The sequence below is a fragment of the Serinus canaria genome, chromosome 21 (assembly GCF_022539315.1).
Source record: "Serinus canaria isolate serCan28SL12 chromosome 21, serCan2020, whole genome shotgun sequence".
Classification (NCBI taxonomy): domain Eukaryota; kingdom Metazoa; phylum Chordata; class Aves; order Passeriformes; family Fringillidae; genus Serinus; species Serinus canaria.
Genome location: NC_066334.1, coordinates 6,700,856 through 6,820,977, shown reverse-complemented (window position 1 = coordinate 6,820,977; position 120,122 = coordinate 6,700,856). Strand labels below are relative to the sequence as shown.

General features: G+C 57.1%; 3 protein-coding genes across 16 annotated transcripts; 2 read left to right on the top strand and 1 right to left on the bottom strand.

Moving 5' to 3' along the window:
• Positions 1-672: 672 nt before the first annotated feature.
• SAMD11 (sterile alpha motif domain containing 11) lies at positions 673-73,123 on the top strand. Of its 9 annotated transcripts, none has more exons than XM_050982395.1 (15): positions 673-907; positions 1,256-2,058; positions 3,341-3,432; positions 19,546-19,724; positions 22,952-23,002; positions 33,804-33,928; positions 45,548-45,640; positions 52,253-52,417; positions 56,623-56,773; positions 63,331-63,446; positions 63,756-63,834; positions 64,006-64,700; positions 69,109-69,233; positions 70,041-70,151; positions 71,694-73,123. In XM_050982395.1, exons 2-15 carry the CDS (start codon positions 1,272-1,274, stop codon positions 71,928-71,930), a joined length of 3,006 nt encoding a protein of 1,001 aa, XP_050838352.1. In that variant the 5' UTR covers positions 673-907; positions 1,256-1,271; the 3' UTR covers positions 71,931-73,123. The 9 variants fall into 9 exon arrangements, with proteins under 9 accessions (XP_050838352.1, XP_050838350.1, XP_050838349.1 ...); XM_050982393.1 differs by having other exon boundaries at positions 673-913; positions 1,259-2,058; XM_050982392.1 differs by having other exon boundaries at positions 673-913.
• A 608-nt stretch (positions 73,124-73,731) lies between these two features.
• On the bottom strand, positions 73,732-98,364 carry NOC2L (NOC2 like nucleolar associated transcriptional repressor). 4 transcript variants are annotated; one of them, XM_030231968.2, is made up of 19 exons: positions 98,308-98,364; positions 97,945-98,127; positions 97,414-97,585; positions 96,956-97,075; positions 95,836-95,953; positions 95,415-95,505; positions 94,933-95,011; positions 93,209-93,319; positions 92,179-92,292; positions 90,850-91,038; positions 88,024-88,163; positions 85,966-86,077; positions 82,473-82,586; positions 82,204-82,305; positions 79,229-79,372; positions 78,614-78,727; positions 75,889-76,024; positions 74,694-74,828; positions 73,732-74,048 (listed from the first exon to the last, which is right to left on the bottom strand). In XM_030231968.2, exons 1-19 carry the CDS (start codon positions 98,325-98,327, stop codon positions 73,909-73,911), a joined length of 2,334 nt encoding a protein of 777 aa, XP_030087828.2. In that variant the 5' UTR covers positions 98,328-98,364; the 3' UTR covers positions 73,732-73,908. The 4 variants fall into 4 exon arrangements, with proteins under 4 accessions (XP_030087828.2, XP_030087829.2, XP_030087830.2 ...); XM_030231969.2 differs by having other exon boundaries at positions 73,732-74,045; positions 98,308-98,352; XM_030231970.2 differs by having other exon boundaries at positions 97,414-97,582; positions 98,308-98,352.
• Positions 98,365-107,187: 8,823 nt separating this feature from the next.
• Positions 107,188-118,018, top strand: KLHL17 (kelch like family member 17). 3 transcript variants are annotated; one of them, XM_009095670.4, is made up of 11 exons: positions 107,188-107,704; positions 108,264-108,385; positions 108,802-109,023; positions 109,940-110,056; positions 110,485-110,698; positions 111,410-111,554; positions 111,936-112,103; positions 112,386-112,474; positions 113,263-113,336; positions 114,076-114,257; positions 114,776-118,018. In XM_009095670.4, exons 1-11 carry the CDS (start codon positions 107,494-107,496, stop codon positions 115,002-115,004), a joined length of 1,773 nt encoding a protein of 590 aa, XP_009093918.2. In that variant the 5' UTR covers positions 107,188-107,493; the 3' UTR covers positions 115,005-118,018. The 3 variants fall into 3 exon arrangements, with proteins under 3 accessions (XP_009093918.2, XP_050838607.1, XP_050838608.1); XM_050982650.1 differs by having other exon boundaries at positions 111,407-111,554; XM_050982651.1 differs by lacking the exon at positions 108,802-109,023 and having other exon boundaries at positions 111,407-111,554.
• Positions 118,019-120,122: the final 2,104 nt, after the last annotated feature.

Here is a 120,122-nt window from a genome sequence, read left to right as displayed (position 1 = left end):
GAGCTCACACAGAGCTCTCACTGCCCTGCCACTGCCAGAGACTCGTGGGCCACATTTCTTGGCCCATGGTTAGGGGGATAATTTATTTTTGTTCCCATCCTGGGTAGGATTCTTCCTGCCCAGTGGATCCCACTTTGGAACCCAGAGGCAGGGAACTCCATCTTGTTGAGGTGACACATCCCTGTAACAACCACACAGCTTCATTGTGGGCCACCTCGTCCTCTCGGGGCAGTTCCACATGGACTTTGTGCTGTGTCTGCCACAGCTTGTGACAGAAAACAAATTCACCCCGTGTGTCCATCCCTCCATCCATCCGTCCATCCCGGCTGGAGCCAGCTGCCGGGCATTGCCAGCATCCTGCCCGGGGGTGCAGAGGGGTGGGCACAGTGGGTCGGGGCCGTGTCCCCGCGGGGCTGGGTCCCCCCCGGTGGCCCCGGGCTGGCGGCAGCCGGCGCTGGCCCCGCCGTCCGTCGCTCACCCCCTCGCCGCCGCCGGCGCGGCGCTTCCCAGCGCCTCCGCTGTTTTAAATGGGCCAAGTTAGAGAAGCGGCGGCGGCGGCGGCGGAGGGAAATCTTGTTTGGTCGGAGTCTCCGAACTGTGCGGTGACTTCTGAGCACCGATCAATGCGTGTCTGTCCCGGCTCGGGGGCCCGGCCCAGCCCGGCGCGGCGCTCGGGGGCTGCGGGCGGCGGCGCGGGGAGCGCAGGGCTGGCGGGGACGGCACCGTAGATGTCCGTGCGGCTGTGCGTGTGTAGATGTGCTTATATTTATAGACAGAGATGTGTATGTGTACACAGAGGAGCGTAACACCGCGTTTCTTCCCATTTCCTGCGGGAGCGGGGATTCAAACCCGGCTGGCGGGGATCAGAGAGGCTCCGGTGGGAGCGGGGCGAGTCTGCAGCGCGCAGGTGAAGGTGGGCGGCCCCGGGGAAAGTTCGCCGCCGCCCGGGTGTCTGGAGCCCCGCGGGCAGAGCCGGCACCGGCCGGGGCTCCGTCCTCCCGGCGGGCGCCGGCGGGGCGGGGAGGGGTCGCGGAGCGGCGGCGGGGGCGCAGCGTTTAATTTTAATTATTGCATATAAATAAATAAACCAGGTGTCAGTTTAAAGGAAGCAGGGGGGCAGGGTGAAAGGGGGCTGGCTGGCTGGGCGGCGGGGAACCCTCCAGCCTGGCGAGAAGGTGGGTTGATCTAGGGGAATCAATAAGCTTTTTTTTTTTTTTTTTTTTTTTTCCTTAAACCAAAATAATGTCTACGGCAGCAGAGACCTCTCCGAGATGTCAGGTATTAGTGCGGAGGGGCAGATCTGCGAGGCACACAGCAGCTCCCGGGTCTACTGTACATTAGGCTCTCCGTGGGAGAGGGATCCCAGACAGCTCTGCTGGGGAGCCAGCCCAGGAGATTTGTTAGCGGGCTGCTCCGGGGGATACCAGCCACCTCCGGCACCCGAGCGCCAAAGGTGCTTCTGCTGCTGCTGCTGCTGCTGCTGGCGCATTTCAGCCAAACTCCAGCCAGAGCGAGGGCAAGTTGAACCGGAGACATTGGAGCCGCTGTGCTTCGGAGACGCCAGGGCGCACGGGGAGCGCGGCGGCACCATGCCTGCTATCAAGAAGGAGCGACTTGACAGGGAAGAGATGGCCCTGGCAGCTTTTAACCAGCCCATGGAAACCTTACCTGACTACCTCGCGCCTCTGGCCGCCGCTGCCATCCCGGTGGTCACCCCGCACCCGCCGGCTTACGAGCAGATCTTTGCCCACCGCGCGTACCTGGGCTTCCACGAGCCCCACCACCCCCACCCGCACCACCCCCACCACCTCCCCGAGGACCTGATGCTGGAGAGGTTTTCCTCCATCCCGGATTTCCAGCCCTTCTTTGACAACGGAGAGCCTTGCATCGAGGTGGAGTGCGGGGAGAACAAGGCGCTGCTCTACATCAATAAGTTGTGCCAAGGGAGCAAAGGACCCTCCATCCGGTACCGGGGAGAGTGGCTCACCCCCAACGAGTTCCAGTTCGTCAGCGGCAGAGAGACGGCCAAGGACTGGAAGCGCAGCATCAGGCACAAAGGTAAAGGCAGCGCTGGCCGGGTGGGGGTCCCCGCTCCTCCTCGCATCCTCCCTCTGGCCCCCGTGCTCGGGCAGCGGCACCCGCGGGGCGCCCAGCGCCGGGGAGCGTTCTCGGCGAGAACCGAGCCCCCTCCCCGCTCCCCGGCCCCTCTCTGCCGGATCCCCGCGCCCCGGTACCGCCGAACTTTTCCGAGCCATTTGGGAACGGTTCCCTTTGAGGTGGGGGGAGGCTTTTTGGGAAGGCGGGGGGGATTTGGGGGGCTCCTCTCCGCCGGGGAGAAGTTTGATGTGGCGCGGGCGGAGATTTGAACAGCGGGCTGGTGGTCGGTGCCCGGGTCTCGGGGTGGTCGGTGCCCCGGGGCTCGGGGTGGTCGGTCGGTCGCCCCCCGCCCTCCCGCCACCCCTGCGAGCCGCCGGCGGTGTCGGTGGCGGCGGCGGCGCCGCGGGGAGCGGCAGCGCGGCCCGGCCCGGCACCGGCGGGGCGGCGGGCGGGGCGGAGGGGGTGTTCCCCTCGCAGCTGGGTGGTGCGGGACCTCCGCGGCGCCGGCGGCTGCTGACGGGCGCCTGCCCTGCCTCCCTCCCCTCCCCGCCCGAGCCGGCGCCGCAGTCGCGGCTCCGCGGCGGAGCTGCTGCTGCTGCGGGCGGCAGGTGGAGAGCGGGGCCGGGGGGAGCGGCGGGGGCGGGCGGGCACAGCTCGGGCGGCACGTAATGAGCCCCGAGCTGGAGGTGGCAGCCCGGGGGGCTGAGGAGCGATTAGGAGGTGACTGACACCTCGCCGCGGTTATTGATCGCCGGAGAGCGGGGGCAGCGCTTCGGGGCCGCGCTAATTGTCGCCGCCCGGTCCTTTGATGGCTGCGCTCCCGCTGCCTTCGGGAAGCCTCAGTTGCTCTGGGGTGAGTCAGGAGGAGCGGGCGGAGGAGCAGCGGGAGGTGCCCGGGGCCGTGCCCGCTGCGGGGGCTGCGGGAGCGCCTCCGGCCGCGGCTCCCCGGGGCTGCGGCAGCGCCGGCACCGAGCCCGGCGGGGCTGCGGGGGCTGTGCCGGGCTCCCCTCCCCGGGACCCGCGGGGCCGTGCCGGGCCGTGCCGGGCTCCCCTCCCCGGGACCCGCCGGGGACAAACTTGGCTGCAGGGCAGGCGGGGATGGGTGCCGGTAGGCTGGCAAGGGGAGGGCTGTTTATATGGAAGCAGACGCGTGTCTCCCCCTCCCTCCTTCCCTAAATACTTTCCTTTTATAAACGTGCTGATTCTTTTTCTTCTTCTGCCTTTTCTTCTCCTCTGCATATAGGGAAAAGTTTGAAGACTCTTATGTCCAAAGGAATCTTACAGGTACATCCTCCAATCTGTGATTGCCCTGGGTGTCGAATTTCGTCTCCAGTGGTAAGATTATTGTTAAACTATGTGCTTTAGTTAAGACATCTTCCCTCTCCTCTGCCTCCTTCCCTTAAAAAAAACCAAAAATCCCTTTGCTTCTGTGCTGGTGGAACCGTGATCTGTGAGGGTCATGGAGGCTACCAGAGCCCTGCCTGCCCTGTGAGGGTTCCAGCAGTGTTAGAGGGGAGCCTGGAAGCAGAGCAGATGGGAAGAGCAGCGTTTGAGCTGAAGGGAGCAGCACTCGGTGGGATTTTTTGGTTTTCAGGGGGAGCTGTCTGTGTGCAGAGGCAGATCATGGAGGAGCCTCTTCGCTGTCCCCACCCCTTGGTTTGTGTGCATTGTGCACAGGTGTGAAAGGGGCTAAATAAAGCAAAAGGGAACTGTGATTGTGCCCACGTGTGAGGGTGAGAGCAGGCATTGCACAAACCATCTGAACTGCATGAGGAACAGGTCAAACGCTGACAGCTCGAGCATCGCTCATGGCACAGCTCAGCTATGGCTCTTACAGACCTTTCCTTCCCAGCTTTGGGGTTCCTTGTGTATTCTTGCTTCTATCCTGAGACCTCCAAAATCTCTCAGCAGCATTTTTGTGGAAAAGATGTTGGTGGTGTAAATAAAAGGTGATTGAAATCGTAGTAAAGTAAGGCCTTAAAACAGTTCATGGTGTGTAAAAATGACCATAAAGTACAACAACAGCTAACTGGGAGGGCAGAGCTGTTGGTGTGGGGAGCTGAAGCAGCTCTTGGTCTGGAAGAACAACAATTTAAAACATTGCCAGTAGTACTGTGGAAACAAATACAGGTGGAAATGTGTGTGATTTTATCTGCTGGAAATCAACATTTTTGGTTTTGTTGCTTGCTGGGGCTGGAGTGGACAGTGTGTTCAGATGCAGTTTCTCTGTGATTGGAAATGGCAGAGCTGGGAGTTCCAGTCCTTCCTGCCTGGTGCCTCCGTGTGCTGCAGACACCCAGGGAAGGGGCTTGGAGCAGTCACCAAGTTCCAGAAATGAACGGGGAGATTTGTCCTGCCTGTGTGGTGGGGCAGCAGCCACCCCAGGGCCCTGCCTGGTGTTTGACCCCAGGGGTGCTGGGACCTGGCTCTTCCCAGCTCCTGGGATGGGTGGCACAAGCTGGGATGTGGAGTGAGCAGCTTTTTCCGGCTGGGAGTTCTGTCTGTCTGTCACTTGTGTGGCTCAGAGCCAAAGATCTCCCGGTGCCAGGGCTGTGCTGCTGCTGGGGGGTGCTGAGAAGTGCCTGGCCAGTGCTGCTGTCTGCTGGGTGTTTTCTGGGCTAGCAGTAGCCAAAAGGTGGTGATGCACTTTCCCAGCAGCAGCATTTTCAGCATTTCCAGGTGCATTTCCAGATGGGAAGAAGCTCTGCATGCAGCCAGTGTGTGGCACAGCCTTGAGAACTGGGTTTGGAAAGTACAGATGTTGGTGCAGCTTTGGGCAAGGAGAAATAAATCTTTCTGGGCTTGCCTCCCACTGCTTCCCCAGCTGGGAAAGGGGTTTTGGATGTCGGAATTTGCACAGCAAGGCCAGAGCCCAGGGAGGAGTTCTCAGAGCTGTTTCAGTGCTCCCTGCACTTTCTGTGCTGGGCTTAGTGCATGTCCCTGACCAAAGGACAGTTCCACGTTTTGAACCTGAGTTCTTTTGGTAGTGCTTTGGTGGCTGCATCCACTGCACATCCAGAGCAGTCACACGAGGAGGAGGATTAGGAATCGGGCATGGTTTGTATTTCCCCATTTAGTGATTGCCCATTCGAGCCCTGCTGAGATCCAGGGGCTGATTCTCCTCAAAAGTAGAAATGCTTTATATTTTATATTGCCGATGACAGAGACTTGCAGTGCCTGGTCCTGGTGTGATCCGGTGGGGTGTGGAGATGGGGACCTGATCCTGTCTGCAGCTGCTTCCCCCGCTCTGAAATCAGTCCTTGGGCAGCGGGAGGAGGGCAGCGAAACTCGGGCAGTGCCCCTGGCAGGGGGCAAGGCAGCCGCCTCTGGGGTCTGCACCTCTGTCCGTCCGCTCCCCGCGGGCAGCAAAGGCAGCGTTAGCTCCAGGGCTGAGCCCGGCTATCCCTGCGGTGACAGTGTCCCCTGTGTGTCCCCCTTGTTTGTGTCCCCTGTGCGTGTCCCATGTGTCCCCTGGCAGCCCCGAGCAGCCCTGGGGCAGCACCGGCGGCTCCGAGCCCCTGCCCGGCTCCGGCCGCGCTCGGGGGGAGAGGGGAGGGCTCGGTCTGGAGAGGAAATTGCAGCGAGCCGCAGCCCCCGGGCTGGCAGCGCCCCCGGGCCGTGCTCCGAGCCCCGGCCCCCCCGGTGCCCCCGGCTCCCCCCGGTGCCCCCCGGCCGCCGCTGGCGCCGCGTCCCCCGCCCGTGACCCGGAGGGGCCGGGGCTCGGCGCCCGCCCCCCGCCGCCCGCGCCGCTCGTTTGCTGCAGCTGCAGACGGGGCCGGCGCCGGGCCCCGCTCCGCCACCGACCGCCGGTTTCCTGCGCGCCTCGGGGGGAGCGGCCCCGCCGGCGCCTCCTCCCCCGGGCCGCCCCCGCTCTGCGGGCCGGCCATCCATCCATCCATCCATCCATCCATCCATCCATCCATCCATCCATCCATCCATCCATCCGTCCGTCCATCCATCCGTCCATCCATCCATCCATCCATCCATCCATCCATCCCTATTCATCCATCCATCCCTATCCATCCCTCCATCCCTATTCATCCATCCATCCCTATCCATCCCTCTATCCCTCTGTCTGCCCCTCCATCCCTCCATCCATCCCTCTCTCCATCCCTCTGTCTGCCCATCCCTCCCTCCACATCCATCCCTCCATCCCTCTGTCTGTCCCTCTGTCCCTCCCTCCCCTGCCCGCAGGCAGGGCTGAGTGCCCTTCCCAGGGCCGAGGTGCAGCACAGCCGTGGGGAAGCAGGGGCTGCCCCTGGGCTTTGTGCCCTCACAGAGGTTTCTGGACAGGAGAATAGCCCAGATCCCTTCAGTTCTGGGGAGGCACAGGCTGCCAGAGCTTCCCAGAGCCAGCTGCCAGCTGTGAGCAGGGCTCTGCCCCCACATTGGCACTTGTCAGTGTTGGGCAGGCACGGTTCGTGTTGTGTGGAGCCCTGGATGGATTCCAGTGTGTTCTGGTGGAGCCCATTCCCTCCAGGGCTCCCTCTGCTCCAAACCCAGCCCTGCGTTCTCTCCATCTCTGCCTCCAGCCTGCAGCCAGGGCTGGAGGGGGCAGTGGGCTCCCAGAGCCAGAGGGAGGGGAGAGCAGCTCTGAAATCCTCAGTGAGGAACCAAAATGCCTCAGATCTGAGAGCTCCAGCATCACACGTCCAGGATAACAGTGGGAGGACAAACCTAAACACTGGATTGTTCCCTTGCAGACAGAGGGTGACCCTTGCTGAGTGTTCCATTCCCTAGTGCTGTCTGGAAGGGAGTTCAGGCTGGAGGCTGGCTGCTCCTCATCCTCCTTTCCCTGGGCTCTGGGACAGGGTGTCTGTTTGAAAGGTGGCCCTGAGGGTGTTCAGGTGGAGCAGACCCATTTCCCCAGAGCTGTTGTGGCCACGTTCACACCAGCAGAAGGAGCAATAAGGGATGTTTGGGGTTGCCCTGTGTCCATCACGAGCAGAGGCACAGGGTGGTTGTGCAGGGCTGGGCACTGACAGGGCACTTCATTTGCTGGGGCCCTGTTTTGCTCTTGGTTTGATTTATATGGGATTCCTTTATTTGCTGCTTTTTGCTTTTTTTCATCGTGGTTGTTGTTTCCCTTTGCTGCCCCCAGGTTCAGGCGTCAGTCCAAGACTTTGTCAGGGATGGAGGGAGGAACTCTGCTGCTAACTCCAGAAATGCCAGTAATGAGCAGATCTGTCAGCCCCGAGGTTTCTGAGCCTTCTCCTGGTCCCAGCTTTGGGTGGAAGGCAGCTCTGTGTGTCCCCAGGGAGTGGCTTTGTGTCACTCCGGGTGCTGGGCTCCTCTCTCTCCTTCCCTGCTGTTCCCCTCCTGGCTGCTCCACAGTTCCTTGGAGAGCCAGGAGCAGAGCCAGACAGGGAAGGGACATCCTGGGGCTCCTGAGCATGGTGGGATCCAAATTCAGAGGCTTTCACCAAAAGGGGAATCTCCCTCACCAGGCACGAGAGCTTTCCTGTGCTAACAGGACTTTGCCTGCTGAGAATTTCCTTGGCTGCCTGCAGGAGCAGGATGAATTCTGAAATTTCACTGTTAACTGAATAGCTGAGATCTGGGTTCCTTTCTGAGCTGCTGAGGGCTCAGGGCTGGAGGATGTTGGGGTTTGTGTGCTGGGCTGTTTTCATAACTTTGCCCTTGTGTCCCTCGGGGCTGCCTCATGAATGTGGAAAAGCCCCTCTGTGAAGCAGACTTATAAACCTCCAAATCCCCCCAAGGACTTTGGCACAGTCTGTTGATTTTTATTTGTGGTTTCGTGCTGATTTGGTTTGTTGCTTTTAATCCAGCACATTTTAGTTCAGGTTAGTGTTTGTTGGAGGTTTTGGAGATAGATGAGCTTTTTTTTTTTGTTGTTTGTTTGCAGGGTTGTTTTGGTTCTGTTTTGTTTTTCTAAAGGACTTGGCCCAGGTGGATTTTAACCCGTGTTGCACTGCAGACTTGCAAGCTCAAGGTGAATTCTTAACAGAAGTTGATTGAAACTCTGTCAGATTCCAGCTCTGGAGGAACTGGAGATGAGGAGATGAGAGTCCTGCCCTGACATGGGGTGAGGGACCCCCAGAGCCCCCCCAGGGCTGGGCAGGGGGGCTGAGCCTGGCTCCAGCTCTCAGGGGGCAGTGGGACCCCCTGTGCTGCTGCTGCCACAGGAAGGTCCCTAAGATCCACTGCTGAGGGGTCAGAGCGTTCCAGAGGGGGATTTTGGGGGCAAACAGCTGGAAATGGGGTCAGCTGGCTGGGAGAGGAGCTGGGAATGGCTCTGTGGGGTGGAGGTTGCTGCTGAGGGTCCCAGCTCTGCTGCTGGGCAGGACAAGCTGCAGCTGCCACTGCTGGGGGCAGCAGCAGGAAAAGGAGCAGTTATTGTTCTGTGCAGAGGCAAACCAAGCCCAGATCAATGGCACTGACAGTGCCAGCACAATGCTGAAGGATTTAATTTTGTGGATTATTAAATACCCTCTGGAAAGGAAAATATTAATTGGATTGCAGCCTTGTGAGGGAACAGCAGAGATGTGGGAGCAGCTGTGGCTTAGGAAAATAATTTTATTTTACAGGGGGCTTTGAGGGGCTCCAGGGGGAGAGGTTTGCCCTGGTGCAGGATCCCTGCTCTGGCAGGGAGCAGTGGGGGTGGAAGGGCAGAGCAGGGGCCCTGTGTGAGGTCAGGGCTTGTGGAAACCAGGCCAGGGGAGAGAGGGAAGGAAAATCCCTGCTGAGCTGGGTGTGGGAGGGTTCTTGTGGAGGGAGCCCATCTTCTCCTGGGAGCTCACAGGGGATCCCTTATCCATCTTCTGGGAGCTCACAGGGGATCCCTTATCCATCTTCTGGGGGCTCACAGGGATCCCTTATCCATCTTCTCCTGGGGCTCACAGGGGTCCCTTATCCATCTTCTCCTGGGAGCTCACAGGGGGTCCCTTATCCATCTTCTGGGGGCTCACAGGGGATCCCTTATCCATCTTCTCCTCCTGGGAGGGAGCTCACAGGGGGTCCCTTATCAGAGACACCACGACCACAACCTTCTTTCTGGGAGCTCACAGGGATCCCTTATCCATCTTCTGGGGGCTCACAGGGGATCCCTTATCCATCTTCTCCTGGGGAGAGCTCACAGGGGATCCCTTATCCATCTTCTGGGAGCTCACAGGGGATCCCTTATCCATCTTCTCCTGGGAGGGAGCTCACAGGGATCCCTTATCCATCTTCTGGGAGCTCACAGGGATCCCTTATCCATCTTCTGGGAGCTCACAGGGGATCCCTTATCCATCTCTCTCTCTCCGGGAGGGAGCTCACAGGGATCCCTTATCCATCTTCTCCTGGAGAGAGCTCACAGGGATCCCTTATCCATCTTCCTCCGGGGGGAGCTCACGGGATCCCTTATCCATCTTCTGGGAGAGCTCACAGGGATCCCTTATCCATCTTCTCCTGGGGCTCACAGGGATCCCTTATCCATCTTCTCCGGGAGGGAGCTCACAGGGATCCCTTATCCATCTTCTCCTGGTGCTCACAGGGGATCCCTATCCATCCTTCTGGGAGCTCACAGGGGATCCCTTATCCATCTCTCCTGTGGCTCACAGGGATCCCTTATCCATCTTCTGGGAGCTCACAGGATCCCTTATCATCTTCTGGAGCTCACAGGGGATCCCTTATCCATCTTCTCCTGGGAGAGAGCTCACAGGGGATCCCTTATCCATCTTCTGGGAGCTCACAGGGATCCCTTATCCATCTTCTGGGAGCTCACAGAGGATCCCTTATCCACAGCCAGCCCTTCAGGGCTCCCTGAAGTGTCCTGGGCTCTGCTGCAGGAAAAGGCAATTTCTGAGCCCTCAGGCTGCCCCAGGAAACTGGCAATGCTGGGATTCTGCTCTGAGGGGAGGAAAGGGAAGGCTGGGAAGAAAGACAGACAAATTAATGTGGGGGAGCAGGGGAAGCTGCATCCTCTCGTTAGCGCCGTGTCAAGGGCAGTGGAAAGGTGACACAGGAGAAGTAATTTTGCTGTCAAAATTATTTAGAGATGTCATTAAACTGCTTAGGGCTGTCTCTGGTGCTTCAGGGCACAGACACCTGGTGTTAATTTGCTCTGCTGTGTGTCCAGACTGGCTGGCCTGGCTCACAGGGAGCCTGGTGGCACCAGGGAGCTGGAAGGCAAAGGGTGGCCAAGAGCTGGGTGAGCTCCCTCAGAAACTTCATTAATTTAGAGCTGTGCATCAGGTCAGGTCTGCAGGGATGCTGAACTCTGCAGAGAGCTCTTCCTGGTTCAGTTTGGGGCAGCAGCTCCTGCTCCCTGCCCAGCTGTGCCCCCCCAGCAGCTCCTGCTCCCTGCCCAGCTGTGCCCCCACAGCAGCTCCTGCTCCCTGCCCAGCTGTGCCCACCCAGCAGCTCCTGCTCCCTGCCCAGCTGTGCCCCCCCAGGCCTCGAGCCCCCTGCCCACTGGCCCAGCCAGGCTCAGAGCTCCTGCCCAGCTGTGCCCCCCCAGGCTCAGTAGCTCCCTGCCCAGCTGTGCCCACCCAGCAGCTCCTGCTCCCTGCCCAGCTGTGCCCCCCAGGCTCAGAGCTCCCTGCCCAGCTGTGCCCACCCAGGCTCAGAGCCCCCTGCCCAGCTGTGCCCAGCCAGGCTCAGAGCCCCCTGCCCAGCTGTGCCCCCCCAGGCTCAGAGCCCCTGCCCAGCTGTGCCCAGCAGGCTCAGCGCCCCTGCCCAGCTGTGCCCCCCCAGGCTCAGAGCCCCCTGCCCAGCTGTGCCCCCACAGCAGCTCCTGCTCCCTGCCCAGCTGTGCCCAGCCAGGCTCAGAGCTCCCTGCCCAGCTGTGCCCACCCAGGCTCAGAGCCCCCTGCCCAGCTGTGCCCAGCCAGGCTCAGAGCCCCCTGCCCAGCTGTGCCCAGCCAGGCTCAGAGCCCCCTGCCCAGCTGTGCCCACCCAGGCTCAGAGCCCCCTGCCCAGCTGTGCCCCGCCAGGCTCAGAGCCCCCTGCCCAGCTGGTTGCCCCCCCAGGCTCAGAGCCCCCTGCCCAGCTGTGCCCCCAGGCTCACTGCCCCCGGCCCAGCTGTGCCCAGCCAGGCTCAGAGCCCCCTGCCCAGCTGTGCCCCCCCAGGCTCAGAGCCCCCTGCCCAGCTGTGCCCACCCAGGCTCAGAGCCCCCTGCCCAGCTGTGCCCACCCAGGCTCAGAGCCCCCTGCCCAGCTGTGCCGGCTCCTGCTCCCTGCCCAGCTGTGCCCAGCCAGGCTCAGAGCCCCCTGCCCAGCTGTGCCCAGCCAGGCTCAGAGCTCCCTGCCAGCCCAGCCCTGCCCGATCCTCTCCTGGTCCTGGCAGAGGTGCCACGGCCGGGATGGAGCTGCTGCTGCTGCTGCTGCTGCTGCCGGGTTGCCAGGGCAACCAGAGATGGCCCCTGAAGACAGGAAAGGGCAAACATTCCTCTCTGCTACAGTGGGAGCATCAGTGATTGAATGAGATTAGATGGAATTAGATAATCCTGGAATTCTCAGTGATTTGACGCCAGGCCTTTATTAAATAAGTAAAAGTACCAGCCCTTATAATAAAAATGAATTCTTTCAGATCAATAACTTTCCCTGCTGCTCCTCACAGCTGTGATTCTTGAGATCTCTTTTTCTGGGGCACGGGGTGAGCCACACAAACCTGCCTTTTTTTAATTTTTTTTTTTTTTTTGCCTCTCCCAGAGGGGACAAATAATATCAATTCCTCTTTTATTTCCCCCTTGTGATTCACCCACTTAACCCTAAGGTGCCCTGGCAGAGGGAGGCACTGCAGGGTTCTTCAGGGATGATTCAGTGCCCTGGAATTTACAGCTCTGGGGTGGCTTCAGCACTGCCCACCATCACTCTTAGCTATTCAGTGTTGGAGAGTTAAAGACAATGAAAATACGTGAAAATGGAAAAATATAAAATATGTATGGAAAAATACATGAAAATAGGAAAATACGAAAATACATGAAAATAGGAAAATACGAAAATACATGAAAATACATGAAAATATGAAAATACATGAAAATACATGAAAAGACAAAAATACATGAAAATAGGAAAATACGAAAATACATGAAATAGGAAAATACAAAAATACATGAAAATACATGAAAATACAAAAATACATGAAAATACGAAAATTCATGAAAAGATGAAAATACAAAAATACATGAAAAGATGAAAATACAAAAATACATGAAAATACAAAAATACATGAAAATACAAAATACATGAAAATGCAAAAATACATGAAAATATGAAAATACAAAAATATATGAAAATACGAAAATATATGAAAATACGAAAATACATGAAAATACAAAATTCATGAAAATATGAAAATACAAAATTCATGAAAATACAAAAATACATGAAAATATGAAAATACATGAAAATACAAAAGCAACTGGGCAGTTTTTTGCTCTTTGTGGGTTCAGACTCTTGGCACCTGATCCCTGCCTGGCTGCAGAGGGACTGATAACATCGTGCTCACATCTCCAGGGAGTGTGGGTTAAACCTGAGAGCAGAACCTTTGATCACAGCCAGCAGCACTTCCATCAGCCCAGCTCCTGCCTCCCTCTTCATCCTCAGGCTGGCAGGGCTGGCACCAGAATCCTCAGTGCCCCACGGGGCACCCAGCAGAGAATTTGGGCTGTTCTGGTTTCCCTCAGGCTGTGTTGGCCCTTCCAGAGCTGAGGGTTGATTTATTCAGGGTTTTTTGTGGTGCAGCTGCAGCCACCCCTGCTCAGGGTGTTGCAGGGGCCAGTTCAGCTCCCACAGCTCCTCTGCAGAACACTTTTAATTCTGAATTAAAATCCAATTCATTTTCTAATTCCTGCATCAGCAGTGTGATTTCTTTAAACATCCTTGGCTTGAAATTCACGAGCTGCTGGTGCAGCTCTGCACCTGGGCTGGTTTGTATCAGCACTGTGGATCTGGGGTTGGGTTTTTGTGAAGTCTCACCTTGCTGTGATGGATTTCTCAGGCTGAAGTTCAGTTCAGAGTAATCCCACGAGGCTGGGGAGCATTTCTGTCCCCTGGCGTGTGCAGAGGGCAGAAATCATCCTTGCTTTGGGAGGATTTAGTTCTGCCTTTGATGTGTCTGCTGTTGTCTTTAACTCCCTGCAGGACCTGCACAAGTGTGTTTAAAGGATGTTTGAAATGATGGGCTCCAAGTTGCTGTGCTTTTCCTTGAGCTGAAATCTTCCATCCTGGGAGTCATTCTGGTGGTGGGCTGGGACCCCTCCAGCCCCTTCCTGCTTCTCATGGCAGGCTCTGGGAACAGCAGACAAAACTCATTTTTCCCCCCCATTTCATAAGGAAATTCTGAGATGGAGCAAAGTGCAGGAGGGAAGGGCAGAGAGGCTGAGAAATGGATCTGCCCTGGGGCCAGCCCCACCCTCACCAGCGGGAGAGCAGGACCAGCTGCTCATTTTTGGGATCCTGGGATGGTTTGGGTTGGAAGGGACCTTAAAGCCCTGAAATCTCATTCCAGCCCTTGGCAGGGAGCCCTTGCCCAGCCCAGGCTGTCTGAGGCTCAGGCAGGCAGAATTCTCCTGCAGGGCTCTGATCCCACACTCTGGAATTGTGTGCTGTCAGAGCAAACACCTCGCAGAAATCCGAGCACGTTATGCTGGCACTGTTGTCTCAGCAAAAAAAGATATATTGGTTTAACATATTTTCCATTAACAAGCTTTGATTTGCATAAATTATATCACCCTCTGTTAATTTATTATGACTTGTTCGCTTTCCTCTATTTCATTATTTCTCCTGGGGGTTATAAAATTACTGGGATTATTCTGCTTAAGCTTTTTAAGATACAGTCACAGTGCTGTGTTTTCCCACTCACCTTGGGTTTCCCCATTGCTCTGGGGCTCATTAAAACTCGGAGTGAAGTGTCTCAGGAACTTCCCTGGGCAGGAATTCTGCAAGTCTTTGGGAGCAAGGTACCCGAGTTTGGTGACTGAAACCTGAATCACTTTGGAAGTTTCTGTTTGGACACTCCTGCTTCACTCTGGAATGAGAGGGATTTCATGGCCCTGCTGGCTCAGAGCTGGCTTTCCCTCCCAGAGCAGAACCAAAACTGTGCCAGGCTGCTGTGGGAAGAGATGAGGGATGGGGGGTTCAGCAGCTCAGGTGGCCCCAGGATTTTCCTGCAGAGCTCTCTGGGAGCTGCTGTGCTGTGGTTTGGAGGTGGTGGCTCCTGCAGGAGGGAGCTGGGATGGAAAACACGCCCAGGTGGGATTTCCCTTTCCCTGTGCCAGCCTCCTGCAGCTCAGGGCTGACCCAGAGCTGCTCAGCAGAGCCCAGGAGGATCAGGAGGAGCTGAGGCTGCTGCAGCTCGGGGGGAATCAGGAGTGCCAGGGTGTCCCTGGTGCAGCTCGTGTTGGGCTGGGCTGTTTTGTTTCCAGAGGCCTGGGAAATCAGCAGGTCCCTGTGAAACTGGGGCTGAGGCTGCTGGGCAGGGGAGCAGGGCCCCGTGGTCTCACAGCTGCCCTGCCCTGCAGCCCCAGCCCAGGTGTGCTCACCTGAGTCCATCCAGGGCCTTTCCAAGCCTCATTCCAGCCTGGGATGCTTGACTGGTGCAGGACAGACTCTGGAGCTGTGTGCTTTTCCTTGCCTTTCTGCACATCTGCTGGGTCTAAAGCAGCTGCAGAGTGGCCAGCAGCAAAAACCCCAATTCTGCAGCAGGTTTTGGTTCAGGAATTCAGGAGCTCTCCAGGTTGTGGGCAGTGTGTCCATGTGGGTTTGTGTGCAGCAGGTGAGGGCTGGGGGTCAGATTCCAGTTCTGGGATTCCCTCAGGCTCTGCTGAGCTGGTCACTGCTGCAGGGCTCTGTCCATGGTGTCAGACCCCAGCTCTGCTTCCCACCCTGGGAATTCCTCAGTGCCAGAGGGGAGAGGCCATTTCCAGGTAAAATGTTCCACCTTCCAAACTTCCCCTCTGTTTTACTCCAATTGACTTTGGTTCTGGTTCCACTCCCATGTGAGATTGGGTTTTTTTCAGAAAACTCTTCCCTCTGGCATTGCTTTTTTTTTCTTTCTTCCCTTCCAGCTTGTTGTTTTTCACTCTTTTGATGAATTATTTACCTCTCTAGCATTACTTTTTTTATATTCTCTTTGTGTTTACCTTCAAAACACACAACTCCCAACACTCCCTGCATCCTCCCGTGCTCCTTGGGAAGCCCCTGCATTTACTGGTCATTCATTTCCCAGTGTTACTTAGAAACACAAATGTAAAATCCTGTGGTGTCACCTGGTGGGGCTCCCAGTGGGCTGAGCCAGCTGGGTGAGTGTTCCTGGTGATTTTTGGGGTCCAGGGGTTTATCCTTGGCAGCTGGGTGAGTGTTCCTGGTGATTTTTGGGAGTGCAGGGGTTGATCCTCTGGGTTTGTTGGTGCTCACAGTGTCTGGGATCTGTGGTTCTGGTGCTGGGAGTGACCCCAGAACACACCTGAGGGCAGGCAGGGTTGTGCTGGGGCCAGGATGAGTCCCCTCAGGTGTGTCCCAGCACCTGTCCCCTCAGGTGTGTCCCAGCACCTGTCCCCTCAGGTGTGTCCCCCCTTCCTGGGGCTCTCAGCACCTGTCCCCTCAGGTGTGTCCCAGCACCTGTCCCCTCAGGTGTGTCCCCCCTTCCTGGGGCTCTCAGCATCCCCAGGGCTGGGCCAGCTCAGTGCCAGGAGCAGGGCAGGGATCCCCCAGCCCAGGGCAGGAGTTTGGGGTTTCCCTCAGCCTGACCCCTCTCCTGCTCAGCTGCCTTCTCCAGCTCTCAGGAGGCCTGGCCAGCAGTTGTTCAGAGTGAGTTAATTTTTTTATTGGATTGAAGTCAGGCTTCGTGGGCTGGAGCCACCCCCGGGCTGGGGAGCTGCAGGACCAGGACTGGCTGCAGATAATTGACTTTCTGTGCTGTGCCACCTCCATCAGATTCACCTGGGAAACCTCCCCTGCTCTGCCTCTCTGGCCCTCACGGGCTCAGCCACCAGGAGCAATTAAATCAAACCTAATTAATTGTGCCCTCCTGGCCCTGCAGCCAGACCAAAAGCAGAATAACTCAGCTCTGGCCCCTGCTCCAGGGCAGTCCCACGGCTGCAGGGACCTCCAGGCTCTGTCCCCACAGCCCTGCCCTCCTTGGTGGGCTGGAGCTGCTGCTGTGCCAACCCTGCAGCTCCTGCCCCAAACCCACAGCAGGGCACCTCAGCCCAGCTGCTTTCCTGGGAGCCTCCCTGGGCACCCTCCTCTTCCTCCAGAATAACAGATCTGGGGGAGAAAAGGGCCTGGCAGGGTGTGCCCAGGGCATGGCATGGGCAGGGATGGGCAGGGATGATGTGCCCAGTCCCCAGGGGTGGCATGGGCAGGGATGTGCCCAGTCCCCAGGGGGTGGCATGGGCAGGGATTTGGCCTCTCCAGCTCTGCCCTCTGTCCCCAGCTCCTTCCCCTGCATTCCTTGGCCTTGTGCCTGCCTGATCCCAGGACTGAATCTCTTTTAAACAATTTATTCCCATTATTCTGTAGAATGCCTTGGTCTGGTACCAATGTTTGCTCCCAGCAGCCACCTCAGGGTAAAAATAAAAGCCCCAAACCCTCCAGCTGTGCTTGGAGCCCTTTGCCATCCATCAGCCAGGGGTCACAGGAACTGCAGCTCAGGTCTCGAAACCTGCAGGAAATCAGTCTTGGTTACACGTGAAATAAAGCAGTCTATGGGGAAAATAACCATAAATGTTCATTATTTGTACAGGAAAATCAATTTGTAGGCCAATTGACCAAATAAAGTAATACAATTTGCTGGGAAATCCCCCAGGTGTGGCAGGCAAATGGCAGAGCAGGGCTGGAGCTGAGCTCTGAGCGGGCTGGGAAAGGAGTGAAACTGCAGGGAAGGGCACAGCCCATCGGGGGAGAGGGAAATCGGCCTCTCTGGTGCTTCTGCATCATTCTGTGTGTGCTGCTGAGGGGGTGGCAGGAGCAGGGGACAGGGACAGGGACAGGGACAGCCCTGGGGGCTGCTCCAGAGGTGCAGCAGAGAGGAGAGGGGAGATGTCTGAAAGCACCCCCAGCCTTGGCTCCTCGCCTCTTCACCTGGGAGGTGGAGCAGGCAAGGAGAGGAAAAAGGGGAAATGGGAAGTTCTGCCTTTGTTCAGGAGCCAGGAGCAGTGCTGTGCTCTCAGCTGGGGTGAGCTGGCTCTGGCTCCCTCAGCAGTGCCCGAGGAGCTGGCATCACCTCTCTGCTCCCCTCTGGGCCCCTCAGGCTGGGAGGGACACCGGTGTTCCATGTGGAACAGGCACAGGACACAAGGAGCAGGACCCTGGGCAGCCCCTGCCAAAGAGGGTCTGAAAACAGGAGGCTCCCAAGGCCTGACAGATTTTCTGTCCTGGACCTGCCTCCCTTCAGAGCCTGAAATTCCAGCTGGCTTTGCCCAGGAGAGCGTGGCTCTTACTTTGTTAACAAATCATCCTTTGAGTTTATAACCCAGAGATTCTGGGTGGGAAATGTTCCCCTCTGCTCCCAGCCCTTGGAATTCTGTTCCCTCAGAGCTCCACAAGGCCACGCTGTCCAGACTGATGGGAAGAGCTGCACCTTCCCTCCTGGGCAGCTTCCTTTGGGCTTCAGAGTTCCACATTGCCCTCAGTTCCAGCAGGACGCAGTTCCTGTGCCCCCACAGCCCATCCTCTGCCCCACACAACCAGGGTGAACCCCAGGAGGAGGATCAGGGGCAGGGGCAGGGCAGGGAAGGTGCTGGGGTGGTTTCTGGAGCAGGAGCCCCAGGAGCTCCAGGGACTTGCTTGGGATTTCTCAGGGAAATTGTGCTCAAGGGGGTTTTCTTTTCTTTTGAGGGTAAAACAGCTCAAATAGGAGCTGGGCTCTGCTGTCCCCTGGTCCCACCTGAGCCCCATTTCTGTCCTTCTGTCCTCCTCGAGGCACTGCCAGGGCCTGTAGAGCCCTCCCATGGCACAGGGAGGGATGTGACAGTGCCCAGAAGCTGGGGGGTTCCCCTGCTCTGTCCTGGCTCCTCCAGCAGCTCTGCCCTGCAGAGAGCCTGACTGGCTTTCCCAGGAATTCTTCTGCCTTTTGCCAGGTTTATTTGGAAAGTTGAAATCAGATTTTTTTTTTCCCCAGAGGAAAAAACATATTATTAATTATTTATCATTTATTTAATATTTATATTATTATTTGTGTTATTATTTATTAATTACTGGCTGCTGCCCCCCTCTCCCTCCTGGCCTGGGCCATCCCTGCTGTGCTGGAGCAGTTCCAGGTGACACTGGTGTCCCTGGCAGGGGATGATGGAGGGTGAACCTGGCAGTGCCCAGGGCACAGGGCTGGCAGGGGATGCCCTGGGAGCTGTTTATTCGTGTGCCCATCGCTCACCCTGGCCAGAGGGGGATGAGAGCCTGGCCAGCCCCTCCTGCCCATGAACTCTGCTGGGATGGAGAGCCCAGGGCTGGGTTTGCCCCTGGAGCAGAGGGCTGGGAGCACTCTGGGCTAATGAAGGCCCAGGGGACAGGGCAGGATTATCCTGGCCCTCCTGAGGTGTTGACACTAATCAGAGCTGAAGGTGAGTGCAGACTCTGCCAGCTCTCCTGCAGGGGATGTGTGTCCCCACCGCTGCCTCGTGCCCTAATTAAAGCCATTCCCCCAGGTCTGGGACTGGGAAAAGCAAAGAAAAATATCCCAGGCTCTCTGAACCTCCCCCTTCCTCTGCCCTATCTTTATTATCAATAAAAAGAGGGAGAAAATGCTGTCTGGGCTTGAGGATTTCCTTCACATATGGAAGAGATTTAGAATTCTCCTGCTCCCAAAGCTCCCCCAGCATTCCCTGCCTGCTCCCAGTGTTTCCCAGCCTTACCTGTGAACAGGGGCTGCTTTCTCCTGCAGGTTTTTATCCAGCAGTTGTTATTTTTGAGGTTGGATCACAGGCATGGGAATCACCTTGCAAACAGCTTTGATATTTTCACCTGGGAGGAAACTCTTGGCCTTGCTGGGTTCCTGTCCCAGTTCCACTGGGACTTGGATTAAAACTAAAATCCATTTCCAGTGGATTTTCTTGGCTGAAGGGGCAGTTCTGAGGGGCAGTGGCAGTGCAGCTCCCTGGTCTGCAGGGTGTTTCCCTTTCCAGCCTGGCTCAGGAATTCCCTGGGCTGCTGGCAAGGCTTTGATTGAGTGGTGATGTGGAATTATTTGGTGGGAAGTGTTTGGAGGCAGAGATTGGAGCCTGACTGTGCTGCCTCCCTCCTTTCCTCTGGGTGAGGATGAGGTGCAGGCTGGGGATGAAGGGCTGGGAGAGGCTGGAAGTGCAGGGCTTGGTCACAGCTGGAGAAACCACAAACAGAAGAGCCTGAGCTGCAGAGGGACAGAGTGTGAGCCACGTGTGACAGCTGTGCCTTGTCAAGAAGAGCTTCCTGACAGAGATAAACAAGTTTTTGTTTGGTGCTGGTGGAAATACTGAGGTTCCTCACCAAACCCTGGTTTTTATTCTCTCTCCCTCTCCCTGGCAGAACCGGGGCCGCCTGGCAGAGAAGAGGAGCATCCCCCTGCCCCCCAGCAGGGTCCCCAAGAAGGAGCTGGGCCCCCTCCTCTCCCCCAGCGAGGACAGCCAGGACAGCGACAGGAGCAATGGGCAGCAGCCCCAGGTGAAGCAGGAGGAGGATCTGCACATCAGTATCATGAAAAGAAGGTACCTGCAGGCAGGGCTGGGGGGGCATGGGTACAGGAGCCTGGGCAGAGCCAGCCCTGCCCCAGGGAATCACCCCCAGGGCTGGCATTGCCCTGCCAGGGGCACTGGAGTCACCCCCAGGACTGGCATCCCCCTGCCAGGGGCACTGGAGTCACCCCCAGGGCTGGCATTGCCCTGCCAGGGGCACTGGAGTCACCCCCAGGGCTGGCATTGCCCTGCCAGGGGCACTGGAGTCACCCCCAGGGCTGGCATTGCCCTGCCAGGGGCACTGGAGTCACCCCCAGGGCTGGCATTGCCCTGCCAGGGGCACTGGAGTCACCCCCAGGGCTGGCATCCCCCTGGGAGGGGCACTGATTGCAAAGTGTGGGGTTTGGGTTTGGTTACAAGGTCTGGGGTTCTGTGTTCTGTGTTTGGTTCCAAGTGTCAGAGCATCCTGAGAGCCTCCAGGAGCAGGGCAGCAGTGATGGAGCTGCAGCAGGGAGGAGGAGCTGCTTGATTTTAGTCCTGTTCTTCTCAGAGCCGTGGAAATTCCTCCTGGGATTGTGCAGTCCTAGAGGAGGAGGAGAAGGGATGGCCTTGAGTGAGGGCTGAGCCTCACCTGGGCTCTCCTGGGAGGCCTCAGTGCCCTCAATATTCAGCTCCAGAATTCCAGATTCTCTCCTGGGAGGCCTCAGTGCCCTCAGTGTTCAGCTCCAGAATTCCAGATTCTCTCCTGGGAGGCCTCAATGCCCTCAATATTCAGCTCCAGAGTTCCAGGTGCTGCCAGCCCTCTGGAGGAGCAGGAATTTCAGCGGATCTGTGAGCCCAGAGAGCACAGCCCCTGTGCAGAGCCAGTCAGCCCCTCTGGGCTGTCACCTCCCCGTGATGCACAGCAGGGCTCAGCTCCTGAGACAGCCCTGTAAAACCAGAGCAGAGGCAGCTGAAGGCTGTAATTGCTTCTCTGGGTGTTTTATGTGCTCCTTGGCTGGCAGCAGGAGCTGTTTCCCAGCTCAGACAGATGCTGGTACCCTCAGCAGCTGAGGGAAGGAGCAGCCAGCTCTGCCCATAAAGCCTCCTGTAATTAATTTTATCATTGCAGCTGCCCAGGGGTGCTGCTGGAAATGGAAAGGGGTTTGGGGATGCTCCTGGGCTGCTCAGGAGCTCAGGGAACCCTCCCAGTGAGCTTTGGTGAGCTGCCCTGCTCCTCCTGCCCCTTCAATTGTGCTTCTAATGCTGCAGAGTTCGTGCTGGATGGTCTCATTAGGGGGGAGAACAACGTGATAATGTCATTGATAGTGCTGGGCCCCCCAAACACGCCCTGCCCTTATCCCAAATCTTTAATTACTGTAATTGCTTTGCCTTGTTTGTTAGGAAATGAAGGGGGAATGTCTGGCAGTGCCAGCAGTGATCCCCAGCCTGCAGGGATCACTGTGCTCTCTGCAGTCCCTGCCTTTGGTTCAGTTTTATTTCCCTGGGGGGGGGCACAGTCCCAGCAGTGATCCCCAGCCTGCAGGGATCACTGTGCTCTCTGCAGTGGGTGCCTTTGGTTCAGTTTTATTTCCCTGGGGGGGCACAGTCCCAGCAGTGATCCCCAGCCTGCAGGGATCACTGTGCTCTCTGCAGTGGGTGCCTTTGGTTCAGTTTTATTTCCCTGGGGGGGCACAGTCCCAGCAGTGATCCCCAGCCTGCAGGGATCACTGTGCTCTCTGCAGTCTGTGCCTTTGGTTCAGTTTTATTTCCCTGGGGGGGCACAGTCCCAGCAGTGATCCCCAGCCTGCAGGGATCACTGTGCTCTCTGCAGTCCCTGCCTTTGGTTCAGTTTTATTTCCCGGGGGGAGCACAGTCCCAGCAGTGATCCCCAGCCTGCAGGGATCACTGTGCTCTCTGCAGTCCCTGCCTTTGGTTCAGTTTTATTTCCCTGGGGGGGGAGCACAGTCCCAGCAGTGATCCCCAGCCTGCAGGGATCACTGTGCTCTCTGCAGTGGGTGCCTTTGGTTCAGTTTTATTTCCCTGGGGGGGGCACAGTCCCAGCAGTGATCCCCAGCCTGCAGGGATCACTGTGCTCTCTGCAGTGGGTGCCTTTGGTTCAGTTTTATTTCCCTGGGGGGAGCACAGTCCCAGCAGTGATCCCCAGCCTGCAGGGATCACTGTGCTCTCTGCAGTGGGTGCCTTTGGTTCAGTTTTATTTCCCTGGGGGAGCACAGTCCCAGCAGTGATCCCCAGCCTGCAGGGATCACTGTGCTCTCTGCAGTCTCTCATCCTCTCCCTGGGGGGAGCAGGATGCTCCCAGCTGGGTTCAGCTCTCCCACATTTTGTGTCCTTGTCCTTTCCTTCCCTGGGATCTGTGCTGCAGTGGGGGGGGGGGGGGGGGGGCAGAATTCTCTGAGGGCAGGAACTGGGGAAAACAGGAATTCAGTGCCCAGGGAACATCTGCTCCCAGCCCCAGCATCCCTGAGCCTTCATCCCTCCGAGAGGGGAACCCAGGGGTCTCCTGCCCCACTGGGGGGAGACCAGGCACCTCAGCTGCTCCAGTGGGCAGCAGTGACCCCTCCTGCTGGCTTGGGGACATCAGCAGTGACCCCTCCTGCTGGCCTGGGGACATCAGCAGTGACCCCTCCTGCTGGCCTGGGGACAGCAGCAGTGACCTGGATTGTTCCAGGGCCCAAAGGAGGGAAATGGTGCAGCCCCCATCCCTGGGAGTGCTCCAGGAAGGAGTGCATGTGGCACTGGGGACAGTGCCTGTGGCATTGGGGACATGCTGCATGCCTCAGGATTGTCCCAGAGCCCAAAGGAGGGCAGAGAGAATTTCCCAGTGCTGAGCAGCTTCAGGGTCCAGCTGTGGACATAGAGCTCCAAAGTGGGGCTGGACAAGGCTGGAATTGGGGCAGGAATTGGGGCTGGACAGAGCAGGAATTGGGGCTGGAATTAGAATTGGACAGGGCAGGAATTGAGGCTGGACAGGGCTGGAATTGGGACTGGAATTGGGGCTGGACAAGGCAGGAATTGGGACTGGAATTGGGGCTGGACAAGGCAGGAATTGGGGCTGGAAGTGGGGCTGGACAAGGCAGGAATTGGGGCTGGAATTGGGGCAGGAATTGGGGCTGGAAGGCAGGAACTGGGGCTGGGCAAGGCAGGAGCTGGGGCTGGGGGGCTCTGGGGGTCCCCGGGGTGGAGCAGGGCTCAGGGGCAGGAGATGAGTGCTCAGCCCTGCCTCTGACCTCTGTTGTGTGTTTGTTTGTTTGTTGCAGGATTCACACCCACTGGGATCTGAACATCTCCTTCCGAGAGACCTCTTGCAGGTACCACCTTTGGGCCCCTCTCTGTGTGGCAGGCTGAGAGTTTCTGATTTGTTCCTGGGTGCTGATGGATGTAAATGAACATTTCTGGCAGTTCTGGGTTTGTTTTTTCCTCCTCCCTTTGTTCCTCATCCTCCCCTTCCCACACACCCTCTCTTTTGTTGTTATTTTGGGGAAAGTTGTGGGGTAAACAGTCCCTTTGACATTGGAAGGGAGAATTGATGAGGCTTCTAAAGAAAGCCCAATTTTGCTGTGTTTACTCTGGTCCCAAGAAGGTGGAAATTCACAAATTGAAGCTCTCCAGTTGCAAACTGAATATTCCTCTGTGACCCCTGACATCCTGGGCGTGGTGCATTATCTTCATGTGCTGCCAGCAGTCACAAACTCTTCTCATCCTTTAAAAATCCACAAATTTGCACTGAAACCTGGCATTTTGAAAGGTCTCTTTTATTCTGGATTTCCAGATCAGGATGCAGCCCTTGAGTTGCTGGAAACTGCTCAGTTTTTAGAATGGGAACAATAAATCTGAGCAGCTGGGAAACTTCTCAGGGAGGAGAAAACAGAGCAGGAGGAGGCAGGGTGGGGGTCTGGGGGTGCTCCCTCCACTCCTGGCTGCTGGGGAAATCAGGATCTGCTCCCTGGGATCTGCCAGGGAGAAACTGGAGTTTTGCTAAAAGGGTTTTGTTGTGTGAGCCTGTTCAGTTAGAGATGGAAAAAAGGGAAATTATTGCCACAGATGGAGCAGAGACATGGAGAGGGAATCCAACCCTGGCCATGGGAATGAAGGTGGGAAATCCACGTGGACTCACCCTCCAGCAGGGAGCAGTGAGGGCAGAGGAATTCTCTGGTATTTAAGTGAGCACAGGCTGTGGCTCTGAGCCACAAACCCCCCCAATTCCTGAATTTTCCAGCGTTAGGAGCACAAGCCCCAGCCCACAGTGAGCACAGGGAGCTCAGCAGCCACAAAACCAGGTTTTTGAAAGGCAGCCCTTAGAATGCAAACCCTGGCTGGCTGCTCTGAGCTGTGGGGATCTCAGATACAAAAGGATGGATTCCTTCCAGGCAGAGCCTTTCCTGCCTAATTTCAGCCCAGAGCAGAGTTTTATGGCTGTTATAAACTCCTGAAAGGCAGAGGTTTGGGATGGAAGTGCTGACAGTGCCTTAATTAATGGCCCTGTGAGCAAAGATTCTGCACAATGGCAGCTGAGGGTGCCAACACCTTTGGAAATTAGAATCCCTGACTTAAAAAAATAATTCGGAGCTTGCAGTGCGTGGAATAAAATAATGGTCTGATTTTTATGTCAAATGCATTTCCTGGTCTTCCTCAGCCTGACTGTTCCCTTCAGTTTAGCTCTGTCCTGGGAGGAACCTCAGTAATTCCCCCAGGGAACAGAAGTTTTGCTTTTCCTGAGGAGTCCAGCTGTCAAAAGCTGCCCATCCAGCCCATTTAGAAGGGAAAAAAACCTGGTTATGCTGAGTGGCAGAGGAAGGATTTTGGGTTTTCTGTATTGGAGCAGCCCAATTTTCTGTATTTGCCAGCACCCAGCCCTGTGGAGCAGATTTCAGTTCCAGCAGGGCTGGCAGAAAGGTTCAGGTGCTGTCACAGACCTGCCCTGCTGGGTGTGCAGCTGCTGAAGGGGAATGGAACAGGGCAGGCAAGAGGAAAAAGGACATAAATCAGCCTGGGGGGAGGAGGAGGTGAAAAACACCTGGGAGAGGAGATGGGAGAAGCAAAGAGAATGGGAAATGCAGTGATTTAGTCCTTGCTTTGGAAAGGAGAGCAGGGAGGATTGAAAAGCAGCTCTGGGTGGAGGTGTCAAGGCTGCTCCTGACTCAGCAGAGCTCTGCTGGGTGACACAGGTGACACAGGTGACACTGTCAGTGGCACAGCACTGCTGCTCTGCCCTGCCAGCACTGACACAGCATCCCTCTGGGGCTGCCTGCTTTCCTTTTTTTCCTTCCCCTAGTAAGGCTCTCCTTTCTCATCTCTGAGAGCTGAGAGGGAGACTGGAAGGTCAGGGGGAGTTTTCAGCAGCTGGGGGCTGAGGTGAGCCCTGGGCAGGGCACAGGGACAGTGTCCCCTGACAGGGACCTGCCTGTGCCCTCTGGCCAAGCTGGGGCTGAGCTGAACAAGTTGAGTTTTGGCCATCAGGTGAAGTCAGGGAAGAGGAGACTGGGGGATCCCAGCTCTGCAGAGCTGTTCCCCAACCCTGGGGGACACTTTGGTTCCTGACTCTGTGGAAGACTTCACAAGTCCCCAGTGAGACACCACAGATGTGTCAGCCATGGCAGGAAAAGGACTTGATTTAGGATATTTATTTAATAGGATATTTAAAGGATAGTTCTTTACCATGAGGCTGAATTCAGCCCATCCAGCTCCTTCCTGCCCAGGGAAATTCTTCAATCCCCCTCCTGGGTTTTTGGGAATCAGGCACAGCAGAGGTACCTGAGTGGCTTCTCCCTTTCCTACAGGGATAAGGCCAAACAAGGGGAAAATCTGGAGTGATGAAAAGTATGACTTAATCTGAATTAATTACGTCCTCATCATTTCATTAGCAGCACTCTCTGCTCTTGCACTCATTCCCAGGAAGATTTGTCTGGCTGCAGGGATGGGGTAGGGAAAGGAGAGCATTTATGGCCTAGCAGGGATTCAGGTGCTGAAGGGGAATGGGAGCTGATAAACCAGTTCTAACTTGCATTTAAAGCTAAAACTGCATTTCAGATAAAGGTGGGAAAAGCTGCAGATTCCTGCAAGGAAAGGGGAAAGTTTATTAAGAGTAATTCTGGCCATGTTTATCCCCTCTGTGCTGAAATTTTTGGTACATGGGAGGGGGGGAATGGACTTTTTGTAGGGTATCCTGAAGGATTTGGGATCACCTGAGCATCTGAAGGCCACAGCCAGCCTTGGGAAGAATTCCTGGTACCTTTCAGCTGACATAATCCTCAAAGAAAGAGCCAATCCACAGAAAAGGACAAACCTGCTTTGGGGTCCAGACTTGCAGGGCTGGAGCTGGAGATTTTCTGTGCCCCCTCCTCACAGCCCTGTGGGCTTGGGGTGCTTTGGAGTGTCCTGGGTGCTGGGAGGGACTCCTGTGGATCCTCCCTCCCCTCCTGCCCAGCACCAATTAAAGCTGCTTATTTCATTTTCCTTTTTTTCCCCTTATTTTATTCCACGCATTGCATTATTTTAATATTCCTTTAATATTTCATCAGCTGCCCTTGGAGAGTGGAGAAAATGAGGAGAATTGGGGTGTTCAGAGAGCCCTGAGCCCCAGCAGCTGTGCCAGCCCCACATCCCTGTCCCTGCTGAGCAAAGATCTCCTGTGTGTCCCTGGCAGGTCCCAACTCAGGGATCCCTCTCCTCCCCTCTCTGGGTGCTCTAATTCAGCTTTTTTTTATTTATGAGCTTGCAGAGAGCTGAATGACAAAGCAGGCTTACAGCAAAAACATCTTCATACTTATTTCCACCTTATTTTGGAGTTGCCAGCCCTACTGATCATTTTTATGAACTGTCATGAGCATTAATGAAATTTTATGGGCATTTTGCTGGGGACATTGCAGGATGATTAATTTGTTTTTCCAGGCTCGGGCTGCAGGGAGATTTAGGGCTGTGCTGCCCATGGGGAGGGGTGGGATTGTCAGGCCTCTCTGCTCCCTCCACTTGGGAAAACTCCCAAGTGCCTCCTCTTTTCCTCTTATTTCCCCTTCCCTGCCTTGGGGCAGCTCCCTGGGGAATTGTTCTCTGCCAGGGCTCTGGACAGGGGGTGACCCACAGGGTTTTGGGGTCACCTTTTGTGGTCAAGTGGTAAAGTTTTAAAAGTTGCCCTAAAGGCCGAGCAAGAAAAATAGAATACAAATACAATATTATATATAATAATAGTAATAACAATAACAACAATATAATGCAAATATTGAATAATATAATATATAATAATGCACAATAGACAATGTAATATAATACATAATATACATAGCATAATATAAAACATACTGTACATAATATAACACATATGCATAATATAATACATATGTATAATATAATAACACACAATAAATAATAATATATTTATATTATATACTTGTATTTAACAATGTAATATATATTTAATATATAATTATACAAGAAATATAATCATGCAATATGTAATATATAACAATATAATATATAATACAGTATGATGATATATAATAGTACAATATAATATATAATTATATACAATGTAATATAAAAATATAAATATCAAATATGTTTATATGATAAATATAAATATACAAATATACATGAAATAGATACATATAAATATAAAATACATACATATAAATATATAATATAATCATATATGTATATACATATAAATACATATATACATGTATGTCTACACATATAAAATATATAAATAAATATAAATATAAATACACACAAATAACAATAGCAGTAAGAGGTGGCCCAGTGGTGGCTTTCCCTGAGCTGTGCCCCACCCTGCCGTGTCCCCTTGACCCCAATCCCAGCCCTGGTGCCCCTGGGGTGGCTTTGGGGCTCTGGCCAAGGTGACCAAGGCCAGGAGGGGCTGTGGGGCTGAGCCGAGGCTTTCCCTGATCCCAGCCCTGCCTCTGCTGACTCAGTGAGCCTGGCTTAGTGCTGCCCAGGGACACTGACCTTGCCCCAGAGGCCAGGCCAGGGCACAGCCAGGGACAGTCCTGCTATGGCTGGGAGAGAGGGATTGCTCAGGATGCCCTGCCCAGGCTGCTCCTGCCTCTGCTGGGCTGCAGGCTGGCCAGTCCTTCACTGCTTGGTGCCCTGGGTCTCAGGGGACTCAGAGCTTGTGGGGTTTTTTTAAATATTTAATATTTTTTTTAAAAATTAAATTTAAAATTTAAATTAATTCAATTTTTTAATTAAATTTAAAATTTAATTTAAATTAATTTTATTTTTCTTTTTTAATTTGTTTAGGAAGCTTTGTGCTCTAGTAAGGAAGAAGCTGAGGGGATTCATCAGCTCCTGGGAATAAACATGGATTTATTCCCTGAGCACTGGATTTGGCCTGGTCAGGGTTGGGATGGGGTGTCTGTTCCTGCACAGCAGGGACACAGCTCACACCTTTATCCCCTCTGAGCTGCCACCATTAACTGGGAGCACCAGGGGCTGATTTTCTGAGAGTGCTGAGCAGGAGGTCAGGGCAGGGGGACAGAGCAGTCCCTGCTGGGGCTTAGAGATCAATGAGTGTGTGCAGGAATGCCCGGGGGGCTGGGCACTGCAGCTGCAGGGACGAGCAGTGACACTGTGCAGTCTCCTCTGGGGCTGCAGCAGGAATTGCTCCTGCAGCTCTTCCTGCTCCTTGTACAGCCCCCAGATTCACCAAATCGAGGTTATTTTGGGGTTTTTTCCACTGGAGTGCTGATGTTTCTTTGGAAATCAGTTATTAGAGTGTTTTTTTAATGCTGACTAGAAGATCTGAGCCCCCTTGAGTGCTGGCCCAGCCCTGCCAGCCCCAGCGGTGCTGTTCCATCAGGGCTGGAATGATGCAACAGCATTTATGGACCACTCTGGGTTCTCCTTTAATGGCTCCCACAAAGAGCTCATGGTTCCCTCCCCAGGGCCTGATTTACATCCCTCCCACCCTGGGCTCTGGGCAGCCCTGAGGCACAGAGACCTCTGCTGAATCCTGGCTCCCTCCAGGGTCACCAGGGCCAGCCCCAGCCCTGCCAGGGCCAGCAGTGCCCAGGGTGTCCCCAGGGCCAGCAGTGCCCAGAGTGTCCCCAAGGCCAGCAGTGCCCAGGGTGTCCCCAGGGCCAGCAGTGCCCATGTCCCCAGGGCCAGCAGTGCCCAGGGTGTCCCCAGGGCCAGCAGTGCCCATGTCCCCAAGGCCAGCAGTGCCCAGGGTGTCCCCAGGGCCAGCAGTGCCCAGGGTGTCCCCAAGGCCAGCAGTGCCCAAGGTGTCCCCAAGGCCAGCAGTGCCCAGAGTGTCCCCAGGGCCAGCAGTGCCCATGTCCCCAGGGCCAGCAGTGCCCATGTCCCCAGGGCCAGCAGTGCCCAGGGTGTCCCCAGGGCCACCTCCCCATGGCTCCTGTGCCCTGCCTGCTGGGCACTCCAGCTCTGCCCTGGGCAGCCTGGCCTTAGGGCTTTATTCCCTTGTTTTGGGAGGGAAATGTTCCCTGAGATCCCATCCAGTCCTCCCCTGGTGCAGCTCAGGGCTGTTTCCTCCAGCAGCCTAGGACGCTGCTGCTGACAGCAAAACTTGGGGTTTGTGCTGCTGAGAGCAGCAGAGGAAAAACCCCTCGTGTTTCTGCAGTTTCTGGGGATTTTTCATCTCCTTGGAGCTTCTCTGCCCTGCTGGTGCCCAGCCTGGCCAGGCAGGGTCAGGGAGGGAGTCACTGCACAGGGAAGGGTCTGAGCCTGCCCCTGTGCAGTGGAACATCCTGGAGCAGCCCTGGGTGCAGCTCCCCCTGCCCTGGTCACTGCCCTGGTGTCTCCTCCCTGCAGCTCTGACATCCCTCCCTCTGCATATTGGATTTTCCCTTTCTTTATTGGAGGGAGGGGCAGAAGGTCGGGGCACTTTTATGGCTGCTGTATTGATCAAATTTAATATAATCCCTGCACTTACTGCCTGCTCCTTAAGGGGATGCAGAGCCAGGGAAATGTATTCTAAAAGAAATGTTTTTCCATTTTATTTCCTTCCTATTTCACTTTCTGAGTCTCTCTTCTCTTCCAGTCTCCTACTTTGCATTCCTTCAGACATTTTTGAGTGTGTTTTCCCAGCTTTGCTCTGATTTGATGGAGTGTTGGGGAAAGTTCCCCACTCTGGTGTGGTGCTGGACCCGTTCCCCACTCCCTCAGCTCTCCTGCAGTTCCTGGATTTATGGAATTCTGTCCCTGCTGGTTTGGGACTCCCTGTGGTTCTGTCCCAGCTCTCTCTGGAGCTGCTCAGGCTGCAGGGCCAGGTGGGCTCTGCTGTCTGCTCCATTCCTGGGCATCCCCAGGGAGCAGAGCCCAGAGCTGCCAGCCCAGAGAGCCCTGGGGCAGAGCAGGGACAGCCTGAGCTCCAGATTTACACCAAGACCTCACTCTGGAGCTCCACATTTACACCAACAGCTCACTGGAGCAGAGCAGGGACAGCCTGGGCTCCAGATTTACACCAACACCTCACTCTGGAGCTGCACATTTACACCAACACCTCACTGGAGCAGAGCAGGGAGAGCCTGAGCTCCACATTTACACCAACAGCTCACTGGAGCAGAGCAGGGAGAGCCTGAGCTCCAGATTTACACCGACACCTCACTCTGGAGCTGCACATTTACACCAACACCTCACTGGAGCAGAGCAAGGAGAGCCTGAGCTCCAGATTTACACCAACACCTCACTCTGGAGCAGAGTAAGGACAGCCTGAGCTCCAGATTAACACCAACAGCTCACTCTGGAGCAGAGCAGGGAGAGCCTGAGCTCCACAGTCACCCCAGCAGCTCACTCTGGAGCAGCCCTGTGGCAGCTGCAGCTGGCTGGCACTCCTCCTCTGCAGGGCACTGCCCTTGCCCTGCCTGGCAGCTCTCTGGAGTGCCCCTGGAGCTCAGGGCAGGGCAAAGCTGGCAGTGCCAGCAGGGTGGGAGACCCTGCCAGGCTCCTTCAGCCTCACCCGTGAGGAGGATGGGGCACTGGGAGCAGCCCCTGCTCTGTCCCCTCCTCACTCGGGCAGAGGGAGCTGCAGGAAGGGCAGGGCAGCCCCTGGTGGGAATGATTTCCATTTTGCCCGAGCTGTCTCCTTCCCCCGTGCAGTCTGTGAGCGGCGCCTGGCTGCCTGTGCTCTGCAGAGCCCTGACACTGATTTATCCTTCGGTTAATTGTCTCCAGCCATTAGTCTGCTCATCCCTCTCCTCGTTAGACATGCACTCGCTGCTAATGGCTGCAAATGAAGCGCATTTGGAAGGCGTTGCTGCCAGCCTGGGTCTGGCTGGGCGGGCCCTGGGGTGGCTGTGACCCTTGGGGACATCTGTCAGCACCTCTGTGCCCGCTGCGGCTCACAGGCCAGCAGCCAAGGGGGGCTGGGGGCTGCCCTGCTCTTCTCATCCCCTCCTGGAGTTACTGCAAACCAGTGTGGGGCTGGGAGGGGCTGGGGTGGGGAATGGGACTGGGCTCTGCCTGGTTCCAGGGGGAAACTGAGGCTGGGGAATGGGACTGGGTTCTGCCTGGCTCCAGGGGGAAACTGAGGCTGGGGAATGGGACTGGGCTCTGCCTGGCTCCAGGGGGAAACTGAGGCTGGGGAATGGGACTGGGCTCTGCCTGGTTCCAGGGGGAAACTGAGGCTGGGGAATGGGACTGGGCTCTGCCTGGCTCCAGGGGGAAACTGAGGCTGGGGAATGGGACTGGGCTCTGCCTGGCTCCAGGGGGAAACTGAGGCTGGGGAATGGGACTGGGCTCTGCCTGGCTCCAGGGGGAAACTGAGGCTGGGGTGTGCCTGTGGCCCCCTGAGCGTGGATTTGCTGATGCACCTTTGCACACCACGATGGATTTTCTTTTAAAGTGTGGAAGGTCTCCTGACAGCACGAGGTTTTGGAGGAAGGAGAGCAGCACTGCTGGTGCTGGTGGGGATGATTCCCTCTCCTGGGCTCTGTTTTCCCTGGATCTCTCTTGGTGTTCTGCCCTCTCTGGGTTTTGAGGAGCTGGGATGATTCCCTCTCCTGGGCTCTGTTTTCCCTGGATCTCTCCTGGTGTTCTGCCCTCTCTGGGTTTTGAGGAGCTGGGATGATTCCCTCTGGGGATGATTCCCTCTCCTGGGCTTTGTTTTCCCTGGGTCTCTCCTGGTGTTCTGCCCTCTCTGGGTTCTGAGGAGCCGCTCTGGAGGGAGGGGTTTGCATTTTCCTGGTGGGTAAACCAATCCTCCCAGCAGCTGAAGGTGTTTACCCCCCAGCACTGCTCTGGGCTCAGTTGGGATGCAGGCAGTGTGCAAATGCAAAGATGTAATTATCCCATTTTTCTCTTCCCACTCCCTGCTCTCCTGGCTCCTCTCCTCCGCCCTTTCCGGGCCTTGTGCTGATGGCAGCGTTTATCTGCATTTGTCCTCTGTCCCTGACAGCCACTTATTGATTGGCATGATTAAAAAGAACTGATAATCACTTCACATTAATCCCATAAATGACTTAAGACACCAAAATATTTGCATAATGCATCTTAAAGGTGGCAGCTAAAAGAGGATAAGACCCAAAACTGCTTGGCACAGGAGAAATGGGCTTCCCACTCACCTGTGGGCTTGCTTAAGTAATGAGCCTCGTGCTTGCATAAGGAGCACTCTGAGCTGCTCCGGGGGGAGGTGGGTGGGTGCTCGGGGGATTTGGGAGCCCAGCATCCCTTCTCCTGCCGATCCCCCTGAGGCATGGGGGATCCTGGGGCTGTTTGTGTCTGCAGCCTCCCCTGGAAATCTGCAGCCAGACGCCCGCTGAAAGTACCTAAAGACTTTCTGTCCTGGGCTGATCAGATTAGCAGCAGCTAGACACGGATTAGCCCCTGCTGCAGCCCGGGATGGGCTGGGCTGGGAGCCCCAGGAGCTGCTCGGGGCCAGGCAGCAGCACCGGGGGGATATTTAAGGCAGATCAGTGCTGGGTAATTCTGCAGATAATGCACCCTCCGGGCTGCCCTGCCGGGCCCAGGTGAGGACACCCCTGGGTGGGAGCGGAGCTGGCACGGGAGGGAGCTGTGGCTGGGCAGGGAGGGCAGTGTTCCTCATTTATTCCTCATTTCTGTCATTTCTGCCGAGTGTCTCTGGCTCTCCTGGCTGTCACCTTCCCTTCAGAGGCAGGGCAGGAGGAAAAGTTGCCCTGTTTAGCTGGGGGTGAGCCCCTGGTGCTGGCAGGATGGGGAGCTCAGCATCTCCTGCCAACAGACAAAAGGGAGATGTTCCAGCTCCTGCCACCTTTTTCTTCCTCCTCCTCCTCACTCTTTGTAGATCATTTACTCAGGAATATTTTGCAACTGGAGAGTGGTTTGCCAGCAAAAGAATTGACCACTGAGCTGCAGTATCTGCTACAGTGAATTGGTTGTTGTGTTCATCCTTTCCACAGAAGGAAAAAAAAAAATAGAAAAGAAGGACCAGCCTTCTAGCCCAGCCTAGTTAGCAGCAGTGTGATGCAAGGAGAGCAGGCAAAATAATGCTGAATTGCCCTAGCACAGTCTCTTTTCCCAGAAGGAAGGGCATTGTTTCAGGATCTGTTGGAGGGGGAGCTGAAAATGGGTTTTGTAAATAAATCTGTCCTCTCAGCTCTGAGGAACGCTGCTGCCCGGGCTCGTGGTGGGTTTCTCTCTGAGGAGAAAAACCATTATTCAATCAAACCAAACAGCCTTTTGTCCCAGCACTGATGGAATGGAAAAACTTAGGTTTTTAAGAATAGAAGGGTGGCAGCTGATAGAAAACTATCAGTTATTTCAGTTCAAGTTTCCTATTCATTCTGGAGCAGCTCTGCCAATTCCTCCGCTTTCAGTTTTTCCATCCTAGATGTGAGTCCTGGCCCACGCAAGTTCTATCTGGCAGGGCTGGGATCAGGAATCAGCAGCTCTGGCAGCTGCAGGGCCCTTGATGGGAAATGAGAGGGGAGCTCGGGAAGGGCTTTGAAATCCCCAAAAATCCAGGAGAGGTTAGGGAGGCACACGTGGGAGGGAGGAGGGAAGGGGCAATCCTGCACTCCAGCAGTGCTGGAGCACTCAAAAACCTCTCCCAGCTGTGCTCACACGGGGGAAAATATCAATTCTGGGGGGGGGTGGGTGCTTGAGGTACTTCAGTGGTGGGATTGCCTTAACGTGGGGTTCTGTGCTCTGCCGCAGCCGTGACAGCGACCTGTCCAGCATCATCTCCAGCCTGCAGCAGGGCCGCCAGCTCGGCATGCCAGAGAGCCAGGGCCGCTGTGAGCTCAAGAGGAACCCCCTGGACGTGGGGCTGGCAGCAGCAGGTGAGGGCTGGGGCACCTCTCTGCTGCCCTGGGCTTGTGTTTCCCCTCCCCTCCTCTCCCTGTCACCCCCCTGGTCCCTCCCTTGTGCCGTTGGGTTTTCCATGTTGCGTTTCAGGTGTGGGAAATCTGGTGGTGCTGAAGGTGAAGCTGGGGAGGGTGGCTGAAGATGAAGGTGGGGAGGATTTTGTGGTGCTGGTGAAGCCCTTTGAAGGTGCCCAAGCCCAGTGGGCTGTGCTAAAGGAGCTGGTGGCAGCACGGCGCTGCAGTGTCCCCAGGGCTGGTGCCAAGTGAGGCAGAAAGGCCTCGCTCAGAGCGTGATTGGATTTGTAATTTCATTAATCTCAGGTTCCCCACGCTGCTCCAGGGCCTGCCAGCTCCTCTGGGAGCAGCATGCTTTGGGTTTCTGGGGCTGCCTGGCAGGTTTGGGGGTGTTCCCCTGATATGAGGAGGAACCAGAGATGCTCCTGTGGGATCCTGCCCTGGGGGTCAGGTAGGGGTCTGGGGAAGGGTGGTCTGGTGGCAAAGAGTGCCCGAGTGACAGTCTGGGGTAAATAAACCAAAATCTCCTTGTTGATTGCAGGAGCCTTCAACTGGAAATGAAAGTTGAGGAAAAGCTGGGGATTCTGTCAGTTTTTATACTGTTTTATTCAGTTTTATACCCTGCCCTCCCAAATCAGAGCTGGCTCTCTCTCTGTGCTGTTTTAGACCTTCTCAGAAAGTCTGTCTGCTCGTGGAGCTGTCCCTGTGTTTGTCAGTCATTCTGCTGAGTGTGTGAGTGAACCCCAAACCCAGAGGGGGCCCCACACCTGACACCCTCTGGGAATGCCTTTGGGGGGTGAAAACTCAAATCCCATCTTCAGGATGGACTCAGCAGGGATCTGTGGTGTGTGTGTAAATCAGCCCTGGCAGCTCCCAGACTTTGCTTTCACAGCTGAATCTCCAATCTCATCATTAACAATTTCCCAAAGCCCCTTTCCCTGCAGCTCCAAACTGGCCATAAATCCATTTTTCCCTGTGACCCTGCTGGAGTCTGCGTGGCTCAGCTGACCCTGGGTGTCAGAATGGGTTTCAGTGTTGTTTGCTTTGCAGAGGAACTGCTGGGCTTGATCAGCATTGCTGGAATTCTCTGGGACCTGTGGCATCCCAGAAATGCAAAGGGTTCTCCTCATTCCCCCCAGCAGAAAAGATGAGGTGCAGGAGCTCTGACTTCTCTTTCTTAACTGGTGTTTGAGGTGCTCGGGTTTGTTTCTTCAATTAAGAAACTGTAAGAAATGGCCTCAAGTTGTGCCAGGAGGGGCACAATATTAGGAGCAATTATTAGGAGCAATATTACCAATATTAGGGACAATATTACCAATATTAGAAACAATACTATCAATATTAGGAGCAATATTACCAATATTAGGGACAATATTACCAATATTAGGAGCAATATTACCAATATAAGGAGCAATATTACCAATATTAGGAACAATTTCTAGGGGGAAAGCTTTAGGAGAGGCTGCCCAAGGCAGTGTGGAGTCACCACCACACTGGAAGTGTCCAGGTCACCCGGGGACGTGGGTTGGTGAATGGTTAAGGCTGGTTGGTTAAGGCTGGGTTAATGCTTGGCCTGGGTGGTCCTGGAGGTCTTTTCCAGCCCTGCTGATCCTGTGAAACATTCCTGAGTGGGAAAGAAGAGGCTGAGGCACACAGGAGGCCACCAAGCCAGTGACAAAGCTCTCAGGGAATGTCAGGTTTGGGGTGTTTAGAAGAGCCAGGTGGGCGCAGGAGGTGTCTGAGGGGGCTTTGTCACTTTGTCACCTCCCCCCAGGGCCAGGTCCCCTCTGGGCTTTGGGGCTGGTTTTGCTGGGAGGGCAGCTGGGCAGTCATGAATTGTTCCAGAATTTTCAGAGGTGGTGAAGCACTGCTTGTGGCTGTTGAAACCATTTTGTTCCAACAAGAAGGGGAGAGGAACTTTGCCCCCTCTGTCTGCCCTGCGTGTTGGGCTTTGAGAATCTCCCCCTCCTGAAGGCACCTGGAGATAAACAATGCTGAATAAATGATGCCAGGTTCAAAAAGTCCTGCATCCCTCCTGGCTGGGAGCTGCACAGGCTGCTGGGCTCTGCTCTGGAATGTTCTGGGTGCTTTCTGGGTGGGCTTTGGTCCCAGGGAGAGCAGGAGGAGCTCCCTGGAGGCTCCTGTGTGCTCAGGGTGCTGCTGGAACAGGACTCAGCAGTGCCTCAGCTCCAGGGGAGGACTGGGAGCAGGGACAGCACAAAGGCAGGGATTTGCTCAGTGCCAGCCCGTGGGGGCAGCAGAAAGGCTGCAGCTGGCAGGGTTGGCTGGTTTGTGATTAATTCTGGGAGGGAATTCCTTCACTTGTTGTTACAACCAGGATTAGAGGCAGTGCTGTAGTTCCCAGCAGCATGGGCTGGGAAATCAGCATTATCTCTGGATCTGAATGGTCTTTGGAATGCAGGAAGGGGCTGAAAGGACTGGAAAATGCCTGTGTGTGGTTCTGGGGCTTTTCTGACTTCAGGAAGGGGCTGAGGGCAGAGCTGCCTGGGGCAGGGGTGAGGTTGGTCCCTTGGCACTGCCAGCCTGCACAGGGGGCAGGCAGAAGCAGCAGCTTTGGTGATTCCCCAGGCCCCCAGGGCTGGTCTCTCCTGGGCTGACCCTGCAGCTGGGTCCCTGCTGTCCCTCCTGCCCTGGTGGCTCTGCAGAGTGGGGAGTGCTCTCCTTGGTGCTAGCTGAGCTGCAGCTGGGGATGGAAGCGAAGGAGGAGAGGAAAGGTGCATGGAAGGGGCTCTGTGCTTCCCTCAGGGTCTAAAGTGCCTCCCCCAGGCTGGTGTGCTTTGCTTTAGGGCCTGAGCCAGCCCTTGGCACCTGGTCCCAGGCTCTGACTCATTCCTGCCCTGCAGAAGAATCCTGTTAATTTCTCCTCTTTCTCTCCTCGCACACCCTCTGTTCTGCAGTGCCAGATTTCATGGGGTTCCAGTTGCACTAGGACTATTTGCATGGATAGAAGTGGAGGATTCAGGCTCCCTCATGCTAGAGGAAGGTGGGTAGCTCTTCCCTCTCTTCCTTCTGCCCCTCGTGCCTCAGGGACCTGCTGTGCTGGCTGGAGATGCTCTGAGAGGGCACAGAGGGGAGACAGAGCAGGTCCTGACCCAGGTGGGGAGAAATTCAATGCAGAAAGCTCCTGGGGCTGAGCCTGCCCTGGCTGGGCTGGGGAAGCAGCAGTGGGGCAGTTTGCTGTGGGACAGAGCTCCAGAGAGGCTTTTCCAGGGTTTTTGGTCAGTGTGATGGGAGTGAGAAGCCCTGGGAGCCTTGCAGAGCTCCTGAGAGGCTTTTCCAGGTTTTGGTCAGTGTGATGGGAGTGAGAAGCCCTGGGAGCCTTGCAGAGCTCCTGAGAGGCTTTTCCAGGTTTTGGTCAGTGTGATGGGAGTGAGAAGCCCTGGGAGCCTTGCAGAGCTCCTGAGAGGCTTTTCCAGGTTTTGGTCAGTGTGATGGGAGTGAGAAGCCCTGGGAGCCTTGCAGAGCTCCTGAGAGGCTTTTCCAGGTTTTGGTCAGTGTGATGGGGGTGAGAAGCCCTGGGAGCCTTGCAGAGCTCCCTTAGAGGCTTTTCCAGGGGGTTTTTGGTCAGTGAGTGACAAACCCTGGGAGCCTTGGCCCCGTGGCAACAGGGATTCCTGTGGGAATGCCAGGTGCTGGGGACAGTGTGACACCTGTGTCCCCCTGCAGGAGCCCTGCTCCCTCAGAGGCCCTGTGCTCCTGGTGCTTTTGCAGCCCTGCAGGAGCAGAGTTCTCAAAACCAGCACAGAGCTGAGCTGTGTCTCCCTCAGGGGGTTTGTTCTGTGCTCACCCTCCTGCCCCATCTCTCCCTGTTGGCCAAGCAAGGGAGAAGGAGGAATTTTGGGGCTGTAAGGAGATTCAGAAGTGAGAATGTGGGGTTTTTATTCCCAGAGTGGATGCACAGCTGACTGCACAGGGCCAACCCTGGGCTCTGTGTCCCTGCCGTGGCCACCGAGGCCTTGCAGTGACCCTGTTTGCCTTTGCCCTGAGCCCCAGAGCTTTCATATGCTAAGGAGGAGTTAATATTGGGGATGAAAAGGAGCTGGGATCAGGGATGTTGCTGCTAATGCCTGCAGACAGGATCCCAGCACAGGGCTGCTCTGGGGGCGCGGGGTAATGAGCTGGGCTGCAGACATGTTTTCATTTAGCTGAGCCAAACAACGGGGAAAAGCAGCAGCCTTTATTGGACTGCTGCCTTAAATTGAGCAGAAAATCAGCACCAAATGGGCATCCAGGAGCTGGGAGGCCAGGCCCTGCTCTTGCCATGTTTATCCCTGAAGGACAATGGTTTACCTTGGCAGCCCGAGGGGCGAGGCTCTGCCCCTGCTCTGTGTGCCCTGCCCTCAGAGTGGGGCACTGTCCCCTCTCTGGGCCCTGCCCTCAGAGTGGGGCACTGTCCCCTCTCTGGGCCCTGTCTGTCCCTGCTCTGTGTGCCCTGCCCTCAGAGTGGGGCCCTGTCCCCTCTCTTGGCCCTGTCTGTCCCCTCTCTGTGTGCCCTGCCCTCACAGTGGGGCCCTGTCCCCTCTCTGGGCCCTGTCTGACTTTGGGTTTGCATCTCCTGAGGCCTTGCAGGACTGGGCTGTAACCAAGAGCCTTCGTCACAGCAGCAGAGGAGTTTTGAAGTGAGGGGAGAGGGGGAAGAGCCAGGGTGGGAGTGTTTCCTTGGCTGTGCCAGCACAGGGCAGTGCAGGGGTTTTCTGGTGTTTTGCTCAGGTTTTAGCCTTGGCTTTGCCCCTGCTGGAGGAGAAGGAGCTGAGGCAGGTCAGGGCTCTGTTGCTGGAGTTCAGCTGAGGTTGGAAAAGACCTCTGAGATGGGGGAGGCCAGCCTGGGCAGGGCTCAGCATCTCTGGTGGCTCCTGGTGGCTCTTGGCCTCTTCAGCGCAGATCAGGGAGCTGGGTGAGGATTTCCCAGGGCTGAATTGTGGCTCTGCCACCGTGGGGACTGTCCTGCTGCTGCCCTGTCCCCAGGTCAAGCTCTGGTCCCACCCTGCCCAGGCAGTGAGCAGTGCTTTGTGCCAGGCACGAGCAGACTGGGAAGAGTTATTGAAGGATGGAGGGCTGGGCATGGGAAGGGTTTTATTGATGATTTGCTGTGAGCCAGAAGAGGCTCAGCTGCCTGCTTCATTCATTTTTCAGCTCTGCACAATCTTTTTGTTCCCAATTCCTTCTCTTCCCGTTGCTGCTCTCCCCTTCCCCGCTCTTCCCCCCTCCTCCTCTCATTTCTTTCTTCTCAAACCCTTTTTCCCCCCACTTCCTTTTCCATTCTTAATCCCCATCTCTCTCACACACACATCCTTCTTCCTCTGCCCTCCTCCTCCTCCTGGCTCTCCTGTCCAGGTCCCTGCCCTCCCTGCCCAGCTCCCTCCCTCTCCCAGCTCCTGGGGAAGGAGACAATTTGAAGGTTTTCCGCTCTGCTCTCAGCTGAGAGGCTCCTTCCCTCAAGCCAATCAATGGGAGCCTTCCAGCCCCACTGGGGCTTGGCAAACATGAGATCAATAAGTTATTAGCACCATTCTGTCAGCTGTAATGTGGAGATTGATCGGGGCCGGGGCTCCTGCTTGCAGCCTGGCACTTCCCCAGCCTGATAAAGATGACAGATTAAGGGAATAAGAAAAAGGAATTAAGGAGTCTGGCTGTCAAAGCTGTCAGGGGCTGGAGGAGCAGCGTTTTTTTCAGGGGCTGAATGAGTGCAATTGGACATTTAAATGGTGCTAAGGGGGTCCAGCCCCACCAGCAGCTCTGCTGGGAATCACTGGGCTCAGCCTGCTCTGGAAGGGGCAGCCAGGGAGCTGGAGCAGCTCTGCTGGCCCCTGAGCCTGCAGGGGGACAGGGCTGCTGTCCCTGGGGCAGGTGACATCCCCAGGGCTGAGGGCCATGGGGCCAGGCAAGCTTTGCCCAAGAGGTTTGTGCTCACAGGACCCCAGAGGGATGGGAAGGGAATTAAATCCCACCCAGAGCCTCCCCTGCCATGGCAGGGACCCCTCCCACTGCTCCAGGCTGCTCCAGCCCTGTCCAGCCTGGCCTGGGCTCTCTCTGCCAGGGATGGGGAATTCACTCTGGTTCATCAAACTTCCCCCTGGAACCTGCTCCTCTCCAGGCAGGAAATGAGCCTGGACTTCCAGCCCACCCTCCCAGCTGCGCTCTTTAGCTCTTTCCTAAAAGAAAGTTGAGATTCACAAGTTTGTGATTGCTAAAAAGCCTCTCTGCAGCATATAAAATGAATTCAGATCTCTCTTAAGTGCAGTATATCCTTTCCATGAGCATTTCTCCCACTATGAATATTTACCACCTTTCTGTGCCTTCGGTGCCTGCTGTAAAAATGAATTTTGGAGGAACCTGGGAGAGCCAGGGGGATGCTGGAGCACCTTCCCTAATCAGCAGGCAGCAGGATGGCTCCAGCATCACCTGCACCTCCCTCTGAGTCACTCCTTGGGGCTGGAGTGCTGGACATTCCCTTCAGGTGCTTTGTTCCAGCTGGGGAGATGGAGTGTGAGGAGGTGGGAGGCAGCAGGAGCCTGAGGGGGTGGGAGGAGAGGCAGATGCTCCTGTGGAGCTGAGGAGGGGATCCAGGCTGCTGAGGAGGGCTGGCTGCTGTGGCATCCCCTGGGAATCCTGCTCAGCCCCCTCCTTCCTGGGAGCTGTGCTTAACTGGGGTCTGGGGAGGGCTCAGGGAGCCCGAGGCAGCCTTTGGGGTGCTGCTGTGGATCAGAGAGAGCCAGAGCTCAGCACTCTGGGCCAGCAGGAGGGGCTGGGCTGGGCTCAGCAGCTCCTCTGCCAAAGGAGAGCAGGGGGAGGCTGCCAGTGGGATTGTCATGCTGGGGGCTGGAGCTGAGAGCCAGGCAGGATGTTTTTCCCTCTCCTGAAGTGATGAGGAGGGAGATGGGAGAGGGGCTCTGCTCTCGATGGATGTTGGCTGGCCCAGCCTGGGTGGTTTCCCGTGGAAGTTGGCTCCATTCTCTGTTTACTCAGGATTTTGTGGTCCAAGAAGCTTTCAGAGCAGCCCCAGAGCTGGGATGGGGAGCGTGAGATAGGTCTCCATCCCTCCCCATGGTGCTGCAGCAGGAGCACAGTGCAGAGCAATTTGCTGCAGGCCCTGGGCCGAAACTGGGACCCTTTGTAGCCCCTCCAGCCAAACCCTGGCTGATCTCCCTTCCCCAGGTGACCCCCCTGCTCAGCTCTCCCCAGGAGTGCCCTTGGTGCAGATTCCCTGTGCAGGGTGGGATAAAGCCCCAGTGTCTTTGGGGATCCTGGGGATAGGGTTTCTAATCCCCCCAGACTTAGGCTCCCAAGTCCTCTCCTGAAAGCTGATCAGGAGGCTTGGGCTGCTCAGCTGTGCTGCTGGGGATGACTCCTAAGCCAGCAGCTCTGCTGAGGGTGGGGAGGCTGAGGATTAGAGCAGGGCAGGAGACAAAATCACCCCCAGGGCTGGCTGCCACGCCAGCTGCCTCCTGGGGCAGTGCCCACCTCCTTTCCCTGCTGCTGCAGAGCCTGGCTGAGCCCTGAGCTGGGCACAGAGGGGCTGAGCAGGGCACAGAGGGGCTGCAGAGCCTGGCTGAGCCCTGAGCTGGGCACAGAGGGGCTGAGCAGGGCACAGAGGGGCTGCAGAGCCTGGCTGAGCCCTGAGCTGGGCACAGAGGGGCTGCTGAGCCCTGAGCAGGGCCCAGAGGGGCTGTCCTGGCCCAGAGGGGCTGAACTGGCTCAGAGGAGCTCTCCTGGCCCAGAGGGGCTGTCCTGCTGCACTGCTGCCCAGCCCTGTCCCCATTCCCCACTGCAGCAGGTGAGTGCTGGACTCCCCTGAACGAGGGCAGGAGAAAAGCCCTCTCTGATTTCTGCAGTTTTGGGGGAAATGTTCCACTCTGTCTCCAGATGCTCCCCCTGGGTCGCTTGCTGTGCTGCCCTGGCGGGCCAGCAGGAGCCTGGGGCGTGCTGTGGGGTCTGGGGGCCAGTGTGGGAGGCCTGGCTGAGGGGTTTGGGATCTGTGCTGTGCTGCACTGGGTGCTCAGTTTGCCTGGGGCTCCCCCCAGCCCCCTCCCTGCTGTTACTGCCTGGCCTGGCTTCATAACTCCACGCTTCTTCTGATAATGTCTTTCACTTTCAGCTGTAATATTAAAAACGGCCCTGATTTGGCTTCCCTGGCTGCAGTGCCGTGCAAGGAGGCAGGGCAGAGGAGGCAGAAGCAGGGATTTGGGAACAGAACCCCAGATGTGCCTCCCCATCCTTGCAGGTGGATGTTGCCTCCTGCAGGTGCCTGGGCTGAGCAGGATCTGCCGTGGGGCCCTGGTGGATGAGCAGCAGAGCTCTGAATGCACAGCCTGGCTCTGGGAGGGTGCTGAGACATCCAGGAGCTGCTCTGCCAGCTCATTTGCAAAGCAGATTTGGTTCTGCTGCTGCTGCAGAGTCAGGGGGAGATGGGCCCTGGCTGCTCCCATCTCGGGGCCCTGGCTCTGTGTCAGGGCACAGGGGGCTGGGGGCTGCCAGGGCAGGGGCAGGGTCCTGGGGAGGGGCTGAGATGGAGCTGTGCTGAGGAGGAGAGGATGGGTGCTGGAGTTCCAACACCTCGCTGTGAGCTTGTACCCTGGGGGTTGTTCCCTGGCTGTTGTTCCCTGTTTGTATTCTGGTTGTACCCTGGCAGTTCGCTGAGCCATTAGAGCAAGTGGGATCTGCCCCTGCAGCTCAGGGAGCAGAGGTGGGGTTTGACCTCTTAAACCCCTGAGCTGGGGCTCAGAGGGTTGGGGCTCAGGAGCTGGGACTCTCAGAAGGTTGGGGCTCAGGAGCTGGGGCTCAGAGGGTTGGGGTTCCGCCCTGTGCTGGCTCCTGGCTCAGTCCCTTTGGGGTTGTTTTTTACATCTTTGTGAAGATGTTTCTGCTGCTCTTTATTCCCTCTGCCCTGCCCCTGACTGGGAGGGAGATGGGGCTGATGTGTGTGGGAATGGGCTGGGAATGGCAAGGAATATATGGGAATGGGCTGGGAATGACTGGGAATGGTTGAGAATGGGCAGGGAGTAGCTGGGAATGGGCTGGGAATGGCATGGGAAAATCAGGGAATGGCATGGGAATAGCAGGGACTGGCTGTGAATAGCAAGGAATGGCTGGGAATGGCAAGGAATATATGGGAATGGGCAGGGAATGTGCAGAGAATGGGCAGGGAATAGCTGGGATATCTGGGAAGGCTGGGAATGGCCGGGAATAGCAGCCCCGGAGCAGCGTCTGTCGGCAGATGGGCCCGGGGGTGGGAGAGGAGCAGCGGGAGGGAAGCAGGGATGGGGGGAACGAGGTGCCTTGGCAGAGCTGTGAAACCAAGGAATCTTCACTGCTGGCATTCCAAGCGCTGTCACATGGAGCCCGTGCTGCTGTCACCAGCTCTTTTCCATGGAGACTCCTCTGCCTCCAGCCCGGGCTGCGAGGGGAGGGGAGGGCAGAGGGACTCGGGTTTGTTCCAAAGCCACAAATGCTGGCTGAGAGCGGTCCTGGGGAGGAGCAGGATGTGTGATCTTGGCCTCCAGCACTGAGGGCTTGCAGGATCAGGGTGAAGCTTCCAGGAAAATCAGCGTGAGGGATGGAGCGTTCCAGGGGGAGGGAGCTGGGGGCTCTGGGTGTGCTCCCTGCGAGCCCTGAGCTTGGGGAGTGCAGGAGCTGAGTGGGGGTAAACTGAGGCAGGAGGAGTGGGAAAATTCTGATTGTGTGGACGGGGTCTGGGTGTGCTCCCTGCTCCCCTTGAGCTTGGGAAGTGCAGGAGCTGAGTGGGGGTAAACTGAGGCAGGAGGGGTGGGAAAATTCTGATTGTATGGACGGGGTCTGGGTGTGCTCCCTGCTCCCCTTGAGCTTGGGGAGTGCAGGAGCTGAGTGGGGGTAAACTGAGGCAGGAGGGTGGGAAAATTCTGATTGTATGGACGGGGTCTGGGTGTGCTCCCTGCGAGCCCCGAGCTTGGGGAGTGCAGGAGCTGAGTGGGGGGTAAACTGAGGCAGGAGGAGTGGGAAAATTCTGATTGTGTGGACAGGGTCTGGGTGTGCTCCCTGCTCCCCTTGAGCTTGGGAAGTGCAGGAGCTGAGTGGGGGTAAACTGAGGCAGGAGGAGTGGGAAAATTCTGATTGTGTGGACAGGGTCTGGGTGTGCTCCCTGCGAGCCCCGAGCTTGGGGAGTGCAGGAGCTGAGTGGGGGGTAAACTGAGGCAGGAGGGGTGGGAAAACTCCGATTGTGAGGGCAGGCTCTGGGTGTGAGAGCTGGGAGCGCTGCCAGCAGTGCTCCTGTTCTCCCCTGGCTCTGCCCAGCCCCTCAGCCCTGCTGTGCTTCCTTGCCTTCGGGTTCTGCACGGCCACAAGCCTCTGCCCCATCCCCCAGGACCAGCTCTGTCCGGGGGTTTGGTGACAGGGTCGTGGCAAGCTGAGTTTGCAGGCAGCCCGTGCTCCTCAAAGCCTGGACGTGGCCCTTGGAGCTCCCTGGGCAGGGGCACCTGCTGGGGCTGCTGTGCTCTGATCCCCAATAAATCCCTGCATGGCAGAACCTGCTCAGCTGCATCCCGGCTGATGGGGAGTGATCCTGAGTGCTGGGGACAGTTCCTTGGCTGGAGATGTCCCCTGGAACAGGAGAGTGTTGTTGTTGTTGTTATAAATAGCACCGAGGGGGTTTGTAACCTCCCTTCACCCCCACGTTCCGGGCACATTGCAGCAGCCTGGCACTTGGGGCTCGCAGGCACATCCAGCCCTTTCTCACTCAAACGTGCTCCTTGTTTGCCAGGTTTTTATTATTATTGTTGTTATTATGTTCTTTCTTTTAAGATGCTGCATCTTTAACGAGCCCTTGATAGATGAGGATTTGATGCTCGCAGTGACAAACAGGCTCTTCCTTCCTGCCCATATGCACCATCATGCTTTCAGTTTCCCCGGCGTTATTAGGGGAGGATATTGATTCCAAATCTGCTCGGGGACGCTGTAATTGTGTCTCAGAGATTTGGTGTTGCTTCGGAGGGCTGCAGTAATGCAAAAGGCTTGAGTGTTTCCGTGCAATCCAGAGGGGGAAGATTGCTGAGGACCTTGAGGTTTTGAAGGAGGAGGGGGGAGGGAGGGGGAGAGACTGAGAGAGAGAGACAGAGAGAGAGAGACAGAGATACTGTGGTAGGAAGATTCAGAGATCTGTTGTGCTTTTTTTTTTTTTTTTCCCTTTCCCTGTGTTGTTTTTTTCCTCCCCTTCCTCTCCCCCAGTTGCTTTGCATCAGGGCATGAAAGGAGTGGAAACACCGGGGGGACAAAAGGCACCAGAGCAAATGATGAAACTCAGTAAGGAAATCAACTGGATTCAGAATTTATGGCTGGAGAGCGTTGCATTGATCAGAGTATGAACAGTCATTATGTGCTTTTGGGCTGCGTGATTAGGAAAGCAGATCAGGGCTCTCAAGATGATGATTTTTCTTACTTTCATTTTTTTCTCTCTCTGCTCGTAATATCAGAGTGTGTGTGTGTGTCTGTGTGAGAGAGAGCAGCAAAATACCAAAGTCTCTCTGGTCTCTCCTGCAAAGAGGAAAGTGCAGCCTCCTCTGACACTCAGCTCTCCCATCTCTCTCCCAGATGAAATTTTAGGCAAGAGAAGAGTATGTTCTCCCAACAGCAGCAGTGAGTGTCCTTTGGAGAGCAAGAAAGCCCGAAGTGAGTCCCCGAAGGGTAAGTGCTGCTTCTCCCTCCCCCATCCCCTTCCCCTTTCTTCTCCTTTCCCCTGAGTGGAACTTAATTGAAATTAAGGAGGGAGGGCTGTGGGGTGGGAGCTGTGTCTGGCACGGGGGGTGCAGGGGGAGGCTCTGCTTTTCCTTTATCTCCTCGGAGGGAGACACAGGGATTGCCTCTTAATTACTGTAATTGCCTGGTGATTAAAGAAGAGCAGGCTGCAGCCTTCCAGGTGGATTTTAGGGGTGTTCCTACTTTTTCAGGCAGAAATGTCTCGGTGACATGTTTAATATGAAAGGTACACACGGGCTTATCGTGCTGGCATCTGCTCCTTTAAAGGGAAAAAAGGAGCCTGGCAGGGAGAATGGGGCTGCTGAGTTTTCTCTTATGCATTTATGGCACCGTTCCTATAGAGATGGAATCTGCAGAAGGCTTCTCTATTTAGGGTTTGGTTTGTTGTCTTTTTATTTTTTTTTTTTTTTTTTTATCTCTTGATTTGCCTTCCAGTTCTTTCCTATAAACAGGATTTTTAAACTTTCTTTACGACTGGCAAAGCGGGCTGGCTAATGGAGCCTGCAGTTAATGAGTTTGTCTCCAGGTTGAGTAAATGAGGTTTTGCAGGCCGTTTACTGAAAAGCTTTGTTGTTAATATCGGGCTAATTAGCTGTCAGTAAGAGCCAGCTCCATCCCTGTGCCCAAAGCTGCCCTCCCTGGCCCCCAGCACCCCGGCAGAGCAGCTGGGTGAGGCTGGATCCTGCTCCACGGGCTTGCAGTCCAGCTGAGCCTCTGCCAGGGCTGGATTCCCAGTGACCCATCCAGGGAATCTCCAAGGGCAGCACTTTGTCCTGGAGCCTTCTTAAGCCACACACTTGGAATTCTGCTTCGTGGAGATCCTTTGTGGGGACCTGTCCTGCATCCAGATTGCACAGAATGTTCCTGGTGCTTCCCTCCCTGTGCCCAAAGGATGCTCTGAAGGCAGAATTCTCTGAGTGCTGGTGTCACTCTACAGAAAATACCAAATCCTCTCTGATGTAACCCTCTCCTCCAGTTAACTCTTTCACAGCTGCAGAAATGCCTCAGGTTTTGCTGGGAACCCTTTAACCTGCTCCTCTTTATGTTTTCCTGGATTTTCCCCCCATCTGCTCTGTTCCTGTTATCCCTGAAATGTTTCTGGTGGCTGTGCAGGTGAGCTCCAGGTGATGCTGCCACAGGTTCCTGAACAGATTTGTTCCATCAGGCACGAGGCCCCTGGGACACACATTTTATACTTTGCTGAGGTTGTGCCCCTGCTAATCCTGAGTTTGTGGTTGAGAGCTGAGTGCAGGGAGCAGAACCTGTGGGGCCTGGCTGGGAATGGGCTGAACTTCACCCAAGCCACGTGAAGCCAAGGGATTGCTTTGGCTTCATCCTAAAAAAGTGCCTGGGCTGGCACAGGTGGATGTTTTTGGCACGGGGTCAAGTGTTGTCCTTCTGTTCCTTTCCTTTGGCCTTCCCACCTTTATTTTTGTGGGCTGAGGGCAGGGTGAGGAGCCTTGGCTTTGCAGGAGGCACTCAGGAGCTGGATCCTGCTCCTTGGCTCTCAGAGTTTCAGGGATTCCCCTGGCTTTTAACAGAGGGGTTCCCAGGAAGCCCTGAATAAAGCAAAGTTTTATTTTCTACTCCCAATTTGAGGCGAGACAGAATGGAAATTCGGAGCTGGGGCTTTTGCTGATCCCCCACTGTTTTTTGTTAAATCCTTGGGGAGCCCCTGTTCCCCCCAGGGCTGTGCAGGAATCCCATGGGAATGGTGAGGAGCTGAGGTTTCTGTGCTCTGGGGCTGTTCTCTGCTCTCCCTCTGTGGAGAGGGGGTGACAGGAGGGGCTGCCCCCAGGGTTTGTGTCCTGAGCCCCAGCAGTGGCAGAGCTCCCATCCTGCTGTGGCTCCAGCATCCCTGTGCCATGGGGAGAGCACAGTCCCTGTGTTCCCAGCTCTGCTTGGGAACAGGAGGCTCCAGCTCGTGTGGGAAACCATTCCCAGAGGGGATGGGCCCTCGTGGGGTTTGGGAGCTGCTGTGGGTGGTGCTGGGCAGTGGGGGGATTTGGGAGTGGGAAGGAAGGCAAGGACTGGCTGGAATTCAGGATCCCATCAGCCCCACGTGTCCTGCTGGAGGAGCCAGGGCTGCAGCATCTCCTGGGACCCCTTTTCCTGCAGCCTGGTGGTCCTGGGCCTCGTGGAGGTGCTGCTCCTGCACCTCCTGCATCCCTGGGGTGGGGATGGGCTCCAGGCAGGACCTGCCCCTCTCCATCCCAGAGATCCCAGCAGGACCTGCCCCTCTCCATCCCCGAGATCCCAGCAGGACCTGCCCCTCTCCATCCCCGAGATCCCAGCAGGACCTGCCCCTCTCCATCCCAGCAGGATCTGCCCCTCTCCATCCCAGCAGGACCTGCCCCTCTCCATCCCACACTGGCTCTGTGAGCAGCTCTGGCTCAGGCACAGCTGGGCTGGCTCTGGAAGAGCCTTTGGAAGAGGAGGCTCTGGAAGAGGAGCCTCTGGAAGAGCCTCTAGAAGAGGAGCTCTGGAGGAGGAGGAGGTTCTGGATGAGGAGCTCTGGAGGAGGAGCAGTGACCCCGTGGCTCTGCTGGCGCTGCCGTGGCCGCTCCTGGCGTGGCGAGGGGAGCAGAGGCAGCCAAGGAAATCACTGCTGCTCCCTGGCTGAGTGAAAAAACACCTGTAGGGCTGGAAACCCTTCCAGAGGGAAGCAGCCTCTGTGCCTGCCCTGCCCCCTCCCCAGAGCTCGCTCTGGAGATCAAAGGGAGCCCTGGCTGGGGAGCCCTGGCTGGGGGAAACAGGCCTGCCAAACAGAGCAGAACGTTCTGGAGCCAGGGCAGGGCAGGGGGGACACGGTTCCCCAGTGAAGGAAACCTTCCCCTGCCTGGCTGCAGAGCTCCTTCCCCAGTGAAACCTCCCCTGCCTGGCTGCAGAGCTCCTTCCCCAGTGCCTCGAGGCTGGAACTCAGCTGGAGGATGGGGAAGGGAAAATCGGGAAAAGCGTTCGGTTCCCGCTGGAGCAGCTGGAAAATCCCTCTGGTGGGAGCCTCGGGGAGGTGGGAGAGCAGGCTGGATGGAGAGGTGGGAGAGCAGGAGCAGGCTGGATGGATGGAGGGCTGGGAGCAGGCTGGATGGATGGAGGGCTGGAAACACACCTAGGGAAGGATCTGGGGCTCTCCCCCTGGGTGGGAATGAGCTCACAGGCTGCTGCTGCTGCTGCTGCTGCTGCTGCTGCCATCCTCCTCTCTGTGCTGCACTTACACCAAACCAAGATCTCTGCTTAACAGAGGAGCCCAGAACCAGAGCTGGACTGCAGCTGAGCAGTTCAGAGCCAGCCCCTGTCCGTCTGTCCCTCTCCTTTGGGGGGGACATCCATGTGCTGGTGGCTTTGGCAGCTGTCCAGTTGGGCCAGGGGAAGAAATGAGGTTTTGGCCCTGTTCTTGCTGACAGCATCAGTGCCCCCAGAGCCAGGCTGCTGAATGTGGCAGGAGTGGGCACAGGCAGGAAAATCCCTGGAGCTGCTGAGCCAGGCCTGGCCTGGGCTCTGGGCTGAGCTGGGTTTGCTGCAGGTCCTTGAGCTCAGCTTGGGGTTGAATAAAGGGAACCTTGGCCTGTCAGGGGTTTGTTGTAGGACAGGATTGGAGGATGCACAGGCTGGGTGCTCCTGCCTTGTCTGGGATTGCCTGGGGAAATGTCCTGGAGAGCAGAGGGAATGTCCTTGGCTCTGCAGGAGCTGAGTGCCCAGGAGCCCGAGCTGCCCTGGCTGTGCCAGCAGAGGGTGGGAGGTGGGAAGGCTGTGCAGGGGCTGCTCAGGGGATGTGCTGGGGCTGCAGAGGGCCCAGCAGATGCCTGGCTTGGCTCTGCCTGCCCAGGGCTGTGCCAGGGTCCATTTCACACCTGGCGGCTGCGGGAGCTTTGGCGAGATCAGTCTCCTGCATTAGCCCTGGTAATGACAAAAGCAGACAGCAAAGCTCCAGCAAAGCTGGAATTACTGCTGGCTGAGTCATGTGAAATCTTCCAAGTTTTAAGCATGGGAATCCAGCCTTTCCCTGGATTCCTCCTTCCTCTTAGACTCCCCTCGCCACCCCCATTGTCCCTCCCCTCCCTGCACCTGAAATCTGCTCTGCGGCTGATCCGATGGAGTTTATGGTAATTAAGTGTTATTAAATCCCCTCCCCCCTCCCTTTTTGTGCTCTAATGACACAGCTGTGGGGGGAGAAAAAAAAAAAAATCAGTGTTTTTCTAAATCAGGTCTGTGGCTTTGCTCCTGAGACCTTTGGGTAAGAGCATCAGGAGGGAGCTGAAACAGTGAGCTTCTGCATCCCTGGGGGAGGAGGAGGAGGAGGAGGAGGGAATCCTCCCTGCTGGGAAGGAGACCTGGAAGGGAATTCTGCCCTCTCCTCCCTCCCCTGCTGCTTCCAGGGGTGTTCTGCAGGTTTGGGGTGGGGTTGAGAGCAGCCCCTGCCCTGGGGGTCTGGGTTTTGGGGCCGGGGGATCCAGGGCAGGGTGGGGACCCAGCTCCTGATGCCAGCGGGGCCGGGAGCAGCCCGGGGAGGCAGCAGGGTGCAGATGTGGGTCACTGGGGCACAGGCTGAGGCTGCAGGGCACAGGCTGAGGCTGCAGGGCAGCAGAGTGCTGTGTGAGGAGAGCCCTCGCCCTGCTGGAGGGCTGGGCTGAGCTGGAGTCGTTTTCTTTCTGCTCTTGGGAGCCAGGGATGCAGCCCTGCGGTGTGAGATGTTGTGCAGCTCTGACTCTATTATTATTATTATTATTATTATTATTATTATTATTATTATTATTATTATTATTATTATTATTTATTAATTATTTCAATCACTACAATTACCATCATTATTATTGTTACTATCGTTACTCATTATTCATTGTTATTTATTTTTCTATTTTATTGTTGTTATGTTTTATTATTATTATTATTGGGATGATGAGATGATGATGATGATGATGATGAGATGATGAGATGATGATGATGATGATGATGAGATGATGATGATGATGATGATGTTTCCCTCCCGTTTTTGGGGAGGGGGTGGTGGTTTCACTACAGCCTGGGGAGAGTTTCACCCCCCAAAGGCTGAGCCCCGTGGGGTGGGTGTCAGACAAGGCAGCCCCAGCCCCTGAGCTGCCTCTCTCCTCAGCAGCCCCCGTGTGTCCCAGGCTGGTTCTGGCTGCCCCACACCCACCTTTCCTGCTGGGAGCCCTTCTCCCAGCCCTGCCAGCAGCATTTCCAGTGCCACGCTGTGACAAGTGCCACCCCCGAGGCTTTGGGGCCAATCCTGCAGCAGGAACTGGGGCACACGGCAGGGTGGCCCTGTCCCCCCAGCCCCTCAGTGCTCCTGTGACTGCCAGCCCTGCCACCCCCCTTCCCTGTGCCTGGGAGTTCCTCTCTGAGTAATGAAAAGGCTCTGCCTGTGGGAAAGATCCCAGATAAAACAGTGTTGGAGCAGCCAAGGCGGAGAGCAGCAATTACTGAGAGCTGTGCTTACAGTAAACACCAAACCCCTGCGGTTTTCCCTCGCTGGCTGCCAGCCTGGCATCCCTCAGGCACTCCATGGGCACCCAGGGGGTGCTTGGGGAGCCCCAGGGTGCTCGGGCACGGCCAGAGGGGAAACAGCCTGATCTGAGATGTCCCTCTGAGGGCTGGGCAGGTGGGTGGCAGCACTGTCCCTGGGCTGGGTGGCAGCACTGTCCCTGGGCTGTGTGTGGCAGCACTGTCCCTTGGCTGTGTGTGGCAGCACTGTCCCTGGGCTGTGTGTGGCAGCACTGTCCCTGGGCTGGGTGGCAGCACTGTCCCTGGGCTGTGTGGCAGCACTCTCAGGCCTTGCTCTGCTAATTCTGAATTACCAACAGGCTTCTAAGTTCTTACAAGGAAAGAATTCTCCCGAATTCTCAGAATCACCAGGTTGGGTGAGACCTTCAAGATCAAATCCAACCCAGCCCCAGCTCCTCACCTCAACCCTGGCACCCAGTGCCCCATCCAGGCTTTGTTAAACACCCAGGGATGGGGACTGCACCTCCTCCCTGGGCAGCCAGGGTGCAGATGTGTGTCACTGGGACATGGGTCTGGGAGATGGCCCTGAGCCCTGGAGTTACTTGGGATGGAGATATTCCTGAACCCTGGACTCCTTTGGGATGGGTCTGGGAGATGTTCCTGAGCTCTGGACTCATTTGGGATGGGTCTGGGAGATGTCCCTGAGCCCTGGTCTCATTTAGGATGGGTCTGGGAGATGTTCCTGAGCCCTGGTCTCATTTAGGATGGGTCTGGGAGATGTTCCTGAGCCCTGGACTCATTTAGGATGGGTCTGGGAGATGTTCCTGAGCCCTGGTCTCATTCCAGAACTTTCTCACCCTTTCTGTGAAAACCTTTATCACCTTTCTGTAAAAAACTTCTTCCCAACATCCGACCTGACCTTCCCTCGGCGCAGCCCAGCACGTCCCTCTGATCCTTCCCACAGATACCAAAAGTGGCTGCATACCCAGCGTTTCTGCAGACAGAGCCTGGGTCCCAGGGGCTGCATTGCCACGAGGCTGAGTGTGTCCGTCTGTCTGTCTGTCTGTCTGTGCCCAGAGACGTCGCAGACGCCGGCGCTGGAGGAGGTGGCGCAGATGACCCCGGAGGAGCACTACAGGCGCATGATGTCTGCCCTCAACGAGCACGGCTCCTTCGAGGAGCAGCAGCAGCAGCAGCGCCTCTTCCAGCTGGCCAACAGCATGGCAGTGCCCAGCCACGGAGGTAGGGCTGGCACCGCGGGCACAGCGGCTCTGCTGCCAGGGGGGTGGCATGGGGGGTGGCCCCCAGCCCTGGGGTGGTCTAGGATGGGTTTGGGAGATGTTCCTGAGCCCTTGTCTCATTTGGGATGGGTCTGGGAGATGTTCCTGAGCCCTGGACTCATTTGGGATGGGTCTGGGAGATGTCCCTGAGCCCTGGTCTCATTTGGGATGGAGATGGCCCCGAGCCCTGGGGTTGTTTGGGATGGGTCTTGGAGGTGTCCCTAAGCCCTGGAGTCATTTGGGATGAATATAGAAGATGTCCCTGAGCCCTGGAGTTGTTTGGGATGGACCTGGGAGATGTTCCTGAGTCCTGGACTCCTTTGGGATGGGTCTGGGAGATGTCCCTGAGTCCTGGTCTCATTTGGAAGAAGTCCTCAAGCCCTGGACTCATTTGGGAGATGTTCCCAGGCCCTGGACTGACTTGGGATGGGCCTGGGAGATGTCCCCAAGCCCTGGGCTCATTTGGGACGGGCCTGGGGGTGTCCCTGGTCCCTGTGTGCACTGAGGGGTGGGTGGCTGCAGTGCTGGGTGTTTGTCACGCCCTGGTGCTGCTGAAGGGGCTCCCACAGAGCCTCTCTCCATCCCTGTGGAGGAGTCTCCCCTTGGCTGGCTGCAGATGCTGGTCCCTTCTGTGGCCCTCCGTGGGCTGTGCTTTTCCTGCCTGGAGTGGGCAGCAGCTGCAGTGCTCTGGGCTTTGCAGGGGAGCTGAGGGTCCTTCTCTTGTGTCAGGGGTTCGTGTCCATCGGGATCTTGGGGATCTCTGCAGTGAGAGCCTTGGGCTTGGTCTGGGGCAAAGGGGGGTGGGATGTTGGCAGTGCCAGCCCCCCCGCGATGGGAATGTTGGGGTGGTCTTGCTGCCTTCTCCTGGGGCTGGAGCAGCGTCTGGAAGTCCAGGATGAGCCCCACAGGGGCTGGGGGGCTGCTGGGAGGTTTTGGAGGGAGCTGGCTGCATCCAGCACGTCCTTGGCTGTGCCTAAAGGGGGCACCAGGAGGTTGCAGGATCATGAGCATCCCTGCCCAGGTAGAGAGCATCCCTGCACAGATAGAGCATCCCTGCACAGGTAACACATCCCTGCCCAGGTAGGGAATATCCCTGCCCAGGTAGAGAGCATCCCTGCACAGGTAACACATCCCTGCACAGGTAGAGAGCATCCCTGCACGGGTAGGGAGCATCCCTGCCCAGGTAGAGAGCATCCCTGCCCAGGTAGGGAGCAGGGCTGGCACGTCCTGCCTGCCTCAGGAGCAGCGGCAGCCCCAGCAGAGCATCGCTGGAGCTGCAGGAGGATCTGTGCTCCGAGTGTGAATCCCCAGGGCTCCTTGTTAGGTTAATGAAGAGGCTGTCTTCTTTTCCACTCTGTTTGATTTGATTGGCTTCTCTGGGGGCAGGAGGGGATTGCTGTGGAGGAAGGATTTGCTTATCAGCAAAGGCCGGGCACAAACACAAACCTGCCCTGGCCCCGTGGGGAGGTGGCAGCAGCTGGGGCTGGGCTGTGCCAGGCACTGCAGAGCCCCTGCAAACTCAGCTCGGGTGGCTGAGGGACAGAGCTGGCACCTGGGCATGGGAGAGCATGCACAGAGGGAGGGACAGGGGGTGACAAAAGGGTGGCACTGAATATTCAGCCATGACTGGAGCCTGGCAGAGCCTGGGCACAGCACAGAGCGTGGGGTGTGACCAGGGCTGGCACAGCCTGGTCCTGGGTGGCTGCTGGCCACAGGGACGTGCCCATCCCACAGTGTGTGCTGGGGGACAGCTGGGTCACCCCCTGCCCCCAAAATAATGAGAGGAGCTCATTCCCTTGAGAGCCCAACGTGTTTTTATGCTGATGATTAAATTCCCTCATCAGCATTTGTCGGGGGGTCACGCTGGGGTTTGGGGTGGGCAGGGGGGGAGAAGGAGCCTGCACAGGCAGACTGGCTGGGGGAACACTGACAAGACACAACCTGGGGTATTTTTGGATTGTCTCCACACCACGGGGCTCTGGCTGGGCTATAAATTATTAGTGCCAGTACAAAGCACAGTTTATCTGTAGGCTCACACGGAGGCACCAATAACATTAATAATTTAAAAAATGTTAATAATTTAGAAATCTTTTTTTTTTTTTTAATTGCTTTTCGTCCCCCCCCCCCTCCTCCGCCCCCGTTCTCCCAGTGGCATTCATCCCACATTCTGAATTCAGTCTGTCTCCGTGCCTGGAACCTCCATCCGCCAGCGTCCCACTGTCAATCAATCTGATTTCCCAACTGTCAGAGTGGGATTGTAAATAACAGATCCTCGGGGGCGCCTGGGCAGGGGGAGGGGGTGTGAGCGGGGGTTGTTGCGGTCACTCAGGATCGATGCTGCTCCTGGAGCTGGCTGCACGCCAGCCTTCTAAATTACAGCCGCCGTGGCAATCAGGAGTGACCTGGGCTTTTCAGATAATTAATTTATAAACATTGCAAGGTTGCACGGTCTGCCTGGCTCGGCGAATTCTCGGGGTTTGTTCTGTGATCTGATGGTGCTTGGCTGCTCCTTGCGTGCTTGTGCAGTTCAGAATGGTTTCGGTGTTTGTCCCCTTGGCCGGGGGCAGGAATGTGGGCAGAAATTGGGGCACTGCTGTCCCCCTTGCTGCCAGCAGAAACAGCAGCTGTGGGAACGTTCTCAGCCCAGCACGGGGCTCCAGCCCTGAGCATCACCACGACTGATGGAGCTCAGGCTGGGCTGGGCACATCTTGGTACCAGGAGGGGTGGCTGGGATTTGCAGGACTGAGGGAGGAGAGCCTGGTGGGGAAAAGGGAGACATGGAGATGGAGAGTGTGGCATTACCAGGGTTTGCAATGCTCCTACAGCTTTCCAAACCAGCTGTGGGAAGGGGTGCATGTGCTGCTGGGTGTGAGGGCTTTGAGGGTCAGTGCTGCAGGTGATCCTGGCCAGGGCGTGCCTGGGGAGGTCAATCTGTCTTGCTCCTCTCCCCAGCTGTGCTGTGGTTTCCTGTGGCAGGGTGATGGTGTGAGCGAGGTTTCCTCTGGGGGATGTTTCCTGTGCACCACGTGAAGGGCAGCAGAGGCTCTGGGGTGGGATGTGAGCTGTGTGCAGGCAGATTTCACACAGAGAGCAGGACTGAGGGACTCCTGATGCTTCACTGGGAGACAGCAGCCCCCTGGGAAAGCCTGGCACAGGTGTCCATGTCACCTGTTGTTCCCTGAGGCCAGGGCAGGGCACATGGGCTGTACCTGCATCACCTGCCCCTCCCTGGGGCTCCTTGGCGTGGGCTTGGGTGGTTCTGGCCTTGCCTGCTCTTCCATCCCAGGGGATCATGTGGGCTGCACTGACCCCTGAAGGGGCTGTGCAGCTGTCACTGCACAGGTGTCACAGGTGCCAGGTCCTGCCATGGTGCCAGGGCAGTGCAGGCTGAACGAGGGCTGCGGTTCCTTCTCACCTGCAGCTGTCTCCAGGCAGTGCTGTGCTCGGGCTGGGAGGGGGGTCCCCTTCTGTACCCCATCCTCAGCTGCTCCGGGGCCCGGCCCTTCCCTGTCCTGGGCAGGTTCAGCCCTGCAGAGCCCCCACGGGGGTCCCGGGCAGGGGGAGCCCCGGTAGCCCCGGCGGGAACACGGCAGGAGCGGGGCAGGTGCCAGCGCAGCTCCGCTCGGGACCGGCCGGGAGAGGGAGTCCGGGGAATGCCTCGCTTTCCTCCCGCTCCCCTCGCTTCCATCCATCCCTCCTTCCATCCTTCCCTCCCTTTTTTCCGCTCCTTCCCTGCCTCCCTCCCTCCGGCAGGAAGGCAATTAAGCCGCAAATCCACCCCCCTGCCGTAGTTGCACAATTTCCTCCGCTGCCGAACTCCCAGGGCGGCGGGGGCGGATCGCGCCCGGAGCCGCTCGGCCGGGGAGAGCCGGGGCCGCCGCTCCCCGCCGGGCGAGAGCCGGGCTCCGCCGCTCCCCGCCGGGCTCCGCCGCCGCCCCGGCGCCCGAGAGCCGGCCCGAGCCGCGGGCTGGCCCCGGGGAGGGGGGACAGCCCCGGGAAGGGGGGACAGCGGAGCCGCCGTGGCCCGGCGAGCTGCGGGGCACAGCGGGTCCGTTTGTCCGTGTGTGTGTGTCCGTGTGTCCAGCGGGGCCGGGGCTGGGGGAGCGGGCTCGGGGCCAGCCAGCAGCAGCTCCAGCAGCTCCTGAGCGCTCCCCCGCTGTCCCCAGATCTGCTCCGGGCGCGGCAGGAGGTGGCGGCGGCGGCGGCGGCGCGGACCCCGGGCGCGATGGAAGCGCACATCCCTTCGGCCAGCAACTCGTCCAGCCAGCGAAGGAAGCAGGGCCTGCCCCAGCACAGGGACAGCCACTTCCCCGACAGGTACCGGGCACGGCCCCGGGGCGGGGTTTGCCGGGCCGGGAGGGCTGGCACGGGTGGGTGTGGGCTGTGGGAACGGGGAGCGTCTGGGTCAGGGGATGGGATGGGATGGGCAGGGCAGGGCAGTTTGGGAGTCAGTGTCCCTGGAAGTGTTCAAAAAGCCTGGGGATGTGGCACTGGGGACGTGGTTTGGTGGTGACCATGGTGCTGTTGGGGTAATGGCTGGACTCCGTGGTGTTAGAGGGCTTTTCCAGCCTTGGGGTTGTGTAATTCTGAGCTGAGCAGAGCTGATTTGCCTGGGCAAGGTGTGACCATCTGCTCTGGGGGTTGTGCAGGTGCTGGGGATGCTCCTGCCCCACTCTGGGGTGTCTCTGTGGAAAGGGGGGAACCTGTGCCTGTGCACATCTGCATCCACATCCAGGGGGGCGAGTGCCAGGCTGGAATGATCCCAAACCTGGGTTGGAGGTGCCACTCTCACCTGTCTGTGGGCACAGAGCAAGTTGAGGTGTTGAAGTTTGCATTTCATAGCATCCCCAGATAATGAGAGAGGAGAAATGCTCTGAGGTGGAACAGAAGAGAAGAAGTTTTCTTTGTTGAGGAAAAGAGCCTCAGCTTGCCTCTCCCACTGCTAGGAGTGCTGGAAAGCTGATACCCCCCACCCCCAGGAAATCCTAGCTCATTTATCTTGCTCTGTGCCACGAGCCATTCCCTCTGCAATCAAGAACTTCAGAGGGAAATTAAATTAAAGCTGCGTGCGTTCCTGACAGGGATGGAGGGACAGGAGGGGCTGTGGGGATGAGCAGTGAAAGGCCCTGGTATTTACACTTCTCTTGGCTTTGTGTCGGGATGGGGGCAGAGCAGGCTGCACCATCAGCTCTGCAGTGTGTGCATGGATGTGATGAGTCCAGAGTTTCCCCCCGTTTCAAGCCTTGGAGATCCTGTCTGGTTTTCCTCCTCTCCCAGCGACACCTTTGCGCTGTGGAGGGGCCGGGCAGCCCTGGAAGGCTCTGTCTCTCCCACAGCGTGTACTTTGGCTAACCCAGCCCATAAATCCCAGCTCCTGAGCAGACCTGGGAGGAATGCAGGGATGGAGGAGCCTCCTGCAGCCACGTTTCCCCAGCACTGTGTGGGCTGGAGAGGAGCCAGCCCGGCCCCAGGGCTGCCTGCAAAGGCATCCACGGGAGGGTGGAGGCTGCTCACGGGGAGGGGCTGCTCGTGGGGGGGGCCAGATGAACCCAGGGGTGCCATTAATTAATTAATTATTAATTAATTGGAGGCTGCTCACAGGGAGGGCCAGATAAACCCAGGGGTGCCATTAATTAATTAATTATTAATTAATTGGAGGCTGCTTACGGGGAGGGGCTGCTCGTGGGGAGGGCCAGATAAACCCAGGGGTGCCATTAATTAATTAATTATTAATTAATTGGAGGCTGGTCATGGGGAGGAGCTGCTCACAGGGAGGGCCAGATAAACCCAGGGGTGCCATTAATTAATTAATTATTGCACCTTTGCTGGTCAGAAACGGGCTGGGAGGCTGGCCTTGTGGGGATGAGGCACCCACACACATGGATATGGATTTTCTTGGGCCAAGGTCCTGGTAGTGGCAGAGTGGTCCCTTCACCCCTTCGCTCCCTGGAGTCAGTGAAACTGAGACATCTTGCCAAAAGCAGACCCAAGGCACAGTCTGGAGAATTCATTTGGTTTCGTGGTTTTGGTTTCCTAGATCCTTTGGAGAAGGATTCAGCTGGGATGCTGGCGTGCCAGGGCCTGGTGGTCTGTTTGGGAAGATGCTTGAGTTCAGTGTTATAAAAAGACTTGGAAGAGGAGAGGGTACAACTGAAAGGTGCCACTGTAACCACTCCAGCCTGGAGCTCTTCCATCTGCACGCTGCTGCCTCTCCTGCAGAGCTGGCAGGTGGCTGTACCCTGCAGAGCTGCTGGGATGCTGCTCCTTGGCTGCTGCCTCCGGGATTTGTTGGCACTGTTCTGCTGGGCTCCTTCAGCCTGGCGTGTTCCTCCCCGAGGTGCTCATTCCTGCTTCTCTCTGGGGAAGATTTCCTCTTGAGGGGAAATCTCTCATGACCTGCACAGAGAGGGGGTTGGAGGGGAGCTGGGGCAGGGCTGGGTGAGCTGCTGGGCTCTGTGCTCCCTGATGTGAAGCTCCTTGGCTGGGTTTGGTGCATCAGTTCTGTGCTGGCAGTTGCTGGGAGTTGGTTTTTGTGCCTGCCCTGTGAGGTGTGGGGTCTGGGGGTCCTGCCCCTCTGAGAGGGCAGAGCCAGGCAGGTGCCAAGGCAGGTGTTGGTACAAGCAGTGTGGCTCTGTGCTGCCTGAGCAGGCAGGGGGGGCACAGCTCATCCCCCAGGAGCCGGGGGAAGCAGTAGGAATGCCAAGAACACGGAATGTGCCAGCCTGAGGTGCCAGCAGCACCCCCACCCCGGGGTCCTGGGAAGCCCAGCCCCTTGGCAGGAGCGAGCTGGGGGTGGGAGCCTGAGAGAGGCACCCACTGCCTCCCCTGCAGGGGCTGACAGACACCCTGCACCAGCCAGAGGCTTCCTCTGAGCAGAGATGTGCCCAAAATACCCAGCCTGGGTTTTTGGATTCCCTTCCTCCCATCTGCTGTTGCTACGGTTTGTTCTTCACTGCCTGATTCCTCCCCCTTGCTTTGGGGACATTTTCCTTTTCCCTGCTGGCTCCGTGGGCTCTGAGCCTCTCTGGGCACCATCTCTCTCCTGCCCTCTCTGGGCACCATCTCTCTCCTGCCCTCTCTGGGCACCATCTCTCTCCTGCCCTCTCTGGGCATCAGCTCCTGCCCTCTCTGGGCACCATCTCCCTCCCTCTCTCACCCACCCCAGCCCTGTGTCCCCCCCTCCTCTCTGAAGGCTCAGATGTTCTGATTTCTGCCCTGCCAGGATCCCTCCTCCCTGGTTCCCACCTGGCTGAACGTGCTGCAGAGCAAAGGCCAAAAAGCCTGCCCTGGTTTAACCAGTTTGATTTCAGCAGCAGCCTGGATTTTGGGGGGACAGCACAGACCAGCCCCTCTCCGTGGCCAGGCCAGGGCCAGCACATGTTCTTTTCCTGCCTGGAAATCCCAAACAGCATTTCTAGCAATGCCTTTCATTTTATTTATTCTCCCTTGCTGGCAGTGTCTGGGGATGGCAGAGCAGCCAGGAGCTCTGTGCCTCCTGCCTGTTACCTCGGGTTTAAAGTGTCTCTTCCTATCAAATGCAGAGCAGAAGAAAGCAGAGCTTTCATGCATTCTTTCCCCCCGCCCTTCCCTCTTCTTCCATCCGTTCTAAATTTATTTCCATGCCTTGCCGGTTTCAATCTGCATTTCCTGACCCTCTCCCATCTCCAGTCACAGCCTGTGCTCCCAGCCTTCCCCCAGAGCCTGGCTCCAGCCAGGGGGGAGCTCTGCTCCAGCCCGGGGAGGATACGATGGGGTTAAAGTGAAAGGCTTGGTTTTAACAGTATAATGTGTAACCCCATAATGACTTTAAATATTGATTATTTGAAGGCCATTAGTGCTTATTGTTAAAGAAAAGTCGATACTTTTTAAGCCTTGTGAACCATTTGTCTCCTGTTAAAGGACATATCAAATTTAGCAGCGTGCAGTGCAAATCCCCTAATACCCTGCTCAGAGCCTCCAGCTGGCATTTCAGGGGGAAAGGAAAAGGGGGCAGGGGGAGGAATGTGCAGCAGCACAGAACTGCTCTCTTCCAGGGAAGGACAAGGCTTATCAGATGTGAGTGCCAGGGGCTAAATTCACCTCCTCCGAGTAGGGCACTGCAGTTCTGACTCTGAGCCCTGGAGGAAGAGGAGGAAGGGATCTGATGGGGGATCTGAGGCTGGCAGGTACCTGGGAGAGGATGCAGGATCAGTGTTGGCTGCACACCTGGCTGGAAGCACAGCAGCCTTTGTTGAGGTCTCAGGAGCTTTTGTGCTTTTCCCAGCTGGCTGGCAAGGCTGGCAGGGTGCCCAGCCCTGTGCCAGGGCACGACCTGGTGCTGCTGCCTCCCTCCTGTGCCAGCTGCCCATGCCAAGGATGGAGCAGAGGGGCTGGCAGGGAGCAGGGCAGGCTCCAGTGGGTTCTGTGCCCGTGGGTGGCTCTGTGGGGTGGCACAGAGGGTCTGTCCCTCGTGTCACACAGCTGAGGGGCTCCCCGGGGCTCTGGCTGGCCCAGGAAGGCAGGGGGCTCTGAGGGAATGAGCTGCAGAGGCTGGAGCAGATGTGAATTCCTCAGGGATCAAAGTCGTGCCCGTAGCACAGCGTGAAAGCATCAAAACAACCTGGGATGAGCACTGGGCTGCCAGCAAGGGGAGAGCCTCTCCTCTTCCAGCACCCGGCCCTGATCCCATCCCACCCTCGGCTTCCTGGGCACAGACTGGCACAAACCAAGGAGCCCCTTTGTTTTCGGGCTCCCACGGGCAGCCTGGATATCCCGCGGGACACCCACAAGGCAGGCGGGGGAAGGAGGGCACGGCCACGCGATGGTTAACAGCGACTTGATTTCCTAAATTGCTTCTTATAAAACGACCAGCACGTCTGCCAGGCTCGTCTCGCCGTGATTACAGCTAATTACGATCGAGCGGACACCTCGGAGCCCCCGTCACGCCGCTTTAATTGTCCCTCATTCATCCGCGGGGCCGGCCCGGGTGGCAGCAGCACTTGGCAGCCCCGCGACCGCGGCCCCGGCTAATTGCGAGGCCTCGGGGATTAGGGCAGGTGATTACACACTTCACGGTGTAATTACATAAGCATCGCTTGGCTGCTGCCCCGGCTCGGAGGCGAAGGTCGAGCGCGGCGTTACCTGAGATTAATTGGAGCTGCCAGCGGCGCGCGGGCGGCATTAACATTGCAGCAGCCGCGATCGATCCGCGCCGCGCCTCCAGACACCGCCGGCTCCGCAATTAGGTTAGAGCAGAGCCGGGAGGGGCCCTGGGCTCCGGGAAAGGAGGCACCGGGGAGCAGAGTGCAGCCGGGTCGGTGTTGTGTAGTGGGTGCACAGAACGGGGTAAAGCTGTGCTGGGATGGGCTCTCCTCGCCCACTTCGTGCCCAGCAGTCCTGGTTTGGCTTTCCTTGAGCTACCCATGGCTGTGAGTTGATCCATGCCAGTGAGCTGATCCATGGCCACAGGCTGATCCATGCCCATTGATCCATTTCCATGAGCTGATCCATGCCCATGATCTGATCTATTTCCATGAGCTATCCCTTTCCATGATCTGATCCATGCCTAAGAGCTGATCCATGCCTATGAGCTGATCCATTCCCATGGTCTTATCCATCCCCATGACCTGATCCATGTCCATAATTGATCCATTTCCATGACCTGATCCATTTCCATGAGCTATCCATTTCCATGACCTGATCCTTGCCCATGAGCTGATCTATTCCCATGACCTGATCTATTTCCATAATTGATCCATTTCTGTGACCTGATCCATTCCCACAATCTGATCCATGCCTACGAGCTGATCCATTTCCATGACCTGATCCATTTCCATGACCTGATCCATTTCCATGACCAGATTCATCCCCACAATCTGATCCATGCCCATGAGCTGATCCAGGGATGGCCAGGATGCTCCTGTTGTTATCCCCCCACTGCAGTGCCTCTGCACGTGCTGTTTGTTGCAAAGTCACAGGCTCCTTCTGCCTCCCTGTGCCTTGGCCTCCAGCCTCTCCCAGAGCAGATTTTTCCAGGGAGATGCTGTAAAATGAAAATAAACGGCCCTGCACTTGGCTGTGCCTCTGGATGCCCTGCTGAAGGTAATAATGTTGTAAGTGGCCATCAAAAGGAATTAAGAGACGTGCAGCCGGAAAGCAGATTTGCTTGCAGGCTCCCAGGGCAGATTTGACTAATGGAAGAGACCTTGGCTCTTATTCCCTTCCTGCCTTTTTTTTTTCCTGCCTTCCCTCCTGCTGCAAGTGCTCCCTGCCTCTTCTCCAGGACTGTCCCGTTCCCACCACCCAGTCCTGCCTCTCTGAGTTTCCCCAGCCCCTGGCATCTGCTCTGCCCATTCTGCCTGCTTTCACCCACCCCTCCCCAGCAGGATTCCTTCTCCCTGACCCCCTTGCCCTTCCTGCTCACATCCCTCTCCTGTCTGTATTTTCCTCTGCCTCACTTCAGCTTTCCTCTGCAAGGCAAGCCAGTGATGCTTTCAGCTCTTCCCAAGCCTACTCCCCAGGTACAGAATTCCTTCTCAGGTGTGAGCTAGTCGGGGCACAAACCCAAATGTGACGAGGGAGGGGCAGATGGAGCATCCTCAGCCCTCCCCTTTAAGCTGTCAGGGAAAATCCTTTGGACAGCCTGGCTGAAAGGCCACAGGAGCAAAGGTGGGAAATGTGTGGGACCTCTGGGGTCCTGGCTGCTTTCTTCCCCTTTTGGTTCTGCTCTCTTTGCTTTTTTCTCTCCACTTTAGAAGCTCTGCATGAGGGTGAAGAGGCAGAGAGCAGCCTCTGGGGCAGGATGCAGCTCATCTGCAGCCAAGATGTTCTTCCTGAGCCAGGGCCCTTCACAGCCTCCAGGTTTTCAACAGGGCTTTCTTTTGTGATTCCTGCAGGGAGATCTCCCACCCACCGCCTCTGCTGTCACCCCAGAACGCTCCCCACATCGCCCTGGGGCCCCACTTGAGACCTCCCTTCCTCGGGGTGCCTTCAGCACTGTGCCAGACACCAGGTGAGCACTCAGGTGACAGCCAGGGCAGGGCAGAGGTGCAGCCTGTGATAATCTGCCCTGCAGCCACGCAGCCCACACGGGTTCTCTGTGTCTCCCCACGGCTGCTGTGCTGACTTCCCCCTGCTTCTGCAGCCAGAGGAGCAGATTCCTTGGCTGCTCTTCCTGGCCCTGTGTTCCTGGCATGGCAGTGAGGGGGTAGCTGGGCTCTGGAATAAAAAGCAGCCCTCAGGTGTCCTTTTTGCCTCTTGGCCCTGGGGCAGCCAAGGGTCAGTGCTGACAGGAGTGACCCCCAGTGTTCTCCCTGCCCAGGTTACGGGTTCCTGCAGCCAGCACAGGCAGAGATGTTTGCACGGCAGCAGGAGATGCTACGGAAGCAAAACCTGGCCAGGTAGGAGTGGAGAGGGCTGGGTTTGTCCTGCTGTGGGGTGAGCTGGGCACAGGTGGCACGACAGGGTCCCAGCGAGGCCTGTGCAGGTGTGGAGGTGCCACCTGGCTCCTGCAGGGCTGGGTTGGGAGCTTTTTCTCCAACTCCCCACCAAAATCCTCTCTCCCCACGCAGGCTGGAGATGTCGGCCGAGCTGATCCGCCAGAAGGAGCTGGAGAACCTGCACCGGCAGAGGCTGCTGGCCGCAGACCCGCTGAGCCTGCACCCGGGGCTGCCCCCGGACCACCCGGCGCTGCGCAGCGTGCACGACGTGCCCGAGGGCCAGGCGCTGCGGGACGAGCTGTCCCGGCGCAATGCCATGCTGGTGCTGCGGCACAACAACGCCCCGCTGCTGTCGCTGACCCCCGGCGGCCCCGGCGCCGCCACCCCGCCCAAGGAGCAGCCGCGGCGGGCGGGCGGCGGCCGCAAGGCCTCGCAGCCCCGGGCGGAGCCGCAGGGCCCCGGCGAGGCCCGGGAGGCGCGGGCGGGGCGGGACGGGGCCCAGGACTGTAACGATGAGGAGATGAAGGACTCGGAGAGCGACGGCGAGGACAAGGCCGAGGGGCCGAAGGGCGAGGGCGGCGCGGGAGCAGAGCCCAAGGAGGGCAAGGACGGCGCGGGCAAGGCGTGTGAGGGGGCCAAGGAGGCGGGCGAGGCGGGCGCGGCCCCCGGCGTGCCCTGCAGCTCCTCCAGCGCAGAGTCCCCCAGCCACCTGCTGGGGCCCGGCATGGGCAAGGCCGAGGTGAAGTACCTGCCTCCGACCTCCCTGCCCGCGCCGCAGCCGCTGCCCTTCGGCTTCCCCTACACCGTCAGCCCCTACTTCCATGCAGGTGAGGCGCCGGGGGCTGCGGAGGTGGTGGTGGCGTGGGGCAGGGATGGGTTTGGCAGGGCTGGAACGGGGGCTCTGCCCTCTGCCCGCTCTTGGGGTGGCTTTGTCAGGTTCTCTGGGCTCTGAAGGAAGAGTTTGTGCATGGAAGGGGTGGTCGAGCATTGGAAGGGCTGCCCAGGGAGGTGGTGGTGTCACCATCCCTGGAGGTGTCCAAGGAAGGATGGACGTGGTGCTTTGAGCTGGGGACAAGGTTGGATTTGGTGGCCTTGGAGGGCCCGGTGCCCTGTTCCAGGGCAGGGGCAGCTGGGCTCTTTGTCGTGCCTTTCTGTGTCACAGGCACCGGGAGAGCTGGGCTGGGTGGGACAAACAGACAGGGAGGTCACTGCCAGCTCTCTGCTCTCACTGCAGAGCAGGGGGTGGCACAAATGGGGTCTCACACCCAGGGAGCCCCACCAGCCCAGCCAAGAGCCCAAATCTGCCCCAGCTAATTACCTGGCAGAGCAATTAGCAGGAGGCAGGACACACGAGGAGTGAGGGGGGCTGTGCTGTGCTGTGCTGTGCTGCTCTCCACGCCAGGAGCTGCTGTGAGCAGGCTGCCCATCCCTCATTAGAGCTGCCTCCCAGCCAGGAAGGAGGAAGCGATTTTTCAGCGACAGGCAGGTGGCCAGGATGATAAATATTCCTGCTGCCTCAGGCTGCCCAGCCCTCCTCGCAGGAGCCTTTTCCTCCCAGCCATTAGAGAGGGCTGGGCTCTCAGCTCCTGGTGCTGCTGGCTGGGGAGAGGCTCTGTGGGGAGCCTGGGCTGGGGCTGCTCCCCTCCCTCCCTCCCTCCCTCCCTCCCCCAGCAGTGTGTGAGATGCTGTAATAGCCCATTTATTATTATCACTTTGGATTTATATCACCAGCACGTCTCGAGGCCCCGGCACAGCTCCGGGCTGAGTTTCCCTGCTCTCCTCTCCTGGCTTGTGCCAGAGCTTCAGGTCTTCTCCTGAGGGCCCTTGGGCTTCTGGCTGCCTTCAGCCAGCGTGGGGCTGCTCTCCTGTGGGTTTGTGCTGCTCCAGAGCAAATCCTCCCAGTGCAAAGCCTCGGATGGGGAGGTGTGCAGGATGCAGCACCAGGGGTGAGGTGGGAGTTCAGCAGCTGAAATATTGAGGGTTGTATCGATCCAAGGGCTGCAGCCATCCTGGGGTGAGTGACAGATGTGCTCTGGGGGAACACAGAGCAGCCCAGGGCAGGCAGGCAGAGCTGCACCCACCTCTCCCCCTGTGCCACACAATTCTGTTCCCCTTCTTGCACAGGGACTGCTCCCTCAGGAAGGATGGGAGGTGTACCCTGGCCTGGAGACTGGAATTGTGAAACACCCACCCAGCCAAGGCAGGAGGGGCTGGAGGGAGGAGAGGAGAGGGGAGAAGCATCCAGCTGAGAAGGATGCTGAGTTTGAGGCAGTTGGAGGAGGAGGAGCTGCTCTGTCCCTGCTCTGTCCCTGCTCTGTCCCTGCCAGGCCATTCCCAGAGCTGCTTTCTGGGCTGTGGCTCAATGACCTCATCTCCTCAAGGTTTCAGCAGCCTCCTCCTCCTCCTCCTCCTCTCCTCCTCCTCCTCCCAGGGCCCTCTGCAGCCCCGTCCTTTGAAGAGGTGAAGGATGGAGTGTGCAGGAGGCTAAAATCCTTCTATTGATTGCAGTCTGGAGAGCAATTAAGGCAGCCCTGTGCTGCTCCTGACCCCAGCCCTCCCTGGGGGACACAGGGGGTGCTCAGGGAGTGGGGAAGGGGCTGGGTGGAAGCCAGAGGTGGGCTGGCTGCCAGGGTGGCCCTGTGTGCCCAGCTGGCACCCGGGCTGTGCCCTGTGGTGCCAGGAGCACAGGCTGTGCCCGTGCTGCAGGGCCACTCCAGCCCCTGGCTTCTCCTTCTGGAGCAGCTGGACCTCGGGAGGAGGGAGGGGGTAATAAATGGGCTGTGCTGGGCTGGGGACACCTGTCCTGGCACGATGGATTCCTCCCAGCCCCACAGGCCAGGCCCCAGCTGCTGGAAGGTTCCCCAGTCCATTGCAGCCCCTGGAGCATCATTTATCAGGCAGCCAGGCAGAGCAGGCCTGCTGGGGATGGCTGCTGCCCTTGGTGGCTCCTGCAGAGCTGACAGGTCATTACTGGGACCTGAGGTGTGGCCCTGCAGCCTCTGGCACCCGTTTGTTCCCATTGTCTGGGCACTGTCCTGCCAGGGGGGCACAGGAGGGAGGGCAGGAGCCCCTCTGCCCCAGGGAGAGCAGAGCTGGGCAGTGCTGGGGGCAAAGGAGCCTGAGCAGCTCCAGAAACCCTTCCAGGGTCATTCCTGAGGGGTGGCAGGGGACAGCTGGACACTGACCCCGACTGAAGGTACCCAGGTGGAACTGGGAAAGGCCTGCTGAGCATCCTGAGGGGTCTGGGTGAGAACAGAGCACTGGCAAGGAGGGCCCCAAACCTGTGAGGAGAGAGGAGCAGCCCTGTCCCTGCTCCAGAGACACAGGCAGAGCTGGCAGGGGCAGCAGCCACCACAGAGGGGTCGGGGTGCAGAGACCACTGGAGCTCCTCTTGTCTTTTCCTGAGAGCCCCTGAGGGTTGTGGGGAGCCTTGGAGAGCTCCAGGGGCTCTGTCTTGGCTGTGGCTGATCCCCCTGAGCCGTGCAGGGGCTGTGGCTGGGGGTGAGCAGCCAGAGCTGTGCCCTGCCCAGACTGAGGGGTGCAGCTGCAGGCACAGCCAGGGGAGCAGGAAATGGGGAAGGGAAATGGGTGGGAAGGATTGCAGAGCCTCTGCCTGCTCCCTGGGCAGGCTCTGCTGCCTCAAAGCATCTCCTTGGCACCATAACTTCCCCTGCAGATCCCGAGCTCTTCCTGCTGCCCTGGATGTGCTGGAGGCTTTGCAGGGAGCATGTGGGGCCCTGCTGTGTGGCTCTGCTCCTTTCCCTGCCTGTTCCCTCAGCCCTGGGGTATTCCCCAGGGAATTGGCTGCTCCCTGGCCTGTGCTCCCCTCCCTGGTTTGGTTTTATCCATTTTTCCCTTGCTGTCCCAGCTGCTGTGGGCAGGAGCAAGGGTTACATCCATCTGATCCACCAGGGAAAAGCCCCAAGCCCGCAGGACAGATAATTTTGTCATGACAGGCTCCTGGGAGAAATATTTTTCTCCTGGCAATTCCATTCTCCATTCCCTGAGCAGAGCAGCTCCTACCCCTCATAAACTCTTTCCTAGCCTGAGAATCCTGGGTGTTTTCATCCCTATAAATGTCCTCATGCTCTGCTGGTCCAAACACCCCCAGCAGCCACTCCCAGGGCTTGCTGTTGGCTTTCCCCCACCCCAAAGAGGTGTTCTGTGGGATTTGGTTTGTTCTGTGTCCTTGCTTTTCCCCACAGCAGCTCTGAGTTCCCTGAGTGTTCCTCTCCCCATTTCCACTCCTGTGCCTCTCCCTGGCTCCCTCTGGGATTTCTCTGAGTGCTCTGTCAGGCTCTCCCAGCCCCTGGGAGCCCCTGTCACACCCTCTGTGTGACAGTGACAGGGCTGGCACCGCGGCCACTCTTGCGTTTCAGAGAGGTGACAGCAGCTCTGTGCCATCAGGGCTGGCAGGGACAGCACAGCCCCAGCCAGGGCACAGCTCAGGCTGGGCAGGGAGGGACTCCAGCCCTGGGGAGGAGCAGGAGCTCCCAATGATCCCTGGTGCCATTCCAGCCCTGGGGAGGAGCAGGAGCTCCCAGGGATCCCTGGTGGGATTCCAGCCCTGGGGAGGAGCAGGAGCTCCCAGGGATCCCTGGTGGGATTCCAGACCTGGGAAGGAGCAGGAGCTCCCAGGGATCCCTGGTGCCATTTCAGCCGTGGGAAGGAGCTCCCAGGGATCCCTGGTGGGATTCCAGCCCTGGGGAGGAGCAGGAGCTCCCAGGGATCCCTGGTGGGATTCCAGCCCTGGGGAGGAGCAGGAGCTCCCAGGGATCCCTGGTGGGATTCCAGCCCTGGGAAGGAGCAGGAGCTCCCCAGTGATCCCTGGTGCCATTTCAGCCGTGGGAAGGAGCTCCCAGGGATCCCTGTTGTCATTCCTGGCACGTTCCAGGAGCGGGGCTGGCCCAGGAGCCCCGGGGCAGGCAGAGCTCTCTGCTCTGTGTGCAGAAACTCCTGCAGGCTCTGTGCTGCCCTGCCCTCCCCTGCTTCCCCCGCAGCTGAAGAGCATTAAACACATGAAATGCATTAGCTGGGATTTTTCCTTCCCTCCCCCAGCCTGGGACCTCCAGGAGGAAGAGGCCTATGAATTGACCTGCCCAGCACTTTAATTGACAGGTCATTAAAGATGAATGTGTGGCTAGAGAAAAATATTCAGATTGCAGGCTGCTTGTTGTCCGTGTGGGATTTTAATGATTTATGTTCCTTTCTCCTCCCCTCCTTCCCACAATCCAGGCACCATGGGAGGTCTGTTTCTGGATGGGGAGGAGAGCCCAGCGCTGGAGGACATCAGCAAATGGACAGTGGAGGACGTCTGCAGCTTCGTGTCCAGCCTGTCTGGCTGCACTGAGTACACTCAGGTAACTCCTGCTGGCCCTGGGAGGAGCATCCCCCTTCCCTGGGGTCCTGTTCCCTCCCAGCTGGGCTTGTCCCTCCTGGCAGCTGCATCTCAGAGCCCTCCCGGCCTTCCTGGGGTTTATCCTCATGGATTGCTGCACTTGCTGCCAGCCAGGGTGTGGGATGGGGCCTGTGAGCCTCCCTGGAATGCTGTGGTTCCAGAACCAGGGAACCCTGCAGGATTCCCTGGAATGCTGTGATTCCAGAACCAGGGAAACCCTGCAGGATTCCCTGGAATGCTGTGGTTCCAGAACCAGGGAAACCCTGCAGGATTCCCTGGAATGCTGTGATTCCAGAACCAGAAAAACCCTGCAGGATTTCCTGGAATGCTGTGGTTCCAGAACCAGGAGAACCCTGCAGGATTCCCTGGAATGCTGTGATTCCAGAACCAGGGAAACCCTGCAGGATTCCCTGGAAAGCTCAGGGAACCTCAGCACAGCTCAGAGCTGCCCTGGCCTGGCTGGGGTTCAGCTTTGTCTCTGCCCCAGAGCTGGGGACACCCCAGGGGATGCTTTTCCCAAGTCCAGGTTTTTCGTGGAGTGTTTCAGGGAGGGGAAGGGAATGAGTGCCCTGAGTTGTGCTGGGTCAAGAGCAGCAGCTCTCTGCAGTAAAAATCCCCTTGGCTCCAAAGGGATGGCTCCAGGCTGTGGGTGCAGGGCTGGAAACACTCCTGGGGGATAAATCCAGGCTGAGGGTTTCTGAGTTCGCCTTTCCACGGCGCCAGGGCAGCCCAGGTGGCTCAGGTGTGTCCCCTGGGTGTGTCCCCTCAGGTATTCCGAGAGCAGGCCATCGATGGGGAGACCCTGCCCCTCCTGACAGAAGAGCACTTACTGAACAACATGGGGCTCAAGCTGGGACCTGCCCTGAAGATCAGGTCACAGGTAGGAAACTCTCCCCTCCCAGCACAGGTGACACAGCTAGAGCTGTCCCTGGGGTGCCCAGAAAGGTGCTTTGTGGAATATAATTTATTAAGCAATAATTCAGTTGCAATTCTGTTTGAAGAACGCTCGATCTGTCCTTGAAAATGTTCCATGGCCTCACCTGAAAGCTGTCACAGCTGTTTCAGGGAGAAACCACCGCCAGAATTCCATGCCCAGGGGCAGAAATAAACAGTCCAGGATGAGTGCTGGCAGGGAATACCAGGGATGCAGGGGGAAGCTCCTGCATGGGCTGGCTCCAGCCACAGCAGTTCCATTCCTCCTCCCCTCCGTGGGACTCAAACCCAGAGCGTCCCTGCTGGATCCTTTCCCTCTGAGTGCTGGGAAAATCCCTCCTGCCAGCTGTGAAGGGCAGGCCAGCTGTGTCCCCTGGCAGATGTGTCCTGCAGGGGCTGTGGCTGTCCCTGCCCTGGGCCCAGGGACAGTGCCAGCCCTGGCACAGCGTGCCAGCCCTGGCACAGCTCCCCAGCCCCACGCTGCTCGTGCTGCCTCGAACAATGAGAGACTTTACTGCCTTCCCTGCAGCCCTCCCTGTTTATGAGGGGGCTCATAAAAAGGGGCTGTGGGCAATTGTTCCCCGTGGGTCAATTCAGGAGGAAATAAAACTCTAATGTTCCTTAAAAAACAAGAGAGCCCTGAGCAGCTCGGAGATGGGGCTTGGGGCGGGGGGAACGTGAGATACGAACTTGAAAAATTCCTTCAATTTCATCAATAGCGTTTAAAGTTGTATAACCAGGCAGGGCTGGGGGTTGGATGGGGGAGCAGAGCCATGATGCTGCTCCCTGAATAATGTCCCACTTGTCTGGGTCCAGCAGCAGCCCCTGGTTTTGTTTAAGCTCAAATGGGAAGCAGCTGTGGAGGTGCTGGGAGGCTGAGGGGCCTTTGGCCCGTGCTGGGAGGCAGGAGCTGCTGCAGGAGGGAGAGGTTCAGCAGTTCTATTTTCCCTGCCTGCCTCGGCCCTTTGAAGAGCAATTCCTGCTGTTCCAAAGGGGACAGGCAGAGCAGGGCCCTGTTGAAGTGTCCGTGGGTAAAAGGGCAGGAATGAGCCAGGGCCCCTCAGCTGGGCTGTGCCAGCACACCTGGAGCTGGGACAGGGGCACCCAGGGCAGACCTGGGGCTCCAGCAGTGCCCAGGAACAGGAGCAGGACTGCAGGACAAAATCCTTGAGGAAAGCACAGGAGAAAACCTTCCCTGCTCTGGTTTTCAGGTGCACTGGGAACGGGATTGCTCCGTTCCAGGGATGCTCCACAGAACCTCAGTGCCACCCAGTGCCACCCCCTGCCAGGGCAGGGACACCTTGCACTGTCCCAGGCTGCTCCAAGCCCTGTCTGGGCTGGCTTTGAACACATCCAGGGATGGGATGGGATGGGATGGGAGAACCTCTTGTCAGCAGCCCTTGGGATGGAGCCCAAGCCTGGGGGTTGTGCAGAATGCCAGGGGATTCCTCGCTCCCCCAGCCTCAGCTGTTTTCCCTGTTTCCCGCAGGTGGCCAAGCGCCTGGGCCGGGTGCTCTGCATGGCCGGGCTCCCGCTGGCGCTGCCGCTGCAGCCGCCGGGGCTGCGGCCCCCGGAGCGGGAGGCGGCCCCGGGCGAGCTCCGCCCGGCCTCCACCGGCAGCGTGGCCTCGCCCTTCGGCAGCGCGGCGCCGGCCAGCCGGGGCTCCCCGAAGCAGGAGAACGGGAACGCCGCCCTGCTCAGCGACACCCCCAAAGCCCCGTGCTAACGGGAGCCCCGCCCCGCAGGAAGGGAGGGCGTTCTCTTTTGGGTTGGTTTGTTTTGTTTTTGGATGCGTTTGCTTTTTTTTTTTTTTTTTAATTTGTTTGGGGAAAATAAAAGAAGAACCACGGAGATTTCTGAACTGTCAAAAAAAAAAAAAAAGATTGAAAGGAAGGAAAATGATCCAAAGATGTTGTCGTGGGACGACGCCAAGTGAAGAGAAGGATGCTGGAGGATGGAGGCAGCATTCCTGTTCCCTTCCACACTCCTCAGTGGAGCTGGAGAGCCCTGCACAGGGAAGCATGGACAGGCTGCTCTTTGCCTTCAGGAGCTCCGGGCTGTGCCTCCTCGGGGAGGGGAAGGGGCTCTGCTCCTCCCGCCGGTACTGCCAGCAAAACCCCATCCACAGCCACCCCGGCCAACCTCTCCTCCTCCCTGCAAACTGGGCTCACTTCCTCATTCAGGTGTTCTATGCATCTCTAGCAACTTTGAAAACAATACCAAAGACAGACAAAAAGGATAAAAAGACAAAAAAAAAAAAAAAAAAAAAAAAAGACAAAAGGCAAGTTCCCGTCCATGTTTACTTCGTGCAGATGGTACAGAGCCACCCTGCCCTGGCACAGGGGCCTGGCAGTGCCCCAGCCCTGCAGGGGTGGATTTCCCCGTGGGATGTTTGGTTCCAAGAGCAGCAGGGGCTCTGGGGGAGGAGGGTCCCAGCCTCGCTGCCCCAGGCTCCTCCTGCAGCTGGGGGGGTTGGTTTGCAGCCTTGCTCCAGAGGTGGATGACTGCACATCTGGCTGCTTGCTCCAGAGGTGGATGACTGCACATCTGGCTGCTGTGGACCACCAGACAGAGCCTGGGCCCCCCCAGCCCTGGCTGAAGCAATGGGCAGAGTTTTTACTACTGTGAATGAGCTGGGAACTCCTGGGGGTGACCTCCTGTGACTTGTACAGTTGTGAGCAACAATCACATGTGGTACTTTTCTCTCTCTCCCCCCCCCCCACTCCCCTTTTTATTTTTGGGTTTGTTTTTTGTTTAAACGTTGCACGTGCTGCCGTTTTTCTTACAGAATAGCTTTGGTGGTACTTTAGCTTCTTTATATTGTAAAAAAAGGAAAAAAAAAATCATTATCCATCACATCACGATAAAGATGCTTTCCAGCAATCAATTTAAATAAAAAACACTTAATTTACAAATGGTCCCTGGCTTTACCCAAGCAGTCTCTGTCCTTCCTTCTCCTGGGTGCCCACTGGCCAGGTGCCTCCCCCCAGGTGCAGCAGAGCTGCCACATTCCTGCCTGGAATCCAATCCAGGCCTGGTTCCAAGCTGGCAGAAGGCAGCCAAGTTAGAGCCAGGAGAAAAAGGGAATTCCTTTCTCTTTGGGAAGAACAGGTAAGTTAAACTCTTTTCCAAAGTGAAATTTTTTTCTTTACAGTTCAGGTGGGCAGTGTTTCTACATTATCAATTTTGCCTTTTCTTATTCCTTCATGCCTGCACGCCCCCAGCCCAAAAACTTTAATTTCAAGTTTCCTTCTGCAGCTTGAAGTGACCAAGGCTTCCAGGGGAGCTGCAGGGCTCTGGCAGAGTCTCTGCAGTCCTTCAGACCCTCTGGGCACCAGGGAGGGTTTGGTGATGGCCCAGAGCTAAATCTGGGGTGGCTGCTGGGGCAGGGAGGGGGAACCCTGGACAAAACCCTCACCCTGCCCTTGCTCAGCTCACTTAGCAGGAGCTGGAAGTGAACCCTGAGCTACTGAGAGCAGCAGATTTTAATGGGGCTTTATTCCCCTGCTGAGCACTTTGCACTGGCCTTGACTCAGCCTCGGTTTTATTGGTACCAAAAGCAGAACTGGAGAAAGAGCTGGAGAAGTCCAAGTTGAGTTGGAAAGTCCCAGGCTGTGGATCTGGGGCTGGTCCCAGCTGTGCTCCCGGCTCTGACAGCAGCTCCAGGGGCTGCAGGGCTCAGCCTGGGCAGGGGCTGGGGCTGCTCAGTCCTCGTCAGAAAACTCCAGGTCCTGCACGAGGTCGTCCCCTCCCTGTGCCAGCTGCTGCAGGTCAGAGCGGGACAGCCCCCGCGGGCAGCTCCTCCTCTCCTGGGCCTGCTGGGCTCCTGCCCCGCCTTCCTCTGCTGGGGACAGGGACACGGGTCAGTAATCCTGCCTGCCTGCCTGCCTGGAGTCACTAATTAATGCCAGACCCTCATCAATCACCTTGGAGAGCCCTGCAGGGCTGGGCACAGCAGCGGTGCCTGGGGGGCACAGGAGCCCAAAGTGCCCCTGGGGCAGGAACAGGAGCCCAAAGTGCCCCTGGGGCAGGAACAGGAGCCCAAAGTGCCCCCCCAGGGCAGGAACAGGAGCCCAAAGTGCCCTCCTGGGGCAGGAACAGGAGCCCAAAGTGCCCCCCTGGGGCTGGTGGGGAATTTGGGGCACGGGCCAGGCAGTGCTCCCATTCCAGCAGGGTCTGAGACCCCAGAGCAGGCAGGGCTTGGGAGCTCTCCAGCAAGGAAAGGGTTACCCCGTGCCCCTGTGCCCAGGCAGGGCTCAGGTGAAAGGTGAGGGCACCCTGGGGGTGGCACCTGCAGGGTCTGTGTGCCCCAGGCTGGGCTGAGGAGGGCCCTGGGAAGAGATGAAAGGGGCTGGGGGGCTGTGAGGGCTGGGAACACTTTAACCCTTTGCTCTCTGCAGCTCAGAGCTGCCAGCTCTCCCCTCAGGGTCCCTGGAGCCCCTCCTGACACCCTGCCAGGACAAAAAGCTCTCAGGAGTTCCCCACTCACCCTCTGAGTCGCTGTCCTCTTCCAGTTCTTCCTCCTCGTCCTCCTCCACTTCGTAATTTCCCTCTCCATCATCATCCTCCTCCCCAAACTCCTTGCTGCTGTCATCTGAGCTGTCATCCGAGCCTCTGCCTTTCCCTGCGGGGTTTCAGGGGGTGAGTGGAACACGAGCAGCAGCTCAGGGGAGGGGAGGGAGCTCAGCAGGGCCCCCCTCACTCCAGGGCAGATTTCTCCTCATTTCTCACTGATTCCCCCAAGCCCAGCACCTCTTCCTGAGCCAATCCTAATTCCCAGCTTTCCCTTTCTGCCAGAATTCCAGCTGGGAAATAGCAGAGCAGGAGCCTCCCCAGCTCCTGGTTCTTTCCTGCTCAGAGATTCCCAGAGGGAATTCTCTCCCCTCTCCAGCCCTGGCAGAGACCCCAGCCCAGGATCCTTTCCTGCCTGACAAACATTTCCCATTCCAGGGGAAAGCTCACCCTGATCTGGTGGAATTCCCTGCATCCAGCACCTTTCATGTGCCCTGGGGGGATTCTGGGGCTGTGATCCTGCTGGAATTCCTGCCCCAGGAGCAGGAATCTCCCCTGGATCCACAGCACCCAGAAGGGGCTGCAGATTCCCCTCCCTGCCCGCTGCACACACCTAGGACATCCCAAACATTCCAAATCCCAGAGAACTCCCAGATTTATCCCAAACTCTGCTGAACTTCCCGGGCAGGCTGCACAATTTCCTGTGGTCACAGCCCAGGTGACATCACCCCTGCTCCCGGGATTTCTGGGCTTCCTGGGAACATCAGTCAGGACAAAATGAATAATAAAATAAAAGAATAAACCAGAAGTGCAGCAAGGACAGAATCCAAAGTCCCCGTGCTGGTGAGAGCCCCTGCCATGCACAGAACCTGCTCAGGGATTGTGGAAAGGAAAATGGGATTGTGGACAAGGAAAATGGGATTGTGGACAAGGAAAAGGGAATTGTGGACAAGGAAAAGGGAATTGTGGACAAGGAAAATGGGACTGTGGACAAGGAAAATGGGACTGTGGACAGGGAAAAGGGAATTGTGGACAAGGAAAAGGGAATTGTGGACAGGGAAAAGGGAATTGTGGACAGGGAAAAGGGAATTGTGGACAGGGAAAAGGGAATTGTGGACAGGGAAAAGGGAATTGTGGACAGGGAAAAGGCAAGCCCAGCCCCAGCCCTGTACCTTTCACAGAGAATCCACCATTCTCCTCCTCAGAGTCACTGTCCAGCTCAAAGAGATCCTTGAATTCCTTCTTATCCTCCTCCTTCCTCTCATCTGGCCTCCTGCGTTTGATTTCTGGGAAGTTCAAGTCTTCAAGCTGGAAAGAAAACAAACCCCCAGTCAGAAGAGCCCTCATCTGTGCTTTTGAGTGTCACAGGCTGTGTTTGAAGGCAGGAGCTTGGCTTTGCCCAGCCTGCCCAGAGCAGCTGGGTCTGTCTGCTGCCAGCCACAGCTTTGTGAGGGGTCCCAGGGGTGAGGGAGGACAGGGGGCTCTGCTCTGCATTGATCTGGCCTTGGAACTGCTTCTGCTCTTGGAACACGCAGCCCAGCAGGGCTGAGGGTCAGGACGTCCACGGGAGGCTGCCTGGGGAGCTCTGCACTCGGGCTGGGCATCTCTGGAACAGCAGATGCTGAGCCACCCCCTGGATTTGGGGGCAGATTTCAGGGTTTCAGGTGCTGAGGATGCTCAAGGTCTGCAGCCACCCCTGCCCCGATGGAGATCTCTGGGCCAAGAGCCCCTGAGCAGGCAGCCAATATCAATGCCATTAAAGTCCCCTCAATTGTCACCACCTCAGGGCTCTTTACACCTCTCCGGAGGGGGATTAGGGGCAGGATTTACTTGCAAGGGCTCAGGCCAGCAGGGCAAAGATAATCAGAATGCAAATGAAAGCCCAAGTGCTCCCTGAGCTCAGCTGCCCCTGCCCGGCCCTGCCTGGCTGCACACCCCTCCTGGGGAGCACTCAGGCACCAGCACACATTAGGGCTTGGTGGAAACACTCAGCCCCAGCTCAGCTCTCATCTGCTGCCCCTGCCACCCCTCAGAGCACCCCAAAGGCCCCTCCAGACTGAGCACTGCCTCCCTCCCAGCAGCCAGGAACAGGCTGAGTGGGAAAGCAGAGACACAGAGGCAGGATGGGGCTGAGGAACAGGAGATGGAGCTGTGGGTCTGCTCCTGCAGCCAATTCCAGCAATTTCCCCCAGCCTGTTCCAGGGTTATGGTCCCCAGCTGGGCCACATTGAACCTGGAGCTGAGCACTGCCCAGCAGGGATGGGCAGGGAAGGGAACAAATCACCCTCCACCATTTCAGGGGCCTCATTTTAAATCATCATCCTCATCTTCCCTCTGCTCTTTCTGCCACAGGGGGAGAGGCCTCTGCCCCTCCCTGTCTGTGCTGGGGAGCAGCTCAGGGCTGGCTTTAAAACAGCCCAGAGGTGCCAGGGAAGAGATGTGGGAAGCAAAATGCAGCAGGGGCAGTGCCAAGCTGCTGTCCCCAGCTGCCCCCATGGCTGGCACCTACCCCAGGCTGGTCAGAGGGTCCCAGAATGGTTTGGGTAGGAAAGGACCCCAAATCTGCTCCAGGTCCATGGGCAGGGACCCCTTCCACTGCTCAGAGCCCCCTCCAGCCTGGCCTGGGGCACTTCCAGGGATGGGGCAGCCCCAGCCTGGTTTTGCTCCAGCCCCACCACGGGCTGAAAGCCTTTTCCATCATTCCCATTCCCATCATTTCCATCATTCCCACCATTTCTGGGGCACAAGGCAGGCTCCTGTCCTGGCAGCAGGGGTTTGTTAGCTGGGGTTCCACATTCCCACAGGGAAAAATCCCCATTTCCAAAGGCACCTCTGGGTGACATCAGCACATCAACCAGGACCTGGTGCTGGCTCAGCTGTGCCACCTCCACCCTTCTGAGACCCCACAGGATGGGCACCTCAAAACCAACCCCACCTTGCTGTGGGGTGGCCCCAGAGGACTGAGATTTGCAGGGGCACAGCCCACAGCCCTGTGTTCATCACACACAGGCACTAATTAGCTAATTTGGGGGCCAGCCTTTTAATCCCCAGCTAGAGGTTCCTACCTGCAGGGTCTCACCAAGCTGATTAGTCCCCATCCCATTAAAAACCATTGGGAAAAGCAAATGGAATGGGCAGGAAGGGTCAGAGCTGCTGTCCAAGGCAAGCTGCAGCTCCCAGCCAGGCTGGCTTTCTTCTTCTCCCTGTTATTACCTTTTTCCCCCAATGGCTGCTAATGGGACATGGATTTTCCCAGCCCTAATGGGCCTCATGGTGTTCCCTCTCCTGCTGGGGCTCACAAAGCTGCATCATTAAGCCAGCAGTCCCGACTGAGCCACACAACAGCCCCATTCACCAGCAGAGCTGCAGGGCAGCCTCCAGGACAGCAAACCCCAATCCTGCCTCTCTGTGAACACAGCAAACCCCAAATCTGCCTCTCTGTGAACACAGCAAACCCCAAACCTGCCTCTCTCTGAACACAGCAAACCCCAATCCTGCCTCTCTGTGAACACAGCAAACCCCAAACCTGCCTCTCTGTGAACACAGCAAACCCCAAATCTGCCTCTCTCTGAACACAGCAAACCCCAAATCTGCCTCTCTGCAGAGCAAACCCCAAATCTGCTCCTTTCTGTACAGAAAAAACCCCAAACCTGCCCCTCTCTGCAGAGAGCTGCTCCAGCAGCAGGGCCAGTCTGGGGCAGGAGCTTGGCCCCACTCTGGGCTGTCCCCCTGTCCCCACTCCCTGGCTGTCCCCCTGTCCCTCAGCCCCATGTCGCCACTCCCTGGCTGTCCCCTGTCCCCACTGCTGGCCAGACACAGCCCCAGCACCCCCCTGGCTGTCACCAGGACGTGGCTCTGGTGTCCCCAGGGTTTGGGACATTAGGATTTGCTGCTCACCCTCTCCTTGCCACTGATTTCCAGCTGGATCTCCTTCTCCCTCAGCTTCTTCCACTGGCTGTAGTACCTGCTCAGGGGCGTCCCCTCCTCCTTCACCTGCTTCTCCCACTGCTCCTGTGGACAGAGGCACCATTCCAAGGCTTTCCAGGCAGGTTTCCAAGCAGCCCAGGCAGCCCAGGGCACGAGGTGAGGACCCTTTCCCAAAGCACCTTCCCAGCTCCTGGCAGGGATTGGCAGGGCCCAGCAGGGCTCAGGGCATTGGTGAACCCTGGGGCAGCTGCTGGGCCACGAGTGGTGGCACTGAGCACTGTCCCCAGGCCGGGCACAGCCTGGGCACTGCAGGGACACACAGGCAGCCAAAGGCTGAAGTGGAGAGGTGTCTGTCCCACGTCCCCATGTCCTCAGGCTGTGCCTGTGTCCCATGTCTGTCCCATGTCCCCATGTCTGCCCCACGTCTGTCCCATGTCTGTCCCATGTCCCCATGTCTGTCCCTGTGTCCCCAGGCTGTCCCCATGTCCCCAGGCTGTCCCCATGTCTGTCCCATGTCCCCATGCTGTCCCTGTGTCCCCATGTCTGTCCCATGTCCCCACGTCTGTCCCATGTCCCCAGGCTCACCACAGCAGCAGTGCTGGCCACACCAAAGGCTGCTCTCTGCCTCCTGCTGCAGATGTGGGCTGAGTTCTCCTGCAGCTTCTCCAGCAGCTGCCTCATGGGCCTGCAGTAGTTGGCCACCTTGCACTCCTTCAGGAAGGATTTCAGCTGAGAGGGGAAAAGGGAGAGGAAGAATGAAAGCCAGAAAAATGGGAATTCAGACCCAGACCTCCCCTGGCTCCCCCAAAGCACAAAGAAACCATCAGCACAACAATTCCTCTGCTGCTGAAGCCTGTCCTGCCCTCACCCCCCCTTCCTAAAATATTTATTTCTCATAGGTGCTGCATATTTATCTCCCCTGAGAGATGCATTTGTCACTGGATTTATCTGCCTTGATCCCCCAGCTGCAGCCCCAGATCCATTCCATCCTCTGCCACATCCATCCTCATTTTTCACTTCCCTTGCAGAAGTGTCACCAGAAATCCTGCAGGTCCTGGGCTGTGCCTGTGCAGTCTGGAGCTGTGAGCTCCTCACACAGCCCCTGCTCCCCTCCCAGTCCCAGCCCTGGCTGCCACAGCCCTCAGTGACAGCTGAGGGGATCTCAGCCCTGGGGGGAGAGGCAGGACCAAACCAGGGGACAGAGAGGGGAAAATCAGGGTCTGGGTGTGCTTCTCCCTGCTCTGCCAAATGGAACAAGGGGATCTTAGCAGAGTAAAAGCACTCAGCACACCAAGGTGTGTCTGTGGGCAGGGCAGTGAGGCCTCACATCCCAGCCCTGTCCTTACTGGGGCTGGCTCTGTCCCACTGCCAGCCTGCAGCACCAAAGGGCTCCAGCAGAGCCCACAGAGCAAAACCCCAGCTGCTCTTACTGCAAGGGCTGCAGGGAGGCCAAACCCTGCCCAGAGCAGGGACATTGCCCTGGGGACAGGGGGAGCAGCAGGAGAGCTGCTGGCAGGGCAGGGCAAGGGCAAGGGCAAGGGCAAGGGCAGGGCAGGGCAGGGAAAAGGGCAGGGAAAAGGGCAGGGAAAAGGGCAGGGAAAAGGGCAGGGAAAAGGGCAGGGAAAAGGGCAGGGAAAAGGGAAGGGAAAAGGGAAGGGAAAAGGGAAGGGAAGGGAAGGGAAGGGAAGGGAAGGGAAGGGAAGGGAAGGGAAGGGAAGGGAAGGGAAGGGAAGGGAAGGGAAGGGAAGGGAAGGGAAGGGGAAGGGAAGGGAAGGGAAGGGAAGGGAAGGGAAGGGAAGGGAAGGGAAGGGAAGGGAAGGGAAGGGAAGGGAAGGGAAGGGAAGGGAAGGGAAGGGAAGGGAAGGGAAGGGAAGGGAAGGGAAGGGAAGGGCAGCACCCCCTGCCCTTCTGGCTCCCTGCAAGCCCAGCCTGGCTCCTGCCAGCTCCTGCCTCAGTGCCAGCTTTTCCCCTCCAACCTCCCACTCCTGCTCTGTGCTGCCTGCCAGGGCTCTGGGGGAGGAAGAGCCCCTTCCCTCCCAGCCCCTGCAGGCAGAGACCACCACGGGGCAGCCCTGGGGCAGCAGCAGCAGCAGCTTTGAAGTGTCTCCCATCCCCACTGGCTCTCCTCTCCTTTCATCTGCCAGGGCTTCCTGCCTCCCAGGCAGAGAATTTGGGAAGCTGAGGCTGGGAAGCTCAGCCCAGCTTCCCCCAGAGCTGCTGACCAGAGCAGGAGGAGGAGGAGGAAGAGGAGGAGGAGGGACACAGATCCTGCCAGCTGGAGCAGCCCTGCCTGGCGCTGGGAGGGAAGGGAGGCTGGGCACACATGGATGGGCTGGAAGCTCTCCAGGAGAAAAGCCTCTCCCCAGGCAGCTTTTGGGAAGCCAAGGCCAGCCCCCAGCCCGGCAGACGCCTCGAGGCTGCGGGCAGGGCAGCCAGGCAGGAATGCAGGGATGCAGCAAAGCCCTGCACAGCTCAGGGGGCAGCCAGGCAGGAATGCAGGGATGCAGCAAAGCCCTGCACAGCTCAGCCTGGGCAGGGCACGGGGCTCTGCCAGCTCCCAGAGCTGCTGGCTGCAGCACAGGGCTGCCAACAGGGGGGACGGGCACAGCCACAGGCTCAGGAGCTGCTCTGCCAGGCAGCCCCTGTGCCAGCCCAGGGCACACAGCCAAGAGCCGAGGGCCTGGCAGATGCCAGCCCCTGGCACGGACACAAGCTCTGCTTCCCAAACAGCCTGTGGGGCACTGCCCCAGCAGCCAGGGACACCCTAAACACCTGTGGGGCACTGCCAGGGCTCCCCCAGCAGCCAGGGACACCCCAAACACCTGTGGGGCACTGCCAGTGCCCCCCCCAGTAGCCAGGGACACCCCATGGTGTGCAGGGGCTGGTGGCACACACCAGGACAGGCAGAGGTTCGTGTCCCCACAGAGGATGTGACAGCAGCCACTCCTGAGTTAAAAGCAGAGGGAATGAGGGAACACATTCCAACACTGCCACACGGAGCTGTGCAGTCTGCAGTGATGGAGCCTGGGAAGGGAGGGAAGACTGGGGAGGGAAAACTGGGAAGGGAAGATTGGGAGGGAAGATTGGGAAGGGAAGCCTGGGAGGGAAAACTGGGAAGGGAAGCCTGGGAGGGAAAACTGGGAAGGGAAGCCTGGGAGGGAAGATTGCCATCTTGTGGAGAGCACCTCGGGGAGGCTGAGCACAAGGAAAAGCTGAGGCTCAGAGCACAGGCTCTGCTCAAAGATCCCACAGCAACAGCTCTGAATCCCCAAGAGCTCAGCTGAGTTCACCATGCCAGCCCCATCCCAGAGCAGTTCTGCAGCCTCTGCTCCACTCTGGCTCCCAACAGATGGCAAACTCCAGAGCACTTTCCCTTACCTGGAGCCTAATTAGATGTGATGCCTCTGCTCCTCCCCAAAACACAAGTAAAAATTAAAATTAGCAGAGGTAAATGGCTCTCCCCTCGTCCTGAGGGCCATCCTGAGGTCACTGTTAGTTTAAAGTGCTTTGTCCCACTCCGTGCCCATCCATGGCACCCCCAGAAGTGCCTGCCCCCTTACCTGGATGACAGTGGGGAGAACCAGCTCTGGGAAGCCAATGCTGTGGGCCTGGCCATGGAGATATTCCAGCAGCAGGTCATAGAGCTGGTCAATGAGCCCATCCTGAGCAGGAGAAACACAAATCAAGGCACTGGGGCCGACCTAAACCCCAGGGATTTCCCACAGCACCCAATCCCAGCCTGGGAAAGGCCTGTCCCACCTCTGGGGACAGGGACACTGAGCACACTCCTTGTCACAGGGAGCCCTGCTGGAGGCCAGGTCCCACTCACCCTGAAAGCCTTTTCCTGCAGGTTGGCATTGGAGAGCTTCAGGATCACAGCAAAGTTGATGGGCTTGGAACTCATCCGTCCTGGCTTCTTGTTGAAATCCACTTGCTGGAAAACCTGGAAGAGAAATAAAAATAAATAAATAAAGAGTGTAAAGGTGATCAGAGCACCAAGCAACCAGCACACAACTCAGCCAAGGGCAGGCAGGTGATCAGAGCCAAGAGAAGAATCAGGAACCCCAATTCCTGATCAGCTTTCCCAAATATCCCAGCCAGGGACAGGGAGGGAGCAAACAAAGCCCCACCTGAAGCTGTGGAGACCTGGCTGTGCAAGGTGCTGAGCTGGCAAGAGGAAACCAACACAAGCAAGGGCACGGGAAGCTGAGGTTTGTTCCTCAGCCCCAGTTTCCTCACAGTCAGAGGCTGTACCCCAGAGCTGGAGGGGGGATTGGAGCCATCCCTGAAGGGGAGAAGAGTTTCAAAGCAAGGCTAAGTGATGTTCCCACCAAACTCACCACTGTCACTGAAATCACTGTCCCAGGGCCGCCTGCTCCAACCACTGGCTCTGGGGCAGGTCCCATGTGGCCATCAAGGGGGCTTCAATCTCAGTTAAACAAAAACAGCCACCAGCTGATGACACCTGATGGCACCCAGAGAGGGGCGAGGAGCACGTCCTGCTCACCCACGTCCTGCTCACCCACGCTCTGCAGCAGCCCCAGCTCCTCTCTCCCTGAGCCCAAACACTTTGGGATTGCCCTCAGGAGCAGGAAATCATTTCTCCTCCCTGTGTCCATCAGCAGCCCCCCGTGCTGGGGAGGCAGCACAGGGGAGCAGGAGGGGAGGGAGAGGCTGCTCAGGTCACAGCAGTGCCCCCAGGCCACAGGAGCAGCAGGCTGTTATTGATTTCTGACATTTTATTTGTCAATCCAGGCTCTCTGGAAGGCAGGGACAAGCGTGGGGGCTCGTGCAAACCAAGAGCCCTGGCCTGGGGAATCGATGCCACAAACCTGGTTATGCACAGCTCTTTGCTTGGCCCAACCAGAGCTATTGATCCCCCAGGTCAGACAGACACTCTGGGGCTCCCTGGCACCCTGCCAGCCCTCCAGGCAGGCGGGGAGGGCAGCCAGGGGCTCTGGAAGGGGCCCCGAGGGTGGCAGAGCCTCTGGGAAGGGAGGAAGTGTGGCTCCCACGCTGAGGGCTGGCAGCCAGGCTGGGCACGGCCTCACTGATGTCCAGGAATCCTTGGGGCAGGCTGGGAAGGGATAATGAGGGACCAGGGGGCCACAAAACGTCACCAGGAAAACCACTGGCAGACAGAGGGAAGGACAGGCAGGAAGGAGAGGGATTGAGGGGTTGCTGTCACTCCCAAGCTGGGCAGGGAGCTGGGATGCAGCAATTCCATGTCCTCAGCTCCCAGAGGGCAGAGCAGCTGGGCACCCCAGCACTGCCAGGCCCCAGCCCAGGCAGCTCTCCCTGCCCATCCCAGGCTTTTCCATGGAATTCTGTGCCTCTGGAATGCACACACACTCAGCCTGTGTCCTGCTTGCTGCAGGAGGGAAATGCAGGGTTCCAGGCTCTCCTTCCCCAGCAGCTCCAAAACCTGCCCAGAACAGGGTCCCAAAGCCCCCCCAGGTGCACTCAGAGCCAGCTGGACAGGGCAGGGGAGCACACCCTGCCCTGGCACCCCTCACGGCCCAAACCAGCCCCAGCCGGGCCCTGCTGGCACCAACACCCTGCCCTGGCACCCCTCACAGCCCAAACCAGCCCCAACTGGGCCCTGCTGGCACCAACACCCTGCCCTGGCACCCCTCACGGCCCAAACCAGCCCCAGCCGGGCCCTGCTGGCACCAACACCCTGCCCTGGCACCCCTCAGGAGGGTAAGGGGCTCCGCAGGGATTTGGGAACACCTGAGGGTGATCAGGAAAACACCTGAGGGTGCTCAGGGTGCTGAGTGGGAACACCTGAGGGTGATCAGGGTCACACCTGAGGGTGATCAGGAAAACACCTGAGGGTGATCAGGGTCACACCTGAGGGTGATCAGGGTCACACCTGAGGGTGATCAGGGCAACACCTGAGGGTGATCAGGGTCACACCTGAGGGTGATCAGGGCAACACCTGAGGGTGATCAGGGTCACACCTGAGGGTGATCAGGGCAACACCTGAGGGTGATCAGGGCAACACCTGAGGGTGATCAGGGTCACACCTGAGAACCACCAGGGTGCAGAATGGCACCCCCTGGCTGGGGCCTGCCACCCAGATGAGGGACCAGGTGCCAGGGCCAGAATGCAGAGGGCAAGGCTGTGAGTTTTGTCTCTCAGAGCACTAAGGAGCAGAAGGAACTCTCCCCCTGAGCACCATGACCCGAGGGGAGATGGCTGTGCCCCAAAAGGGGCTGGCAGGGCTCCAGACACGCAGGAGCAGCAGGAAGGAAGCAGGGGATGGATGGCACAGCCACCCCGGCCAGGGAGGAGGAGGTCCATGAACATTCCAGAGGGTGAGGATGTGGTTTGCAGGGACCTTTGCAACACCCCCAGACCACAAACCTCTGCTTCAAGGGAACTGGAGGAGTGAGGCTGGCTGAGTCAGGCCCTCGTCCCAGCACTGTGTCCCTCCTCCTCCTCAGTGCCAGCCCCAAGCCAAGCTCAAGGCCTCACTCATATCTTCCTAAAGAAATTTCTCTCATTCCTGAAGTGGTTTTTTCTCCCATTTCCCACTGTCTGCAGTCAGGAACCGCTCTGCCCTCACCACGGGCTGAGCACAGCAGCACATGGGGAGTTCTGCAGCTCTGAAGTGCTCTGGCAGCCCTGGCAGGGCTCTCTGCACCCAGCCCAGCCCCGGGCAGTGACAGCTGAGCTCCATTTCCCCAGCAGGCTGGGCTGCCTGCAGGGAGTCAGCAAAGGGGGACCCAGGGGCTGCAGGGGCTGCAGCAGGCACCAACCCACCTCCAGGGTGAAAAAGGGAGACCCAGGGGCTGCAGGAGGCACCAACCCACCTCCAGGGTGAAAAAGGGGGACCCAGGGGCTGCAGGAGGCACCAACCCACCTCCAGGGTGAAAAAGGGGGACCCAGGGGCTGCAGGAGGCACCAACCCACCTCCAGGGTGAAAAAGGGGGACCCAGGGGCTGCAGGAGGCACCAACCCACCTCCAGGATGAAAAAGGGGGACCCAGGGGCTGCAGGGGCTGGAGCAGGCACCAACCCACCTCCAGGGTGAAAAAGGGGGACCCAGGGGCTGCAGGGGCTGGAGCAGGCACCAACCCACCTCCAGGATGAAAAAGGGGGACCCAGGGGCTGCAGGGGCTGGAGCAGGCACCAACCCACCTCCAGGGTGAAAAAGGGAGACCCAGGGGCTGCAGGGGCTGGAGCAGGCACCAACCCACCTCCAGGGTGAAAAAGGGGGACCCAGGGGCTGCAGGGGCTGGAGCAGGCACCAACCCACCTCCAGGATGAAAAAGGGAGACCCAGGGGCTGCAGGAGCTGCAGCAGGCACCAACCCACCTCCAGGATGAAGGGCAGCACGGGGATGAAGGTCCTGGTGCTCTGGGACAGCAGCGTCAGGGCACGGATGCAGTGCATGCGCAGCGGGTAGAACCGAGAGGTTGGCACCAGCCTGGGCAGGGAAAACAGACAAAAATAAATAAATTATAATTTAAAATATTAAATAAAAATAAAAATAATTAAAATATTAAATATTAAATTTTAAATATTAAATAAAGTTAAATATATTCAATAAAAATAAATAAAATGTTACATAAAAAGGCTAAAAATATTAAAGTAAAAGAAATAAAAATAAATATATTAAATAAAATTTAAATAAATAAATATAAATAAAATTTAAACAAAAATTAAAATATTAAATAAAAATAAGAAAATAAATAAAAATAAATAAAATTAAATATATTCAATAAAAATAAATAAAATGCTACATAAAAAGAATAAAAATATTAAAAGAAATAAAAATAAATATATTAAATAAAAATAAATATAAATAAAAATTAAATAAAGACTATTAAATAAAAATAAAATGTTACATAAAAAGACTAAAAATATTAAAGTAAAAGAAATTTAAAAATATATTAAATTAGAAATAAATATAAATAAAAATTCAATAAAAAATAAAATATTAAATAAAAAGAAATAAAATGTTACATAGAAAGAATAAAAATATTAAAGTAAAAGAAAATAAAAATAAATATTTAAATAAAATAAATATAAATAAAATTTAAATAAAAATAAAATATTAAATAAAAATAAAAATGTTAAATAAAAATAAATAATAATAACTATATTAATGAAAATAAATTAAAATAAAAATATTAAATAAAAATTAAAATATTAAATAAAAATTAAAAATAAAAATACTAAATAAAAGCCACAGTGCCTGTCCCACAGAGCCACAGCCCCTGCAGCTGCCCCTCTGCCTCTTCACAGCCCAGCCTGGCTCTGAGGGGATCCAGGTGGGATCTGACTCTGTCATCCCAACGCTGGAATCACAGAATCATGGAATGGTTTGGGTTGGAAGGGACTTAAAGCTCATCCAGTCCATGGGCAGGGACACCCTGCACTGTCCCAGGGTGCCCCAAGTCCTGTCCAGCCTGGCCTTGGGCACTGCCAGGGGTGGGACAGCCACAGCTGCTCTGGGACACCCCTTCCAGGGCCTGCCCACCCTCAGGAGCAGGAACTGTTCTGTATCTGAAGCCATTCCCTGTGTCCTGTCCCTCCATCCTTTGGAAATCCTCTCTCCATCTCCCTTGTAGCTCCTTCAGCTCCGGGGAGGCCCCAGTGAGGTCACCCCAAACCCACCTGGGGGGTTCCCAAACCTCCAGAGCCTCGCCAGGCAGTTCCTGCAGCTCATGCCAAGCTGCTGAACCTTGCTGGGCCTCACCCATGGCCAGCCCCAGCCCCTGAGGGATGTGCTGGACAGGGAGGAGGGGGCCTGGATCCATCCCAGAGCAGGGGGTGCCAGCGGGATGTTTGCATCCTCTTATCTGATCGTTTAAATCTGCTTATCTCCATCACCCTGAGAGCTCCTCCAGAGCTGGGCTAAGAGCTGAGAATCTGGTTAGCAGAGCTAACAGGATTTGGGAGATCACCAGAGATCCCCAAATTCCCCCAATGCTGATGTTAACAGGCACCTCAGGGCACAAACATTCCATCCATCTGAACCGACGGGAGCAGGGAATTCTCAGCAGACATCCTGAAAATAACAACTGTGTCCCACTTCTTGCAGTCCCAACAAACAGGCACCAAAAATGCAGCTTCTAAATGCATTTACAGAGCTGCAGATGGGGATTTTCTGAGGCAAGGCAGATCATTCTCCTCCCATTGACAAGGATAATCTGCCCAGGTTATTCAGCCTGAGACTTTTCTTGTATAAAGAGGAAAGAATAACTCACACCACAACTCTGTCACCCCCTGCACAGCTGCTCACACACATCTCGGGCTGGGAAACTTCAATTAAAAGCAGCTTTGAGACCATTCATGGTTAAATCCAAATCACAGAACTGTAAGGTAACACACCAAGGCAGAGCAAAAAGAATGAGGAGTTCCACTCACTTGATGCAGCCAATAATGACCTGTGCCAAGGGGTAGATGAGGGGCTCCATGACCTCACTGGGGTGGATGGTGCTGAGAACTCGACACCAGAAGTACAGGCAGTGGATGTACTGCCAGTTATAGACTGACTGGAAGTTCTCCTGCAGGAAAAAAAGGGGGAAAAAACCAAGGCAGGAATGTGAAAATGTGGCATTTGATAGGTGCTCACTCTGCTCCAGCACACTGCAATGCCCAGGCAGGAATAACAACACTGGAGCTGCCATTCCCAGGGCAGCAAGGGAATGGCAGCTGGTACCAGCCCGTGCCTGAAGGAAATAAAGTGAATAAAACCAGGCTGCTGTGCTCAGGTGTGGCTGCTTTGAGAAGGAAAAGTTCCCAGTCTCACAGCAGGCACTGGGATTGGCCAGGGACAGGGAACACTGAGCTGGGCACTGGAGCAGAGGATCAGCCCAGCACTTTTGGGGAATCCTGAGGTGGGCACTGGAGCAGAGGATCAGCCCAGCCCTTTTGGGGAATCCTGAGCTGGGCACTGGAGCAGAGGATCAGCCCAGCCCTTTTGGGGAATCCTGAGGTGGGCACTGGAGCAGAGGATCAGCCCAGACCTTTTGGGGAATCCTGAGCTGGGCACAGGAGCAGAGGATCAGCCCAGACCTTTTGGGGAATCCTGAGCAAATATCAGCCCAGCACTTTTGGGGAAGGCAGCAGCCAGGACAGCTTCATTTTTGGTAACTGCAGGGTGGAAGTGCCAGGCAGCAGAGCAGAGAGCAAAGCTGCAGCTTGGTTAGCAGCAGAAGCACTGCAGCAGGCCAGCCAGCCAGCAGTGACACGGTGACACAGTGACAGTGACCCAGCCTGGCTCAGCAGGACAGCCAGGACATGGTTTCCAAGACTCTGGGCAGGGGCTGCAGCAGCTCTGAGTGCCACAGTGAATAAAAGCCCAGCTGGAGCAGGAGCCCCTGAAGGAAACCCTTCCCTCTGCAGGTGTTGCCCAAAGCCAGAGCAGACTGCACTCACAAGGTGCCTCAGCCCCCACTGGAGGTTTTTTCCCAGACTCCCAAGGCCCAGCTCATCTCTCCTGCACAGATGCACAAGTCTGAGGCAGGCACAGAATCTGTAACTGCAGCCACTGGGCCAAACCTTGCAGAGGGCCCAGAGCCAAGGCACAGCTGGACGTGGCAGGGCTGTGCCAGCTCTCCCCAGGTCACGGAGATGCACCAGAAAAGATTTTCTCAGCTTCTCCTGCACAGAGCAGACGAGCAATCTGCTCTGGTAATCACCTTCCAGCACCATCCCCTGCTCCATTCAGACAGGCTTAGTGCTCACATTTGGACATTTTGGGGGAGCCATGCCCATCTGAAGGGCCACGAGCCCCCCAGCTGTGAAATCAAGTGGATTTACTCCTTGTCTGGGCCACAACTGAGGGTGTAAGAAGCCAGTGCAATCCAATTAGGGGATCTGCAGCCCAGACTTCATTTATCTCTGCTTATTTATCCCCATGTCTGACCAGCCAGGAGATTTAGCTGGGCACCAACCCTGCCCTGTTTGGGGGCAGCTCAACAACTAATCTGTGGGGTCTGTTTTGCTAAACAGGACTAAATCCAGGATTAGCAATCTGACTCAGATTTCCCAGGTCAGACTGGAGATGGCTGAAACCAGGGCTGCTCCCCAAGCTCTCAGCTGCTTTGTAAAATCAATTAAATGCCCCAGACTTTGCAGGGGAGCAGCAACACCCCAGGGTGGCCTGGACAATAAAACAGCCTAGGGCTAAGGCTGGTTAAAGGAAATTGCAGGGGGGGAAGCCATGTTGTGGCACTTTAGAGCTCCACTTGGCAGGACTTCTGCAGCTGAAGTGTTCTTGGGGCGCTGGGATTTGTGGTTTTAAAAACCCTAACCCTAGATGTAACCCTAACCCAAACTCCAACCCTAACCCTAGGCCAAATCCTAGAAGCAACCCTAGCCCTAACCCTAGCTCTAAACCTAGGCCCAACTCTAACCCTAAACTTAAGCCTACATGAAACCCTAACCCTAACCCTAAGCCTAACCCTAGATGTAACCCTAACCCTAGGCCTAACTCTAACCCTAACCCTGACCCTAACCCTAGGCCTAACACTAAACCTAACCTTAACCCTAGATGTAACCCTAACCCTAACCCTGACCCTAACCCTAGGCCTAACTCTAAACCTAACCTTAACCCTAGATGTAACCCTAACCCTAACCCTGACCCTAACCCTAGGCCTAACTCTAAACCTAACCTTACCCTAACCTTAGATGCAACCCTAACCCTAACCCTAGGCTGAACCCTAACCCTAGATATAACCCTAACCCTAGGCCTAACCCTAGGTGTAACCCTAACTCTAAGCCTAACTCCAGCCCTAGCCCTAGCCCTAACCCTAAGCCTAAGCCTAGCCCTAACCCTAAGCCTAAGCCTAGCCCTAGTCAGGAGAAGCAGTGCTGGCCCAGGGCTGGTTCCAAGGAGAAGCCTCCTGTTGCCTGGAGCAGCCGTGCTGTGGCAGATTTGAGCTGCCCTCGGGATGCCCTTGGCAGCTGCAGTGTGCCTGCAGCTCTGGCCTTTGTGCTTTCCCTAACCACGGCTGCTTCACCTGCTTGTTCTGTACACACTGTGATCCACTCTGATTAATCTGTACCATTTCTTCAGGTTTTAATTTAAATGAACATTTCTTCCTCAGCACTGACAGAGCCTCCAGCAGGCTGCTGTCCTGCCCGAGGTGTCCCCTGCCAAGGCCACGTGCTAAATCCCCTCTTTGTGCCTGTAACCCTGCCCAGCCCCGTGGCAGGGAGCCCCAGGAGGATGAGGAGGGTGCCCACCTTCTTCCTGAGGGTCATGGCACTGCGCAGGTGGATGGCCAGCTGGCGGATGTAGAGGAAGCTGTGCTGGTAGGAGCTGGGGCTGTCCAGGGCCAGCATCTCCGTCAGCGTCCTCTGCATGAAGTTGATCATGGGCAGCACGTTGGGAGAGGTGAACCTGGAGTTCTTCACAAAGGCAATGTACATTTGCTGCGAGGGGAACAGGGGGAGGAAGAGTAAAGTAAGAGTAAAAGGTAAGTGTAAAACAAGAGTAAAAAGGATTCTGGGACTCCTCTGTCCCTCCCAGTGTGACCAAACTGTCACTGTGAGCTCAGGTTAGACATTGATGAGGCACACTCTTCTTCAAGCACTGAAAGAAATGAACTAATTATAATCTAAGAAATTAATTATAAATATTTAATATATTCATATAAATAATATAGAAAATATTATTTAATAGAAATAATGAATATAAATCAGTGAATTAATCATAGCCTGAATTTACAGAGTTTTCTATAAGAATTGTTCCTAATTCTAATTGGTTGGTAATTAGTTGCTACCTTGTCTGATGGGTTCCTTCACTAGAGGTGGTTACATGCTTGTGTCTCTGTAGATACTGCTTATATTTTTCTTTTAATGACTCAGGATAGTTTTCACAGGTGCTGTTAACAGTTACAGACCTGGAATTCTTTCTCAGGAGAATAAGCAGATTTTCTCTGTTATAGGATTTTATTCTTTTTGGATTTTATTCTTAGATAAGTTCCCATCAGAACACTCCTAGTCCCTTAGTAAGGCCTAAACCACATTTTACAGGGCCTTTTTGCCTGTAAGGTTTTGCTTATATTGAACCCCAAGCCAGGGCTGAAGTGTTGCTCTGATCACAGAAAGGAATAACCCAGCCTGTCACTTCTCCAGGGGAGACAGGAGTGGGTTTAGCTTGGATTTAGCTGTGCCCACCACAGCCTGGCAGCAAGGGGACAAGGCTGCAGGAGGGGCTGAGCACGTGGGGATGGCTGGGCACAGCTCTCCTGCTCAGGTGCCACTGAGGCAGGAAACACACCTGGGCACTCAGCTGGAAGGTCAGAGCAGCTCAGGAGGATGCAGCACCCAGGAGTCTGGGGGATGAAGATTCACCAGAGACCTCCCCTGCTCAGTCTGTGTGCCCCCAGCAGGAAGGGCAGCAGTGGGAAGCAGGAATCACCCTGACCTGACAGAATTTCTGCCCTGTTTGGTTTTCTGGAGGCTGCCAGCACCACCTCCAGCACCTGCTCACCTGCAGCTCAAGGCTCTGAGGTATTTGCACACAACCTGAGGAAGAAGAGGTGCAGATCTCAGCTAAGCCAGGCTTACCTTGAGCAGGGGGCTGAGGTAAACCTCCTTCTTGTACCTGCAGATCTTGTTCAGCACCAGGAAGGCCAGGACCCTGACTGTCTCCTCCCCTGTGCTCCACAGAGTGATGGTTTGCTGGGATAGAACACAGAGACAGGTGAGTGAAGGCACAAAGAGCTCCACAGGCCTGAACCTCCCTCCTTCCCAGCAAGAGGGCAGCCAGGAGGGAGGGGACACAGGTGACACAACGTGCTGTCAGTCACTGGCAGCCCCTCTGTCCTCTCACTCTCACTGGGACACCACACTACAGCCCCAGCTGATGTTTTCATGATCAATAAAGGAACCAGTCCAAAACCAGCACCTCTAAAAAACACACAACTTTTATTTGTGTGGTTAAACACTCATTTGAGCTCTCCTGAGTGACTCCATCTCCCCCAGGTTCACCTGGCCCTGGCAGGAAGCCTCTGCTGCCCCCCACAACCAGTGAAGAGCCCAGCACAGAGAGGGGGCTCTCTGCAGGGCTGGAAAAGCCCTCTCAGAAATGCCTGTAGAGGTTGTGAGGTGTGCCAGCCTCCAGCCCTGCATGCCTCCACCACCAAAGGCTTCCCTGCCTCCTTGCAGTGAGCAGTCAGATGCCACCCTGCTGCCCTGGGTGTCTCCCCACACCTCCTGTGTTGTTGCTCACGCTCAGCAGTTGAGACTGAGCTGCCACAGAAATATTCCACCCCCAGCTCCCTGAGTGGAGAGACAGCACAGGCATTCCCAGGGCCTGGCAGCAATTCCTCCATCTGGGAGGAGGAAGCAGCTTCCCAAAACACCTCCCTGGGGAGCAGCAGCTACAAACAGAGCCACCCCCACACTCACCTCAGCCTGGCATCACCTCGTGGCACCTGCAGAGAGGCAGGAATGCTCTGCAGGAACAGCAGCAAAGCAAGGGAGCACTACAAGGGGCTGGCTGCCAGGGGAGGCAGCCCCAACACCACAAATGCTCAGCTGAAAGGGGGGGAAAAGCACCTCAGGTGCCAATGGCACATGCCAGCTGTGCCCTTACCTTGAGCAGGGCCCGGCACTGCTTGGGGAAGGACAGGTAATATGGGACTGTGGAGTTCACGTGCTGCAGCACTGCTGCACCCACTGAGGCCTCTGTCAGGCAGGACAGCAGCTGTGGAGGAGAGCAAAACACCCCAGCTGGCAGGCAGGGCTGTCACCCTCCCTGTGCCAGCTGCATTTTGTTGGTTCCAAACACTGCTCGGCCAGGAGGGAGCTCACACAAACCCCACAGCTGGATCAGGGCAGGAGCAGAGAGTAAAGGGATGTTCAGGAGGTCCCTCAGGTCCCTCAGCCCAGGAATGGGAGCTCAGGCTGCTGCCCCTGCATGGCTGATGGCCCCAGAGCTCATCACACAGCACCTCCCTTGTGGGCACTGCAAAATCTCAGTTCACCTGCAGTGCAGGGCACCAGAATGGCCAAACTCACCCCCAGTCTGCACAAGGGAACATCACCTGAGCTGCCTGCCAGCACCCTGGATTTCCCCAGGATTTCTGAGTGGGAAGCAGGAACTCTTTGGGCATTTGGGTCAACTCTCCCTCAAGGAAAGGCACAAAATGTGAAGAAGCAAATCTCTGTGTGTGCAGCTTGTCCAGCTCAGCTCACTGCAGACAAACCCAGACTCCAACCTGAAGTCCAGGTGAGCTCCAGGTGACTCTGGAGCCTCTGGCTGATGCAGTCCCAGCTGCTGGAAGCAGCACAGGCATTCTGTCCACATTTAATTTGCCTCCTCACCCTCTCCTCCTTGCTCTGCAAGGATTCTGGACTGAGCAGACTTGGCCAAGTCCCTTACACAATAAAAGGAGAAGATTTTGTTCAGAAATGGTGCCAGAAAACCAACTGTGGTGAAGGCTGAGGGCTCTCAGGAGCCAGCCCAGGAGCAGGGATTGCTCCCAGGGATTGCATTCCCAGGGATAGCATTCCCACTGCTCCCAGGGATTGCATTCCCAGGGATTGCATTCCCACTGCTCCCAGGGACTGCATTCCCAGCTTTTCCTTGTCTGCAATGCTCTGCTGCTGGAGAGAGGCACCACAGCTTGAGGAAAAAAAAAAGGCAAAAAGCTCTCCTGATCAAACTGCTCTTTCTGCTAAGTCATTGTGCCAGCTCCCAGCTGAGGCACAGCAGCTCCTGCTGTCACTCCTGGCATCCCTTCCCTCAGCTGCTGGAGAATCAGTGTTGGTTGGGTTTTAATATTTCCAATTTGGGGATGCTAACAAAGCAATCTCAAAAAAAAAAAAAAAAAGTGGGGGCAGGAGTTTCCTCCAGAAATAATTCACAAATCATCTCTGAAACACCAGAAATAAATTGTGCATGGGTGGGATGGAACTTTATCATAGTCAGAGATGCCTCATGTGAAGTCACCAAGAGAACATCTCAGGGTTTGCCTCAAGTGCAGAGATCACAGCACCAAAACCTGAATTAATGATGCAGAATGCAGGAACACAGACTGCAAACTCCTTTAAAGCCCATTAAATATTAATCTGCCAGACAAATTAAAACAGAGAGAGCTGCCAGAATGTTAATTCAAGCCCTCTTTACTGCCTTACCTATTCTGACACAAGCATCCTCTGAAGCTCCAAACTGTTAAGTGGAACAAATAATTGCAAACCAACCCAGGGAAAGAATGAACACAAATCTCAGAGGGGCAAACCCCACCTGCCTGACCCCAAACCAGCCCAGCAAGGCACAGACTGACCCCACAAACAGAAAACGATGATGTTTCTTACTTGTATGGTACAGCCAAGATAAACTTTGATGTCCAGTCGTAGCTTTCCCCAGAGGGGGCTGGTGGAAGGGAGAACCATTCTGGAAAGGAGCAAGAGTTTGGTTTAGCTTTAAAAAACCCCAAATAAATCAGATCTCAGCAGCAAAACCAGCAGTGAGATCAATTCCTTGCTTCCTTCTTCCTTGGGGGGAAGAAAAGAAGAGCCAGTGATGAGTTGGCACCCTTCTGGGTGAGCTGGCACCCCTCTGGGTGAGCTGGCACCCCTCTGGGTGAGCTGGCACCCCTCTGGGTGAGCTGGCACCCCTCTGGGATGAACTGGCACCCCTCTGGGATGAACTGGCACCCCTCTGGGTGAACTGGCACCCCTCTGGGTGAACTGGCACCCCTCTGGGTGAACTGGCACCCCTTTCCCAGGTCCAAAGGCAGCTCTGGAATTCTCCCCAGGTTTCCTGAACATCCCAACCCCCCCCCCCCCAGACTTACTTGAGCTTGTTCTTGGGGGCTTTGGGGAGCAGCAGCTTGTGCAGGTGGTGGAACAGGTCCCGGATACAGAAGGACACCAGGGCATTGAACACTGGGTGAAACAAGCCAGGAAAGCATTTGAGGTGATTTTCCATGAATTCCTGGTTTTCCTCATGGGAAAAGGGGTCCCTGAGGAACTGAAGGCAGTGACTTCCATGGCAGAACTCCTGCATTTCCTTCTAGAAACCCCCAGTCTGCCTCACACTCAGTTTTTTATCAGAGATCAGAAGGCACAGGGGCCACCTCCCCAAGGAAACAGCAGCAAGCCCAGCCCTGAAGGAGAAGCTCCCCAGCAGCAGAGCAAGACAAGCTCCTTGGGGCAGTGGAAGGTGAGTTAACTCCTGCAGGGCTCATCCCCCTCCCCCCAGGTGATTCCCCTCACCTGCAGTGTCAGTCACCTGGAACTTGCTGGGGTCACCACCACTGTCACCTTTGGTGGTGGCCACGGCTGCCTTGTAGGCTTGGGTGATCTCATGGAAGAGTTTTGGGGTCAGGTTCCTCTGGGGAAAGAAGAAAAGGGGAGGCTGAGGAGGAGAAGCAAGGGATCTCCTGGAGCTCCTGACTGGGACAGGGGAACTGGAATTCACTGGGAATTGGATGGCAAAAAGAGCTCCCTCCTCAGGCATCAGGGCAGGCTTAACAAACTCAGCAGCCTCCCCTCAAATTGGCTTTAACTGCTGAGGCTTGAGAAGGAATTAATCAGCTGCAAGCAGCTTCCAGTTTGAGCTTCATTCCCCTCAGCTACTCCATCACTGCTAAACATGGCCCTAAGAAAGCTCCTGGAGCCGCCAGAGGGTAAAAAACCCAAATTTGATCATTCTGGCCTCTTCTGAGCCACATTTCTGCAGCTGCTCCCTCATATGGGATGGGAGTACTGGAACTTTACAGCCCAAAGCCAAGCTGAGGGCACAAGAGCTCTGGGGGCGTGGGACATAAATCTTGTGCCAGATGAATTAATTAATTAATTAAGTATTGTGCCACATGAACCAATAAATAAATATATTAATACATTTTGTGTCAGATGAATAAATAAATAAATAAATAAATAAATGTTGTGCCAGATGAACCAATAAAAAAATATATTAATACATTTTGTGCCAGATGAATAAATAAATAAATGGATAAATAAATAAATAAGTTTTGTGCCAGGTAAACCAATAAATAAATAAATACATAAATAAAAGAAATAAATGTTGTGCCAGATAAACCAATAAATAAATAAATAAACTTTGTGCCTGATGAACCAATAAATAAATAAATACATTTTGCAATAGATAAATAAATAAATGTTGTGCCAGATGAACAAATAAATAAATAAATAAATGGATAAATAAATGAATAAATTTTGTGCCAAATGAACAAATAAATAAATTAATACATTTTGTGCTAGATGACCAAATTAATTAATTGATTAATTAATTTTGTGCCAGATGAACAAATCCCAAGCTGATCCTTTTACAGGCAGGGAGGAGAACCCTCCAGTGCTGTGTGCTCCTGCTCACCTGGGCAGCTTTCTTCCACTCCTCCACCATCTTCAGGCTCACATGGATAAGGGAAACTTTCTTCCTTTTAACTTTTTCTTGCTCTTCATCTTCATCATCCTCATCCTCATCACTGGCTTCCTAGGGAGAGCAGCAGGAGGGACTGAGGAAGGTTTCTACAGCCCCTGGCTGGCCCAGCTCTCTTCCTGAGCACTGATGAGGAGGGAGGCAGGCAGGGCTGATCTAGGAATGCTGCTCCCAGCACTCTGTGCAAAGCAGGGATTGGTCAGATGGGATTTTGGGAATAAATCCTCCCTGGGAGGCTGGGGCTGCTCCACCCCTGGAGATGCCCAAGGCCAGGCTGGACAGGGCTTGGAGCTGGATGAGGTTTAAGGCCCTTTCCATCCCAAATCGCTCAGGGCTGGCACAGGAACACAAACACTGCCCAAGGAACTGAGGTCCCTGATGGCAGCAGGTACCTCGAGGGTGTCAGGGGGTCTGTGCAGAGCCTCCTCCTCCTCTGAGCTGTCTGAGGCATCAAAATCCAGCAGCTTGCGATCGTTCTCCTCCAGAAACTTGTAAAACTCGGGGTCTCTGTCCTTCAGCCTGGAGAGCTGATCCTTGTGCTCTGATGCCTTTCCCTTCTTCCTGCTGGGAGAGAATTCACTGTTCATTCACTGCTCAGAGTTCTGCTCAGGCTGTGACAAAAGAATTTTGCTAAGGATTAAGAAATCTTGACAGCAAGATACCAGATGGCAGTGGGGTAGATGGAAATGCCTGGAAAAACCATCATAAATCTGTTTCTCAGTTCCTCAGAACTGCTCCAGGGACTGCACCATCTCCCTGGCAATGCCTGACCACTCTTTCCATGGAGAAATTCCTCCTGATGCCCGCCCTGGTGACACTGAGGCCGTTCCCTGGGAGCAGAGCCCCACCTGGGGCTGACCCCTCCTGTCAGGGACTTGTGGAAACCAAAAAATCTCCTTTTCTCCCGGCTGAGCGCCTCTCACCTGCCCGGCCGTGCCTGCAGCCCCTGGGCCGCCTTCCCGCTCGGCCGCCTCTGCCTCGCAGCGCCGTTCAGGGCCCGGCCGCCTTCATCCTCCTCCTCCTCCTCCTCCTCCTCCCAGCCGCCGTCATGCTCCGAATCCGAGCCGGCAGCGAGGAACTCGTCCAGGCTCAGCTCCTCCAGCTTCCTGCGGGGGGGAAGGAGCGTGTGAGGGGAGAGAGGAGCATGTGTGAGGGGAGAAAGGAGCGTGTGAAGGGAGAAGGGAGCGAGTGTGAGGGGAAGGCTCATCCCGGTGTGTCCGAGACCCGCCGGGACCCTCCTGGATCCCCTCGGGACCCTCCTGGATCCCCTCCGGCGCGGCGCTCACCTCCTCCCGGGGGCCGCCATGTTGCCTTCGCCACGCGGCCGCCGCTTCCGGTCCCGGCGTGTAGCGCGGTCGGGGCGGGGCGACAAGACCACGCCCACAAATATGTAAATCTATCTTGTTTTCATGCTTAACCACGCCCCATAACAGCCTTGGCTCCGCCCCGCCCGTCGATCCCTCTGTCCCGGGCATTCCCGGGCAGGATCGGGGCCAGCGGCCAGCGAGGGGATGGGATTGGATTATCGCGTTCTTCGCTCTGCAGAGCCCGTGCCCCGAGTGCCCTGACCAGTTCTGGGCCCTCAGTTCGGGAGGGACACTGGGGGTGCTGCAGTGTGTCCACTGGAAGGGCACTGAGGGGCTGGAGTGTGTCCACTGGAAGGATAATGGGGTGCTGTGTGTCCACTGGAAGGGCTCTGAGGGGCTGCAGTGTGTCCGAGGAAGGGGAATGGAGCTGGGGAAGGGTCTGCACCACACATCCTATGAGCAGCAGCTGAAGAGCTGAGCCTGGAGAAAAGGAGGTGCAGCTCTCACCCTCCAACCAACCTGACAAGAGGGTGCAGCCTGGTATGGCCACTCTCTTCCTCTACGTATCAAGTGACAGGACATGAGGACGGAGTTTTAAGCTGCACCAGGGCTGGTTTGAGGTTGGACACCAGCAGGAATTTCTCCGTGGAAAGGCTGGCCAGGCCTTGGCAGGGGCTGCACAGCGAGGTGTTGGAGTCCCCATCCCTGGAGGCGTCCCAGGAACTCCTGGAGGTGGCACTCAGTACTCTGGGGACTGACGAGGTGCTCTCGGCCCCAGGTTGGCCTCCACGGCCCCAAAACTCTTTCCCTGAATAAATTATTTTGGGACACCCCTTCAGGCCACTCCCACCAAACACTGACCACGCCCCTCATTAACCCCGCCCCTCTGGTCCTTTGTGCGGCGCGCGGCAGCGGGGGCGTGGCTTCTCCTCATCGCCCCGCCTCATTCTCCCGTTTGGCCCCTCCCTCTCCCCTGGCCCCGCCCCCGGTGCCGGTGCCGGTGCCGGGCCCGCAGCGGGGCCGGTGCCGCTCGGTTCGGAGCGCTGGGCCCGCACACGGACACACGTGCGGGGCCGGGCCGCGCCCCCGGGCCGCGCCTCGGGGTTATTCCGGGTGACGGAGGAAGCCGCAGCCGCGGGGCCGCCCCGGCTCCCGGAGCCGCCGCTGCCGCCGCCGCCGCCGCGCACCTGCCCGCCCCCGGCCCGCCCCGAATCCCCGGCGCGGGGCCGGCGGCAGCGGTGCGGGTGTAGCGGCTCCGCGCAGCATCCCCCGGCTTGGGCCGTGGCCGCCCCGGAGCCGTGAGTACCGCCGGGGCACGGCCCTGCCGCCCGCACCTCCTCTTCTCTTCCTCTCCCTCTTCTTCCTCCTCTCTCTCTCCCGCTGTCCCTCTTCCCGCAGGGCCGGGGCGCTCAGACCCGCGGGAGCAGGGGGAGCGGAGGGGTAACGGGATGGGGCACACCGGAGGGGTCACCGGGGATGATGGGGGGACCCCCGGAGGAGCCTCCGCTCCGTCACTGCTGGCGCTGCCCCTGCGCATCCCTCCCCGGAGAGCAAGTTTGCTTTCGGGGTACCACGCAGCACGTCCGGGGGGACCAGCGGCGCCGCTTCCAAAGGTTTTGACACAACTGCTGCGGTTCCCAAATATTTGCAGAGGTTTGGAGCAGCCGATGCCCTTCCCAGCCTGTGTGGCCTCTCTCTGCACCGCGGCATCACCCCCAGGGCCGGCAGCATCCCTGTGCCCTCCTCCCCTGCCCTCTGCCAAGTCCTGGCCGGATCCCGTTGGAAAAGGGAAAAGCCGCAGCTCCGGGGCCCCGGGAGCCGCCGCAGAGCGGGGCTGGCCCGGCCGTTTCCCCTGCCCCCGGTGCCGCTCTCGGGGCTCGGGGCTGGCAGCTGAAGGGCACGGGGAGAGGCGTTTTCCTGGAAACTCGTGGGGACCGTGGGACGCAGCTTTTTGGTGGCCTCTGCAGTGGCTGCCAGGGCAGAGGGCTCTCCTTGAGCCACAGCATCCCTGTGCTGCTGGAGCTGGAGCTGGAGCTGGTCCCGGCAGCTCAGGCCAGGCTGGCAGCTGGGCTGGTTCTGCTGGCTGAGCAAACGCCTCCCTCTCCGGGGAACTGAGCCCTGCACCTCGGCAAGGAAGGAGAAGGTGGCTGTCCCTGCGCTGTCCCTGCGCTGTCCCTGCGCTGTCCCTTCTGTGCCAGCCCGCAGGAGCAGTGGCCTTGCCTTGGTGGCTCTCTGTGCAGGATGCCAGCTCTGCTGTGACTTCCTGCTGTCCCACAGCATTATTCTGGGGGCTCTGCATTGCTGGAGGTGATTCTGGGGTGATTCAGCAACACGTGGATGTTTGTGGGTGTCTTTAGTACCCAGAGGTGCTGGTTTGTTACAGGTCTGGTGTTTTGGGGCTCACTGACCCCTCAGTGTCCAGTGGCCTTTTGGTTTTCATCCCTGCAGCCAAAGCAAACCCCTTCCCTCTGCACCCCTAGTTTCTCTCCCGACCCGTGAACATCTGCTGGAAATCCTTTATTCAGCCGAGCAGTGAGTAAGACCCGGGGAGATGTTGGGTGTAGAGATCTGAGTTTCCTTCCTGAGCACTGAGTGATTAATGAATCACAGCAAAGAGCAGCTAATTCAGAGCACACCAGGAGCTGGCAGGCGGAACAGGCACCTGCTCTCTTGGCTTGGGAGCCCAGCATCCAAAGGGAGCTGCTCCCGAGCATCCTGGGGAGCTGGGGTGGTCCCTGTGCCTGCTGCCAGCCGAGGGCAGCTCCGTGGGGGTGGCACTGGGATGGCTTTGTTCTGCCAGCACAGACAGTGGCCATCTGCCCCCGCTCCCTCGTGCCAGCCTGGCTCTTTGGAGACGGCCTGGAAATCAGAGCAGGCGTCCTCTGAAGGCTGCAGAGCTGCTGGGGAGCTGCTCTGGGCTCTTGCTTTGCTGCATGTCAGGCTCAGCAGCTCCAGACCTCGAGCAGCCCTGCTGGAGTCCCAGTGCTGCCTCCTGGATCTGGGCACAGCCTGGGCAGGCTGGGCTTGGGAGGCCTGAGAGGCTCCATCTGCTCTGCCTGGGCTGCTGCAACCATCCCTAAAGGATGTGGCTCCTCAGGGACAGGAATTGGAGCTGCAATTCCCAGGGTCTGGGACCCGCTGGCCTTGGCAGGCCCTCGTTGTGCCAGTGAGCTCAAGGCCATGGTGTCACATGCTCCTCATAGCTCAGTGTTTGGGGATGTGGCCTGTGCTGCTGCTGGCCAGAAATGGGAGGGAATCCTTTTGTTTCCTGCCTTGGAAAGACTTTCCCACTGCTCCACAGAAGCTCAGAGCTCGTTGAGAGCAGGAGGTGCAGAGCTGGGCTGGTCTGTGAGGAGCTGCAGGAGGCTTTGAGAACCATCCCTGACCGTGGCGTGAGAGGGCTGTGCCAGGCAATGCCCACTGGTTTGGAGACACAGCAGAATTATTTCATGTCCATCTGTGAAAGATCTCCCTGCCTGTTTGCAGCCAGCAGATCCGAGTGCTTTCTCCTGCTTTCCCTGCTGCTGCCTCATGTCATGGAGTTACCCTTCCCTTTAGAGGCCAAGTGGTGTCTCCTGCTGAGTCTCCCCAAATTCATCACTGTCCTGTGACACCAGGGCACTGCTGGGCAGTGGTGACCCGCTCTGAGCTGGCCCACTGTCACCTGGAGCCACCAGCAGTGGCACAGCAGAGGACACATCCCTGCTGGGACCGAGGATGCTGCAGAGAGGGAGCAGGTCTGGGAGCCAGGAGTGTGGCTGTGCCCAGCTCAGGCTGCCTGAGCACTCTCTCCTCGTGTTTACCTGTCTGAAAAACGAGCTGGGGACAGAGATTGTGTCCCAGGATGGGCAGTGCACCCGAGCTGGGCCTGGCCCTGCTGCCTGGGCAGGGCTCTTGCTGTGTGTGCCCAGCTTGGCACTGCCTGTGCCATAAACCAGCGACACAGGCTCCTGTGCCGTGGCTGCTGGGGACACAGGGAAGGGGAATCAGGACATGACCCACATTTCCAACTCCTCTCAGAGCCACAGGGCTCGTTCTGCTCAGCTTTTGGAGGGCTTTGTGCTGGACTGTGGGACCTGCACCTTTTGGCAAGAATCCGTTTCCATTCCTTGTTCCTGCCTAACCCGGGAGTTCAGCAGTCCCAAACCTCCTCCAGTCCTCACCCTCACGTCCAATTACTTGAAAATGACCCAAATATTGGCGCAGATGCCTCGGAATCCCTCAAGCATGGAGTCTTGCTTGGAGCTGCAAAACAAAGGCTGAGTTTGGAGGTGGCTGAAGGAAGAGCTGCTGCCTGTGGGAGGTGAGGACAAGGTTGTGGGCACCGAGATGAGGATGGTGAGGATGCCCTTCATCGCTCTGAGATATGAGAATGTCCCAGAGCATTGAGCCTCTGCCTCCTGCTTCCTCCTCTCACTTTTTGGGGTTACTGAGAACAGCTTGGAGCTTCCAAACAAAACTCCCCAGGGAATAACGAGGAGCTAGGCTTTAATTAGGAGAGACTGGTGAGTGCAGCAGTGACTGATGACAGCCCAGGAGGGGCTGAGAGGCTCTGCCCAGGTCAGTGTGCTGAGAGCCCTTCTTGCCTGGAGCCAGCAGTGTCTCTGTGCCTGGAGCTGGCAACTGAGTGCAGCTTTTCCCTGTCCTCCCCACCCCCTTGCTGAGGCTCCACATCCTCCCTGGCAGCTTGTCACTTCTCTGCAGATGTCTAGACAGGAGGATTCAGTGCGTGTCAGTTATGCCTAATTCATTAAAAAAAAAAAAATTAAAAAAAATAAAAAGAGCCCCAGCCCTCCCGGGAGCTGGGGATTCTCAGTCCTGCAGACTCAGCGCTGTCTGTGCTGCCCTGCCCTGCCTCGAGGCTCCCTCGCAGCAGATCCATGCCAGGAGCTGCAGGAGCAGCAGGGGCTGAGGGGATGGAGGAGAGGAGGTTTGGAGGGGTTTTTAGGGGTGGAGTGTGCTCCTTGTCCTTGCTGCTCACCCCATTTGTGTGTTCCTGTGTCCCCACCGAGGGTTTCCAGCTCCCCCGGCACTGCCAGCTCCCCAATTCCTGCTCCCTCCCAAAGGCAGGGCTGGTTCCAGCAGGGACAGCTCCCTTGCTGCCACACTCCCAAAATCTCAGCCCTGACCTCTGCACAGGTGCAAAACCCTGCCGTGGGGAGCACTGAGGATCTGCAGCTCAGAGCAGCTCAGAGCATCCCCCTGCTGCCAGAGCAGCTCCCTCCCTCTGCTCCTGGCCAGCCCTGGCTCTCCCAGGCTCAGCTTTCCCAGGCTCAGCTCTCCCAGGCTGAGCTCACAACGAGCTGGAGCTGCTGCACGCTGTCAGTGCCTGTGGGAGCTCCCTGGGTGCAGGCTGAGAAAGGACTGAGCCCCAGAGCCTTTTATTTTCTGTGTCAGTGGCACTGGTGTGACACATCCTGGTGGGGACAGCTGCCTGGATTTAGTGCCTGCTTTGCATCTGGCTCCTGGACAGGCACAGCTGAATGGTTCCCATCCTCTCTGCTTGTGTTTAGGGTGGGGAAGGGAGCAGGAAAGGTGGCAGTGCAATTTATTTTGCAATCGGCCCTCTGGAAGAAGGAATCATTTGGGATGTCCAAGTTTGAGGGGTAAGGGCAGTGCAGATCTGCTGTAGCTCTGCAAACAGCCCTGGCACTTGATTATTGATGGAAAAATGCTGCTCCACTGGGATCCTCTCCCTCCCCAGGGATCCAAGCTTTTGCTCCATCCCGGGGGGGTTTGCTGTGCCATTTTGGAGGGCACTGCCCTGGCTCCAGCCCTGGAGGGGGGCCTGGCCCCGGGGTGGCACCTTGCAGAGCTGTTTGTGCTGCTGTGACACGCTGGGCTCGAGCTGAGTGCCTCTGAGGGCTTTGTGCCTTCTCCAGAGGCAGCCCTTGTGTGGGAGCTGCAGAGCTGTGCACAAACAGCTGATTTTCCAGCAGGGAGGCACAAAGGGATGGGGACACACGGAGGAGGGGATGGATTGGAGCTTGGCTGCACGTCAGGCCTGAGGGCATGGGGGCTGTGCCCTGATCCCCTGTCCCCACCATCTGAGCAGCTGCACAGGATGTGGCCCTGCTGCCTCCCAGCCCTCCTGCCAGACACAAAATCCCCATCCAGGCTGTCAACAAAAAGCTATTCTCCAGGGCCTTCCTGGGGAAAGGGCAGGCTCGGAACTTCTCCCTGGAGGATGCTCTGTTCCCTGTTTATTGCTCAGCACACTTCTTTTCACTCCCAGCAAAATATGGTTTTTTTGTGTGGAGAGAACAGGCCTCCCTTTGGGCAGGGATCATTTGCATTAATTAACAGAGCTGTTATGCATGGCCACGCTCTGGCGCAGAGAAGCCAAACAAACGCCTCCTTTTTTTGTTTTTTTTTTTGTTTTTTTTTTGTGCCACAACCTCAGAGTTATTCCAAGGGAGGCAGCACATCCGTCCCAGCCCGTGGGGACACGTGCACTGCTGCTGCTGCCCACAAAAGTGGGCTTGTGCTTCCTTCCCCCTCTGCAGCTCTGGACACTGCTGCACTGTCTCCTGGGGTGCAGGCAGTGTTCCCTTTAATGACACCCCACAGACCCCCATTTCCTGGGAAGGAGGTTTAACAGGGAAATGAGGAATATTTGGTGCTGCCAGCGAGGTGGGGAGCTCAGCACAGGGAGCAGCACTGGGCTCTTCCAGCCCTTTCTCCACACTGGTTTTGTTCTGACCCCTTAAAGCAGAGGAGCTCTGATGGCAACAGATCTTGTGGGGTGGAGGGGACAGTGGGACCTGGAGCCAGAAACTCCCCAAGCACAGCTGGCTCAGGCTGCCAGGACTGTGCCCTGCTTTGGGGACACCCGTGGAGCCCAGTGGCAGTGCAGTGGCTGGGGTGGCACCTCCCTCTTGTCCTGCTGGGCCGTGTCACAGCTCAGGGTGGGTGGCACAGCCCTGTGCCAGCCCTGGGGACCACAGGGAGAGGGTGCTGAGTTCTGCCTCCTGGCCATGGGGGTCACTGTGTCCACAGGACAGTGTCACCCTTGTCACTCGGCCAGGGCATCGCAGTGACTCGTGGCAGGGCTGGAAGTGAGCCCAGCTCTTCCAACTCTTTGAAAGTCCCCCCCAAAGCCTCCAGCAGCTCCCCCAGCCTGCAGTGCCCTCTGGGTGCTGCCCCAGGGTGCCAAAGCCTTCCTCACAAATCTCCAGGAGCAGCAATGCCACCTTTCCCCAGCTGTGTCCTGCCTGTCCCCTCTGAGCCCTGCTGCAGATGTGGGAGCTCCTGTCCCCAATCCCAGCGCCCTGGAGGGACGAGGAGCAGGGACATGACTGAAATACTGATGGGGACAAGTGTGCTCAGCAGGGAATGACACAGAGAGAGCAGCCCAGGCAGAGCAGGAAAACCCTGGGGCTTGCAGCTGGGGATGGGGAGAGGGGTGGGGAAGCTCTGTCTGCTCCCTGCCCTAAAGCAACTCTGGGAAAAGCCCTCTGGAGCTCCACCCTGCCCCTCTGGAGCCCAGGCAGGGATGTGAATGACAAAACCCCTCCTTTCTGTGGGCACCTCGGCCAGCAGATGGGAATTTGGAGATGGGGCATCCTCGGGATGCTGCAGCTTCCCAAATGGGATGTGGGAGGACAGGACCACCATCCTGGGCCCTTCCCTGCTGCCGAGGGCACAGTGACATCCTGCTGTCCCTGCTGGAAGGCACCAGCAGGCCCTGCCTCTGCCAGGGAGAGCAGGGACCTCGTAGCACCCGGGTGATGCCAGCAGCAAAGGGCATTGCAGGCTTCTCCCTGCTCAGGAAACATGTTTATTCATCTTTTCATCCTCCCCCAGACTCTGTACGTGCTACAACTGCTCCTTAAAAAGGCAGGGGCAGGCTGCATCCGTGGCTGAGCAGCACAGGATGCTGGGTTGCTATTTTTAGGCTCAGCAGGGCTGGTGTGGAGGTGTGCAGGAGCGGGGGCTGAGGGGATTCTCTCGCCGCAGGGATGCGGGGGCAGCTCGCAGGCTCAGGTTGGGTTCAAGCTGTTTTCTCCCTGCTGCTGCCTCCCCCTCCTTCCTCCTGCTGCTCAGTCATCCCCTCCTCGCCCCCCCAGCTCTGGGGTGCTGCTGGCACAGAGGCAGCCAAAGGCCTTTTGGAGCAGCCTGGATGCAAACAGCAGCAGGGGGAGGAAATCTCTGCGTGAATAAATGTTCCTTGATCAGGCAGGTTTTGTTTTCCTAGAAGCACAGAATGGTTTGGGTTGGAAGGGAGTGTAAAAATCATCTGGTTTTGTGGGCAGGGACACGTTCCACCATCCCAGGGGGCTCTGAGCTCCATCCAGCCTGGACTGGGATCCAGGGGCAGCCACAGCTCCTCTGGAAAATCTATTCCAGGACCTCCCCACCCTCACAGGGAAGAATTCCTTCCCCATATTGAACCTGAATTTCCCTTCTTTGTTTGAACCAAATGACATTTCCCCAGCAGAGCCTGGTCAGAGCTGTCAGGGTCGCTGTCAGCACAGGGTGCTTGAGCTGTGGTGGCTCCCACAGGATCACCCAGGGCTAAAGCCTGGACTGATGCCTTAAATTTAGCTTTCATATTGTTCACATTCTGTGCTGCATTGGTGTGTAACTCTGAACTTCATATAAAGTGTCAGCAGCTCTCCTCCCAGCTCAGTGACACAAAACAATCCTTTTCCAGCCCCAGAACCAAGGACACTGCTGCAGCTCCGGGCCCAAAAAATGCAAACAGCAGGGAATGGAGGAGAGCAAACTGGGAGGGTGGGACTGCATCCCCTGGAGCTGGAATTGGACCATGAACCCCAATATGGGCATGGACCAAAACTGATAAAAGTGTGAAAACTCATGACTGGTCATCCATGTTGGATCCATGATGGGTCCGTCTTGGGTCCACCTTGGGTCCGTCTTGGGTCCACCTTGGGTCCATCCTTGGTCCACCTTGGGTCCATCTTGGGTCTGCCTTGGGTCTGTCTTGGGTCCACCTTGGGTCCATCCTTGGTCCACCTTGGGTGTGGCCTCAGCCAGGCTCTTGCCCTGCCCAAGGTGGCTCCTTTGAAAGCCATTTAACAAATCCCCACGTTCCTCCTGTACCCCTGTCCAGCCTCCAGGTCCCCCTCTCGAGGTTAACCCTTTGTTTGCCCCGGCAGAGGCGGCGGGAAGGCGCTGCCCCCTTCGGTGCCCGCCGCAGCCATGGAGGGGGCAGTGCAGCTGCTGAACCGCGACGGGCACAGCATCTCCCACAACTCCAAGCGCCACTACCACGATGCCTTCGTGTGCATGAACCGCATGAGGCAGCGGGGGCTGCTCTGTGACATCGTCCTGCATGTGGCCACCAAGGAGATCAAGGCCCACAAGGTGGTGCTGGCGTCGTGCAGCCCCTACTTCCACGCCATGTTCACAAGCAAGTAGAGTCCTCTCTTCCCCAGGGACAGGCTGGCAGCTCTCCCCTCTCCAAATCCCTCCCCTCTGCAAATCCCCTCCCTGTTCTCACTGCCCTGCCCTTTCATGTGTCATTTCTGTGAGCAAGAGCAGAATATTCCTCATTTCACTGCCTTCTCTGAGTCCCTCTGCCCGTGTGCAGGATCCTGGTGTCCCCCTCCTGCACAGGATCCTGTCCCCTGTCCTGCAGACCTGGCCCTCAATCCCTAAAGCTGGGCAGGAAACCTTCCAGAAACAAACCACTTGTTCCATGCACGGTTAAATCCTGCATTTCCCTCCCTTCCCTGATTCCCTTGCCCACAGCTCCCTGCACAGGATCCTGGTGTCCCTCCCTGCACAGGATCCTGGTGTCCCTCTCTGCCAGGATCCTGGTGTCCCTCCTCCAGTCCTGGTCCCCATTCCCCAGAGCTGGACAGAAACCCTCCCTGGGCTGGGATGCAGAGGTGGATGCAGCTTGTTCTCCTGTGGGAGAACAGCCCTGCTGGGGAGTTTTTGTTCATTTTGGGTGTCCTTTGCCCCAGATGAGATGAGTGAGAGCCGCCAGACCCATGTGACACTGCACGACATCGACCCCCAGGCTCTGGAGCAGCTGGTGCAGTACGCCTACACGGCTGAGATCGTGGTGGGAGAGGGGAATGTGCAGGTAGGAGCTGTTCCCCACATCCCCCCTCTCCACAAAGCTGTTCTGTACCACATTTGCCTCCTGGGGACTCCTCTCTCCTGCTCAGCACTGCCAGCTGTGCCTGTGGTGGCAGCTGGGTCTGGCATGGTCAGGGAGTTCAGCTGCTTCCCTTGCCAGAGGTGGCTCCTCAAAGCTCTGTGCAGTTCCCAGCCCTGTTCCTGAGCACCTGCCCTTCTCCTGGCCCTGGGGGGTGTTACAGGTGTCCTTCCCAGCTGTTCTTCACCTTAGAAACCAGGAGTGCTCTCTCCTTTCTGTGCTTCTGTGCCTGGAGGTGCTCACTAAACCTGCTCTGCTCGTGCCTCGCAGTGGGACGAGGGTGAAAATCGTTTCCTTGCTCTGGGAACTCCCTTTTGCCCCATTCTTTTCCACTGTGCCAGACCCTTCTTCCTGCTGCCAGCCTGCTTCAGCTCAATGGTGTGAGGGATGCTTGCTGCAAGTTCCTGCTCAGCCAGCTGGACCCCTCCAACTGCCTGGGCATCCGGGGCTTTGCTGACACCCACTCCTGCAGCGACCTCCTCAAGTCTGCCCACAAGTACGTCCTCCAGCACTTCGTGGAGGTGTCCAAGACAGAGGAGTTCATGTTGCTGCCCCTCAAACAGGTGAGGCCCCACTGGCAGTGTGCAGGTCAGGGTGCAGCAAAGCTTGTCCTGCTCTGTCTGTCAGGGAAAAGCCTGAGGGATGTGCACTGAGGGGATGGGGTTTGGCAGGGGGTGCAGCCAGGTTCTGGGCTTTGGCCCCGCTCTGTTCAGGCTGTGGGAAGAGCTCTGCCAGCAGGCTGAATCCCACGGGAAATAGGGATAGGAGGGTAGGACAGGAGGTCATTTTGGTCACTGGTGCTTGCCACGTGAGCTCTGAGCACACTGCCCTGGCTCTGGGAGCACAGCCCAGGGAGTGGGTGCTGGCTGCCCTGGGCATGTGGCTGGGATGTTTAAATCAGCTCAGCTAATGTTTCTTGCTGGTCATCATGTGGTGCCTGTGTGGCCCTGGCTCATCTCGCTGGGCAGGAGCAATTCCCAGTCCCTGCTCTGCATCACCAACCTGTGTGGATCAGGATCAGACACCTCCCCTCACCCATCCCCGGGCAGTGGGAGGTGACAATGAGGGGAGGCTCCACATCTCCCCCTGCTGCAGCTCTGCAGTCCTTGGCAGGTGAAGGGACAGTTCTGGGAGCATCCAGGGCTGCTGGGTCTGTCCCAGGAAATATGGAAGGGACAAATGCCAGCAGAGTCATCTCCCTGCTGCCACTGCCAGTGACATCAGGGAGAATTGTCAGGCACTTCAGCAGCCTCTGCAATAGTGGGGGGAAAAGAAGAGCCAGGGAGGGTGGTTAGAGATGTCCCCACAAAGCTGCACCTGCTGCTTTTGGGGCACCCAGTTGTGTTTGGAACCCCCGGCACGTCCAGGAGGCAGAGCTCTGCCTCTGGCACTGCTGTTCCACTGTGCTGGGAGCTGGGAATGTCTTCTTTCCTCCCAGCCCACACCAAGCAGCACTGCCCTCCCCACCCTGCCCTGCAGGTGCTGGACCTCATTTCCAGCGACAGCCTCAACGTGCCCTCGGAGGAGGAGGTGTACAGGGCTGTGCTCAGCTGGGTCAAACACGACGTGGACAGCAGGAGACAGCACGTGCCCAGGGTGAGCGTGCTGGGAAGGGGGAGGGAGTGCTGGGAAAAGGGGAGAGTGGGCTGGGAAAGAGGTGAGAGAGCTGGGAAGGGGGCTGGTTGTGCCCACCATCTCCAAGTGCTTGGGCTGGGTGGGCACATGGCTGGAGGAAGCTGCAGGACAGGGCCTGAGTAGCAGGTCCCTGTCCTACCACTTCCAGTCCGGGTTGGAAGGGACCTGAAATCCCATCTCATTCCACCCCCTGCCATGGGCAGGAACACCTTCCACTAGCCCAGGCTGCTCCAAGCTGTCCTTGAACACTTCCAGGGATGGGGCAGCCCCAGGAGAACACTCTGAGTAAAGTGTTTCTCCCTGATCTCAGCCTGTCCCCTTTCAGTTCCCCTGTCCCCCTGCCCTGTGCCACGCCCCTGTCCCAAGGCCTGCTCTGCTGTCCTCCCCAGCTCATGAAGTGCGTGCGGCTGCCCCTGCTGAGCCGGGATTTCCTCATGAGCAACGTGGACACGGAGCTGCTGGTGCGGCACCACTCGGAGTGCAAGGACCTGCTCATCGAGGCGCTCAAGTACCACCTGATGCCCGAGCAGAGAGGGGTGCTGGGCAACAGCCGCACGCGGCCGCGGCGCTGCGAGGGAGCCAGCACCGTGCTCTTCGCTGTGGGTAAGGCCCTGCCACCCCAAATCCCCGCCCCAAATCCCTGCCCCATCCTGGGGATTTGGGCTGTGCTTGCTCCCCTCACCTCTCGGCACTCTAGCTGCTCAGAGTGACCCTGAGATATGTCAGAAAGTCTCTTTTCCCAGCCCGGCAGTCAAAGATGGAATCAGAACTCTTCAGTTCTCGGTCTCAAGGTTGTTTATTGTTCCTTATCTATAAAATTTTTTCTGCTGACATGCCGAGGTCCTGCTCAGCAAGACAGTCAGAGGCACTCTGACCCCCCCTGTGACAGTGTTATCTTTTTATACTAAACACTACATGTACAATATTTACAATTACTTCCCAATACCTATCACCTATGTTAGACAGTGAGCTTCTGCTCCAAACCAATCTAAAAGTGCCACCATCAGAGCAGAAGATGGAGGCCAAGAAGAAGAAGGACACGCCCAGATTCCTCTATCTTGCCCCCTGAACCCCCATTCTAAAAACCCCAAAAATTTATTTTTCACCCCGTGATAAATTCACTATCATTCTACTTAAACTGTCGTGGCTTGCAGGTCTTCATATAAGGCTGGTCATTTGCTCCATGGCTCCTAATCAAAGCCCCAAGCGTCTTGGGCTCTGTGCCAGGGTCTCTGGGCCCCCTGGCAGGGGTCTTGGCAGTCCAGGACAGCCAGAGGGATGTCCTGAATTCCGACACTCGCCCTCCCCGAGCAGGTGGAGGGAGCCTGTTTGCCATCCACGGCGACTGCGAGGCCTACGACACGCGCACGGACCGCTGGCACATGGTGGCCTCCATGTCCACGCGCCGGGCCCGCGTGGGCGTGGCGGCCATCGGGAACAAGCTCTACGCTGTGGGCGGGTAAGGGGGCACGGGCAGGGGGGCACGGGTGGGCAGTGTGATCTGGGATCTCCGGAGTCATCATGGAAAGGCTCCTTCCCTGAGCACATGGATCTCTGTGCTCCTGGTCAGCAGGACTGACCCCACAGACATGACCTGGCAGGGATGTGTGGGAAATGCCCCATGGGCATTCCTCATGGGCAATGCCCCCTCCTGAACTGCCCATTTCCCTTAGAATGCCAGACTGGTTTGGGTTGGAGCCTTAAAGCTCATCTCATCCCACCCATCACACCTTCCACCATCCCAGTTTGCTCCAAACCCCGTCCAGCTTGGACACTTCCAGGGATCCTGGGGCAGCCACAGCTTCTCTGAGCAGCCTCTTCTCCCCTTCTGTCCCTGCAGCTATGATGGGACCTCTGACCTGGCCACAGTGGAGTCCTACGACCCTGTCACCAACTCCTGGCAGCCCGAGGTGTCCATGGGCACCAGGAGGAGCTGCCTGGGTGTGGCAGCCCTCCATGGGCTCCTCTACGCTGCCGGGGGGTATGATGGGGCCTCGTGCCTCAACAGGTAGGGATTGCCTTGCTCCAGCCTTCCCTGCTCCTGCATGCACTGTCCTTGAGCTGGGAGCCCTGCTCCTCACCCTTGAGTAGATGTTTTGCAACTCAGCTCCTTCTTCCAGTGGGGAAAAAACCCACTTTGTAGCCCTCTGCCCCAACAGAACCCAGCCTGTGTCAGCTCCTCCTCCATTTCCCCTCTCTATCCCCAACTCCCTTGGGAGCTGCCCCATGTCCAAGAGCTTTGACCTGGGCTTTTCCAGTGGTGCCACCTTTTGTCCCTGTGTCCCTGCAGTGCAGAGAGATACGACCCTCTGACAGGCACCTGGACCTCCATCGCTGCCATGAGCACCCGGAGGCGCTACGTGCGCGTGGCCACGCTAGGTGGGTGCTGCCATGGGGCTGGGGGGTCCTGGGCAGGCTCTCCTGCACTGCTGAGGGTTCCTTTTGCTGCTCTGCTCCAGTTCCTGCCCCCTCTGCCATGTCCTGGTGTGCTCCCTGCCTCTGCCCTTCTCCCTGACACCTGGGATTCATCACACTCTGGAGGGGATCTACAAATTGTTCCCTTCTAGTTTGGAGCAAGGGGCTGCCAGTGGATGGTCCCCTGTCCCTGGAGAGGAAGGGACAGCCTGATGAGTCCTTCACTGTGGAAGCAGGACAGTTCTTTCAGGGATGATCCCAGCCTCACTCTCACCCCAGCAGGAGCTGCATCTCCCAGGGGATGCTTCCCACCTGGCCCAGTGTCCCCGAGCCTGTCCCCTGCCCTGCTCTCTGCTTCCAGCTCTCGCTGCTGACTCAGAGCTCCCCTGCCCTCCATCCCCATCTCCTTCTGAGCCTGCCATAGCCGATCCTGGCATTCCCCTGCTCCAGCCTCCTCTGCTAAAAATACCCCGGGGCTCCGGCAGGAGCACTGTAAGGAGGAGGTCAAGGAGCAGCAGCAGCAGGAGCTCTCTGGGAGGCTTTGCAGAGGAGCTGCCTGATGAATATTTCACACCACTCCTGCTGGAAGGGGAGGGAGCCGGGCTGGCCGTGCTGGGAGGAGCTGCCCAGGGCAGGGCAGGCTCGGCCTGGACCTGTGTGGGCACCTCCAGAGTGGCACCTATGACGTTGTGAGTGGCTGTGCTGGCACAGGGACGTGTCTTTAGCTCATGCCTGTGCCTCTGTCTTTGCAGAAGGCAACCTCTATGCAGTCGGGGGCTATGACAGCTCATCGCACTTAGCCACGGTGGAGAAGTACGAGCCCCAGGTAAATGTGGGAGGAAGATTTGGGTGACTCTTGTGCTTCTCCCCTCTTCAGAAAGGCCTTAACCCATCGTGCATGGCTGGGAGATGAAGGGGGATCAGCAGGGACAGAGCATCCAGGGTGCAATCCTGAGCAGGCTGATCCATAGCTGCTCTGGGAGAGCTCTCTGTGAAGTTTTGGCCACCAGAACAGCCCCTGGCCCCACTGCCTGTGGCTCTGTGGGCAGCAGGGATCCTGTCCATGCCCTGAGCTGTTCCCAGCTCCCAGCTGAGCTCCTGCTGGCTGCACACCCAGCGTGGTGAGCAGGGAGTGTGGCAGGCTGGGGACACGTGTTGTGCCCAGGGACACAGCTCTGCTCCGGCAGGGTCGGTCACTGCAGACAGATCAAAGAGAAGGTCCTGGAGGCTTTTCATGAGCTGCAAAGCCCCAGCTGCACTCACACAGATTGGAAATAGATACAGCTCAATCCCCGGGGCTGGGCTGGCATTCAGCTGGGGCACAACTGCTGGCCTGGCACGGGGATCTCTGTGCCCCTGGGATGGCTCCTGCCAGCTGCTGCTGTGCTCTCTGAGCCAGGCAGCTGAGATTCCTCCTGGCAACTGTGGGACAGCAGGGCGCAATGAAGTGAGGTCCCCCCCAGAAGGGTTTTCATGGCAGGAGTTGTGTGGCCAGACCAGGACTGACCTGGCAGGGATGTGTGGGAAATGCCCTGTGGGGTGGCTGATGGGTTCCCTGTCCCCAGATCAACACCTGGAGCCCCATTGCCAACATGCTGAGCCGCAGGAGCAGCGCGGGCGTGGCCGTGCTCGAGGGGATGCTCTACGTGGCTGGTGGCAATGATGGCACCAGTTGCCTTAACTCTGTGGAGCGCTACAACCCCAAATCCAACACCTGGGAGAGCGTGGCCCCCATGAACATCCGCAGGTAAGGGGCTGTGCCCCTCTGGAGCCTCAGCTGCTGCAGCAGGAGCGGGGATCTCACCTTGCTGTGCCATAAAACACAGGCACATCACGGGGTTTTAGGGTTTGTGGCTGGCTCAGCATGCTCCTGCTGTGCTCAGAGGGATTGGAGGGAGAGCCAGGAGGGCACAGCAGGGATGTTCTGCAGAGGGATTTACCCTCAGCAGTTTGTGTGGCCATAAAGAACCAGGGGCTGAGCCGGCTGAGCCCACGGAGATGCTGCTGGGCTGTGGGAGGAATTAAGGCTTGCAAGTCCGAGGATTTTAGGCTCAGAGGGTTTGGTATTTGATGAGGTTTGGATGAGAGTGTCAGAACGAAGGGGGACATCTGTGGCTCTGTGCTGTGCTCTGCCTGTTTGTGCCCCAACAGTTCATTTCCACGGGGTGTTTGTGGGGTGCCAGAGCTCTGGGCAGGTCCCTGCCGTGCTGAGCTCCCCCCACACCTCCCAGCCTCACCCCTGTGCTCTCTGCTGGGTCCTTCCAGGAGCACCCACGACCTGGTGGCCATGGACGGGTGGCTTTATGCCGTGGGGGGCAACGACGGCAGCTCCAGCCTGAACTCCATCGAGAAGTACAACCCCCGCACCAACAAGTGGGTGGCTGCCTCCTGCATGTTCACCCGCCGCAGCAGCGTGGGGGTGGCCGTGCTGGAGCTCCTCAACTTCCCCCCGCCCTCCTCGCCCACCCTCTCAGTGTCCTCCACGAGCCTTTGACACCGAGCCCGGCCGTGCCTCGGCCCCGGGGGACAGCGGTGCCACCCGCTCGCTCTGAGCGGGGAGCACAAACGCCAGCCCAGCCCTCCTGGGGGGCTCTCCCCGCTCTGGGGACACCCACGGGGTCACCAGGGCCACCAAATGTGCTTCCAGGGCCGGCCCCTCCCTGGAGGGCGAGCAGAGGGGGCTCTCCCTCCGGCCAGACTCATCCAGCACCCCCCAAAAGCTCCTTTGGGCAAGGGGGAACCCGAACCATTGCTGCTTCTGGGATTGCTGTGCTCCAGCCGTGCCACCGGGCACTGCCAGCCCTGCGGTGGCCCCGGGGGACACGGCCGATGTGCGACCCCCTCCTCTGAATGTCACTGTAGCCAAACTCAGCCCGAGCCTGTGTGCACTGCTCCGGACTCTGGGGCCGCTGCCCCGCTCCGAGGGTGTCTCTTTGATGCCTTAACCACACCAAGAGAAGAAGCCCAGCCCAGGCACAGCCCTGCAGGATGGGGAGGCTCCTGACCCCTCCAGTGCTCTCCTGACCCTCTGAGGTCCCAGCTGAGCGTGGCTCTGGCCAGGCAGGTGGCTGCAGGGACCTTGGTGGCATCGCTGCCATCGCTGGCCCAGGCTCCAGGACTGGGACTCTCTGGGAATGGCCTGGCCTGTTTGCTGTTCCCCTCTCTGCAAAGCAGATTCCGGGTTTGTGGAAAGGAATCAGTTCTTGGAAAAAGAACAGTCCAGCCTTCCGAACGAGAAGGATTGCCTGGCATTACTTTTTTGGGTATTAATTTTTTATTTGCCTTTTTTATTTGAACGCTAATATGACTTCATATCCCTTTCTTTTTTACACTGCCCTGCTATTCCCCATCCCCTCTGCTCTCGAGGCAGCAGAAGGGATGCAGTTCCTTTTCTCATTTGTTGAGGAGATGATTCCTGTGCCCTGGAAGTTCTCTCTGGATGGGTGGGGTGTGTGCATGTGTGAGATGCCAAAAGCAGCACGGGAGGGACCATTTCCAATTAGCAACTCCCTGGCAATTAAACAACCACTTTAATGAACTAAAGCTTGGATAAATTAGCACTGTGAGGCCTGTCCTAGAGCCAGGGCTCCCATGCTGTGGTGTTTTCAGGGTGTGCTGTGTGTGTGAGCCGTGAGCTGAGGCACAGATCAGGTGCTCTCCACACCACAGAGGAACGACTCAACCACTGGTACCTCAATCGTGTTCAAATGTTCAAATGTAGCATTGGAAATATGGTCCAACTGTTTGGAACTCATTCCTTTCTCCTTTTTTCCCCCCTACTCCCCAGTTCTCACTCACAGAGCTCAGATTTCACTTGTGTGGTACTTGTGGGCCTGAATTTTCAAGTAGCAAGAGATTTCTGCTTTTTACAGGTACTCCCCAATTTCAGATCCTTTTCCTGGCAGTCTGATTTCCCCTGGACAGGTGCCTGCAGGTTTTCCAAGCCCACTGGCCTCCTTCACAAGCCCACTCACAGTGCCTCATGTTGTACAACTGGAACTCCCAGCAGCTTCTGGAGAACAGGGCTGCTTCCCCCTCCAGCCTCTCCCCAAGGACAGTCTGAGCTTCTCAGGCTGAGGAGGCCTTTTTGGCTTTTGGAACAGCCTCCAAATCCTCTTTTTGTCCCCTTCTCCCTGCCCCAGCCTGCCCCAGCTCAGCAGCTCTCCTATTTCCCTGTCCTGCAGAGGCCCCTGTGAGTGTCCAGGCTCTGCAGTTGTCTCCTGGTCCATGTGGACTGCCCCAGAAAGGTCAGAGTAATCTGCTTTGTTCAAAAACTGATAAAACCAGTGAAATCTGCTCTGTTTTGTGCATGTGCCTCCACCCAAGTGAGCTCTCAACCCTTTCCATCCCACTCCTGTAACCAACAAAGGGATTTCTCTCTCCTGCTGGGCTCACATCAAGGTGTCCCTGGCTCCAGGGCCCCCTTAGGAGGAGGATCAGCCCAAAAGCCCCATGGAGAGGTGGAAGGGGCTGGTGCTGGGCTTGGCCCGAGGTGCTGAGGAGCTCAGGAGGAGTCAGGAATGAAGGGAGAGTGGAGCCCAGCCTGGAGCTGCAGTGCAGGAGCTGCTGAGAGGGAAACAGGGCTGGTTTCAAACCAGGAGTGAGATGTGGCAGTGGCTCAGCCTCTGCTCCAGCTGGGGCTGCTGCAGAGTGGAGAGGGAGCTGTGCCTTGGGAGCAGAACCTGAGGGAAGTGAGAACTGCAGCAGCTGAGGAGAATTTTGGTGCCATGTGCCCTTGGCCTCCATTGGAATCTTCAGCGGCCACACTGCAAATCCTGTGTGGTGCTGTCCTGCTTCCTGAGGAGCAGGGACAGGGGCAGAGTGACTCCTGTGTCCCCTGGCTGGGTCCTGAGCAATATCCACTGAGCCTGACCCATGGGAACCCAATGAGGAGGGAACCTCCTGTCTCTGCTGCCCAAACTATGCAGGAAAGGGCAAAACAATCCCCCAGCATCTTCTGGGGGTCCCCAGCCCCCCGACCCACACTGTGTGGACACGAGGTGTCAGCACCTGCCCTGGGAGATGCCAGGGTGGGATTGCTCCTGGTGCTGCACGTCCCCTGCCGAGGAGGAGGAGGAGGAGAGCTCGGAGGGGACGCGTGTCTGTGTCTGTCTGTCTGTGCGTAGCAACCCTGTCTGAGGGGAGGAGAACAACTCTGTGTGGCTTCCCTGCCAGTTTTAGTCCGTGGTGTCTCACCCAAGATGTTCCTTGTCTGAATTCCCAGCAGAGGAGCATCCCCAAGCCAGGGGGCTCCAGGCTCTGGGGTTTTTCCCAGCAGGGCCAGGCAGGAGCCCCTGCCCTGATTTGGGGGCAGAGGCTCCCTTGGCCTCCCTGCTGGGCACACCTGGTCCAGGTCCATGTCCAAGCGTTGTCACTTTGATTTCTCTGTAACTTATCTGACTTTATTTATGTGGAACTCTGTTTCTCTGAATTTTTTGCACTACATGGGGCTGGGGAGGGGATACAAGCAATAGAAGCCAATGTGTACAATAAAGACATTTTCTTGGATATCGGATCCTGCCTGGTGCATCCTTCACTCTCCCTCCCCTTCCTTGGCTGGTTCCTGGGGCTGCTCCCTCCTTCCCAGCCAGGGCAGGGATCCCCAGGCAGAGGGTGCACGGCATTGCCTCTGCCTGAGCACCCTGGGGAGGTTCAGGTCATGTCAGGGAGGGTTTGGGATGGAGATCAGGGAAAGGTTCTTCCCCCAGAGGAAGGACTGCCCAGGCTCCCCAGGGAAGGGGTCCCAGAGCTCCAGGAGCGTTTGGACAGTGCTCTCAGGGACGGGGCTGTTGGGGTGTCTGAGCAGGGCCAGGGGTTGGCCTCTGATCTAGTGGATCCCTTGTGACTTGGGATATGATTCTATGAGGTCTCATCTGCCTGGGTGCAGGCTTTGAGGTGTTTGCTCAGAACTCCCATCTGGAGCCCACCTGCTGCTGGGGGTGTGGGTAGAGGAGGCCAGAGGGGCCCAAACCACTTTGGAAGGCTCTGTAGTGGCACAGCTGAGCTAAAAGGAGCAGCTTTTTGCTCAATCCCAACCCCAGGCTCAGCTAAGGGTGTTTGGGGCCTGGGTGGCTGTGAGGGGCTTTGTATTCCCAGCGGGGATTTTGCGCTGGGAATGTCCCCACTGTGTCACCCTTCCCCTCATCCCAGAGAGGAGGTGCTGCTGGTGATGGAGACCTCTGGGAAAAGCACCAGGCCCAGAGGCTCCAGAGCCAATTTACACCATCACAGCCCAGTCTGGCCTCCCCAGGAGTCCCAGGGCAGGGCTCTGCCAGCTCTCCTCCCAGCTCTCCCTGCAGCAGGAACCAGAACCAGACCAGGAACTTGGTGCTGCCCCTCCATTTCAGGCCATTTCAGAGCTGCTGCCCCACCAGGGGAACACTAAGGCCATTTCAGAGCTTCTGCCCCATGAGGGGAATGCTGAGGCCATTTCAGAGCTGCTGCCCCATGAGGGGAATGCTGAGGCCATTTCAGAGCTGCTGCTCCATGAGGGGAACACTGAGGCCATTCCAGGGCCTGCAGGAGCTGCTGCTCCATGAGGGGAACACTGAGGCCATTTCAGGGCCTGCAGGAGCTGCTGCCCCATGAGGGGAACACTGAGGCCATTTCAGGGCTGCTGCCCCATGAGGGGAACACTGAGGCCATTTCAGAGCTGCTGCTCCATGAGGGGAACACTGAGGCCATTTCAGGGCCTGCAGGAGCTGCTGCCCCATGAGGGGAACACTGAGGCCATTTCAGGGCTGCTGCCCCATGAGGGGAACACTGAGGCCATTTCAGAGCTGCTGCCCCACAAGGGGAGTGCTGAGGCCATTTCAGGGCTGCTGCCCCACAATGGGAGTGCTGAGGCCATTTCAGAGCTGCTCCCCCACGAGGGGAGTGCTGAGGCCATTCCAGGGCCTGCAGGAGCTGCCTGGCACCAGCCCTGAGGCCTGAGGGGGAGCCGGAATGCCTGGCCCGGCTGCAGCCCCTCGTGTCCCCTTTCCTGCTGCTCCTGCTTTGGCTCCTATAAATAACTGAAAGCTCTGAAAGCCTTCCTGGAGTGCAGGGGCTGCTGCCCAAGAGTTCAGGCTCTGCTGGAAGCAGAACCAGGGGCTCTGGGAGAGCTTTGTGCCCTCATGCTGATGACGGGCCTGTCCTCAGCCACTGGTGTAATGCCTTAAGTTAACTTTCATATTTTCCACATTCTGTGCTGCATTGGTGTGTGACTTGAAGTTCATATAAAGTCTTAGCAAGTTCTCCTCACAGCTCAGTGACACAAAACAATCCTTTTCCAGCCCCAGAACCAAGGACACTGCTGCAGTGAAAACTTGTGACTCTGAGTCCATCTTGGGTATAGCCCCAGCCAAGCTCTTGTACTGCCCAAGGTGTATCCTTTTTAAGGCCTTTTAATAAATCCCCATTTTATTCCTTTAACTCTGTCTAGCCTTTATCTTCCTTTATTTATTTAAAAACCCACTTTATTCCTTTAACTCTGCCCAGCCCCTGTTCAGGGTCAGCCTCTCATGGCACCAGTGCCACCTGGCCCTGCCAGCCCTGCTGGTGTCACTGCTGTCCCAGTGAGCAGACAGGACCTGTGACAGCAGCAGGAGCTGCAGCAGCAGCAGCACTTGTG

Coding starts and splice junctions, on each gene's coding strand:
- KLHL17 (XM_050982650.1), top strand. CDS start 107,494: ATGGAGGGGGCAGTGCAGCTGCTGAACCGCGACGGGCACAGCATCTCC. Junction 109,024..109,939: donor TGTTGCTGCCCCTCAAACAG/GTGAGGCCCCAC, acceptor CCTGCCCTGCAG/GTGCTGGACCTCATTTCCAG. Junction 114,258..114,775: donor GCCCCCATGAACATCCGCAG/GTAAGGGGCTGT, acceptor GGGTCCTTCCAG/GAGCACCCACGACCTGGTGG.
- NOC2L (XM_030231968.2), bottom strand. CDS start 98,327: ATGGCGGCCCCCGGGAGGAG. Junction 91,039..92,178: donor ACCTCAGCCCCCTGCTCAAG/GTAAGCCTGGCT, acceptor TTCCCCTCGCAG/CAAATGTACATTGCCTTTGT. Junction 78,728..79,228: donor TGGCCAGCACTGCTGCTGTG/GTGAGCCTGGGG, acceptor CTCTGTCCACAG/GAGCAGTGGGAGAAGCAGGT.
- SAMD11 (XM_050982391.1), top strand. Junction 45,641..52,252: donor CCGAAGTGAGTCCCCGAAGG/GTAAGTGCTGCT, acceptor GTCTGTGCCCAG/AGACGTCGCAGACGCCGGCG. Junction 56,774..63,330: donor GACAGCCACTTCCCCGACAG/GTACCGGGCACG, acceptor TGATTCCTGCAG/GGAGATCTCCCACCCACCGC.